The 121,896-nt window shown below is 53.3% G+C and overlaps 1 protein-coding gene and 1 long non-coding RNA gene across 2 annotated transcripts; one reads left to right on the top strand and one right to left on the bottom strand.

Annotated features, from left to right (window-relative positions):
• The first annotated feature begins 2,275 nt into the window (after window positions 1-2,275).
• EPHB1 (EPH receptor B1) lies at window positions 2,276-82,570 on the top strand. Its single transcript, XM_039556905.1, has 17 exons — window positions 2,276-2,455; window positions 27,893-27,957; window positions 31,826-32,507; window positions 51,861-52,016; window positions 55,100-55,435; window positions 57,736-57,917; window positions 59,551-59,713; window positions 61,786-61,894; window positions 62,101-62,165; window positions 66,028-66,150; window positions 67,176-67,423; window positions 67,701-67,916; window positions 70,010-70,159; window positions 70,673-70,866; window positions 71,292-71,447; window positions 72,044-73,407; window positions 82,227-82,570. Exons 1-16 carry the CDS (start codon window positions 2,398-2,400, stop codon window positions 72,150-72,152), a joined length of 3,012 nt encoding a protein of 1,003 aa, XP_039412839.1. The 5' UTR covers window positions 2,276-2,397; the 3' UTR covers window positions 72,153-73,407; window positions 82,227-82,570.
• Window positions 81,370-83,042, bottom strand: LOC104696702. Its single transcript, XR_753073.3, has 2 exons — window positions 82,704-83,042; window positions 81,370-81,714 (listed from the first exon to the last, which is right to left on the bottom strand). It is a non-coding gene; the product is annotated as an uncharacterized LOC104696702 (long non-coding RNA).
• Window positions 83,043-121,896: the final 38,854 nt, after the last annotated feature.

Below are 121,896 nucleotides of genomic sequence, written 5' to 3'. Positions count from 1 at the left end.
TCCTCCACAAAGGCTTTGGCATCGCCTGAAGCAGCATCTGAGAACAAAGGCAAAGCTGTTAATTAAGACAGAGCTAATTCTGGCAGCCGACTGCCGCCATCTCAATGTGCTGCGGGCTGTGAGCACAGAGGGACCGGCCGTGCACCCCGGGCACAGCACCGCCCAAAGCCTTCCCTCTGGGGGCTGCTCATGCTCTGAGCAGGTCTGTGCCCCATGTCCTTCCTGCACAGGGGCCTGGTGGGCAGAACTGGAGGTTGCTGGTAGCCCCGAGGGTGGTTTTGCCTTCCATGGGGTGTTTGCCTCCTACACATGGCTGGCTCAGAAAGGAAAGTAGAGCAAAATGTGTCCAAAACTCCACCAGGCTTTAATGCCCTTCATGTGCCCTCCAAGGGGACACTGGTGGGCATTGTCCCTGGGGCAGATGGTGACAATCCCACTGGGTGTGCAAGGAAGAGTGGCCCTGTGACAGGATGCTGCCACCTTCCCACTTCCACCCCCAGATGGTACACGGCTTTTTCAGAGACGTGTCCTCCAGGAGAAGCAAAGCCTTGCTGTTGGGAGACTCGGAGCAAGGCTGACGGAACAGAAAACATTTTGAACAAACACAGCTGGCTTTCACCCAGCGCAGCCAACTCTTTGGCCAGCTGAAAAGAAATCAGAAGAATATTGATGTATTATTCTTTTTTTTACCCTACAAAAATTGTCAGGCTTATTTTGGTCAAATGTTAGTTTCTGAATGCAAGTTTTTCAGTTGATAACTATTATTTGGGAGGAAAAAAAACCACCCCAAGCTGAGGCACTTCTCTGGATAACTCACAGGCTCAGCTCTTTGCCTCTTGTATTCTCAAACGATTAACATTTTTTTGCTTTGCACATCATGAATATTCTATACTTGAGCTGTTACTGAGTTGTGCTAGATCAGATAAATAACATGGTGTTGCTTTTATGGCAGACTGGATAAAGATGCAAATAATACTGACATTTACTTCACAGTTTTCTTTCTGTGATCCTCTGAGTGAGTAAACTGGATTGCTGAGATATTCATGGGAAGGAAATGAAGAAGGGTTGTCAAGATGAAAGCAAATTTCCTTAAAACTTAGCCAGAAGGTTCTTGGCAATTTTTTCTGTTATTTGCTCAGCTGAATAGGAGCTGCTTGAAAATACATTTTGCACAACCGCAAAAGGAAAACTCTTGTTCCCGTGGCACCGCTGACTGTTTTTTGCACGCTCTTTCCCTGAAAAGCTGACGATTTTCCAGCGTTCGATGTCTCTGCAGGGTTTCTGGTCCCACCGTGGCGGCAGGCGTGCGGCCGTGACTGGAATGAGCCCTTGCTGCCTGCCCTGCCCGCGCTGTTTTTCCTGACCCGCGTGTGCTGGGATGCACGGATCCCTGAGGAGGAGGGCCAGGGCCAGCTTTGCTGTGGGGTGGGGAGCGGAGCAGCGGGGGATGCTGAGCCCTGCCGAGGGTGACTAGGGCGGGGCGTGGGGTGAGCGGGACCGGGCGAGCGCCCTTCTGGATGGTTCTTTTTGTAGGCTGTGAATGTAGATCGCTCCTGGCTGCGCTTGTGGGTACCAGGGCACGCCCTGGGCTGGCAGTGACAGGGCTGCTGCCGAGGGGTGCTGAGCATCCCGGTGTCCCCCGAGTGAGGCCGCTGCTCCCGGGAGCCCATGTGGCCGCGGCTCCCGGAGCGATGCCCAGCGAAGGGTGAGAAGGCGGAGACGGCAGGAGGCTGAGGGGGCCCCGCGTTGGGTCCGACCCCTGCGGCCGCAGCGTCTGAGCCTGAGGGGAGCGGCCATGCTGGGGGCGGCTGGGCAGAGGGGCCACGTCTCTGTGGGGCTGACGGTTCGCTCCAGATTCCTTTTGGGGGTGAGAGATGGAAGCGGGACTGCGGCGCTGTGACCCCGCCGGCGCCTCCCCGCTCCTGTCGCCGCTCGTCCCCGGCCGCGTCCCGGCCCTGCGGGGCCCAGGCCCGCCCCGTCGCGGGTCCCGCTGAGGGGAGGCACGGCGTGAGGGGCGTCCTTGGGCCGCCAGGGGGCGCCATCCCCCTTCGCACGGACGCGCGCGGCGGGCGGGGGCGTGGCCGAGGCGGGGCGCGGCGCGGGGATTGGCGGGGCGGCGGCGGGGGCGTGGCCGGGCGGGCGCGGGGATTGGCGGGGCGGCGGCGGGGGCGTGGCCGGGCGGCGGCGGGGGCCGGCGGCGGCGTGGCCGCGCGCGCCACTCGCGGCGGCGATGTGACCCGGGCGGGCGGGCAGCGGCACCGGCACTGCCACCGGCCCGTCCCGTCCGCGGCCCCGGCCCGCCCTGCCACGGAGCCACCCGGCCCGCGGACGCACCCCCCATGCCCGCTCACGGCCGCCCGCCGGTAGCGGCTGACGCCTGCGGGGCCCGAGGAGGCGATGGCTGCGGATCTGGTGGTGCTGCTCTGCCTGGCCGCCGCCGCGGCCGCCGTGGAAGGTGAGCGGCGACCGGGACTACCGGGAGCGGGTGGGATGCTGAGCCGAGGGTCCCTGCGCCGCCCGCGGCGTCTGCGGCTGGGGAGCAGGCGGGGAGCGACTCCCCCGCCGTAAGGCACCGGCACGGGGCTGGATCCCGGCCCCGTGGCCCCGGCCTCTTGTGGCAGTCCGGGGTACCCGGTCCGCGGGCGGTGCTGGCAGCCCGTGCCCTCGGGAGGGGGCCGGGGATGGAGGAGGGAACCCGCCCGCATCCGCGTGGGGCGAGCTGTCGCTCTGGCTCGGCTCCCCTTCCCTGCGGAGCCCTGCCCGGGGCCGCGGTGGGGTCACCTCCGGGGTCCCTTCTGGCGCCCGGGCCGCAGTGGGACGGTCTCCGGAGTCCCGTCAGGGTTCCCTCTGGTCCCCGGGGCCGCGGTGGGGCCGCCTCCGGGGGCCGTGGCGGTGCTCGGAGCCGCCTCTGCCAACCCTCCTCCTCCCAGCCCCGCGGAGGGTGGATGCGCCGGCAGCCGTGGGCAGGTGGTCTCCGTTTCTGGGTATGAACTGAGCCGGGGGGGGCTTGGCCCGGCCATGGAGCCACAGAGCAGGTGCGTGCCCGTCCTCTCAGCGCAGTCCGTGCCGGTGGGCTGGGATCTTTTGCCCATCTCCAGCTTGGTCGTGGGATTTGCTGGGCAGCAGGACGGTGCCTGCAACCAAGACCCGGGCTGCGGGCGGTGGGCCTGGTGGGACAGCCAGCCCGCCCCAGCCTTGGTGCTGCGTCGCTGCTCCGTGCCCGGCATGGCTCTTGAAGTATTGCTTCTATTATATTTCCTCTTTATTTTGCCACTGCCACCTTTCTTGCTGGTACAGCACCAGCTCGTGGCAGGGGTTGCCCAGCAGAGCTGGAGCGGTGGCTGCGAGCAGGGGACGTGGTGCAGCCCCTCGGCTGTGGGCAGCGAGAGGCGCGCGGCTGCGGGGAGATGATGATGCTCGGGGTCTCAGACCGCTGCCGGCCGGCGTGGGGCCGGGCCCTCCTCGGGGGTTTTAATGTCAGTATGGTTGTGGCTGAACTGCAAGCTGTCAGAGGTGGCAGGAGACTCCAGCGCAGCTCCGGGCGGCTAGGAGCTGGTTCGGGAGCCGGAATGCTGCTCCGGTGGGGTTTGGCCGCAGCTGCTCTCTGCTCGCAAGCACGGCTGCTGGATCGTGGCAGGCAGGCCCGCTTGCTGCAGCATCCCCTTCCCGCTGGCTTTTGGCTGACACAGGTGTTTGCTTTTCGTATTTCTGGGGCTGCCTCATGACATCTCTGTAGGAATACCTGGAGGTGGGAGTGCTGGTGCCATGCCGATGCGTGATGCAACGAGCGCGCGTTTGCTCGGTGGCGAAGCCGCACGTGAAGAGGCAAAACCTGTTAGCAGCTCTTCGCTTTGAGCGTCAGCGGCTTGAGGCACTGCTGGAATTGCGGCTGGATAGGAGACCTCGGCTCCCTCCTGGTCTGAGGGCACTCCGGGGTGTCACCCAGGGTGTTCTCAGCTTGCTGGAGCTCTCCCTGGGAGCACCGGCGGAGTCGGTGTCCCTGCCCAGGACGGAACCTGTTGAGGAGTGGTGATATTTCTGCTCTGCTGAGGAATAGTAGTATCTTGGATAGTAAAGTAGTATCTTAGGAGAGATCTCAGATTTCAGGGAAAATTTTGGATGGGGAATTTCTGAGGTAGAGCAATCAAATCTGATTTGGAGTTAAGGCAAGAGCCTAATGATGTGGTTGTATAAAGAAAATGCCTTTTTTGGGGGTTTATTTAAATCTTACTGAATCTCTTGATGCAGAGGTTGAACTTGCTAGATTGAGACATGGTTTTCTCTAATGGATCTGGAGCATCTCCTAGGACCTGCCCTGCCCTGGGGTCTGGCTTTGCCCCTGGAGCATCGGCGAGGCTGGATTTGCCAGCAGCCCTCTCTGACGGCACGGCAAAGCCACGGCTGGCGCCCTGCTCTGCCCTGGGCTGCAGGAGCAGCTGAGCCAGGGATGGCTCCCTGCATCTCAAATCAGCCAACGAGACAAAAAGTCTTTTTACCGTGATGGTGGGGGAGGTGTCTGGGGGTCTGGACCCGGCTGGAGGGGGAGGAGGATGCATCTGGGGTCAGGGCTCGGGCTGCCTCCAAACCACTCTCGTTATTCTCCGTAAAACCTTGCTAACTCATTGCCTGCGGCACGCAAACCTGGATGTAATAGAGTCACTTATCTGACTTTTTTTATGGTTCCTTGATTTTTTACCAAATCCTGTGGCTTAGCTGGCCCTTTTCTGCTGGACAGCTGGATGTTTATAGTAATTTTAAAATTCTTTTTGTGGCTTGCGAAGAGGAAGAAGGATGTGAGAAGATGACAGCACCAAATACTCTGTCTCTCCCACACCCTGCAATCACTCAGAAGCCGCTCGCGTGCTCTCTCTCGTGTTAGCTGAACCAAATATAATCCATTTAGCATATAGAGAGGGTGGTAATGGACTGACGTTACACGTTTTAACTCGGGTTGGAGCTGTTGGTAGGTCAGATGGGGCTGATGTCCATTTCGGTGCAGCTCCTCCACGTACTCTGTTTCACCTGCCTGGCCTGCTCACCTCTCCACCATCTCCCTGCCTCGCGCCTGCTCTTTTAAAAGCCAGGTTTTTCTCTCTGTGCTTGCAGCATCACAATAAGGAGAGCACAGCAGGGAGGTGGAAAGCCCTGCTTGGGGCTGGTGGATCCGGCTTAGTTTTTCTCCCCCTGCTTATCCCCTGGCTTTGGAACTGCTGCCTGCGAGAGGAGCAGGGATGGGGTTTGACTGGAGAGCGACGTCCCTGCCTCCTGCTCCGTGCATGCCGCCTGCCCCGGGTGCCCGCTCTCCTCCCCCTTGGCTCGGGATGCTCACATCTGTTGCAGGCATCCTTTGGGCTTCCTGTGCTTCCGCCAGGCAGCGGAGCAGCGCCGGTGCCGAGCAGGCTGAGAGCCGGCGGCCGCCCTCCCTCAGCAGCAGCACCCTGTGCGCTCCCACCTCTGGCCCAGCTGCTCCACCCTGAGCAGAGCCCTTCTCAAGGGCTAGAAATAAGTCTTCAGGAGGGAATTTGTGAGTGAAAATGGTAACTTTCATGGGAGTTTGCAAGTGCTGCTATTCAGGCATCCCTTCACTCTTGCTTTCTTTGCTCTAACTGGGGGAAAAAAAGAAAGCCCTAAGGGGAAATCCCTTATTCTTGGCGTGATGAGTGAGCCCAGATCTTGTCAGCCTGAAGGGAAAGTGTTTTGCCAAATAATGGAAAAGGGGCCCGACACTGCAGGTGCTTATGTTGCCTTTTTTTTGGATTAATTCCTGGTATCTCTGCTCGTGGAGTAGGTGGGGACTGTGTTTTCCTGTTCTTTTGGATATTGGAGTGCTGCATGTTCTCCCATGTATTAAGTGGCCCTGACTGCTGTGGCGTGAGCTGCCAGAGGGCTTGCAAGGTGTCCTCTCACCCATCCTGGGTACAGCTCCTGACACAACAGGACAGAGTAAAACCCTTCCACTGGCCTTAGAAATCAGAAGAAAATATGGATGTTTGGTGATGAAGGAGGCCAGATATGTTCATCTGGATCCAGGCTACGGTGCTGAATAATAGATGTTTCTAGCAGAGGTGGGTTCTGTAAGCTAAAGAAATGCTCAGATTTGACGAAAAGGGGGAAATGGTACCTTGGGCAATGGGTAACTCGATGCTAATCAGGGCAGCAAAGTCTCGGAGACCCCAGCCCTGGTGCAGCAGGAGTGCTGTGGGATGAGGCTGATGGAAGTGATGCCCAGAGCAAGGCTGAGGCTCTTGTGGTGTGTGTGCACTGCGCTGGCTGAGTCCAGCCAGCTCCAGGGGGCTTTTTTTACCTCTCCCAGCTGTGGGTACCCCCAAGCTCAACGCACGTGGAAAGGGCTTCCTGCAGGAGCCCCAAACCTGTGTGATGCTGCCCAAAGGGCACCACGGTGCTTCGTTCCCTGTAAACAGACAGCACTGGTGTGAGGAGTCATTTAACAGCACAGCAAGGCCGGGTAAATAGCTGGGGTTGTGGGAGGGAATGCTTTCCCCAAATATTCATTAAGATTTGAAAGCGCATTTCAGTTTGACCTTGTTCTGCTGCGAACAGAGCTCGCAAGGGTTGCACGCATCAGTGCTTGGGCAAGGCAAATGTTAAGGTTGGATGTTGGCTGGGTGGCAATTTGGGAAGGCATCTCCTCAATTGGAATGGTAGGAGGTTGGAGTGAGTGCTGCTTACAGAGGTCCCGGGTTGGTGTGGGGGCAGAAGGGTGAGGAAAGGGATGGAGTGAGGGCAGAGTAGTGTCAGGAGAGAGCTGGGACCTTGGGTAGCCCTTGGACCCTGAGCTGGTTATTGCATTGTCTGGCTTTTAGGCGTACACCCACAGTCTTTCCAAAAATGAGCAGCCTGAGAGGCTGCCTGGGAGCGTGCAGGGAAGGGAACAGGCATGGAGCGGATGCAGGCAGCAGGTAGAGGCCACACAGCCCTGTCCTTAGGGACAATGGGAGCAAACTCTTGCCCAAATCAGCTCCATGGCTTTCCAGATAAGTGGCAAGCATGGATGGGCTCCCTTCTTCCCTGTAAATGTTGTTCACAGCCACAGCTTTGTTTTTGGAGCTCTTTTATTTTCGTCACCATCCATTTTCCCACCAAGTCACATCATGAGAAACAGTGAGAAAAACAAGACACGTGTTTTGTAGGCACAAAAGGATCTGTGCTTTATTTATTTCTCACAACTTCTGAATTATTAAAGTGCGTTCAGGGGAGATTAACTTTCCCTGCTCAATATTTATTATTGTTTCATTTCCCTGAAAGTTGGAGCTACAAGACCTTTGATGAATGGGCTGGAAGGTTCTGTAGTTTCTCGATGGCTAATCTAAATACGTCCGTATCCTTTGCTGAAAAGCTAATTTGTAATTTCCTACGGTAATGCCGCTTAGTGAATTATAATGATACACCGGGGCCTGCTTTTCCTCCCGGCCCTCTGGCAGGGGAATAACGCTACCACTGGAAAACGGTGTGAAACCTGGAAACCAGCCATTAGTCCCCTAAATTTTCGGTCTAATAACAGGAGTCCAGAAAGCCTGTGCACCATCTGGTCTGTTTTCTCACGTCTGGGCTGGAGAGCATCCGTCTGCCCCAGGTCGGTTCCAGGCGTGGGAGGGGTGCCCTGTGCTGATGCCACGACCCTCGGGTTTGCGTCAGCAGCCAGAGCTGCACACAATCCCTGCTTCTGGAAACCTCTCCCACCACCCCAATTATAACCAAGTGTTATCAGTCTTTTGAATAATTGAAGAGGCTTTCTGTTGAATATTTAATTACAATAATATTTGGTTAGCAGGGGTTGTTGGGCTCAGTTTGTGCAATTGAGAATTGCTGCAAGAAAGGCTGTTAAAAGAAAATGTTGTTGTCTATGATCATTGATTTATCTTTTTTTTCTTTTTAAGCTAATCAGTTACTTAGTTGAAATTGGTTAATTAGCTCAGCTCCATTAAGATTCTTTGGCATTTAAACTTGATGTTTCTAAATAATTATAGTTTTGCCTGCTAAGCCCACAACCCAGGGTGACCTAATTACTATTAAAGCAAGACGTGCTTTGGTCTGGCTTTAATAAGTTCCTGCTGGGAGCCCCGTGGTGAAAAATCACAGAGGCAACAGTTCAAAGGGAAAGGGGCTTGTGCTGAGCCTTGGATGAGGAAGATGAGTGTCCTTCAGCCTCACTTCTTCCAACTTAAACCAGGGATGCTCTTGGTTTGGGAGGAGGGGAGTCCCAGAGCATCCCACGGTTGGCATCTCCGAACTGTGTGCTTATGTCACAATGGAAGGTCATGACAAGCAGTCGTTTGGAAGAGGTGAGGGCTAAGATTGGTTTTAGTTAATTGATGAATGTTAATTTGGTTTTTTTCTCTTCTAAGACATTCCCCTTAATAAGCAGGTGAAGTCCTTTCAAGGTCTTTCCAGATTGGGGGGAAGAAAAAAAAAATACGGTATTAAGGTAATCTTGGTGATTTTTAACAGTATTAAGGTTATTTAGGTTATTACTAAGATCTAGTGGAAGTTGTCCCTGCCCATGGCTAAGGGGTGGAATGAGATGATCTTTAAGGTCTCTCCCAACCCAAACCATTCAGGGATTCTAGGATTTTATTTACTTACTTATTTAAAATTTGGAAATATCCAGGCCAAGTAAGTAGGCATTAATAAAGCCTCAGGTATGTGCTCGTTAGTAGTGAAGGAAATGTTTATTATCTGGGGAGGCATCCAGTCAGGGTTACTGGTGGTTGGAGCTGATGAAGCTTTGAGTTGTTACGCAAGGACTAAAAGTGGTGGGTGGGAATAGGTAAGAGGCTGTGGAAATCCTCACTTCCCAGCTGTTTCCTGCCATCCTCGATGGGGGTTTCATCACGACTTCAAAGGATTGTTTTATGATGCTCTCTCCTCAAAAGCCCTTCTCTCATCCCACCTGCCTCTCCAATGCACTAGTACCCAGTGAGCCACATCCCAACAGCAACTGGGAACCAAGCTTTGGATTATTCAAACCCTACCAGCATTTTCCTTGGAATGCTCTGAGCACAGCTGGGTTTTGGTGTCTTTGCCTGGCTATATATTATTTTTTTGAGGGGATGGGCAGCTTAGCTCACTGGATGCTCCCTGCTCCTGGCTCTGCTGTCTCCCAGGAAGCCTCTGCAGTCCTGCAAAGCCCAAGACCTGTTGCATGTCCACATCTTTCCATCCCTTTCTCTATTTTCTTCCTGTTTGCAGGGCAGAGCAGGAGGACACCTTTATTTGCACGTCCTGGGGCAAAGCAAGGCACCTCCAACTTGGGGTGGGGGCTGCTTCTCCTTGAGCCCCAAAACCTGGGCATACAGGGCTGCTGTGTCTGCTTGGAGCAGAAGGTCGATACCCCCGTGCCCTCTCTCTGCCCTGGGGTGCTCTGGGTGACCTGGCAGGTGACACCCAAAATGCAGCTGGGTGTGATGAAGCTGGGGGTGATGCCTTTTGGGACTACCTAAAATCAGAGGCCAGACAAAATTAAGAGAATAAAAGTGGTTATATTTATTGAAGGGCCTTCAGGTACATTAGGGCAGTCAAAGACCCCAGGGCCTACACCCAAATGGGCAATGGGGTCATGGGTTTTCATACTTTTATAAGTTTGGTCCATTTGTATGTTGGGGGTGAATCTTCCATTTACAGGTTCAGGTAATGAAGTCATTTACCCCAAGTTTGCTTGCCCCCCCAACTCACTTTTGTTTACATTTATCAGGGCCTGAGACAGTCAGGTGTCCTTGATTGCCAGGCCTAGAGAGGAACTGTTTTGTCTGACCAAAATAGGAGAACAGTAGCTAACACTCTGTATGGAGTTTAGAGTTACACACTAAAGATTGCAGGACATCAGAGGGACCTGGAGCTGGTGTTGGTCGCTTGTCTCCTGGTGCTAAAACCCCCACCACGGGTGGAGGGATGGAGCAGGGAATGGCAGTGTTTGAAGTTTTATGGAGGTTTTTCATTTCTTGTTCAGCAATCGGAGGCCGGGGACGGGCCTTTGATTACTCGAGGCCTCCGCTGGCTTCAGCCGCTTCCGTAGCCGCGGGGTTGGAGCCGGCTCATTATCATCCTCGCTAGGGCCCTGTTGATATGAGGATAATTGCATTTTGCTCAAAAGACATTAAATCACTGTGGAACAGGAAGAGGGGTGTGAATTACATCTTCCCCAGGAAAACTGGGAACTCAGCAGAAGAGTTGAAAGGGAAACACTGCTCTCAGGGGGCAGGAGGAGAACAGTGTGCTGTGGGGGGCTGCTCTGGGCCCACTGGGCATTCCCTGCCCTCTGGACGGGGAGACTGGGAGGGAGACAGCCTTTTCACCAAAAATCTGTAGCTTCTGGTTTCCAAATGCCCAAGGAACAGGATGGACATGTAGGGAGAGAGCACGAGTGGGATGCTCTTGGAGTGCTCCGTTTGGTGCTGGCTTTGCTTTTCATTTGAAACAAATGTGTTTGGAAGTAAGAAAATTGTCACAATTGTTCTCTCAGAAGTGCTTCTGGTAATGGTTTTGACTAGTCCAGCACCTTTGCCTTCTGTGATGTACCCATGGAGCTGGAGAGGCTGCTCTCCAGCTCTCCAAACATAGCTCTCCAGCTCTCCCTGTGTTTGCCCTCACCATGTGGCCACTCCATCCCTGCTCTTTTGCTGTGATTATTTTTAATGCAGTTTTTATTTAGTCCTGGAAATTATGGGCATGAACTGGCTGCAAGTGAACCCAGAGCACAGAGCTCTTCCCCAGCCTGTGGAGTTTGGCTGAAGCTCTCCAGAAGCTCCACACAAGTGGATGAATCTCCTGGAGATCTGTGGCCTTTGCTGCCTGTGCTTTGCTTCTTGAGCTGAAGTTGCTGGTGGGGGTCTAAGTTGTTTGAGCCCATCAGGCTCTCAACAGAGGCACTGTGAAGTCACATACAATGATGTTATTGTGACCAGAGATGGCCTCTAAAGTGGTAATTTCTGGTTTAATGAAAGAAAGGAGGATCAGTTCTGTACCATGTTTCCTAGGGAGGGATGTGTGGCTCCTTGAGCCACGTGCATTGTGCCAGGTAATCTCCCTCTTGCTCAGTCAAGTGGAGAGAAGCTGCAGCTGTGCAGAACTAAAGGCATCAATGCCTTTTTCTCTGGACTCAGCTCGGGTCGAGCCCTCCTGAGCTCTGTCCGTGGGCTGGCTGTGTCCCCCCAGCCCCTGGATGCTGCAGCCAACGTGGTGGAGGAGAGGAGGTGGCTGCTGGCTGGTGGGAGCTGTAAGGGCATGAGCTAATTGTGTTCAGCATCCTCCTAAAACTCAGCTTTTATTCTCATGGGTTATCGCCGCACTGGTGGCACTGCTGCGCGCCCGCGGGAGGGAGGCTGCTCAGAGCCTGCCTCCAGAGCCCGCTCAGAGCCACCAAAGGCTGCTCCTTAACTTCAGCAGGCTCCTTAACTTCTCCTGAGGCAGGAGAAAAGGGGCTGCTTTGAGAAGGACGCTGTGTCCAGCCCCCTCCAGCTCTGCTTTGTGTGCCAGCGCTGGGCTCCGCTCGCTGGGGCTGATCGGGGATGAGGAAATCCCTGGTTTTGCATGGTTGGGTCCTTCACTTGTGGGAAGATGGTCTGGCTGCCTCCCACCAGTGGGAACCACTTGGCAGCATCCCCAAAAACAGTCCAGCTGCCTCCCACCAGTGGGAGCCACTCAACAGCATCCCCAAAAATGGCCCAGCTGCCTCCCACTAGTGGGAAGCGCTTTGGCAGCATCCCTGAAAATGGTCCAGCTGCCTCCCACCAGTGGGAGCCACTCAGCAGCATCCCCAAAAATGGTCTGGCTGCCTCCTACCAGTGGGACACACTCACAGCATCCCCAAGAGAATCTTTTGTTAATAAATCCCACCAGCTCCCTGGCGAGGGGGCTTGGGGAGTGATGGGTGGGTGCCCACCTTACCCTGTGCCCTGGTAACTCCTGTGTTTTCCGACTCTGGACCCCTCCTGGCTGGCCTGTGTGGTCACTCTCATTTCCTGAGTCACCAGCCCAGCAGATTTTTGGAGGTGGTTCGCAGCAAGGCATGTTTTTATTTTGTTCTTTAAAGCTTTGCGGCGTTCAGGGGAAACTGGGATGTCTTTGAACCATTTAAAGTATTCCTAATAGGTTACCTTGAAAGCTTTCTGCAGTCTTGAATGAATCAAAGTGCAAATGTTTATAATGCAACACCCACACAGGCTGGGAGAGGAATTTTATTAAGGCAGGAGAGTCAGAAAACAATAATAATAAAACATGTTTTATGAAGTTGGTGAGAAACTTATAAACTAGGTGAAGTTTTACAGCAGATGAATTTGATACAAGTTGTAAATTTGAATTCCCAGGCTGGTCCTCAGGTCTTGCTCTTTATTACCTGAAATAACATTCTCCACTTTTAATAGCTGGCTGCGGCAGAGCGAGCGTGGTTTTATCTTTCTAAATGATCCACTGAGCGTGTCTTATAATCAAACTTGTGCCCATCCTCAAGGTTCCAGCCCTTTCCTCGAGCAGCGCAGCGGCTGTTGCCAATTAGCAAATTGCTGCTCTTTGCTTTGCTGTTACAGGGGGGGTACTGGGAATCCTTCCATACATCGCCGTGTCTGGATTCCTGACATTTTTTTCCTGCAGAAACCACCTGACTTTTTGATAAGAGAATGTTTTGTTAATACATCAGCAAAAAGGGACCGAAAGATGCTCTTGAAAAGTCAGTGTTTTGCAGTATCAACCTGCTGTGTTTCCCTGCTCCTGGCACTGCTGGGAGGGACAGGGGCATTTGCCAGGGCATTGTTGTGAGGGGACTGATGGCCTTTCAAGGTGTCTGGGCTCTGTTCCCATTTTTCTTTCCCATGTTTCCTTGAGAACTCCCCTTTTCCCAACAAAGTTTCTTTGTAGTGCAGTCGAGGGACCGGCAAGGTGTCAGAGCATGAGCTGCCTCTGTCTGTGTGCCAGGAGTGGCCTCCCAAGGGTGGCATGTGTTGACCTCCTGACTCCCCTCTCTTCCTCCAGCCCCTCTGTGCCACTTGGCTGTACCTGAGGAAAGGGTATAAAAATGGTTTCTCAGCCCCCAGTCCTGTCTGTGCACACAGCAGCAGATTATTCCTCTTGAAAAATAAGTGATTACTTAAGTAAAGCATTCGAGCTAATGGCCAGATTATTCCCTTTAAAATGGGAAAGTAATTAGGGATGTTTCTTTAATAGGCTTCCCACCCTTGGATCTGCTGGGATTAGCCTCTGTGGGTGTGTAAATATTTAGTTTCCAAGGACTGTTGGGTTTTTTTTTTTTTCCTTTCTTTTTCCCCCTCCCCTTCCTTGAAGTAACAGTGGTGATAAGCGACAGAAATGAGGCAGCAGCTGTGCTTGGATGCTTTCCCCAGCATCCACAATGTAACTGGAATTAAAGATGACCCTCAAAGGAAACCAAAATTGAGGTTCTGTTGGTGTGATGCACCAGGGGCTTCCTCTGTCTGTGTGTGGAATTGAAGAGAAGTCATTGGGTGCTGGGATGTTTGGGGTGATGGAGAACAAGTCCAGCCCTGAGTAAGAGCTGTGGTTGAGCACGGTGGGCTTGGTTGGATCTTCTGCCCCTGGCTGCCTGCTAGATGGAAGGAATTTTTGACCTTGTTTCCCTGTTTGGAGGTCTCTCTTTAACATCCAAACAATTTGGACTTTGTGCACCAAGGCGCTTTGATGTTTGGCTTCAAAACCGCGTCTTGTTTTGAAACTTGTTGCAGTGCTCACAGTGTGTTGGTGAAGCTGGGAAGGCGAGCGAAAAGAAGCTGAAAGCAGAAGGAAAATATGCAATTAGATGCAAAAATGGTTTTAAGTGAGTGATGTGATGGAGTTGCAGATTAAAGGAACGGCTGGAACCAGTCATTCACGCAGCTCTCTTCAAGGTCTGCATCCCTGGAGACTCCTGCAGCTGAGGAGCATCTTGCCAAGCCAGAGGAGGCCAGATCTTGCATTCCCCCCCATCCATCCAATGGATAAATCCCAAGCCCTAGCAAGCCACCAGAAGAAAACCTGGCTCAGAAGAAAACCTGCACAGCCCCAAGTTGGAGCTGTCATTGATGTGCCATGTGGCTTTGGTCCCGTCCTGTTGCTGGGAGGTACTTAGGAGATGCTTCTGGGCCATCGGTGCTTCAAATCTTCATGCACCCCTAATTTTTCTTTCTGACAGGGGTTATTTATTGTAAGCATTAACCTGGAGCTGCTTTCAGGTGCCTCAGTCATTTTTTAAAGGCTGCATTTGTGCTGTTCAGCTGTTTTTGGCAACTTTGGGACTTTTTGTTTGCTTGCTTGCCTGCTGGAAAGCCTTCAGAGGTTGTTTAGGAGGCAAGGGGAGTCTGTAGATCCATCTTTTTTTTGTTGTTATTATTATTATATATTATTATAATTAAAACATATTTTTAGCAGCTGAAATTTGAACCTGTCTGGGTATTTATACAGCAAGATGTTTTGGATGAGGAATAGGCCAAGAGACTCATGTGGTCGGGGCCAATGTGAAACAAAAGAATCCATTTATTATCCAGGCAGGAAATTTGTTCCTCGGGATGTTGTAGCTGCAGACATAATGATTTCATTTCCTCTGGTTCACCCAGATTAATGGCTTGTGCTCTTTTGTTTGTGTGCCTGTGTTATTCCTGCAGCCTGGCTTCCCCTCCCGCTCCACGCCGGCGTGTGCGAACATGTGTGCGAGTGCCCTGGGCGAGGAGGGGGCACGGGGGTCTCCATGCTGCAGCAGGATGCTTGGCATGGAGGGGTGGGATGCTGGCAGAGCCAAGCAAAGCCCCAGGGACCACCTGGGGAATCCTTTCTGGCACGGATGGATGACCTGTCGGGGGGTCTTCTGCGTCTCCAGGGATCTTCTGCATCTGTGAGGTTTTTCTCCTGCTTACCTTTCTGGGGGTCTTCTCCTGCCGTGGTCACCAGAGCAGCCAGAGGTGTTTTCCTTTGAAGCTGTGATGGGACAGGTGAGATGGAGTGTTTTAGACAAGCACGAATGTTGACCTTGTGGAAGGTGTGAGAGCAGTGTGTCTTCTCCACAGCCACGCTCCAGGATTTTTGTAGGTGTTGTGTACTCGGTGGGAAACCCAAACCTTTGCACCCTCCCAGACATCAGGCCAGGAAACAGCTTCTCTCCCCAGGGAGCTGTGCTCATGCTGATGCTCAGGGCGTTGGCTGCATGGGCAGGTTGGCCGGGTGAGCAGCTCCTTCCTGGCTCTGTGGGTTGGCCTTTCCTTCCAGGCTGGTCCCAGCCCCTCACAGGACCAGTGGCTGTCTGGGGGCCAGTGGTACTTACACTCTGTCCTTGATAACAGCCCAGCAGACCCATCTTTGTGGACACTCCAGGATTAGCAGCAGCCTTAATCACTCCCTTTCTCTCTGAGTGTTTGCCTTTCAAAAGTGATGCGACAAGCAAACGGTGACTTTGTGGGGATCGTTGGTGGGGTTTTGGCACAGAGCTTTTAATTTACTGTATGCAGCATGACCCGGCCTTCTGTTCTGGATTAATCTGGAGCAACCTCGTGGAGTGGGAAGCACCCGTCTGTGATGAGGAGTTCAGCATGGTGCTGCCTAGGATCCACCTGGAGAGGGATTGGTGACCATCTTGCTGCCCCCATGCCTGGCTCTTCCTCCTTCCCTTCTTTAGGTGTTTCTACTCTAATTTGGGGGAGGAGAGTTTCTTCCACCTCTTCTGGAGGAGGTTTTCTAGCAGGGGCATAACTCACTGAGGGAAGACCCTCTTGGCCGTCGAGGTGCATGTGCCACCCCTGCTGCCATCTGTCTGGGGCCTTGGTGCACTGATCCCATCTTGGACACGTGTTGCACCTTCTTGCTTTTGTTCTCCTGAGCTTTTCTGCCGTGAGGGGTGCGAGCCCACCATTCAAACGCTGCAGAGGAGAGGAATGGGAAACTCCTGGTACCCTGTCAAGCCCTGGGCTCTTTCTTCCCACTTGCCTGCCCTCCCAAATGGCTCCCGTGTCGCCCAGGTGACAGAGTTTGCGAGGATGTGACAGTTCCGTTGCGCAGAAGATGATGAACAGTAATGAGACCCAGAGCACAATGTGCACTTAAAGTGATTTATTTCAGCAAGGAAACCACAATCAGGGAGGATGGGTCACCGTCATCAGGAGAAGAGGTGGGTATGGAGATGAGCTTCAGGGGAACTTTATCATCAACCAGCAATGCTTTAAAAATGAGCAGAGCTGGTGTTGCATGAAATGGAGCTGTGCTGGTGGTGCCGGGACCATCCCTCACCTGCAGTGGATCACGGGCACTTCCTGGGCTTTGGTCAGTGACTGGGCTGGCTGACTGGGGCACTTCTCCTTGGTTGCCTTCCTGCAACCATGCTGAAGTTTTTTGGTGAGGTGTCACCCGTGTGTAAAGTCAGCATTTGGGAAGGAGACTGTCCTGAGGAGGAGGGGGAAAAAATCCCTGAACCCTCCTTGGCGCGGCTCCCGGCACGCAGATGGCCGTCCTCATGCTGGAGCCTTTTCCCAGCTTGCGCAGGCGCTGGGGCTGGAGGCAGGGGTGTGCCAGGCAGGCGGGCTGCCAAGCAGCACCTCCTGCCAGCATCCTCCTCTTCCTCCTCCCCTTCCTCACCCCCAGGGCCTGTGGGAGCTGCGGTTGTGCAGCAGCTCAGCTGGGCACTGCAGCTTGCGGGAAAAGCTCAGCATAAGAATGGCCCTGAGCAAAATCTTGTGATTTAAGGTTGACTTAGAGGAGTGCTTGTGTTTCCTCCCTTCTCACAGAAGAGGCTCCTGATGTGGGGGGACCCTTGGTGCTGCCTCTGTGCTGGCATGAGCTGGGCAAGGCAGGCAGCTGTTTGCCTGCTGCTTCCAGCACCATTTGGATGATGCACCACGAGGTTACAACAAAGGGTCCTGAACCTGTTGATGAAGAGCATCTTCCAAGGTGATTACAGTCCCTGGTAGTTGTTGGTGAATTTGGGCAAGGATTTAACCCGGCCCCACTGGCCCGTTGGAGCTGGCACCTTGTGTGAATGAATGGGTGTTTGGAAATCTTGGCCAACACAGACCAGCTGTGTGTGTACATACCTAAAGGTGGCTCAGACTGATAGGAAAGCTTTTTGGATAGGTTGCAGGATAGTTACAGATCCTGGCTGCTTCTTGTTTTGTCCAAATCTAAAAGTGAAGAAGAAGAAGAAAAAAAGAAAGGCAAAGCTGGGAGAGCCCAGGACGAGTTTCCAGGGCATTTAGGGAAGTGGCATTTGGATGTGGAGCCAGAGCAAAGAACCCAGCAGGGTCTGCTGATGGGGTGCTCTGCCCTTTCCAATGGACCTGTTGCCTTTGCTACATCCCTTTCGGATGGTGGGGGGGACTGGGTGGGTGATGGGCTTCTCCACCAAGGCATTCCCAGGGACGCAAGGCAGAGCCTTCCCCCATCCCATCCGTGTCCTGACGGAGGCTTCCCTGTGCTGCCAGCAGCCCCGTGTGCTGCTGTGGTGGCACAGATTGATTTCCCTTTGCCTCTCGCGCTCTTTGCCTCGTTTGCACTCGCGGGCTCACTCCATATGGCGCAGGAGCCGCAGAGACGACGCTCGGCACGGCCGGCGCCGGGCTGGGGGGCGGCGCGGGAGCCGGCGCTTTTGCAGCTTGCTCCGTTTGAGGTTCAATATTTCCACCTCCTCCCCTTGACGACTCTGCTCCCGCAGCTGCGGATCGCTTGTCGTCTCCAGCTCGGCCGGAGCATCTCTGTGTGATTCCACTCTCGCCCTGCTGCTTTCCCTCTTCTCCCCCGGAGATCCCCTGTGCATGCGTAGAACAGAAATGCTATTTTTTAGTTTTTGCTTACTCATGAAACTTTTGGCTGGCCCCCCAGAAGGCTTTAGTATGTGCCAGAAGCTGCATTAAAAAATAGAGGATCAGTGTGGCTGCAGCTGGTCTGTGCTGGGGTGAAAAGTGAAGCTTTTCCCCCAGGTGTTGGTGACTGGGGGAACAGCAAGCCCTCGGCTGCACTGGGAGCAGTTGTGCCCAGGCTAAGCTTGAGTCCCCTGGCGGTGCTTGCTCTGAGCAGTCTGTCATGTTTGTGGCTCATGCAGAATCCCTCTGACATTTTAAAATAAGATCTAGTAAATAGGAGCTGGGCGGTGCCAGGTGCAGCTCTGGGCGCGAGGGCTCTGTGACAGCAGGGCTGGCATTTCAGATTTAGGGCTCCACGAGACGCCTGTTTCTGTAGAGAACGCGAAGCTTTTCTGGAGAACGTGGTCCAAGACAGTGACTCATCCTGAATATCTAAAGATGTGATGATGTGTAGGGAAACGCAGGATAAATGTTTTGATTTTTCAAGTTTTCCTCACAGGCGGTGCTACCCTGGAGTAAGGCAAAATAAATCCAGTGGGGAAGGAGAGCTGTGGGAACAGGGAGAGACAGGTCTGGCACATGAATTCACCCAAGCTCAGTGCACCCACTGTACTCCAGCACTGGAAGTTGGCTTTGTAGCCAAGCACGTGCCCCTGTAAGACATATGTGAGCCTGCTGCTGGGGAGATCCCCTGCAATCCTATGGGTCCCACGGATCCAGGCATGAAGACTGTGTATCCTTGTAATTCATCCTAGCCCATGTAATTGCAGCTGCTATTGATGTTTATGGCAGCTCTGTCTTCTCAGGTGACTAATTCTGTCTTTAGAGGCTCTCATTTCCAAGAGAATCCCAGCTGATAAGGAGCCCACTTCCACAGAACTCGTTAGGCTTCAATGGCCCTTGTCTGCAAAATCTCACACGCCGCTTGTATTTATTGGTTGTTATCTCTTTTTGGAGTTCTTTGCTTTCTGATAGTGTAATGAAGTTCCCTTTTCCCAAGAGAGGAGCTCCTGGCAGAATGTCCTCGTGGGTGAGCTCACTTGCTTCCATTGAACCTGGCTGGAGCACACCACATGCAGCCAGTGTGGGTACTTGGATGTTGACCAAGATGTGAGCTACGGAAAAGTAGCGGAAAATAGGAAGTTGTTGGCATCATTACCCAAAAATGTTTGGATTATTCTCAAGACTTTGTGCTCCCCCAGGATGTTTGATGGGTTGGAGTTCTGGATCCTCCTTGTTCTCTCAGCTGGTGAGATGGGTGTCCAAGCCAGCTGGTCTCCACCCAAAGAGTCCAGTGATGTGAGGCCGCTGTGCCCAGCCTGTGCTGGAACCACCTGACTACGTGGACAAGGGACAGAGTGTCTCCAGGCACCCGACCTTCAGCCTTCATCTGCTTTGCCCTGTGCTCCTGAGGGTGATCTCATGGATGCTGAAGAGCAGACGAGTGCTCTGCCCTACCTAAGCGATCCTTCCTTCAAACCAGACCTTCTCCCCCACTTAGCTGGACCTTCTCTGAGGCAGTCTCACAAAGCTTTTTGGAGGTTAAGGTTTCTGGGAGAGCCTCTGCCCATCCCTGGTTGGCCGAGTTCCTCTTCCACATCTTGTGCAGGATGAAGTGAGTTACATGCCAAGCCTGACATATGGTGATTTCTGGGGCAGGCTGCGGCATTCTGAGAGGATTGCTGGCAACCCAGCCCTGAGAAAGCAGGGATGGAGATTTAAATGCATAGTGACATTGTTCTGGAAAATGTTCTCCTCAAAGACAACCACATCATCTACCTGCCCCAGATGGCCCCTTGGCATGGCTGGGTCTGTCTTGGGGGGCCAGGGTGTTCATTAAAGTGCTCTCTCAGCCCTCGGTGCTGCTTGACTTTGAGTTGCCAAACTGTAAACGATGATGTACGGACGGTGATCTGTGCGTATGGTGTGTGTGGATTTTGGGTATCCAGGGCCTGTGTGCAGTTATAAAAAGTGTGATATCAGCAACCGATTCTGTCATGACAGGAGCAAATGAGTTCCTGATATTTGAAAACTTGTTTCCAAATTTTCTAAAATAGGTTTGCAATTTGGAAAACAAAAGGTATTGAAAGCCCTATCTTTTCTCTCTTATCTTTCCATTTGATTCGGTCCCCTTTGTTTGTTTTTTTCCTGTGATGTGTGCATTTTTGGGTAATTCTCTGTCATTTCCTTCCCTTTCCCTTATCTCTCCCTCTGCAGTTCTCTCTCTTTTCCTCTCTATCCCTCTCCCCCTCTCCCTCCCCTCGGTAATTTATTTGCAGGCGGGTTGTCTCTTTGATTTACTGTCTCTCTCCTCGGTAGGATTATGATAAATGGATTGTATGGCTTCTTCTGAGCTTGTCCAGCATCACGTATCCACGCTGGGTCAGGTCCCTTTGGAGCCTGGAAACCGAGGGGAGATGCTGGGGCTGGAGGTGGAGTGAGAGTTGTAAACAGGACTTGATGACTTTGCATTACCTCCTGAACTTTTTTTGGCTGGGGTTTTGGTTTGGGTTTTTCTCTTGCCACGCGTGTGTGTGAATGCAGAAATAGATCAGGTGTTTGATTGGGCGCTTTCAGGCACATCAGCCAGCGTATTTCAATTTAGTGTATCCTGATGTGGGGAGTGTTTGCCACTTGCAATTAGAGCGTTTCATCCCGCGGCGCAGCAGGCAGCGCTTTATTGATAAAGTTGTTCTGTAGTTGCTGAGCAAACACCCCCAAATCTGAGCTTCATTAAGTTATCGCCTGCCCTGCTGCGATGCATCTTCATTGCGCGCTGAAATCCGTGGCATTGACGGGGGATCCCGGAGGAGGCCGGGACTGTGCTGTGCAGCCACAGCTTAATGCATCCCATCACAAATTGACACAGCACGCTCGTCCTTGCCTGATATATAGAAATTCCTTCCCTTTCCTGCTGGAAGTGAGGGGATTTTTGGCCACCGCAGATCTCCTCACGCTGGCAATGGCTGGGATGTCTTTGCAGAGCAGGCTCGGCTGCTCCTCTCTCCTGAGAGGTTTGCACAGACCCTTAAAATACAGGAGGGCAATATTTTGTGTTGACTTGTTGTTGTTCAGCGCATCCTCCCCCTCCATGTCTGGGTTTGTTACTCGGTGGGTAATCCTTCATAACGAACCCGCGGGAGATTGATGGGGAGAGCTCGTTATGCACTTCCAGAGCCGTTCCACCGCCGTTCCGTAGCAGCAAAATGCACCATTAAAGGCAGAGAGCCCTGGGAATGATGGCACGTAATTAGTTGTTGCTGTAATATTTTTGATTGAAAGCGCAGAGATGCTGGGAGCGGCTTTGGGAAGTCGGTGCTCTCAGGAAGCTGTGAAGAGCAGCAGCTCTTGCCAGAGGGGAGAGGCTGATCCTGCTCGTACCTTTGCCGCCACTCCAGTGCTGTAATTAAACCATCTGGGAGATGCCACAGGCTCCTGCTGCGCAGCCGCTGGCTCCGGCACGGCAGCGCTCCCCTCACAGTTCCAAGCAGGAACCAAACAGGGGGAGTCCTCCAGCATTTCGGGTGGGATGTGCCTCCAGCAGCTCACTGCCTTAATCCATGTGGCAGAGCTGTATGGATTTTGTATTCCTGCTTTTTCCCCATCTGAATTTCAGGATATATTAAAAACTTGCACAGACAAACATGGACTTGTGGTTGGAAGTGTGGTCATAGAGAGGAACCTGGAATTACTCAGGCAACTTCCTGGTGTGTGCTTGAACGCTTTCATGGAATCACAGAATCCCAGAATGGTTTGAATTGGAAGGATCTTAAAGCTCCTGTTGTTCTACCCCTGCCGTGGGCAGGGACACCTTCCACTGTCCCAGGCTGCTCCAAGCCCCATCCAAACTGGCCTTGGACACTGCCAGGGATCCAGGGGCAGCCCCAGCTTCTCTGGGCACCCTGTGCCAGGGCCTCAGCACCCTCCCAGGGAAGAATTTCTTCCTGATATCCAACCTAAATGTATTCTCTGTCAGTGGGAAGCCATTCCCCCTTGTCCTGTAACTCCATGCCCTTTTCCACAGTTCCTCCTCAGCTCTCTTGGAGCCCTGTCATGTGCTGAAACACCAATCTATGATCATCCTGGAGCCTTCTCTTCTCCAGGCTGAACAATCCCAATTCTCCCAGCCTTACCTCATAGCAGAGCTGCTCCATCCCTCTAGGTATCTTCTTGGCCTCCTCTGGACTCTGTCCAAGAGCCCCATGTCCTTCCAGAGCTGGACACAGTGCTGCAGGTGAGATATCACCAGAGTGGAGTGGAGGATAAATTGATCTGTGGGAACAGTGAGAATTAAATTCAGTTCCATTGGCATCGAGAGGTGTGATGCACACCACGAGTGTATGGAGTGGTGATGCTGGAAGCTGTGGTGCCACCTGCACACGGGCATGGCTTGGAGTCACGACAGCCCCGGGAAGGCAGAGCTTGCGATACCATAGCGGTTGATGTTATTTAGCACTAGGCTTGGGAATAAAGCGTCTTGGCTCTGTTTCCCTGTCATTCCCTTTCCCTGGTAATGTCACCAAACTTGGACAGAAGCTTCCCAAGCTGTGCACTTGCCTTGGGCTGATTTTGCTGAAGCTCTCGGAAGGGAAGGAAGAGGTAGGAAGCAAGCTTGGCATTTATGAGCATGAAATAGAGGGCAAAATATAGTGCTTTCCTTATGGAAAAGAAGTCTTGCTATTGTTCCCCTTCAGAAAACCACGCTGTGGGGCTGGGGCTGCCCAGGGACCTGCTCTGGGGCTGGACTGTGCGCTGACCCCATTGACACTTGCTGAGGCACATCAGGATGAGTCTCTGAGGATCCCACCTGTGGAGCATCCTCTGCCCCTGGACCCGAGCCCTGTGTGCCCTGCCCCACCCCTCACTCAGCTGCCCTCCTGCCTCCCCTCCCTCCAAAGGCTCAGCTATCAGCACCCACCTCTCTGCTCCCCACGCATCTTGGGGGGCTTATTTCCAGCAGCTGGCATCCTTTCCAAATCTCCCTCTCCCCATCTGTTGTTATCAAGCCTCCTCTCTCCTTATTTTGCTTAATTTCTATCTTTTTCCTCTTGGTTGTCTTAGACAAGCCTGTGTCTCTCCACATATGCCCAAGCATTTGCTTTCGAGTGCCTTAGGCTGGTTCCTGCCGTTATCTTCTTGCAGGAGGGAGGGAGCTGCTGTTCCTTGCTTCGGGAGAGGGACCCGAGGCAGTTACTGAGGAGTGATTGTAGAAGTGTCTGTGGCATCCCTGAGCAGAAAATTTGTTGTTGTATCTCTTTCTTTCCAGATAACAGCGTCCAAATGCGATTGGGTTGGGTTAGTTTGGGTTGGCCTCCTCCCTTTGTGTGTCTGTGCCTGCAGCCAGATCCTGCTCCCTGCTAGGGAAAAGTGACACCTTCTCACGGCATGAGTGGCAAGAGCCTGCCATTGGGAGGTCTGAAATACGGGTTTCAGGCTGGGAATTTCGGGAAATAAGTTCTACTTAATTTTGGACAGTTCAGAAAGGTTTTTCTGGAAGAGGCTTCAGTCCTGCGGGAAGGGTGGTTGGCAAGACGCATCAGCTGGTGTGAGATGAAGGCTATTCTCGCCCAAATAACTTATTTTTTCCTTGCTGTTGGAAGGATGCCAGCCCATCCTTCACTCCTCTGAGGCGCAGCTTATCCTGCCGCAGGCGTCATCCCTGGCCAGGTTTGCCCGGGAGGGTGTGGGGAGCCCGGGACAGCAGCGAGTCCTCCCTGCCTGGATCGCGCGGGTGCCATCCCAGATGGATGCGCTGCGCGGCACGGGAAGCTGGTGCATTCTAATTGCTGGCATCTTTACTTGTTATGAGTGTAATTGTGAGTAGACGTTTGTTTTTGTATTGATAATTAGGGACTGGAACAGATGGCGAAGGCTTAGTTTAAAGTAATGTGTCCATTAAAGAAAATCTACTGTATACAGCTGAAGATTCTTCACTCCAAGAAAGCTCAGCTCTCTGTAGCAGAGCTCCTCTCTCCCTAATGAGGGCTTGGGCCATCACAGCCTGGCCAGCGGAGTCTCTGATCCTGGAGACTTCTCCCAGCGAGCGTGCTGAGCTCCCTCCTGACCACAGAGCATCCCTGGTTACCCGCTGTGCCCACGTGCAGGTGGGCAGGTGTGGAGGGAAATGCTGGAGGAGCAGTGCCTGGGGCAGGTGAGGGGGTGGCAGTGTCTTGGGCACGGAGCCTGGCACGGTGGGGCTGCTGGGTCCAGGTGACAGGTGACTCGGTTCACTCTACGTGGGCAGCAATGCTGTGCTGGATGTTGGAGACACAGGGAAAGGATGTACCCCTGGGGATTTAATTAATACCCTGTGCCAATTAATGAGGACTGGTCCTCATGGAAGGGCGAGGCAGGTGGGAAGGGGAGGTGCGAGGTGTCCATGTGGCTTCTCTACTCATTAGGGCTGCTTAGGCACTGATCTGCACTAATCCCCTTGTTAGCAGCATTCCCTGCCTGTCCTCCTTGCCCAATCCCAAGTGATGGATAGGTGGGGGGGTGATCCTGTGTCCCCCAGCCTGTAGGGATATTTTGGGGGTGTGGGTGCTGGGATCTCTGTCTTGTTCCCACTTTCTCTGCTAGGATTTGGGATCTGCAAACCCTCTGCTGCTGAAGCAGGGTGCTCAGCAGTCATAGCCCCGAGCAGCCTGTCCATAAATGCCCCACCAAGGTCACAGTGTCACTTTTTCATCCCAGAAAATGAAGTAAAAACCAAGGTTTCCTCCAAGAGGAAATAGGAGAGGTCAATAGGAAGTTGCTGAGCCGTGTCCTTCTGATGCCGGTGCCTCTGCAGTCACAGGGTTGGGTGAACTCAGCAGGAATTTGAACTGGAAGGGAGGGAATTAACCATCTTATTGTATTTAACAAAAAACTCCCAAATTAACCATTTTGCCAGTTTATGGATCTTCTTGTCTGTGGCAATGTCCTTGAGGGATAGGACAGGATCTGAGCAGGAGATGGTCTATAGGGGGTCAGGCTCTCTTCTTCCTTTGCTTTGCAAACTGCTTTGGGAACATGGAGCCATGGGAGTGCAAGTGTTGTCCACAAAAATGGGATCCCCTGTGCAGCAAGCCAATAACTACACACTTGAGAGAGACATTGATTATTTATTTCAGAGTTGCCCAGGTCTGGGTGCTCGGTGGTGTTCAAGCACCCCAAAAGCTTTTTACTATTTATACATTTTAGCTATCAAAAGAATTAGCATTTATTGGCTACAATATTCTCTTACTAATTAGTATTTTATCTTCTACTGATTAACTATTCTCTCCTGCTAATTAGTCCAGGTGCTCAGTCTTTCTCTTCTTTTGGGTCAGTGGTTTCTTGGGTCAGTGGTCCGAGAGTCGGTGCTCATGATTTGCCCCTGCCAGAACTGCCTTTGACCCATCAGAGCTGATTTCAGCACAGTTGCTGGGTTGCCTTTATCAGTTTCTTCCTTGTCGTGGGGTTCTGCCAAATGTCCTTGTGGCCTCTAAGTTCTGCATTCTGTGTGCCCACTGTCAGTGGCACATCCTTCTCCCCAGGCACTGTCAACCTTCCCCCCAGGACTGAGATCATTGAAACGCGTGGAGCCCTAAACCTTAGCAAGGCAATTCTACCAACAAGGAATTTCTCTTTCCAACACCAGGACACCACTTAGAGCTCGTGAGCTGTTGTTGCACGGCTTAAATCTCCTTTCTTGTTGATTAGGCTTGAAAGCTACAAAGGTCAAGCACTAATGAGCATCCTTTCTTAAGAAAATTTTCCATATTCCACATTTTGCAACACAAGCTCTGCATCTGCAGTGGAAACTCCTTGAGTGCGACCTCCCTGGCCACAGAATCACCTTGGGACTCCAGAAGCATCCAAAGAGAAAGCTTCTCTTGGTTCCTTTCCGTGTATTCATTTATTGTTAATTAATTTCTCTATTTACTTAATTATTTTGAGGTTTTTTTAAGCATTGCTGCTGTGCTTTCTTGCTTCCCTTCCAGCACGTGGAGCCTTTGGGGAGGAACTCAAGAGAAGGGAAGGGGTGAGGCTTTGGGAGGGCTCCTGGCGAGTGTCATCTTGGAGCAGAGCTGGTCCTCGTGTGCTGCCGTCCCACAGGGCAGCTGTGCTTTATCAAAAGTACATTCCTGTGTCAAAGCCCGGGGAAGGAAGCTGAAAGTGTGTGGAGCAGGAAGGGAGATGATGGAGTGAAAAGCCTTTCTGAATAAACCTTTGGAAGAAGTGCCCTTCCTGTAATGGGGCCTGTCCTTATTTATCACAGAGGGTGGATGAGCCAGCTCGGGTCCCAGCCTGACCACGGTCCCTGTGTCTCCTTGTTCTTCCCTGCCTCAGTTTCCCCTGTGTGGCACAAGGACACTCTGCTTGCTTTGGGGGAGAACACCAAGTGTTTTAGGGGCTCTCAGAGCATCCCTCCCCACTGGCAGGGGGCACTGGGAGATGTGTGCATGGCCTGTTGCTTCCACCTCCTCATCCATTTATGCCTGCACACATCTTCCTGCTCATTTGAAGGGCTGTTACAAGGATTAATGGCTGTTTAATTAGGGGCTGGGCTGTTTGGAAGGGAAGGAAGGCCTGGAGGTGGTAGGAAGGTGAAGGGTGGTGAGAGTAGAACCTTGCTGGAGGCCTGGAGCACAAGCCCCCGGCCCCATTTTGTCAGGGGTCTGGAGTGACAGGACACAGGGAATGGCTTCCCACTGCCAGAGGGCAGGGATGGATGGGATATTCCCTGTGAGGGTGATGAAGACCTGGCACAGGGTGCCCAGAGAAGCTGGGGCTGCCCCATCCCTGGAAGTGCCCAAGGCCAGGTTGGACAGGACTTGGAGCAACCTGGGACAGTGGAAGGTGTCCCTGCCCATGGCAGGGGTAGCACTGGATGAGCTTTAAGGTCCTTCCAACCCAAACCATTCCTGGATTACACGATTTAAGGCTGGAGAGGAATTGCAGCTGGGATACCATGTTTTTAGCTGCCTTCTGCCAAGTGGAAAATGACCAAAACCATAAAGTGACGTGTGATAGTGTGAAGGCCACCACGCTTTTGTGTTTGCCATATGCAGCAGGAGCGGAACATCTCCTCTCCGAGGGCACTGTGAGCAGGAATGACCTGGCACCGTGCAAAGCAGGGGGGCTGTGGGCTTTGAACCCCCCTGGCAGTGCCACTGCAGCATCCTGGGGCCTGTTCTGGGTGCAGAAGCTTCGCCAGCTCCCCGCCCCTTTTCTCTCCATGCCTGGGGACTGCCTTGCTCTCCCTGCACCAGGCCCACGCTCACTCACCCCTGGGAGGGGTTTTGGGAGCGTTTATCACTCGTGTCAGGGTGGGGAGTTCCTGATCACGCTTCTCCAGCGTCGCAGCCCGGAGCGGCTGGCAAAGGGAGGGGTTGGAAGATTAATCGGAGTCTTGTTTCCCGCTTGTGATTGCGGGAGCAGCCGTGGAGAGATTAAAAGCAGCAGCCCGGCGGCAGCACAGATTCCTGGGCTGATTTTTATTTCCTGACCTTTATTTCTCTGGTTGCACCCCTTTTCCTGGCACTGCTGTGAGTACCTGGGAGCACGCAGGAAAGAGGAGGGATGGGGGATGTTCAGCTCTGCCAGTTGCCAGCGGCACATCTCCTCCTCCTGTTTGGTCGGGACACAGGAATTGAGGCAATTAATCTGCATGTCTACTTGCTGCAAACAAATAAATAAAACCTGGAGGGTTTTCCCCATCTGTTTCTTTATGGTGTTGCTCTCGCTATTATTCTCGTTGTGTTTTGTTGTTTTGGGTTTTTTTTGTTACGTCTAAAAGAAGGGAATGATGTGACTCTGTGAAATACACCATCTTTGAATTTTTAAATTTTTTTTGTGTTGCTGATAGTATTTTCCTTTCCTGGGCAGGGAAGGGTCAGAGCTGGCAGTGTGAGCTGGATTCAGGCCATGACTCCTTGCAAAGAGTCTTGTCCTGCACCGTTTGCTCCGGAGCAAAACTGCCTTGAGTCCATTAGGGCAGCTGCTGTTGATTCCCGAGCTCTCCAAGGGTCAGGGGCAAAGCACCTGGGTGTTTTCCCACGTCTCTGTGCTTATAGTGTAATGAAAAACTTAGGGAATAACTGGTTTACTTTCTTCTGTTTCCTCAGAAACTTTGATGGATACGCGGACGGCAACAGCCGAGCTGGGCTGGACCGCCAACCCACCTTCAGGGGTAAGTTCCACTTGTCCAGCTGACCCTTATGTGATCTATGGGGGGTCCATGCTTTTAATCCCCCTATTTATAGGGGTAAAATGCTGGTGGGAGGCCGGAGGAGTTGCAGTGGGAGCAGCGGTGCCCCATAGGGCTGGTACGGGGTGCCAGGGCATCGCTGTCCGGCTGAGCCAGGCTGAGCATCCCTTCCCCGAGCCAGTCCTGGGGCCTTGGTGAAGATGGAGCTTGTCTCCATCTCTCCATCTCCATGCTCTCCCTTGCCTTTCCTGTCCTTCTCCCTCCTGAAGGGTTCAGCCCCATCACTGCTCTCCATCCCCCTGCTCGTGCCTTCCCTCTCCCTGTGCCAAAAGGCTTGTAATTAGGAAACATTAGCAGGCTCCAACCAGCTTTCATACCTGGAACATCATCCATAATTGCACTCGGCAGTGCTCTTCCTTGGCTATTAATGTCACTTTTATGAAGTAATGAGGAACCAAACACCCTGAGGCACTTAAAACATCTTTTTTATATAATATGAGCCTTTGAGGAATGGAAGCATAAAATAACCTGACTCACATTCTCCTGGCAGAAAAAGTGAGAGATGGAGCTGCGGGTGGGAGGGGATGTGAGCTGATGGATGGGCACCACGGTGGGACAGGCAGGCTGGGCGCAGCCCCTGGGGACTCCAGGATGTAGCACCAGAGGGGAAGGGATGCCAGGCTGTGTCTTTGTTAGGGTGTCACTGGCTAGGCCAAGTCTTCAAAAGAAATTATTTTGCACACTATCACCAAAGCTGGGCCACACCTGCAGCAGGCATGAAATCCACTCCAGACATGTCAGAGCCCCTTGAATTGGGGTATTTTGCTACTGAATTGCTTTGGAAAAATTCTGGGCCCAGATAAATTGCTGGAAAAATTCAGGAGGGGCACGTGCAGGTGATGGAGACGGGATATAAATAGCTGCCTGCAGCTGCTGTCACTGAAAGCCTGTGCGAGGCAGGCGGGGAGCTTGTGTTGTAAGGCATGGTGGTCTCACCCTCTGCAGAGCAGCAGAGTAAAGCCCCTCCCCAGCCCCATCCCTGCATCCCACTGTGCACATCCCTCCATCCCTCTGTGCATCCCTGCAGCCATCCAATTCTCACTCCTCTGAGAGTTCCTGGGGAGGCTTCTGCTTCACAGGAGTGTGTATTAAATCTTCCGCAAAGTATTTTAAATGCCAAGTCTCTTATCTAAAATCATAGAATCACAGAATCCTTTAGGCTGGAAAAACCCTCTCATACCATCAAGTCCAACCATTAACCCAGCACTGACCCATGTCCCCAGGTGCCACAAAAGCTGTATGGACAGCTTTTAAATCCCTCCAGGAATGGGGACTCCACCACTGCCCTGGGCAGCTGTGACAGAGCTGGACAAACCTTTCTGGCAAGGAATTTTCCCTAATATCCAATCTAAACCTCCCCTGGCCCAATTTGAGGCCGTTCCCTCTCCTCCTGTCCCTGTTCCCTGCGATCAGAGCCTGATCCCCCCGGCTGCTCCCTCCTGTCAGGGACTTGTGCAGAGCCACAAGGTCCCCCCTGAGCCTCCTTTGCTCCAGCCTGAGCCCCTTTCCCAGCTCCCTCAGCCGCTCCTGGGGCTCCAGCCCCTTCCCCAGCTCTGTTCCCTTCCCTGGACGTGCTCCAGCCCCTCAATGTCCTTCTTGTCATGAGGGGCCAGAACTGGACAGAGGATTGGAGGTGCCCCAGCAGTGCCCAGCACAGGGGATGATGGTCACTGCCCTGGTCCTGCTGGTCACACTGTTCCTGACAGTGGGAGAGGCTCCTGGCGGCTGCTGCGTTTCAGCTCCTTCTCTGAGGCTGTTCTCATCTCTCTTGGGGCTGGAGGCACAGGGATTTGATGAGCCACGTCTCCTGACCCTGGGGTTGCCATCAGCATGGGCTTTGTGCAGGCTTTGGGTCCCTTTTGGTTCCCTTTGGGTGGTGGCATCTCCCCATGGCATGCTGAGCTCCCAGAGGGGCTGCTCACCCCAGCTCACAGATTTGGCCCAGGCTGTTGATGCTCATGCTGGGGCCTGGTGCCAGCCAGGCTGCAGGGGCTGTGGTCCCCCAGGACGGGCTGTGGGCTCTCCTTCTGCTCTTCCTGATGGACGTGCTTTAAATCTCAGTGGAGACAGAGAACAACATTGACTTAATCCCCAGCTCCCTGTGAATTATTTAGTAGCATCTCATCAAAATGATGCATTTGTCGCTGTTAGAGCGTTGGTGGCAGCAGCTGCTGGCACTGTGGGTCCTTCCAGCCACAGGGACCTGCTGCTCCCAGTGCCTGGTACCAGGAGTGCTCAACCCAAGGGATGCACGAGGCAGTGCCTGGATCCAGCCCTGGACCCTACTGAGGGTTTTCCAAGGGGCATTTTGTGCTGTTCCTAAATGCAGGGAACCTTGAAGTGCAGCAGAGTTTTGTTGGCAGGTTTTGGCTCTGAGTTTTGAGGCTCTGAGGTTTTTGAGGATGAAGAGGAGGATTCCTGCAGTGAAGGCAGCAGAGCCATGGGACTGCTGTTAATGCTGGAGGAGAGCTCGTTGTCTGGTCTTAATTGGAGGCAGGGCTGTGATGCAAAGCCCAGGTGGGAACAGCAAACAATGGCAACCCCCTTGGTCAGGGAGGATTGTACGGCTCCTGCTCTGAAAATGTGTCTGGTAATGAAGGGGCACTGAATCCCCACGCCTTGTGCATGGGGGAGAAGGGGCTTTACAGCACTTTCCCAGCATGGGAGGAGAAGGAAGAGCACTGTACTGGATGAGGGAGGCTTTATTGCTGGTTTGGTAACCATGGCTTAACAACAACGTGCAACCTTGAGCTCTGATCTTGGCTTAAGCGTAGCAGAGCTGAGGAGGTGGGCCTGGGAGTGAATGTTCCGCTGCGCTTGTTGGCAGCATGAGGAGGACCCTGCTTTGAAAGCAAAACAAAAAGCTGTGTTTTGTTACATCGAGGCTGTGGTTCACAGGAGGGAAGCTTGGGGATGAGAAATGCGGTTGTTCAATGGAAAAGGGAAGAGGGGGAAAAATCTGTGAGGTTTCAGGGTTGGTTGTGGTGCATCATCTCATCAGGACTCAGTGTGACAGGGCAGGGTAGCATCACCCGTTGTGCCCGTGTAAACACAGGCGTGAGGGCTGCTGCAGCATCGCTCCTGGAAATGATCCCTGATACTGAGGGAGCTGCTTAAAGATTGCCATATGAGTAATGCTGTTATGAGGAGACTGTAAACATGGATTAGTTAAAATGAATGGATTATGAGGTTGTAAATCTGTCTGTAGGACTCTAATGCCATCATAGACTATTCACAGTTTGCCGCTGTCCCTTAATTGAAATTGTAGCCTGGATTATATTAATGCCCTTCTATAAATCGAATTGCGAACCTATATTCCCTCTCTCCACAGCAGTAATGTTTTATTTAGTTGGTTTTCTTTGCCGGGGGAAATGATCCCGTTGTGCCGGCAGCTTGGGGTCAGGCTCGCTCTCCAGCCCACGTGCTGCCTCGGGCTTTAATGAAGCTGTAGCCTCGTGTGCTGCCTTCCCTCCTGCCTCCAGGTGCCTGGGCCATCTTTCTTCCCATTTTTACATCCTCTCAGGGCAGATAAGGCAGTTGCCCACGTGGAAAAGACGTCTTAACATCAATTGGGAGCAATGGGGAGAGGCATGGAGGGGTAAGAGGGTGGGGATTTCTTCTGATCCTGGACTGGTTTCCGCATGTACATCACATTGTGTGTCCATAACCACATTCCTCATCCCCTTTGGAACTTTGGGATTGTCCTCCCAGCCCTGCCCTATTCAGGGTGAGCGGCCATCTCTGGCCCCTCTTCCTCCTTTTCACCACTTCTCCCTGCTCCTTTCTGCAGTGGGAAGAAGTCAGTGGCTACGACGAGAACCTCAACACCATCCGTACGTACCAGGTGTGCAACGTCTTCGAGCCCAACCAGAACAACTGGCTCCTCACCACCTTCATCAACCGGCGCGGGGCTCACCGCATCTACACCGAGATGCGCTTCACTGTGCGGGACTGCAGCAGCCTCCCCAACGTCCCCGGCTCCTGCAAGGAGACCTTCAACCTCTACTACTACGAGACAGACTCTGTCATTGCCACCAAGAAGTCCGCCTTCTGGACGGAGGCACCCTACCTCAAAGTGGACACCATCGCTGCTGACGAGAGCTTCTCCCAGGTGGACTTTGGGGGCCGCCTGATGAAGGTGAACACGGAAGTGAGAAGCTTCGGGCCCCTGACCCGCAATGGCTTTTACCTGGCTTTCCAGGACTACGGGGCTTGCATGTCTCTGCTGTCTGTCAGGGTCTTCTTCAAGAAGTGCCCCAGCGTGGTGCAGAACTTCGCCATCTTCCCGGAGACGATGACGGGCGCGGAGAGCACCTCTCTGGTGACGGCGCGCGGCACCTGCATCCCCAACGCCGAGGAGGTGGACGTGCCCATCAAGCTGTACTGCAACGGCGACGGCGAGTGGATGGTGCCCATCGGCCGCTGCACCTGCAAGGCTGGCTATGAGCCCGAGAACAACGTGGCTTGCAAAGGTAAGGTTGGCTTTGGGCAACAAGCCCTTGGTGTTTGTTTCAGGGTAAAATGTTTGTCCCCTAACAAACTGTTTTGTGCAGTAGGCAGTACTTCCCCTGATGTGGTTTTGCTCCAGGGAGCAGTGGTCAGCCTTGTGGTTTCTCGGTGTGCTCTGGTCAGTGGCCAGACCTGGTGAGCAGCGTGGTGAGGGTGTGGGTGGCGGTGCCAGTGCCGCTGCCACCCTGCTGGAAGTCACCTCTGTGATGTGGTGCCTTCAAAGTGCCGTGCTCTCCAGCCGGGTTCTTTCATCTGCCTCGTTATTTCCCCAGCAGAGCCGGGCAGCTGCCATGGGGCCCGGCTGCCGTGGGGCTGCTCTGATTCTCGGCGTTAATTGGAATTGTTGTGCTGGTTTTTGGGTTCCCCGGCCACACCACCAGCGTGCTGCTGCCTGCTGGAGTCCTGCAGTGCGAGGTTATAAGTATGGCAACAGTACTCACTGCTTTTCATCTCCTTTTGCCCTTGTGGTGAATATTTCCCAAATACCTTTGAAGCATTATTTTTTTTTCTATGGGCCACCCTTTCCTTCTCCTCTCCCGAATTAAGGTATTGGTTTTGCACGCTGCTTGGAAGGAGAGGAGAGGAGAGGGCTTTCTGCTCACCCTGTTTCATCAGTTCCAAATAGCTTCTAGAAGGTCAACACCACCAGGATAAGGAAGGGTTGGGAAGAAGGAGGTGGTCAAAGTGCTTAAGGGCTGGTTTGGGGGGTTGTGATGGGAAGAGGTCCAACTTGGATCTCTTTTGGTGCAGGTGGTGGAATGCGTGTACCACCACGCTTGGCTGTGATGCCCCTTGGGGAGTCCCTCCAAGGTGTTTCTTCATCTGTAACTCTGGATATGTGAAGATGGCAAAGCTGGGATTCAAGCTGTGGAGAAGCTTGTTTGATGGTTTTCTCTAAACCTGGGAACTTGTGTAAGTTTTCACCACACAAAGCCTCTTTCCCCCCTGGCCAAAGCAGGGATGGTGACACCTTCCCATGCCAGGGCTCCAACAACCAGGAAACCCCGAGAATCCTTTCTCAAACAGCATGGCTGGGGGATTCCTATGAGTTTTGTGGCTGACCGTTAGGGGTGGTTTTGTTCCCACCAGGAGATTGCTGTGAGGAGCCGAACGCTCTGTCGGAGGGAGGGCTTTCTGCAAACGGAGCGTTCCTGGCGAGACGTTCCTCTGCTATTGAACCAACACACAGAAAGCACACATGGTTGTATGGCAAAATGACATTTCTCATCATGGGAAAACAAATACTAATTTTAGCGAAACACTGGAATTGAGAAGTAATGTCACTTTGCCAGAAATGGAGGAAAACAGTGATAATGTAAAACTGTGGGTTTTGGTGGTGTTGACCTTTCTGCCAGCTGGAGGAAGCTGGGGTCTTGAGTGCTCCTGACCCCTGGGAGGACCGTGATGCACCTTCTCAATGCCTGGGGAAGGGCAGAGGATTGACAACAGCAGGACAAGAGGCATGGGAGCAAACCCATCTCCATGGCTTTTCTTGTTTCCTTTTCTTGTGCAAACTCCACAAGGGTTGGGCAGTGTTCATGCCATCAAAGCTACGCCAAGCAGACCCCAGGAAACTGGGGATTTGTTGGGTTTTCTGTGCCCTAGTGCCTGTCTCCAGCTGTGCTCCCACTCCTCAGCACTGATCCCCAAGGAGAAACTGCTGAGCACCTGGTGAGCGTTTTGCCTTTGCATGGGGAGTGTGCTTTGTATTCAGACCCCTTGAGGCGAAGATTAGGGATCCTGGCAGCTTTGAGGAATAGAAATATCTTTTATAGATTGACTGACAGCATGTAGGATCCTGAAAGGCACCAGAGTATGCTGTGGGTGCAGGGCAAATAGGTGTTAAATGGCACCAGGCATGTCTGTGATAACAGGAGTGTGCTGTTTGGTGATTCCATGGGTGCTGGTAAGGTGCTGTCTGTGGAGGAGAGCTCTGATGGCTGCCCTTCCCCAGTCCTGTGCGAGTATTTTCCAGTTCCCATGTCAGGAGGACAGAGAAAAGGCTTGGATTGCATGAGACCCGTGTGACTGAAGGCCCTGCTCAATGCCGCTGAGGAACCCAAATCCAGGATATCCCCCATCCCTGGAAGTTCACTAAAACCCCTCCTAAAAGCTTGATCCAGGGTTAACATCAGGAATTTTGGAAAATTAACTTTTTTTGAATAAATATCTGACCTTGGCTCCGTGGTAGTTCATTGGCCGTGAAGCTCCTCCTGGTATCCCCATGGACCTTGGAGCTGGCAAGGGAAGACCTAAGCCCACTTAGGTGAAGGTTGGTGGGCAGGAGGTGCCGCATTGCAAAGTTTAGAAATAACAATTCCTTGGTTTTCTGTTAGGCTTTGTTTTCTCCGAAGGGGTTGTATTCCCCTGCCTGGTTTGCCTGGCAGGGAAGCTGCCAGGATTGCACCCTGGCTCCTGGGAAGCACACACTCCTAACATCTGCTCCAAGCTTTCATCAGCCTGAGATGAGACACTTAACAAGCCTGTGGGAATTGTCACCAAGGGAAAAAAAAAAACCCCAAAAAAGAAAATCCTCCAGTATTTGAAGGCTGAAAAAATAGGCTTAATTCCTACGTGGTGGGGGAAAAGATAGGGTTGGGTTGTTTAGCTCCCCCAGCTCTGTCTCATCCCGCGCTCCCCTGGGAAGGAGGCTGTGCCTATCATGGGGCCATTAGACCGGAGCAGGTTCGTGCTGACAGTGGAGCTTGGGGCACTCAGGGATTCATTAATCCCGGCTTTTAGCGGCACTTACGGCTCGAGGGGGGCACAGGCACAACGTCATCTTTGTTGGGGGTACTCGGAGCCCTGAGGAGATTATCCTCATGTTTGGGGTCAGAGGGATGGGGGGCTGCTACCACCACCGCGCCAGGATGGGCGTGGGAGAGGGGAATTGTCTTTATCAGACAATCAGCCCTGTTATTTGTTCACATCCCAGGCTGATTTGGCACAGGTGCCCTGGCACAGCTCTCAGCTGTACCCCAAAGCCCAGAGGACTGCCCAGCACATCCTCTTGGACACCCCGTGCCTGCGGGGGCGGTGGGTCAGTGCGAGCTGGAGGCTCTGCCTGAATCCCAAATGAATAATTCATTTGGTGCGTTCGAGAGCCCACGCTCTGCTCGGGCTGATATTAAATCCATTTGTCTTGCTCTGCCCCGTCCCTCAGCCCTGCTTTATGGCTTCCTTGTGTGGTCAAGGGGCGGGCAATGCATCATCGTGCCGGGGGCAGGTGGGAGGGAAGGTGGCAGCGGGGATCACTGGCAGGCGGGGGAAACCTTGGATGAGTGCTCTGGGTGGATTTCGCTTTTTCTCCTCAAGGAAGATTGTTAAACCCTTCCTCCTGGTGTTTGAAACCTGATGATGGCAAAGGAACCCCTCACCAGACACTAGTTGTGTCTCTTGGCTTTCATCCCTTTTGACTTTGAGGACTGGGCACTGTATTTCTGTCTGCTGGAATCACGCTGGCTTTCTCTCTGACCTTCCCCGTGCCTGGCACTGACTCGGGTGCACGGAGAAGGAAGAAGTCTGGGGCTGAACCAGCTTTCTACTGAATTTATCTGTTGTATTTATAAACCCAGGAGGAAGGGGTGAGAGAGCAGTCCTGCTGTTACCCGGCCTTGTCTCACTTTCAGTTTTCCCCTCCTGGCAAATTCCTGTGCTGGCGCGTTCGGGAGCCTCTGATCTGCTCCTGCCGGCCTGTCTGCTACAGCAGCTGGAAATCTGACCTGGCAGGGGGAAACAATCAAAATAAACCCCACAAAACCAGAGCAAAGCTGGGCTGGGATGCCTGCAATGCAAAGCCTTGCTTCCAGGCATCCCTGGCTTTCCCGGAGCAGCCGGCCCCTATCCCATCTCCAGCAGGGTCCCCCCATCCTTCCTCACCTGCTGGCCGATGTGCTGGGCTGTGCCCGGCCTTTGCCAAAGCTCTGTGGGGGTTTATCCTGATCTCCTTCATCCCTTTGATTTCTCTGTCTCTTTTGCGTGTTTGTCCTTCCCTCCTGCCTTTTGTGTGGAGGAATGGATTGGGGAAAGGAGCAGCGGGAGGGGCACGAACGACCTTGAATGTCAGGGAGTGAGCAGCTCCATGCTGGTTCCCCTGTTATCCTCCCCTCCTGCCGAGCAGCCCTGGTGATAATTATTGATTTCCTCTACTTATCCATCACAGAAGATTGGAAACAATGTGATTTAAAAAGCGATTTTTTAAATAATTGCGAACATTTTGCAATTAGTAGTAGAACAATTTGCTATCGCTTGAAACAAGGGAATTGTCAAGTTTTCCCAATGAATTTGTTGTTTGTGTTGAGAACTGGGACTTTTGAGTCTCTGGCTGTGCCCTTGCCTGCCTTTTCCTTGCTCCGTGGTCCAGCCTGGTGCCTGTGCAGCATTTTGGGGCACCCAGGAGAGGTTTTCTTGGGTGATGACAGTGATGTTGGTTTTGTCCCATGGGTGAATGGCAGCCAGGGAGGTCATGGGGACACAGGATCCTGCTCCCCGTGCCTTTGGCTGTATCCATCCCATCCCAGTGTGCTGCAGCTCCATGCCCAGCTGCCTGGGTGCCTGGGGCAGGGTGAGCACACCAGGCATTGGCAGGAGCTGCAGAAAAGCCTTGTTTTTTGCTTTTAAGGATGGCTTAATTTTAATTTTTTTTCCAATCTGCTGGTCCGTGCACTTCCCCGTGGTTGGGAATCATTTTCTTTCCAGCCTGTATGCTGACCTCTCTCCTCCCCACCACTCCAGCATCTCGTTGCAGCTTTCCTGGCCTACAAGTGATCTCTTTTTTAAGATTTTCTCCTCTAAAACAGGAGGGGAAAAACAAAGAGGTAAAAAGAAAGTGCTTGCCCTGCCCCTCTCTCCTTCCGCCTGCCCTTGGATTTGGTTTAGCAGGGCACGGGATGGGGCCAGCAGCACCCCAGAACAAGGACTGGGGACAAAAAAGAAATACTTGGGCTTAAAAACCATCAGCACTTCTTCAAGCTCTTTCCTGGGGACCAGGTCGAGGTCAGCTGGTTTGTTCCCAAACCTTTCCAAACCTGTGGACAAACAGCTGATGCACTCTGGGGTCTCTGCCTGGCAGCTGGCTGGAAGGGAGCCTCTGTGGCTGATGCTCATGATGATTGAAGTGTTTTTCCAGGGACAGTGTTTCCCTGTGGGTTGGAATTGGGATTTCAAGCTTTCCTCCTGGCCAGCATGGGCAGTGTCAGCACGCTGGGGCTGTGGGTCTCCTCCTCCCCATGCAGTGCTGTGCCTCTGCTCCCTGGGCCTTGGGCACCTGGGACACACTACCCCACTAACCATCCCAAAAGCTGCTTTTAGACCCCAATCAGAGCAGCTGGGGCACTTCCCACCCTAAACGGCAGCAAAGATGTCCGGGGAGTGTTTTATTTCAGGCTTAGCTGAGCCACAAACCTCCACCCGCTCAAAATGGGCCTTTTTCTCCTTTCTTTTTTTTTTTCTTTCCCCTTTTGTTTTTGTTTTTTGGCACAATATCAAGTTTCCTGCCCCTCTCCCATCCTGCATCAACCCAAGCTGCTCTCCCTGCTCGGGCTGTGCTGGGAAGTGGCAGCTCTCCCAGCTCCTGCCGAATCCTGGCAGCGGGAGGGAGGGAGGGAGGGAGGGATGCTCCCCTTTGTTGGAGGGGCTTTGCCTCTGCCTGGCAGCGATCTCCCGGCTTCCACCACTGGGTGGAACAGGCAGCCCAGTTTTACCACGGCCACTCTGTGGAGGAGAAACAGTGAGAGAAAAAGAAAAAAAGTGTGATTTTTCCTAAATTATGCCTTAGTGAAGGCATCCATTAACCTCTGTAATAATTTTGCAAGGAAAATGTCCAGGAAAACCTTGTTAACTTTTTTTCTAATGAGTGTGATGGGTTTTAATGAACGTCTTAATTAGACATTATTAGCCCAGATGTGCCTCTGGTGGATTCAGGCCCTTTTCCTTCCCCCAGTGCAGGGATGGGCAGGGTCCATGAGTCCTGGCTGCTGCCAGGGAGGAGGTTTGGGCACCACAGCTCCCTGTCCCTGTCCCCAGAGCATCTCTGTGATCCAGACCTGTCCCAAGGAGAAGAAAGGGAGAAATGCAGAAAATACCCCAGGCAGGGTGTGAGTGGGGGCCAGGTGAGCATTGCAGGGTTGGGATTCCAGAGCTGCAGCAGTGACCTCAGAGGGATTAGGGAATTCCATGGCTTCCATGGATGGCTTTATTTTCCTGCTTAGCAATTTTTTTGCTCCTTATCGATTTTTTTCCTCCTTAAATTGTTCCATGGGCTGTTTATGTATTTCCTCTCCCTACCATGAGAACTTCTGAGTGTCAATAACATTGATTCCACCCTTAAAACAGGAAGAAAAATCCTCCTTTGATTTTCCCACTCAGCCAAGGGTCTTTTCTTGTGACTGTTTGCAAATGGAGGCATAAAACTGCTTCCAAGCCCTTGTTCTGCTAATAATCCATTTAGGAAACTTTCTGTGGTAGCTGAAGAGCCCGAGGAAATGAATTTTTGGGGGAATTTTGGGGTGCAGAGCTCCGTGTGCGCGTATCCATGAGCATCCCTGCGGCAGTGGGCTGTGAGACCCACCCATCTTTCCCAACCTTCTCCACTCACCCAGCCCAGGAGTCCTGGCTCTCATCCCGCTGCCAGCACGTCCGAGGCCTTTGCTGTCGGGCAGGAGCAGGGATTGTTCTCCTGGACAATGGGAGAGCCGCAAGGAAGCGCCAGATCCGGCCCGTGTCCGGCACCCGCATTGTTTCGCCCTTGTTTGCAAACAGCCAGCACCTGGCAAACCCAGTGACTCAGCCAGGGACTTTTAAAGCCTTTCTATAACTTTTTCCTTTTGTTTTTTTTTGTTGGTTTTTGGTTTTTGTGTTTTTTTTTTTTTGCAGTCACGAGAGAACTCCTTTGGGAATGGCTCCTCTTGCTGCGCTTTGCTTGCAAGGGGGTGGGAATGTCACCTGTGTTTAGGGCTGTGCTGCACCCTACAGCCCGTGGCACGCTCCAGGAGCCAGTGTCTCTCCCAGCAGGATAACAGCAATAATTTCAAATGGAAAAAAAGGACTTTTTTACCCTGGCTGGGTAAGGGGCTGGAGCACCAGGAGTGGCTGAGGGAGCTGGGAAAGGGGCTCAGCCTGGAGGAAAGGAGGCTCAGGGGGGACCTTCTTGTCTCTGTTCTACCGAGAACCGGCGAGAAACGCCGCAATCCAAATCCAACGAGAAAATGAATTATTTTATTATTTACACACTAGGTTATGTATCTTTGTACATGAGAGAGCATGATATGATTGGCCGCTTGACCAGCCACCCCCTAGCTGAGGTTGGCTAGGTTCTCTAGCACCCATTCAAAATATTTTTTCCAGAGTGCCAAAACAAGGCTGGAAAACAAACCCAGGTGCACAGATAGAGAATTAGTTTACAAAACCATCTTTCACTGTTTCTAGCTAAAGCATGAGAAAGAAAAACTTCACAAAATGCTTCAGCAGCTGTAAAATTCCTCTGCTCCTGCCTTTTAGCATCCACACCTTGTGGCTCTGCACAACTCCCTATGGGAGGGGGCAGCCAGGGGGGTCAGGCTTTGCTCCCAGGGAACAGGGGCAGGAGGAGAGGGAACGGCCTCAAGCGGTTTAGATTGGAAATTAAGGAAAATTTCTCCACCAAAAGGGCTGTCAAGCCCTGAAACAGGCTGCCCAGGAAAGTGAGGGAATCACCATCCCTGGAAGTGTTTGAAAGCTGTGCAGATGTGGCACTTGGGGACATGGGTCAGTGGTGGCCTTGGCAGTGCTGGGTTAATGTTTGGAGTCAATGACCTTGGAGGGCTTTTCCAACCTAATGATTCTGTGATTTTTCCCCTCAAGCCATGAGATAACTCATCACCAGTGCCCTGTGCAAGGCAGCACTTGGAAGCTGAGTTGGGCTGCAGTTGGGCTTTGCAGGTCTCCTGCAACCCCTGCTTGGGGAAACAGCCCTCGAGGGATGATGTTCTAGTAACTGAGAGACCCAGAGAGGTGAAAAAGCCATGGACCAGGTGGAAAGAGTTGCCCTGCTTTCCTCTGGCTGTCTGAGGAGGTTTGTGTGGGTTGGATGGGCCAGCTGGGACACTGCTGAGGAAGAATGAGGGAAAAGTAATCAGTGCAGATACTGAGGTTTTAATTTGCTCCCCTCTCCGAGCCCCGCCGCGCGCTCGGATGGTGACAAATGGAGCGGTGCCGTGGGTGTCAGCTCCGAGTGTGTTACAAGTGGTCATTTGTCACGCCCGGTGCCTCGCGGCGCAGAGGATGCGTGGAGAGAGGAGCGGGGCGATTAAATCAAGAGCAGGCCTTTGGAGGAGCCATGGGAAAACCCATCCGTCTGCAGCCAGTGCAGCACTCACGGCCAAGGAACCAGCCGTGCCTTGGCTGTGGGAGCATCACACCAGAGTCGTGGGCACCCCAGATTGACTTCTGCACCCACCCCAGGGGGGAATTGCTGTTCTCCCACCCTAGGCTCCAGCAGCAGCCAAGAAAATGGCATGAATGGCATGCAGGGAGCTTAGTTTTTGTGTTCAGCCCAGGACTCACCTGCTTGTGTCACATTTTTGTATGGAATGGATTTGAGGCAGGAGAGCTGTGGGCTGGGGTAGGAGCTGGTCACCTTGGTGCTCTCAGTGTGGCTGCATCCTGCCTGAGCGTGGCTGGGCTCCTGGCAGCACCCCTGTGAGCAGGGATATTCCTGGGATAACGCTGTCCTTGTCTTGTCTCATCCCTTCCCTCCCCGGGGCCTCTCTGGGATGATGCTCTGGCAGAGCTCTGCCATCTCCCTGCTCTTCTGGGGGAGAGTTGTGGAGCCTGGGGCACAGCACTGTGTGCCAAGCTGGAGGTGGAGAGCTCCAGCCCTCAGGCCTGGTCTCTGGACTTTGCTGCCTGAAACTTGTCTGATGCCATGGAGATTTTTGCCTTTTCTTTTATACCCCTGTTATACCTTTTTACAACTCCTGCATTCTCAGTGCTTTTTCCCTACATTCTTGGATTTGTTTGTCAAGCTGAGAGACTCAACATTTCAGAAGCTTCGTAGCCAGGGATCAGTGTGCCCCAGACCCCAAAGTCCTCTCCAGAACACATTCTGTAAACCAAGATAGAACCATCCAGGGGAAGGTTCCTTGGGGAGGGGGGCTCACTTGAGCCTCTCCTTGGGGAATCTTTGATAGATCTGCTAATTAATAAAACCTATAATGTTATACCAGATCTTTTTTGGGGCATACTCAGCGAGGTGCATTTCAATGCATATAACCTGGATGTGTGCACCTAAGGATCCTTAAAATAAATACCAAGGTAAAATCCCTTTTCCCCTTCTAACTGTGTTTGACTCTTGATTTTAAGACCAGGAAAAGGCATCAGTCTGTAAAAGCAGGGGCATCCTGGAAAATGATATACAGGGGAATTACAAATTAAATTTCCATCCTGGCTCAAGCAGCTCTGCCGGGTCTGCAGCCCAGAGAGGAAATTGCCATTGAGGAGAGACATGATAGTGACTTAGAATTTTATTTTTTATTTTGTACTTTATTATAGTACATATTGCATCCAGGCTCAACAGATCTGCCCTGGCCATACCTTTGGTATGGGTTGGTGTGCACTGTGTCCCCTCCGTGGTGCAGAGGGACCTGGTCACCCTCCTCACAAGCAGGGATTACTTTGATGTTTATGGGTTTTGCTCTGTTGCAAAACTGGGAATTTGAAATGGTTCTGGGCATGGCAGAAAGGTTCTCTGGCTGTCTGGGTGTTTCCAGGGACTGTCATTCTCTGGCTAAACCCAAATCTCCGGGTTTGCCATGGGCATCTGTTTCAGCACACCAGGCAAGCGAGGGTGGCAGTGCTGGAGGAGGGTGACAGGAGAGACCTGCGGTTATCACAGATCTCCTGCTCCACATCGGATCTGCTCCTGAGCTCTTAATCATCTGTTATTATTGAAGACAACTTATTCTTAGAGAGCCCAAGGTGCAAATTATGTTTCACAGCTAAGAAAAGCTTCCAGAGCTGCTTACGTACAGTAAATCCCTGCAGTCTCAGGGGGCTTTGACTTCTGTGTAGCAGATGTTGAGGATGGAGGAGACCACACCTTTGTGCCTGCTTGTTGCTATCACCAGCACAGACACAGGTGGAAATTTAGGCAGGAAGAAGCTGTCTGGGCTCAGAGGTGGGGTCAGTGAGTGTTCTCCCACCCTGCAGCTCTGGGCATCTGTCCTGTCCCCGGTGATGGCACCAACATGGACAGTGCCAGCGTTCACACTGCTTGCAGGAGGTCCTTTCCTGTCCAGAGCAGGTTGCCTGCCCTCCCCACTGTGGCATAGGGGTGAGCCAGTGTGCGAATCATGGGAGCATGGAATGATTTGGCTGGAAGGGCTTTTCAAAGGTGTCACCCTTGTCAGTGCCGTGGGTCCTCTCTCCTCTCTGCAGCTGAGTAGGAAGGCGCCTTTCCTCCCAGGAACAGCAATTATGGCTTGCTCTGCTATAAATATTCATAGGGAAGCTCTCTTAATTGCTTTTCTAATTAATTCCATGCGTGGCACTCTTGGGGTGGATGAGGAATGTGCCTTGGTTGGGATATCCTCCCATGGCAAATCCATTCCTGGGCACAGTCCTTAGGCAGTCAGCCAATCCACAGCCCCCCAAGGCTCACCTCCACCCCGATGGCAGTGTCCTGCTCCATGGTGGGACACCTCAGCACCCCAGTGTGACCCCGATGTCCTGCAGTGCTGTGGCAGGGACACAGGGAAGCTGTGTGTCCCACGGCCCTGCCCGTGCCGGCAGCACCAGCCTGGCCCTGTGGCTGAAACTCTCCCCAGCCCCATCCTGGGGTGGCTCTTCCTTCACGGTATCAGCACTAACGAGGAACTACTTCAGACATAATTAATGAGCACTTGATGTTCTCTAGATCGAGGGGACACTGCATGGCATGAGCTGGAGAAGGAGGAAGAGGGGATTAATTACTTCCTGTTAGGGACGGGAGATGTTTGCTTCCCAGCCAGGAGGGGACTGTGCTTTGGGGAGCCCAGTGGCGATGCCACCCCAATTTCCCAGTCAGAAGAGGGGCTGGAATAACGGAGTGACATCGGTGGTTCCCAAAATCCCTGGTTGCAAAGGAAAGATGCATCTTTTTCGGGGGGCTTCTAACTGCAGCCCCTGCCAGCAGCTCTGTACCTGCAGGAAGAGCTTCTCCCAGAGATCCTGCAGGAATTTTCGTGCTGGTTCATTTCCCTGTTGATGAGGTGGCTCGATAGCTCACACAGGCATTGAGGGGTGAACACGATGTGCTGGGTTAGGGAGCACATGGAAGTATTGTCTCTTCCAGTCTGTGTCCATTGACTCTGGAGTTTCATGTTGCTGCAGTTCACGAGGGAAAAAATATTTCTCCATGGAGTCTCCAGATGCCTGGAGTGGGGGTAGAGAGCATCTCTGGGGGTTGTGTCCTGGCCTGAATCTCAGTCCCCCAGTTTTTTACTCCAAACTCATTGTGAGGTTCATTGTGGGCAACAGATGGTGAGGCACTGGCCTTGGACACTTTCAGGGGTGGGGCAGCCACAGCTTCTCTGGGAAACCTGTGCCAGGGCCTCACCACCCAAGAATTTCTTTCCAATATCCAATCTAACCTTGCCCTCTGTCCATGTAAAGCCCTTCCCCCTTGTCCTGTCACTCCAGGCCCTTGGAGCCCTTTAGGCACTGGAAGCTCCTGCCTGCAGGGATGGCAGCCCCGGTAGAGGGAAGAGCCTGTGCTGGGCTGCAGCTGCTAAATCTGTTTTTAAAGAAGACTATCAGGAGGTTAAATAGCATCAAATCCTTGATGAGAACTTCATCCCCCTTTCATTTGTTGACTCAGAATAATGAGCTGGGGCAGTGAGGATGGTGAGGAGCAGCCTGTGCCTGGTACTGCCATGGCCACGTGTCTGCTGCTCGCTCTGCTGTGAACCTCCCTGTGTATGTGTATGAATTGTCTGCAATTTGATCAATTTACTCCCCTTCATCACTCGAAGTGGCTGGTTTATGGCAAGGAAGTGGAGCTGTGGTGAGGGAGCTGTGGCATGGGACTGGGCAGTGAGCCTGGAGCCAAGTGGAAGCTAAAACAGAGCAAAACCTGAGTGGGAGAACAGTGATTTGGAAAAATGACCATGACAAGTGTTGGGTTTTTTCCCCCCGCTGGCTGTTTTGGAGACTGAAGCGAGTTCCCTGCTCCGTGGCAAGCTGGCAGCCCCGCGGCACCGTCTGCCCAGGGCGTGCCTGCTCTTCTCTTTGCATCCATCTGGGACAGATTTTCTCTTCAGACCTTCAGAATCCCCCCAGCCGTGAAAAACAGAGAGAGTGAAGCCCAGAGTGGTCATTAAATGGGTAAGCACGGACCTGTCGAGAAGCTGCAGGCAGTGAGCAGCCAGGCACGTGGGAGCCTGAACCAGCTGCTTCTGTGCCCTGCTCGAGGCTTAAACTCCTTGTTTAGGGCCATGATGTCACCTAAACAGTTGGTGTTGAAGCTCCTTTGCATCCAGAGGCACTTAATTTTTCCAAGCAAGACTTTCTGGAGGAAAACTGCTTCTGGGTGAACATCAACTGCACTTTGCTTCCAGTGAAGCACACGGGGCTTGCTCTGGTGAGCAGTTCAGTCTGTGAGCACCTTGCTCCATCAGCCAGGGATTTGCTCCCCTGGGGCAAGGGGTGGGATTTTTGGGAGAGGTGAACAGGGATGCATCCAATCCTGTTGCCTCTAATATGGCTTGCACAGCTCCCTAACCTGCAAGCACCTTTGAAATCCTGCCCTGCTCCGATTCATTTCTCATCCATGAGAAGAAAAGCAGAAAAAATCCCCCGAGAAAGGTAAAACCACATTGAATTTTACTTCCCTCCATGAATAAACCATGGCAGGCCAGCTCTGACTTTAATTTACATGTGTCCCAAGGCAGATCTAAGCCCATTCCTCTCGAGGTGGAGGGCTGGTTTAATTAAGTGTCTGCGTCAGGCAGAGCTGGGGCCGCATTCCTCTGTGCAGCGGGAGGGACGGAGCCCGTGCCCGCAGGATGCCAGCCCGGATGCTGGGAAGCTCATGTTTATCTCATGAGTTTATCTCATGAGTTTATCTCATGAGTTTCTGCCTATGCAGTGCTGAAAGAAGGGAACACAACGGGGCGGGTGCTGTTTGTAATTCAGATGGTCCCGAGGCGGGAGCATCTCTGGGTGATCCAAAATTCGTGCGTTCAGCTGCAAGACGGTGAAGTTTGCACCAAAATGAGGTTTTGGGACAAGGATCTGGGGACAAGGCTCTGCTGGGATGTCCTGTCCCCTTGTGCTGTGGTTTCTGGCATGGCTTGGGGTCCTGACCTGAGCTCCCTCCTTGGGAGCAGGAGGATACTTTAGGGCTGGAATGCTTGGACTTCCCTGTTCCTCCATCTGGGTTGCGCTCCTCTCCCTACGCTGAGGACTGGATGCTGGGATCTGGTGGCTGATGGGGTGTTTTAGGGCTGAGTCTCCTTTCTTGGCACGGTCAGGAAGGCAGGATGCGTGTGCTGGGTACCCTCCCAGCCCTCCTGGGTTGGCATTGCTCCCGGTACAGAAAGCTCTCCGGATTGATTTGTGGCTGCCTGGTGGAGGGCAGCGTGGCAGAGCACCCCATGGTACTGCTGGCTGCCTGCTGGGCTCGCCGTGGCCGTGCCAGGCTGGGGCGTTCCTGGAGAAACACTTGGCTTAAGATAAAAGGGAATCAGATCATTAAAAAGTAGGAATGGGGGCAAAATCCTCGCAAAACAACCTGCCAGGCCCTCCCCAAGAGAGAGGCAGGAGGGAAGGGATGACAGGAGAGCACCACGTAGGGCTGCAATTAAACCTCTGGCACCATGCGCCTGCTCCCTGCTTGGATGTGTGCAGGGAGGATGAGGAGGGAGATGAAAGCAGGGTGGGAAGGCAGCGCCCTCGTCACCCTTTGAAGGTGGGAGATGACAACCCCCCCCTGTTGGTGACAGCCTGCCCAATTCTGCTGCTTTTCCCCCCCCCCAGCCTGCAGCCTGGGTCATCATCATATCAAAGGCATTGAAGCCCAAATGCATGGATGGGCTGGCAGCCCGGGGTCTGTGTGTGTCCCCGGGGAACACGGTGTCACCAGTGCCCCTGGCACTGCCCCAGAGGGCAAGCGGGAGCCCTGGGAAGCCTGCCCCTGTAGTCACAGCATCCTCTCAATGGCACTTCTCCATAGCACGCAATTTCGTGTGGGTGTTTATTTGCCTGGGTGGTGTCTCTCAGCTGAAAGTGTCTGGGAGGGTGTCCTAGCCGGCATTTGACCGCTCAGGGTGACAGCAGGATGGCAAGGAGAGCATTTTAAAACACCCTTGTCTGGAGCTAACCAGTTTGAAGGCTGAAAAACTGGTGGGTTTTTTTCTTATTTCATTTTTTAATGTATTTAAAGGTAGATTCTGTGTCGATGGTGTCTACGAAATGCACAAGGCGTTTCTGGCAGGCATCTTCTCTCTTTTTTGGGGGGGTTTCACCAAAAAATTGTGAACCTTGTGCAGAAGGTGTTGGGCTGAGGAGCCAGTATTTTTTCTTAAGGATAAACTATTATTCACAGAAAGGGGAGCCTTGAATCTTTTTCCAGCAGGCTGCAAAAGCAGTGAGCCACAGTTCCTCCTCCTCTCCTGACCTGTGCTGTCCTCAAACCCTGCTGCCCATCTCCCAGAGGGTGCTGCTAGGTGCTTCCACATGTCTTTTTGGAGCAAGGCTGGATCATCCAGGCTCTTTAGTGCCTTTGCACCTGACAGTGCTCTCCACACCTCCAGCTTGCTTGAGGGCATCATCTCATGCAGCACTGCTGCTTCTAACGCAGCTTTTCATCACCTGCTGTGCCAGAGTGCCACAGGTGTGCTTGAAGATGCTGGGATTGCCCTGGAAAGGCGCTGGACCCAAAAGGGAATCCAAAACAGGCGTGAATTTGGGGATACCTGGAAAATGGGGTTAGCTGTGCCACAGCAGGGACAGAGGGGCACGGGAAGGATGAGGCACTGCCAGCTTGATTTGCTGGGTTCCAGCGAGGGTTGGGGCAGGTCAAGGCTCTGAATCTTCAATTCCTTGGAGAAGCTCCTATTTTAAAGTCTGCGAAGGAAAAATGCCACTCTGCTTCCCCAGGGAGCTTTAGAGCAAGTCAATGTAGGGGCAATGTCTCCTTCCTTTCTTCCTTTCTTCTTTTTTTCCCTTTTGACTTAAGCTTCCCTGAGAGAGTAATTAAAAAGTGCAAGTTCCAGGTACTAACTGAGAGGATTTAGTTTGAGAATGAAACACTTGGATGCCCCCACGCTTGAATATCCCCATGCTTGCACCCTTCCCACAGAGGCTATGACGGTGGATTGCCTCAGGCAGGAGCAGGGATGGATGAGCCGAGAGATCCTGCTTATCTCTGGCTCTTTCTAGGACTCCTGGCACCTGGAATGCAATGATGCAGGGTACAGGAGAGTGTTAAGCAGTAAAAAGCCCTCGCAGTGCTGCTGTGTGCCACGAGTGCTTCCACAGTCCATCCTGCTGCTGGGCACTGCCCAGGCTCCCCAGGGAATGGGCACGGCCCCGAGGCTGCCAGAGCTCCAGGAGCTTTTGGACAATGCAGGGTGGGCTTGTTGGGGTGCAGGATTGATGAGCCCTGGGGGTTGCTTCCAACTCAGGAGATTTGGTGGTTCTGTGATTCCGTGGTTTTGGCATTCTCAGATTCTGTGGTTCTGTGATTATGTGATCCCGTGGTTCTGTGATTCTCAGATTATGTGATTCCATGTTTCTGTGGTTCTGTGATTCCATGATTCTGTGGTTCTGGGAGCTGCAGAGGGAGGTGGCAGTGGGGCCACAGCTTTGTGGTGCCTTCACTGGGCGTTTGCCTTGCGTGAGTCGTGACACATCCTTCCTCTGAGCCTTTGGGGTGAGTAGGAGAGGATCAGCTCTGGCTGGCAGCCCCCAGTAGTATCCAGCCCTGTGGCCACATCCTTCAATCACCCCTCGGACACAAGGGCAACTTGCAGCTATTTTTCCCCCAAACTTCCACTGATGATGTCTCCCTGCAAGAAGCCTGAGTTTCACCAGCCCCTCAGTGATGTTCCCTCCCACCCCCAGATATGTCAGCCCCGGAAAAGGGGTCCTGCTGGCAAACTCACACCTGGGATGTGCAGCATTCCCGGTGTGCAGGCAGGATGATGGATCTGTGGGCAGCTTTGGATTGTGGGGGGGTTAAGTGCTGATCATCCTCCCTGCCGAGCAGCACGGAGGAGTTCTGTGCCCCAGCATTTACAAACATGCCCCTGGTGCCTAAATGTGAGGAAGTGGATAGTTAAGCACATCATTAATCTTATTCAGCCCCCATAATCAACAATCAATTAATTCTCCTCCGGGCTGAAGGTTGTGCTGCAGCCTGGGCACTGGCAGAAAGGGCCCCTTCCCACAGGGAAAGCTGAGGCAGAGCCTCATCCTGCACTTGTCTGACACACTATCATGGATGCAGGCCTTGCCAGCTCTGGGAAGCTCTTGGAGCAGCCCTTAAATTAGGGCAAATGTTGCACTGGCCATTAGTGGGGTGACTTATTGCTCCCTCCATCTGAGCCTTGCCCTCGGACTGTGGGTTTGCCGTGTGAAGGATTATGGATCCCACCGTGGCACTGCAGGGCCCTGGGGGTTTGTGCTGTGCTTTCGGTATGAGGCTCATGGTTCAGCTCCCCCAGAAAGAGGGGACACACAGGCAGCAGCCAGAGGGGAGTGCTGCACCCACGGCAGCTTTGGGAGAGAGGAGAAAGCATCCACCTCCCCGAAACTGTGGGAGGCTTTAGGCAAGCACAGTGTAATTACAGGAGAGAAAAGCTAATTGGTAATAATAGCAATTAAGAGCCACGTGCCTGCAGATTATAGGAATTTGTGGAAAAGCAAAGTGATAACGGAAACCTGTGGACACTGGGTTGCAGGGTGCCATGTTCAGGTGTTTTGACAAAGCATCACTTGGATTAATTGTAATTAAACATTAACAAACCTCTTCAACCAACCCACTGACATGCCCTCAAGCTTAAAACTGAGGCGTGTTCATTGCACTGCAATCCTCTCATCGTCCTCCTTCCATCCTCTTCCCTTAAAACACAGGTGGCTGTTCCCTGGTACCACTGTTCCCTGGTTCCCTTCCTGCCCCTCCAAAGAGCCTGGCACATTTCAGGTGTGTTCTGACACATCCTCCAGCTCCAGAGCCCACAGGTCCCCCTTTGCACGTCTCATGGATGCTCACCCTGCCAGTGGGAGCACGAGGCTGCTGCTGGGACATGATGGGGAGGCGATGGTGGGAAGGGAGAGGTGAGGAGCTGGAGATACACTCGAAGCCTTGGTGTCCAGTTGTGGTGCTGTTGGTTCCTGCCTCGTGTGTCTGTGTAGCTCTGTGCCTCCTTGTGCTGGTTTGGGAATAGGGCTGTGTATGTGTGTGGGGGGGAAGGGTCTGCATCCTGAAGGTCTCCCTCAAATGCTGTGGACTGCGTGGTGACCCCATGTGTCTCACTGCCCACCGCATGAGGTGGTGGGTTATGGGCTTCCTTAAGATGCCACATGCATGGGATGGCTGTGGTGGGATGTGGAGGACTTGGCAGTACTCCTGTGGTAGGGAAGAGGAAGGGCAGTGGGAGATGGTGGCTGGTTCCTCTGGAATGCCACGTCCTCACCCAGCTGGCAGGGCCATTGCAAAGAGACAGTTCATTGCAGCCAGCTGTGTGCCTCAGGCTGTGGGGCGGCAAAAGAGCTCCTGAATAATAAAATTGTAAAATATTGTTTTGATTTATTCTTTTCTATCATCTATTAATATCTGGAAAGGCTGTGTGAGCAGGAGGCCTTCATGAGTTTTGAATGACAGGTTAAAGGGCTCCAATAAAGATTAGATGGTCCACTATCTCCCAAGGAAATTGCATCAAAGTGGTTACTCCTGCTTGCTCCTATTAATTTCCTCTTCATGGCTGCTAGGAGATGCCTCATATCCTGATGCAGCAGACAGGGGCTAAGAGGCACTTTCCATTATCTCAATCATCGCCGTGTTTATGAGACACGTTGGGTGTTTCTCTGCAGAGCTGTGCCTTGGGGGGGATGGCATCCCAGGGCCAGAGCTGGGAGCCAAATCGGGCTGGGACCACCCTGGTGTGAGGCCAGGAACAGTCTCTCCTGGGCTGCATGGAGGTCTGATCCCTCGGGTACGTGTGCCAAAATACAGATATTCCCTTCTGCAGCCTTTGGTTCCGTCGGATTTTGTTGGATGTCAGGGATGGATGAGCATCCATTCATCAGTGCCCATTGGTGAGGATGGGTGGGGTGGGGCGGAGATGAGGGACCCATCCCTGTCACTCCATCCTCGCCCTCTCTCCGCAGAGCAGCAAGATGGTTGATTAATGAAACCTCCCCTGTGGCTGATTAAACCCTCACTGTAACTGGAGCATCTCCTCTGTTATGAATTAGTTGCCATTTCCTGCTTGAGTGAACTTGGAGTCTGGGCAGCTCCAGCCGCAGGCTGCGGGGGATTAACGGGATGGACCCATAGCACACTGTCATGGGCGTCACACCGACTTTTTAATTAAATATTTAAATTTTGCCTGGAAAAAGAGCTGTGGAACCTGAGCCAGGCTGTTGGGGTGGTGGACAGGCACCGTTCAGATCTGCAGAAGAGGAGCACTGTCCTGCCCCTGCTTGTCCATGTCCCCATGGGTGCTGCTGGGGATGGGGGTCCCACAGCCCCCTGCCATCCCCCTGCCTGGGTACGAGCAGTAGGGTGTGAAGCAGCTACTGCAGCCCCCTTGCTCTGCCTGACTAAAGATCGTTGCTGTGTGGTTGCAGTGTTTGTCTAGTGGCTTCAGGAGTAATCCATGGCCAACGTGGAAAATTCTGGCCATCCTAGATTCATGAGAAGGTACTACCCTATTTAGCACTAATACAAGTGTGAAGCTTTTCTGTGTCTCCTCTCACTCACCCTCTTCTTTTCCTTCTCTTCACCCTGTTCTTTTTCTTCTCCTCACCTTCTCCTCACCCTGTTCTTTTCCTTCTCCTAATCCTGTTCTTTTTCTTCTCCTCACCCTGTTCTTTTCCTTCTCCTCACCTTCTCCTCACCCTGTTCTTTTCCTTTTCCTTTTCCTTTTCCTTTTCCTTTTCCTTTTCCTTTTCCTTTTCCTTTTCCTTTTCCTTTTCCTTTTCCTTTTCCTTTTCCTTTTCCTTTTCCTTTTCCTTTTCCTCTCCTCTCCTCTCCTCTCCCCTCCCCCTTCTTCCTGCCCCATTCCAATGACAGGACCTGCTTTCCCTGCATCCCAGAATGGCTCAGAACCCACCTGCTCTGCTCTCTCTTGCAGCCTGCCCCGTGGGGACGTTCAAGGCCAGCCAGGGTGCGGGGCTGTGCGTGCCGTGCCCCCCCAACAGCCGCTCCACCGCCGAGGCCTCGCCGGTCTGCGCCTGCCGCAATGGCTACTACCGGGCGGACTTCGACCCGCCGGCCGCCGCCTGCACCAGTGAGTACAGGGTCAGGGCTGGGCGGCTGCAGGGCCTCGCTGCCCTCGCCCCTGGGGCAGCAGTGGGGATAAAGTCTCAATCCATGCAGAGTTTGTTTTATTTTCTCCCCCCGTCCCACGGTGGATGGGAGCGAGAGCGCGGCTGGGTGGGCAAGGCGGAGGGGTGGGGTGGCCCCGCATCCCACCTTGCTGGCAGCCTCTGGAATTTATCCATCAGCCCGGCAGCGGCGGTGATGGCAGGGAGATAGTCCCCAGGATAGATTAGGATTTAAAGTTATCTGCTCTGGCTGTCTTGTTCATAGTCTTGCAGATGGAGTATTTTTTAATAGGGGGAAGGCTGCATTAAGCATTGGTATTCAGCGATGCGTCGCTGCTCGGCTGCCTGCCCGAGCTGCCTGCCATGGCAGTGATGCCTTTTCCTGGTCTTCAAATCAAGAGTCAAACACGGTTAGAAGGGGAAAAGGGATTTTACCTTGGTATTTATTTTAAGGATCCTTAGGTGCACACATCCAGGTCATATGCACTGAAATGCACCCCACCAAATGCCCGCCCCAAAAAGATCGGGTATAACATTATAGGTGTTACTGATTAGCAGATCTATCAAAGATTCCCCAATGAGAGGCTCAAGTGAGCCCCCCTCCCCCAGGAACCTTCCCCTGGATGGTTCTATCTTGGTTTACAGAATGTGTTCTGGAGAGGACCTTGGGGTCTGGGGCACACTGATCCCTGGCTACGAAGCTTCTGAAATGTTGAGTCTCTCAGCTTGACAAACAAATCCAAGAATGTAGGGAAAAAGCACTGAGAATACAGAAGTTGTAAAAAGGTATAACAGGGGTATAAAAGAAAAGGCAAAAATCTTCATGGCATCAGCATCAGTGTCCTCAAGCCTGGCTTTTGGTGGGAAAAGAGCCCAGGAGACAGGAAAGAGCTGCTGTGCTCTTCAGCCTGCTGGGAACTCAGGCCTCAACTCCCCTCCAGATACACTCCAGGCCCTTGAAGCAGCCCATCATGGAGCATTAGCACGTGGATGCTCCGGACCCTGCATGCTGGGAAGTGCCCAAAGCACACATTGGAAACAAGGAAAGGATTTGTGTGTTTTGCTGGATCACCTGAGCTCTCAGACAGGTTGCAAAACTACAGATAATCTACAGATTTTTATTATGTGTTGTTACATAACTGATTTACAGCAGTGCTGAGCTACAGGAATACCGGGAAAAAAGTCTCTTTGCTGATTTTTATTTCTTCTTGTCAGTGCTTGCTTTTGCAGTGCTCCAATTTGAGGTGCCAGCTGTTCACCCACAAAGGTTCTCTGTGCCAGAGGAGTACATAACATTGTGGAGCTGCAGGCAGTGCCCTGGACTGGAACCCTTCCAAGGGTGATCCCTGCAGTTCCTGGGCCCCTGCAGAGGAGGGAAGGGGCTGCAATTAAAGTGGGAGGAATTTGGGAAGGCAGCAGTTTGCCACTGGGACAGGGAAGAAATACAGGGTTTTTTTCCTTTTTCTTGAAAAGATATTATCTGCTTGAGGTATGGAGGGAGGATTTGGATTAAAGCTCCTTAATCCAGACAGGTTGCAGATTTTTGAGAGTAACTCACTAATATTGATCCCGTTGAGCCTTTGTGAGTCCTGCAGTCTTGTTCCCCTGGGGAATCAAGGTCCTTCTCCCTGCTCCTGCCCCTGCTGTGGGCCCTACAACCCTCCTGTAACTCTCTTTGACACCTCCACCGCGGGGGAGCCTGGCAGTGCTGCGGTGCCTCAGGTCCAGGACAGCCCTTTCCAGTGAGGATGCTGCACTGGTGACTGCTCCACAACAGACACTTCTACTCCTAAAGAGGAAAAGGGTTAAAGGCAATGGAATTCTATTATCTTAATTTATTTTTTCAAGGCTGTCATTTCTCCGGGCATTTGAACAAAATCTTTCATCCGCATTATCCACAGCAGCAGCTCAGGGAGGCTCCCAGAGTGTCTCCATGCAGAATGACCTCTCCATCCCACCAGGCACGTCACCATGGTGCTGATGAATCTGTCCCTGTCCAGCCCATCCCCGGCCACTAACAGGGCTGATTTATCCACAGCCCTAACGATGTTCCCTGGCACACACACACACACACACACACGTGGAGGGCTCCCCTGGGATAGGTTTCCCCAAGACAGAGCGTGCTTCTCTCTCTTAACCCTTCCTTGCAGGTCAAGTCCTCCATCATTTTTATGGCTCCCTGTATCATGGCAAAGTCCTTTTTCTTTCTTGGAAGTGCAGCCCCCAGCCCAGCCAGCATGAGGAATTCCTTGCTTTCCTTATTTAATATAACCCAGCAGCTGAATTTTGTGGTTTTGGCTGCGGAGCCGTCCTGGCTGACCCCAGATCCTTCCCCAGATCAGTGCAGATGTGTGTTTGTGCCTCAGTGATGCTCTCCTGGGTTCCTCCTGAACAGACTGCAGCCCCAATCCAGCAGCGCTTGCAATCGGAGCCGCGCTCAATTCCCATCCTCCGAAGCATTTGCCATGGCTCCTGGCTGGTTTGATCAATGCAGTTTTCGTCTCTTGTCCAACATGGGAGCTGCTTGCAAACTGTGGAGTGGTGCCGGCTCTCCTCCATGCTGGGAAATTCCCAGGTTTCCAACTTGATAACCTTCCAACCCTTAATAACCACTTTCCATTTTTGACTCTCTCTTCTCCTGCTGCTCCTCTGGTTCTCCACGGTGCTGGCTAAGTGACTTTTCTCTTGCTGGGATAATCTGCTCGAGGTGCTTCTCCACGTGAGCACTTCAGTTATCTCAGCATCTCCCAATGGGATTGAAATGGGTCCGTCTTCACGGATGGATCTGCGTGCGTTCCACATGGAGGTTTTTTTGGAGACTTCAGTGGTTTTGTGGCATGGGAGTCCTCACCTCCATCTGGGAAGCTTGTTTGCAGTGCAGGTGGTTGGTGTTGCCAGTTTGGAAAGTCTGACCCGGAATTAAGCGAAGCTGTGGACACCAAATCCCTCCCTGAGGGAGGAGGTGATGGATAGTGCCGATCCCTGGGGTGTCCTTAGCCTCCAGAGGAGGGCAGGGAGCTGTCTCAATGCCTCTCCTTTCCCACAGGTGTCCCATCCGGCCCCCGCAACGTCATCTCCATCGTCAACGAGACGTCCATCATCCTGGAGTGGCACCCGCCGCGGGAGACGGGCGGCCGGGACGACGTCACCTACAACATCGTGTGCAAGAAGTGCCGCTCGGACCGGCGCGCCTGCTCCCGCTGCGACGACAACGTGGACTTCGTCCCCCGCCAGCTGGGGCTCACCGACACCCGCGTCTTCATCAGCAACCTGTGGGCACACACCCCCTACACCTTCGAGATCCAGGCCGTCAACGGCGTGTCCAACAAGAGCCCCTTCCCACAGCAGCACGTCTCCGTCAACATCACCACCAACCAGGCCGGTGAGTCCCGCCGTGACGCCGCGCAGGCTGGCTGTGCCCTGCCAGCTGCAGGTTCCGTGTGGAGTCAAGGTCTGTGTCCCAAAGGAAAGGCTCCCGGGGTGTGAGGGTGTGTGATGGCTGTGGTGCCCCCAGCCCTGAGTGGGGAGAAAGGCCAGGAGAAGAGGGGGGAAGAGGAATGGTTGCCTGTGCCCTGGGCAGGGTGAGAGTTGGCTTGTGGGAGGGATATCTGATACCTGCTTTTATCCCGCTCTAGATTGCTTGGGGGTGAAATGGCATCACCACTTTGCCCCTTTTCCCAGTTGGGAGAAGGGAGATGGGGTGAATCCAGCCTTGGAATGCAGTCTGACTGTGTTACAGCACAGAGGGAGCAGCATGCCGGGGCTGAGTCCAGGCTCTGTCTCCTCTGGCACATCCCTCTGCCATCATTTTCCTCTTGTCTCCTTTTCCAGGCTCCCCTGCTCCCTTTCCTCTCCCCAGTCAGGCATCAGGAGCTGAATGAGCAGCTCTGGGTCAAACAGGGGTGCTGGTGGGGTGGGTGTGCAGATGGCAAGGGGGAAACTGGTCCTGGGCTGCACTGAGGATCAGAGGGAAACCCGTGTGCTCTGGGTTTAAAAAGGGGATGGGAACTCCTGCTTTGTGCCAGGCCAGGCAGCCTTTGCCATCCTGCTCCCTCTGGATAGCACAATGGAGAAACCTGGTGTAAATATTTCAGTGTAAATATTTCAGTGTAAACCAGTGTAAACATTTCAGTCTCCTGGCTCCAGGGAATACAAATCTACACTTGTGCCTGGCTGGCATCACTGTCTGCTGAACCATGTGCAGCCAAACCTGCCTCTTGTTTCCAGGCCTTTTTTTTCCTGGGGTGGATTTTTGGGGTGTTTCTTAGCTCTTCTCCCACCACGGGGAGCTGGGAACAGCCAGGTCACCCTCATCTGTCTGTCTGTACCCCAGGGGTCCCTGCTTGTCTTGCAAAGGCTGATTACAAACATGGAAATGCTGGGCTGTGGAGTAACCTGATGGAAATGCACCAGGGATATCCAGGGCATTGGTGCTCTCCCTCTAAAATCTCTTTGGCTTTGCAGTGGGGTTTTCCAACCATTTTCCCAGCCCCATCCAAGCTAATGGGAATTAATAAAGCAGCAGTCAAGCTGAGTGCTTAATTTCAGCCCACGATCATCTTCCTGGAGCAGATGTGGAGATTAAAAAAAAAAATATAGGATTAAGTATTCTGGGTAAACAAAGGCAATGCTGAACTATCCACATCTCCCACTGGAACCACGAGAAACGGGGCTCCTGCCACCCCCAGATTCCCTCCATGGCATGATCCCGTGCCCCAGGCTGGTTGTGCCGGGTTCAGGTATTCCCTGGGTTCACACAGGGAAGGCATTTTCCCTTCCCAGCACTGCCTGTACTGTGGGCATGGTGAGGAGGAGGAAGAGAGCAGAGATGGCTGGATTGGGAGGTGACTCTGTGGACAGGTCATGCCAGTGTCCTTTTGGGTGTGGACAGACTTGGATACCTTTCTTTTGCTAGGAGTAAGTGCAGGATTAGGGCTGTGTTGGCTGGCTCTGCCCCTTGTAAGTACAGCTTGGAGGGCACAAAGCATTTGGAAAAGGGTCTCCTGACTGGTTTAGTGGCTCAGTGTCCCTGATGGTGGAAGGACAGTGTTGCTGTTCTCCTGGGAGAAGCAGATTTGGGTGCTGAGGATGAGCATCCCCTGAGAGCCCCTAAGAGCAGCCCCAGCAGCTTCTCTGGAGCCAAAGCTGGGCTGGCGTGTCCCTGCCCTGATTTGCTGTCATTGTCCTCAGGGTGGGCAAATTTTTGCTCCCACAGCCCATTCCTGAGAGCACGTGGGGTGGCAGTTGTGGCACAGCTCCCTGGGTGCTGAGTGCTGGCTCCCCAGAGAGGCTGTTACAGCAAAAGATGTCACACGGAGCTGGAGCCTGTCACCAAACCTTGGTCTACCCCGCTGGGGAGAGCTTTGCTGTGTCTCTCCCACCACGGGAGATATCCTTGGAGCAAGCAGTCCCAGGGAGAAGCCACACCAAGGATTTCCAAGACCCTAATTAAAGGGAGTAGTTGGATTAAACAGCGGAATTCCCTCACTGCCTCGCTGCTCTGCTTCCATGTAGAGCTGCTGAGACGCCGGTCTTCCCACTGCTAACGAGCAAGCTGGTCCCATGGGGAAGCCAGCCACAGGCACGGGAGATTCAGGATGCCATGGGGATTTTCCCCCTTCTCAGGGCCAGTTTTCCCACCCCTCTCCATTAATTTTCCCTCGCTCCCTGCTTCCTCGGCAGCCCCCTCCACCGTGCCCATCATGCACCAGGTGAGTGCCACGATGAGGAGCATCACACTGTCCTGGCCCCAGCCCGAGCAGCCCAACGGGATCATCCTGGACTATGAGATCCGCTACTACGAGAAGCTGAGCCGCATCTGCACGCCCGACGTCGGCAGCACCGTGGGCTCCAGGCCGGCCCCGGTGAGCCCGGGGGAGCCCTGTCGTGGGGGCTGGGCTGGGGCACGGGGGCACGGGGAACATCAATAGGCTCTGAGACAGGCTCTGCTGGGAATGGCCAGGTGGGACAGGCACCAGGTCACCCGAGCTGCCTCCAGAAGGTGGGAGTGAGTTGTGACTGCAGCTGCTAAATCACAGAATGAGAATCACAGAGCAGCTTGAGTTGGAAAGGACCTTAAGGCTCATCTAGTTCCACCCCCCTGCCGTGGGACACCTCTCAGTGGATCAGGTTGCTCAGAGCCCTGTCCAACCTGAGCCATTCCTTCCCTGTGGCAGCATTTGTCCAGCACATCAGTGCCCGTGGCTGCCTTGGCGCTGGTATTTGCTAGGACCTGAATCATGGGGATGGCATAAGGAGGAGGGGAGGGAGCTGGAGAGGACCAGGGAAGGTTATGGGGGTTGTCCCTGCCCCGGGTCACTGCCTCCCACTGCTCCTGTCCCTGGCAGCTGTCCTGCCCTGCAGGGGACACGCTCCCAACCCCTGCGATGAACCGTGCCCGGCCCAAGCTGTTCCATCCCTCCTGTGTCTCGCCAGCTCTAATGAATTCCTCTAAGTGTGAATAATTAGATGATCTCACCAGCGGCCTCTCACCAGCAGAGCACTGGGGAACGTGGTAACAAATGAGAGCGGAGACGCCTGAGGTTTCCACCAAGGTCTAGGCCAAGGACCTGTGCCAGCAGAGCAGGGCTGCAGGGGCTGGGGATCTCGGCAGAGAGTTGCCCTTGAACCTGCTTGAGCAGGGTCTCACAGGGCACATTATAGTGTTTTGTGGAATCACAGAATGGTTTAGGTTGGATCTTTGGTTAAAGATCATCCAGTTCCAACCCCCGTGCTGTGGGCAGGGACACGAGGTTTCCGTAACTGTGGGATGTTTTTGAAATGCACAAGGACATCAATCATTTGAAGATGAGGAATTTGTTGTTCATAAATTATTTTTGCTCTGGATGATCTTGTTGTTCCCCTCTGCTACTCCATGCTCCCTGCTCTGGTGGGACCAGGGGGCCACCTGGGAGGCACCTGGGAGGTGCCTTGTGGGTCCTGTTTCATAAAATCATGGAATGGCCTGGGGACCTTAAAGGTCATCTTGTTCCACCCCCTGCCATGGGCAGGGACCCCTTCCACTATCCCAGGCTGCTCCAAGCCCCGTCCAGCCTGGCCTGGAACATTTCCAGGGATCCAGGGGCAGCCACAGCTTCTCTAGGCACCCTGTGCCAGGGCCTCCCCACCCTCCCAGGGAAGAATTTCTTCCCAATATCCCATCTAAACGTACTTTCTGTCAGTGGGAAGCCATTCCCCCGTGTCCTGTCCCTCCAGGCCCTTATAAATAGTCCATCCCTATCTTTCTTGTAGCTCCCTTCAACTACTGGAAGGCCACAATTAGATCACCCCAGCCCTTCTCCAGGCTGAACAATCCCAATTCTCCCAGCCTTTCCTGTGGGATCCTCTGTGCCAGAGACTCTCCTGAAGCAGAACCAGAGCCTCTCCTTTCCCCCCCCCCAGCAGCTGAACCCCTCAACACAGACAGGTGGGCTGCAGTCCCGCTGTTCCCCCGCTGTCCCCGCCCCACTGACCGTGGCTCTCTCGGGGTGCCCGCAGGACCACAACGAGTACAACTCGTCCATGGCTCGCAGCCAGACGAACACGGCGCGGCTGGAGGGGCTGCGGCCCGGCATGGTGTATGTGGTGCAGGTGCGCGCCCGCACCGTGGCCGGCTACGGCAAGTACAGCGGCAAGATGTGCTTCCAGACCCTCACCGACGGTGAGTGCGCCGGGCAGGGGGGATAAAGGGGCCTGGCTGCCGAGCCTCTGTGCCGGGAGCCGGCGGATTTGCGGCGGTGTCTCGTTATCCGCCAGCGGCAGGGGCGAGCCTCTCTCCGGCTCCCAGCTCCGGGAGCTCCCCCGCTGTTTATTTCTGGCTCTGCTGCCTTCAGCTGTGGGGACATGAAACCCCCTGGCACGGTGTGATGGGGTGGGAGGAGGGCTGCAGAGCTTTGGAGGAAGGAGTCTGGGCTGCTTCCCTGCGATGCTTGGGGTCCATCTGAGCTGCCGGGGCAAGGCTGGGGCGGTCAGACCCATGTGAAAGCTCGTTTCCCATGCCAAAAGGGTGTGTTGGGCCAGCTCATGACCTTCGTGGCTTCTTCTGGCCCTTCCCTGCACCCACAAACACTGGCTTCCTTTGGAAACTACTAAATCAAGGGAGGGTTTGTCATTAATCCCAGCTTCAGGACTAATCCAGAAGTTGGGGAGTGATGCAGGTCCTCCTGGCCCTGGGGCAGCTGAGAGCCCGTTCCCTGTTGTTGCTGGCGTGGCTCCTTCTCTGCTTAGGTGGCATCCATGGCTCCCAGCCTCACTGCCTGTCTTTCCTAAAGCTTTTCTTCTTTCCTAAAGCTTTTCTTCTTCCCCAAAATGGGTCACCCCATGCTTGCATTCATGTTGAGTGCCAGCTGGGGTGGGAAGAGGAAAACCATGCCGGGAGACCAAAGGGAAGGAAATGGTAATAAACCCCCCTCCAATGCCTCAAATATTCAGGATTAGAGAAGCGAGGAGAAAAATCCTGCCTCAAATAAGCAATTAATTGAAATTTAATAAGAATGGATTGTGTAGGTTATTAAATAATAATTGATTGTTAGATGAGAATTTCTCAGGATTTGAGCAGCATGCAGGAGATAAATCTAGTTGCCAGTAATTAACTGCAGAGTAGAAAATACAGATAAAAGGGTGCTAAATGCTTTCTTTTGGATGAGTTTTATTTTAACCCTTGCATGTGGCTGCTGGCACAGCCTGGCAGACCTCACTGGGGCAGCTGGAGGGAGGGGTATTTCTGGAATGCTACAGAAGCCCCAGGAGTGTGTGATCTGCTGGATACTGCCTGTTGAGAGTACCTACACCACTGATGGGGCAGGGAAAAATCGGGGAGACACATGGAGGGTGCCAGTAATTTTTTTGGGCTTCCCCCAGGCATATCCAGTCCTCCCAGTGCCACCTTGGCTTTCTTCCCAGCCTGCTGCTGCTGAAGGATGCAGGGGGTGGCTGAGGGGACAGAGGAGGTTCTGAGGGATGCAGAGGGTTGGAGGGATGCTTAGTGGGGAAGGGATGCTGTGGGTGCCGTGGCTCTGTGAAAGGACTTGTCTCACGTTGAGATATTAAAACCTACAAGCAGACCTGCAGCCAGGGTTCCTGGGTTCTCCTGAGCCTCACTCCCAAAGCTCACCATTGTGCAGGGGACTCTCTGATGTCTGGTCTGGGTGAAGCCTTGGCACAGCATTCTCTGGCTGGCTTGGTTATTAATGGTGTTTTCTTCCTTTCCTACAACTTGTGGGAATTCTGTGTCTGTGAGACCCCATGTTAAAATCGGTCGAAGTGGCCAACAGGTTGAAATCATAGAGTCTCAAAAAGGTTTGGGTTGGAAGGGACCCCAAATCTCATCTCCTTCCAACCCCCTGCCATGTGCTGAGACACCTTCCAGTAGATCAGGTTGCTCAATAAATGAATTTATTGAGGAAAGGGAAATGCCAGAGCCATGGGCAAAACCCCCTTGTGAACCTCATCTCTTTGGGAAATTGGGTCCGTGCACATTGGTCTGCCATTATTTCCAGGATCTTCTCTCCCCTGTCTTTAAGCCAAAGATGTGTGAGCCGAGCATGGCAGTCCTGCCCAGTGCAATATGGCATGGGCTCATCGCCTGCCTCAGCTGAGCCCCCTGCCTGCATCCCCCTTGTCCCACCACCTTGGGAGCAGCACCCATGGGATGGGAGGGGATCCCTTCCCACATGCTGCTCTCGCTCCCTGAGCGTGCCAGGGAGGATTGACCCTGTCCCTCTTCTCTCGCAGACGATTACAAGTCAGAGCTGAGAGAGCAGCTGCCTTTGATCGCGGGGTCCGCAGCGGCCGGGGTGGTCTTCATCGTCTCCCTGGTGGCCATTTCCATCGTCTGCAGCAGGTGGGTCCCTGTGGGATCAGTGTCCCTGGGAGGTGGAGGTGGTAAGATGCAGATTAGGGGTCGGACAGGCGGGATGGGGGACCCGTGCTGCCAGAGGGAGCAGCACGATGCCGCTGCTGATGGAGTGTTGCTGGCAGGGGAGCGGCTTGGGGCCCCCAGCAGCTGCTGATCCCTGAACCTGGCTGTTCTGTCCCCTGTTCTGGCAGGAAGCGTGCCTACAGCAAGGAGGCGGTGTACAGCGATAAACTGCAGCACTACAGCACCGGCAGAGGTGAGCAGCACACGCGGGAAAAGCAGATGGGGCAGACGCTCCCCAGCCTGCACCCGGCATGTGCCCCACTCATCCCCTTCCAAGGGGGCTGTGGGGTGGGGGAACCCCCGTGGCAGATGGGCAGGACCATAGGGTGGGAGGGGAGATGTCCACACGTGTCTGACAGGGTGTGGGGGAGGGCAGGTGCAGCACTGTGGGTGGGAAAAGAAGAGTACCAGGAGGGATTTCGGGGATGGTGATGGATTTGGGGGGATGTCAGGGGCAGGGAGGATGTAGGGGGCAAGGGATGGGGAGAGGATGCTGTGAAGACTCCCAGAGGAGGAAAGGAAGGAGAAGAGGTGGTGATCAGTGGGAGGATTTGCTCCTGATCTCCTGTCACAGGCTCTACCTGGGCCTGGACTGGGGCTGGGCTGTTGGGGGGATTCTGGGTTTTGGGAGCACAGCTGGGGTGTGGGTGCTGGTGGCTGGCACTGCTGCTGTCCTGGCTGCGTGGCTGATGCTTGCCCTGTCCCCTGCTCGGGAAAGGATGTGCAGGCAGTGACTGGGAACATTTAACTGGCTTCGGGCTGCTGATCCCCTTGGCAAACAATTAGGAGAGCCTGAACTTTTCCTAGGAGACCTCTGCGGCCGGTGGAGCTGTGCACCAGAATTAATTCCAGGTGTATTTGTGTGGAATGGCTGCTCTGGTGCCCCTCCAGCAGCCAGCACTGCAAATGAGAATAAAGCAGCAAAACAGCAGCTTTGGGGGGCAGGATTTTCCCATAAATAAATCCCATTTACGCTCTCCTAGAGATGCTTCCCAGGTGCAATTTGCTACCTTGTGGGAAGAACCATCTCTGGGTCCTGGGTGCCTGCTTGGGGGAAAGAGGTGTGGGATGCAGGGGTGGAGGAAGGATGGGTGGGGAAGGCAGGGAGCAGTATGGGTGAGCAGAGGGGAGGAATGGGCATGGAGCAGTCGGCCTGGCAGAGAAAATCAGGAGGTCTGGAGAGGGGTTGGAGACAAGCAGGAGAGCCCAGCCAAGCCAGCAAAGCACACTGGATCTCTTTAGACCTTCTTGGCATCACACTGAACCCTCCCAACATGGTGGCAGCACTGTGGGGGACCCTGAACCTCCTGGCAAACAATAAACTGTTTTCCAAACATCACTGGGTGATCCCAAAATGCAATGGAGCTGTGCTTTTCCTCCCTCTTTTCTCCACGTTTCTGCACTGTGGGGGGGGCAGGGCAAGATTTATTTGATGCCTGATGGATAAACTCATGTCAGGCTGCAGGCAGACTGGTTTTTCACATTTTCCCCCTGTTTTGAAGCATTCCCCACCCCATGCGCATCCCTAGCTGGCCCCAAGCACCCCGAAATCCAGGATGCTCAGCCTAGGTAGGGAAGCAATGAAGCATGTGCCTGTCCTGGGTTTCTAAACCTGGGGGCTGTGAGGACTGGTGTCAGAAATCCAGGGTGCCAGTGATACTCTGCCAAGGTTAGCGAGCCCCCGGGTGCTCCGTCAGTGCAGAGGCTGGAGCAAAACAGGTGGGAAATTTGTGGTGAGCAACTGCTGGAGTAATGAGAGCATCCTCTGGAACAAATCACCGTGTGCTCAGTGGCATGGCAATTACAGCCTCCCAGAGCAGCTCTGCCATCCCTCTGGCAGGACCCCAGGATCACCTGCTGCTGGCAGAGTGCTCTGAGTGGGTTTTGGGGTGAGACGGGGTCTCTCAGGGTGTAATTTTTCAGGGTTTATCCCTTCCACTGCTTCGCTGGGAGCTTTGAGATTGGGGAAATTGGGAAAACGTCCTGTTGAAGCAGCAGCAATTCAGCAGGAAGGGTTTTCTCTGTCCCCATTATATTTATTGCCAGGGAAACTTGATGCCAGAAGGAATTGGACGCTGGGGTCAGGGTCGTGGTGCAGAGTGCTTCAACTTTTGAAGAGTGATAAAAAACTTGCCATTGTCTGCAGCAGTGAAAAATGGCCTAATCCAGCTTTCAGGATTCTTGGGATGATTTTAAGAGCACAAAGCTCTTTGCAGGCAGGCTCACCACGGGTGCCTTTCTTTGGTGGTGTGCTCTGGTACCCAGAATTTCACCCAGCTTTTGCTGGTGTGGCAATGGTGAGCCAGGGGCTGACCTCATCAGAGATGAGGAATGGGTTTGGGTGGCCAATCCCTCATTTGGATGGGATGAGGATGAGGGGGGAGCTCATCCTGCTGATTACTGAGCCTGTGGACAGAGCCTGGGGCATGTCAGAGGGTGTTTGAAAACCAGCCTGTGTTGACAGCGGACAGGAAACTTGGGCATTGTTTTCTCCTCTATTTTTTCAATATTTTGATCAGTGAGCCAGTCTCCATTACGATCCTGTAAATCCCTTTGTAATCCTGGCTGGAGCATCAGCTGCTCTTGTAAAAGAATTTATGGGGCAGTTAAAGTGTATGAGACAGAGCCATAAAGGGATTTATGAACTGGGAGATGCACAGATGGCTTCATTGCAGCCTTCCCTGCCTCTGAGGTGCAGAACTTTTGCCCCAAAGGCCCCTTTTGGGGGTGAGGATGCTCCTGCCTGGTCCCTCCTGAGTCCTCGATGCCCCACAAGCAGCTCTCCCTTGGTGGCTGTTTGGCACCAGCAGTGCCCACTGAGAGGCTTTCATGCCTTCTCCTGAATTGTTTCACAGCTGGGAGCTGATTTAGATTCCTGGTGCAGAGGTGATGCTGTGGTCCATGCATCCATCTGTATGCCAGCTCTGGAAGGGCTCTGGGAAGCACCAGTGTGATGGAATCATGGCCTTGAAAAGGTCCTGAGCAGTGTAATTGAGTGCTGTTAGTCCCTGTAAGGGCGAGGTGCCTTAGGGAGGGGACCAGGCAGTGATGTCCTGCCTGGTCTCCACCAGAGATGACCTTGAGGGGCTGCTGTGCCATCCATGGTCCCCTTTTTGTGTGAGAAATGGCACAGGAAGCTGACCCCCGCCCAGGGGGACACCGCAGCCCCTTGTAGGTCCCTTTTGGGTGGTGGTACAACACCGGTGTCCCGCTGAGCCCTGTGACCTCACCGTGCCCCACCACCATGCCCCTTGGCAGCTCTGCAAGCCCCCGGCATCCAAACTCGATGTCTGCAACCCCATTTGGGAAATCTGGGGAGCTGGTTTTGCTTTTTCCCCCTTGGAAAGGGGCAAGAGCCCACTTTGTGTGTGTGTCCCTGCAGCGTGGCCAGATCCTGCTACCACGCGTTGCCCCGGGTGAGGGACCTCCCGCGTGTCCCGGCGTCCAGCCAAGCCGTATTTCACGGATCCATCCAGCTTGTTGGTTATAATTGCTGCACTCTGTCAATTTAGTAGCCGCCACAAAGCCATCAGAGGCCTTTTTGGGTAAATAAATATTTCTTCACTAAGGCGTGGAGCCTCATAAAGCCTTCACCGTAAAGCCGGTGCGCTGTAGTTCAGGTCTGTAACTGCTCCCGTTGCCGGGGAGGAGGAAGAGGAAGGAGAATGGTGGAGGAGAGGAGGGCAGAGAGGGAGAGGAGGAGGTTCAGGGGAGATCTGGGTGAATTGGTGGCCCAAAGAGGATGAGAAGGGTCTGTGAAGGCGAGCACAGTGATAGCAGCCACTTAGTGGAGAGTGTGAGGACAGAAGGGTCTCCAGTCCTTGGCCATGGTACAACTGCTCTTGGTTTTCCAGGCTGCCCAGAGACTGGGCAGCCAGAGACATCCCTGGCATTGTTCAAGGCCAGGTTGGGTGGGGCTTGAAGCAAACTGGTTTAGTGGAAGGTGTCCCTGCTCATGGGGGTACTTTGAGCTCCTTCCAACCCAAACAACTCTATTAACTCTGTTTCTGTAATTGTCTCCCTTCTGCTGTTGTCCCTGTTGTCCCTGTAACAAGGGTCTCCGGGGATGAAGATCTACATCGACCCCTTCACCTACGAGGACCCCAACGAAGCCGTCCGAGAGTTCGCCAAGGAGATCGATGTGTCCTTTGTGAAGATTGAAGAAGTCATTGGGGCAGGTGGGTCTCTCTGTCTCCTGCTGCCCATCCTTCTCTGCCCTCTCTGCTGCTCTTGTGTGGCCAGGCACCCACCTGGAGCAGCTCTGTGGGGGAACACACATGGTCCTTCACCTGGAAGCCCTCAATGAAGCCTTGAAACATCAAGCTTTCCTGGGTTTGTGAGGGGCTAGGGTGGACATGAGGTTGTTTTATGCTCTCAAAGTTCCTCTGAGGTGGGAAAGGCTCCAGGAATGTATTCACTGGCTGACCACGGGGCCTCTTGGGATTTCCCATGTGGCTTTTCCATGAGATAACAAGAAAGGCCCGATCTCACTGTAGTCTGTGCCATATTCCCATACGTGTGTGTAGATACACACATGTGCATGTGTGTGTGTGTGATCTGTGCTGTTCTATTGCCATTTTTAAATAACTGTGTCATACTCATAGAGGAGAAAGTGAGAAGCCGGGGAGGGGAAGCTGTGAGGAAGCAATGAGTCAGTTTGGTTAGGATCAGGTTCAGTGATGTATCACTGCTCATCAAGGCAAAGTGGCTGCAAAAGTGGCTTAAATGTAATCCCTCCACAGGCAAATCTGGCTTTGGTGAAGTGAAAGCTGTCCTGCTTTCTCTGTATTTTAAATCAGAGAGCAGCAATGTAAACAGCCCAATTATTTCCCACCCCAAGATAAGTGATGTGCAGAAAGGCAGCCGAGATTGTCAATGCTGACACTTGGTATTTGAGGTAGTTCTTAAATGTTGATGCACTTTCCCTGCAAATCTCCTTGTGGGGGTTTGCACAGGCGGCTGCAGCCTCTGCATGTGTCTGTCACCTTGGAGAAGGTTGCAAACCTAAACATGTCCCCAGCAGCAGACATTGGCCCTTTGAAAGAGGACAAGTGGGCTGGGCAAGGCCCCCTTGCTCTTTGCAATGTTTAGTGTGGAGGAGGAGGAGGAGGAGGTGGTAGCTCTGGCGTGGATTGATCAAAGGTTGGACTCAGTGATCTTGGAGGTCTTTTCCAACCGAAATGATTCCATCTCGTGCTCGCAGGGGAGTTTGGAGAGGTGTATAAAGGGCGCCTGAAGTTGCCAGGCAAGCGGGAGATCTACGTGGCCATCAAGACGCTCAAGGCCGGCTACTCGGAGAAGCAGCGCCGGGATTTCCTGAGCGAGGCCAGCATCATGGGGCAGTTCGACCACCCCAACATCATCCGCCTCGAAGGGGTGGTCACCAAAAGCCGCCCGGTCATGATCATCACAGAGTTCATGGAGAACGGGGCCTTGGACTCCTTCCTGCGGGTGAGGCGAGGCGGGGCCACGTGGGCCGTGGGATTTGGGAATGGGATGTTGGTGTGCTGTTTGTACATCCCAGCCTGTTTGCTTAACTTGGGAGCTGGCTGGAGTGTGCCATACATCTCGAAAATGTGTGCTTTGGGGTGGTTACCTCTGTTTTAAGCAGGCAGGGCAGCTGGAGTCCTCTGGGGAGGTGCAGCATCCTCCTGAGGTTGGGGTGAGTGGCCCTGGTGCCACTGTGGGGTCTGCATGTTCACCCAGTGCCTGCTCTTTCTGGTCGCAGCAAAACGATGGGCAGTTCACAGTGATCCAGCTGGTGGGAATGCTCAGAGGGATTGCTGCTGGGATGAAGTACCTGGCAGAGATGAATTATGTGCATCGAGATCTGGCTGCCAGGAACATCCTGGTCAACAGCAACCTGGTGTGCAAAGTGTCCGACTTCGGCCTCTCGCGCTACCTGCAGGACGATACGTCTGACCCCACCTACACCAGCTCCTTGGTAGGTACCTCCCGCAGGATGTTCTCCTCCCTGGCATTCCCTGTGCCCTGCACCTGCTGAACCTGGCAGAAGGGTGCTGGATGTACAGTCTGGCATGGGTGGGAGCACCTCATGAGCGTTCCCACCACATAGGTTCATGATCCAGAGGTCCTGGCTGTGGTTTCCACAAATTTTCCTCTTTTCCCTCCTTTCTCTTCCTCCTTTTTAGAAGTTTTCCAGCTCCCTCCTCCCTTAAGCACCTTTCTGCCTTCTGCAGTTTCCAGATAAGGCTCTTCCCTCTCCTCTGTGGAGGAAAGGTGCACAGAGGAGTCCCTGGAGAGACAGGAAGGGGAGGCAGGGAGATCACAGCAACTCCTGGTGTTTTAACTCCCCTTCCCCCAGTGTTCCAGGTCTGGTTTGCTTTTCCCTGCTGGAAACTTGTTCCAAGCATAAATTAAAGAGACAAGCCTAACGGGAGCTCTGCCATTCCCCAGCCACCCTTCTCTTCCTTGATTAACTCATTTGTAGGTAATGGCAGCTCTGTTCTCCCCCTGCTCCTGGCTACCCCAGGGGACCCCCAGCTCCCCAGCATGGCCACTGTCCTGCTTGTGAGCCCCTGAGAGGTGTTCAGGATGATCAGAGGGGAAAGGGATGAGCAACTCGCTGGCCTCATCTAATGGATTAATCAGAAGAGCGTGCAGTGGGTGCCAGCACGAGGCTGCACCAGCTCCTGCCAAAGCAGTTCCTCGGGCTGCTGGGCTGTGCCCAGGTGCCAGGGCTGGCTCCTGCTGCCAAAATGGGAAAGCCAGGGGCATGCCTTTAAGGCTGACTCAATGTTTTGGCCCAGCTGCAGCCCCTCACTGTCCCTCCCCTGCTCAATGGGATGTTCCTGTCCCCCCGGGACCTGCCCCGCTCCCTGCCCAGACCCTTCCAGCAGGCAGCAGCCTTTGAGCAGACACCCAGCTTTTATTTTTCCTTCAAATACCCCAGCAGTAGCTGCTGAGACGAGGCATGAATTAGTCTTTTCCCCACCTTCAGAGATAAAAAGAGATTATCTCATCTGTGTTTTTATTTAATTTAGGCCATAATAGATCTCCCCGGCAGCTGGGAAGTGATGCTGTGCCTGCGATTGCATCACTCTGCCTCCCACAGCAGTCTTTTCGCTCTGGGGAAAAGGCAGGAAAAACAACCTAGCAGTTAATTTCTCCATTTGTAGTTAGTCAAATCAAATTTTTTGCCATTCATCCTTCAAGAGCAGCTGACGCGTCCTCGGAAAGGCTACGGAAAACGATTGTGCTAAACGATTTACAGAGCAGTCCTGCCCCCAGAAAATTCCCGTGCGTGTCTGTGGTTTTCCTTATCCCTTGGCTTTTTTTGTGGTTATTTGATGGAGCTTTTCCAGGGAGCAATCCCTCTGTGCGTGCTGCCTCTGCTCACATCCCTGCGCCCTTGGCATGGCCTTTGGCCCTGCAACCTGCCCTGGCTTGGCGGGGTGGCTTGAGATGCTGAGCCTGATTTTGAGCCTTTGGGAGAAATGAGGAGCTCTCTGCCAAAGGCACTTTTCTACACCAGTGCTTTCCATTGGGTTTTAAAGGTGTTTTTCTTTTTGCCTTCCACTCCAAAAGCAGGGCTGGAAGGATCTTCTGGCAGCTGTGGGAGCTCAGATAAATCTGTAGAGGATGCTTTCAGTTCAGCCGTGTTTCTGTTGAAGGCTGAGGGATGGGGATGCCTGTGGCTCCTTACCTGTGACGAGCACTAGCCCAGTCATGCTTAGCCTTGTCATCTCGTGACTCCCTGGCAAGGGGCCTGGGGGACAGGCCACTGATGTGCTGGGTCCTGCTGGAGTGGGGTGGTGTCAGTCAGTGGGGTAAATCCTTGGCTAAACCCATTTGTTTTGTTCAGCTAAGCCCTTTTGGGCAGGTACAAGATACGTTCATGGAGTTGTTTATGGCTCCTGCCTCCTCATCCCATCGGGTGCCACCTGCCCACTCCTTGGTGGGGTCCCCAGGGACCCATGGTTTGGGCTGTGTGGGATGACCCCACAACTGTGGCTTGTGGGCATCCAGCCTCCTCTACCTAGGGAGACATTTCTCAGCTGAAGTCCCTTTTTCTAGGGGGGGAAGATCCCTGTCAGGTGGACGGCGCCAGAGGCCATCGCCTACCGCAAGTTCACCTCGGCCAGCGACGTCTGGAGCTACGGCATCGTCATGTGGGAGGTGATGTCGTTCGGGGAAAGGCCCTACTGGGACATGTCCAACCAAGACGTAAGCACTGGGAGTCATCCACACTGCTCTGGGGGCCAGGGGGTGCTCATTGCCAAAAGAAATCCCTGCCTGAAGGGCTCTCTGCTCCTTCCAGGAGCCTTGGGAGCACTTGGTTTGGAGATGAAACAGGCTGGTGAGCAAGGAGGGGAAATTGGGAAGAAAAGCCAGTGGGCTGGTAATTGGACTTCAGCAAGCTGCAGGGCCTTTGAAAATGTTCAGAGGGTTTACAAGCAGGGAAGGAGCTTTGGAAGTGTGACTGCTGTACTCCGGCGAGATCCGCCGAGATAATGAGTGGCAGCTCTCTGCTGGGAGGAACTGCAGCCGCGGAGCATCAGAGCGGAGATTAACCTCGCGGAGCCCCCGGCTCCTCCCGCTCCCTTGGCTGCTGATCAGCTGGGCTGGCCGTGCCTTCCCGACTGCCTGCAGCCCCTCTGCCTGCACAGGCAGCTCAGGGAACCTCCCGAGTCCCTCATCCACTTTCCCCCTCACTCATCCGTCCTCATCCATCCTCAGGTCATCAACGCCATCGAGCAGGACTACCGGCTCCCGCCGCCCATGGACTGCCCGGCCGCCCTGCACCAGCTGATGCTGGACTGCTGGCAGAAGGACCGCAACACCCGCCCGCGCTTCACCGAGATCGTCAACACCCTGGACAAAATGATCCGCAACCCGGCAAGCCTCAAAACTGTGGCGACCATCACCGCTGTGTGAGTGCTCCCTGTCACCATCCCATGCCGTGGGGAAAGGCTCCCCGAGCGGCTCGAGAATCCATAAATCCTTAGGCGGGGGCGGGGGGGGGTTCTGTATTTGCTCTGCCTGACAGTCAGACAAAGAACATGCAGTTTTCAGCCAAGCAACAGCAATAATTCTTTGCTATTGATTCTTTGTGGCGTGTGACCATTTGGGTGCGGTGGCTGCTCTGCCCACGCCTCATCCCGGTGGCTCCCGCAGCTGGAATCCAACGTGCGGGCTTGCAGAGCACTGCTTGGCACAGCGGTATTCCCATGGGACACGCCTTCCTCATGGCCTCCCATGGGTGTGTGCTGGGGGGAGCACAGGGGTGCCAGGGGTGGGCTGGGCAGTGTGTCCCTGTGCTGGCCGGGCTCGTCCCCAGCAGTGTGTCCTGTTTCAGGCCTTCTCAGCCCCTCCTCGACCGCTCCATCCCCGACTTCACTGCCTTTACCTCAGTAGACGACTGGCTGAGTGCTGTGAAGATGAGCCAGTACCGGGACAGCTTCCTGACGGCTGGCTTCACCTCCCTGCAGCTGGTGGCCCAGATGACGTCCGAGTGAGTTGGCCGTGCCAGGGCCGCCTGAAAGCGGGGTGCTGCCCAGTTGGGGAGGTGGGGAGGTCAGTTCAGGGCAAAGGACAGGTGTGAGCATCCCTCACACTGGTCACCCAGAGTCTGGAGGAGGCCACAGTCACCAGCTGGGGGTCAACGTGTGGGTGTCTCCCTGCTTTCAGACCCAGTGATGCTCGCAGGGCCGTGTTTGGGCTCTGTGGATGTTCCAGCTGAGCTTACATCCCTCACCTCCCTTAGCAACAGCAAAACAGGTTCACCACCTGAACAGAACGGTGTCCCCCAGGACACCTCGTGGGATGTTCAGGCTGGATATCAGGAAAGGTTCTGCCCCCAGAGGGTGCTGGGCACTGCCCAGGCTCCCCAGGGAATGGGCACAGCCCCGAGGCTGCCAGAGCTCCAGGAGCATTTGGACAGCGCTGCCAGGGATGCCCAGGGTGGGGTTGTTGGGGGGTCTGTGCAGGGCCTGGGGCTGGACTCTGATCCTTGTGGATCCTTTCCAATTCAGCCTATTCCATGATTCTGTGGAGGAAATTCAGCTGCCCATTGACCTTCCTCTGTCTGTCTGTCTGTCTGTCTTCCAGAGACCTCCTGAGAATAGGGGTGACTTTGGCTGGGCACCAGAAGAAGATCCTGAACAGCGTCCAGTCCATGCGAGTACAGATGAGCCAGTCTCCGACCTCGATGGCATGACGTCCCTTGTCCCACGGGGAGGGGCCGGGGAGGGCGCGCAGCGGAGGGCAGAGGTGGGAGGGGAGGAACTGAGGCGGGGCAGCGCTGGGACAGGAGCTGCCACTGCCTGGGGACTGTGACCGCAGCCACAGGACGTTCCTGGGACTCACCTCTGACTGGTGACTTCCGTTCCTCACCAACAGAAGCACACTTACCAATGTCATGGGGAACAGCGTATAAATACATATAAATATGTACAAATCATATATTTAAAAAGCAAAGCAAAACAAAAAAAAATCATAAAAAACGATGAAGACAAACCAATGTGCGTTGGGGAAGCAAACCCAAACCCTAGAGACCAGACTCCAATCCTGCCACCAGTGAGCAGTGGTCGAAACTGAGAAGGAGGAAGGGGCTGTTGGGGAAGGGAGAGGCATGAGATGGAGCATCCTGTCCGGAGAAACCACCTTCCTTTTTCTTCTTTTGCCCTCCCTCCCTGCCCTGGCCCTCCCGGCTCACCCCGCTCCCCTCTCTGCTCACGGACTGGGAGGAAGTGTCCTCAGATGTCTCTGCAGCTCCCTGCCATCCCACCCAGGTGCCGCTCCGGCAACTACCAAAGGACTTCGCTGACCACTGCATGGGGGATCCGACTCAATCCAGTTAATGTCTTCATATTGAAGAAGAGATGTACCTTCAATAGAAAACCTTGGGTTTTGGTTTTTTTTTTCTCTTTTGCTTGCATTTTTTTTGCAAAAAGGTAAAAAAGAGGATTAAAAAAAAAAAACAAACTCTCCATCCTGGAAAATGGAAAGAGGTGTTCCCATGTGTGTGTGCGCGCTCGTGCGCCTGTGTATGTTGTCAACCTTCCGTGGACTCACTGCTTGTCCGTGACCGAAGACCAGCGCTGACCCTGCGGCCAGCAGCCGGCCGGTCCCCAGCCCGGGGGGAACAGGGGTTGTGCCCACAGCCCCCAGGGGCGGGAGGCAGCCGGGAAGCACCCGGTGGTGAAGGAAGTGCTCGGCATCCTGCACGTGGGGAGGAGGATGCCAAGGGCCGGCTGGCGCCGCGGGGATGGGACAGGACCGGAGGAGCCGCCGCGTGGCTGTGACGGGGTTGGTGGCTGCTGGAGGAGGAGAGATGCTCTGGGAAATGGACTGCTCAGGCCTCCAGGGCCTCGGTGATGTCTGGAAGATGGCTATGGAGGACTTTTTCCCCCATCTTGTGGACCTAAGGATTTTGATATTGATTTATGGACTTAGGTTTCATGGCTTCAGAGGTAGGTCCAAGTGTTTTGTGTGTCTCTGTCCATCCGTCCATCCTGCTCCGTATTTTTCTGCTCTTCTTTATAGCCTCTCCCAGCGGATGTTTCCCCGTATTTAATTTGATCTTTATTATTTTTTTTTTGGTTCCTCCATTGGTCTCCTAGGCAAATTGATCTGGTTAAAATTGCCCGACACGTGTCAGTGTTTACCCAGAATATTGTAAGGCTGGGCCATCTGACTTCCCTCCGCGGATCGCGCCGGGAGTGTATAAAACGAATGAACTCTTAGTAAGGCTTTTACTTAGAGGGCTGTGTGCGAGTTGCAGTGATCCATCACTGTGCTGGCACCCGCGTGGTGGGGGAGCGCTGGCACGGGCTGGCCGTGGCTGTGCCTCGGGGGCTGCAGGTGCCAGCCGCGATTTGGTGGCGCGGTGGCTCACGCGTACACGGAGACCCTCTCATTCACCTTCCATCCTCCTCGCTCTTCCATCCCCACCGTGGCAATGCTCCACGTCTGCTAGCGCCATGGGGGTGTCCTGCATCCATCCATGTCCTGGGGGTGTTCCTGAGCCACAGGCATGCCCCATATCCGGCTGTGTTACAGGGGCTGCTTTACTTCTCAGCCCACGTCTGTCTGTGCTGCAGTGATGCCCTGTGTCCGTCACTGCCGTGAGGATGGCTCATGCCCACCTGGGCTCTGGGTTTTCCCTGTGTCTGTCCTTGCCATGGGGCTGCCCACATCCAGCTACACCATGGGATTGCTCCACGTCCATCTGCCCCATCGTATTCCCATCTATGCCTGGAGATGCCTCACCAGATTTGCTTGCTGCCCCTGAGCACAAGGGGACAAGCCTGTGCTCTGCCTGCTGCCAGCACCTGTCCACATGTCCTGGGTGGGGGCACTGTCCCTCCTGTGTTGGGGCTGTCAGGGTGCTCTGTGGCTGGGGGGACCCCCGTGTATCCCGTGAGGAGCACGTGCTCAGTTCGTGGTGGTTTGTGAGGAACACGTTCATTGGGTCGTGCTCATGGTCCATCACCAGCAGCAGGTGAAGGACCCTTTGGGGTGCACTTTCCACCTCCAGTTCTTTTTCTTGCATTGCCCAAGGCAGATGACCCGTGCTCTGCCGAAGAAGAAGGGGAAGTAACAAGATGCAGGAATGAGCTTGTTTCAATTCACTGAACTCCCCCCAGAGAAAGAGGCAGAGAAAAACACCCCTTGTTTACAACAGCAGGGACTGCTCCTCATCCTGTCTGATAGACGATTGCTAATACCTCTCGGGATGCCGGCGGCCCAAATCTGTATTCCGGGATGTTGTCACACGGAACACAACATGCAGATGGAGCGGGCGCCGCGCATGCTAATGCGCTGCCCCGCCACATTGGTATTCGCCGCTGCTGAAGGGTCCTTTGTGGGGTTTTTTTATGATTTCTCTTTTATGAGAAGGAAGCTAAAGGTGTTTAAAGGAACGAGTGACAGCCACAGAGGCTAAATATCAATAGTGCGCCTTCACGGCTCCCCTGCCGCTGTCGCCGGCCCCGCGAGCACCTGTGAAGCAGCTGCTGCTGCCTGCTCGGTGCTGTCCCTGCCCCGCCACACCACAGCAACCCTGCTTTAATGTAAACCCTTCAGTGCAGAACCACGGTCATAGGGTGAGAATGGATCTCTGAGATCATCGAGTCCAACCTGTGACTGATCCCCACCATGTCAGCCAGTCCGGAGAACCGAGTGCCATGCCCAGCGCTCCTTGAACACCTCCAAGGATTGGGATTCCACCACCTCCCTGGGCAACCCATTCCAATGTTTAACCACTCCTTCAGTGAAGAAATTCTTCCTGGTGTCCAACTTGAACCTCCCCTGGTGCACCTTGAGGCCATTTCATCGTGAATGTGAAATGTGAAACATTCAGACCTGCCCATCCCACCCAGCAGACCAGGTGCCCCTGAGGGATCAAACAGGCTGTCTGGGCGCTCAGGTGCTGTCAGAGATGCCAAGACCATCTTGGCTAATGATGCTCCTTGGCTCTGGGCCACCAGCAGTGCCCCTGGGCATTGCCAGGGCTGGTGGCCTTTCCCTTCTGTTGCTCTTTCCCAGCTGTCCAACATTTGTCTCCTGAGCTGTGTCAGAGCAGATGATTCCCATATCCCTCCACTCCTAACCAGCTGTCCTCACATCTTGGCCTCGTGCTGGGACCTGGACGTGTCCCCTCCAGGATCATGCAAGAGTCCAGCAGCAGATTGGTGGTGCTCAGGGCTGAGCAAAGAGATTGCAGGTGGGCTCAACCAAACCCCTGCAGCAAAGAGGCATCATGGGCCGAGGGAGTTGCTGTCAAGGTGATACTTGAGGGAGGGTCACCAGGGGCCACCTGTTCTCTTGCCTTTCAATAAAAGTCATTTCATCCAAACCAGAAGATTTCACCATCAATCTGTTAGTGGAAAACAACGGGGAAAGTCCAAACCAGCCATGTTTGGGTTTTGTTTTTTATTGAAAAAAAACAGCATAAAAATTTCAGATGACTTCTGACAGACCATTTTGTTTCTTTAGAGGCCTTTCTTACGAGTAAAATCAGTTTTCCAAACTGTGAAGCCTTTCTGTGTGGAAGTGACAGTGCTGTCCCTGCCTGGCCATGGCAGCAGCGTTGTGTTTGACCTGCTCCTCCTTTTCCTTCATCAGATGCCAAGGAAGAGGCTCTCACCTTGACTTGGGTGGTGCCTCTCTGATGCTGCCCTGTTGCTCCTGCTCCAGCGGGAGCCTCTTCCTTGGTCTAAAGATGAACACTCCGATTTCACGTCTTTGGATCCACACTGGTTGGTGTTGGACTTCCTTTCTTTGATCCCAGAGGAGAAGGGATGGCTCAGAAACTGTTTTCTCCCTGCAGAGTTTTGGTTTAAAGGGAAGAAAAAGGAGTGTTGGATCAAAGAGGACCAACTGCACTGGCCTTCCCTCTGGGCTGGGCTCCGTCCATCACACAGGGTCCTGGTGGGTTCCTGTGCCATGTGGAAGGGCGGGTGATGCCTTTTTCTGGTCTTAAAATCAAGAGTCATGCACGTTTAGAAGGGAAAAAGGGATTTTACCTTGGTATTTATGTTAAGAATCCTTAGGTGCACACGTCCAGGTCGAATGCACCCCGCAAAATGCCCACCCCAAAAAGATTGGGTATAACATTATGGGTGTTACTAATTAGCAGATCTATCAAAGATTCCCCAATGAGAGGCTCAAGTGAGCCCCCCTCCCCAAGGAACCTTCCCCTGGATGGTTCTATCTTGGTTTACAGAATGTGTTCTGGAGAGGACCTTGGGCTCTGGGGCACACTGATCCCTGGCTACGAAGCTTCTAAAGTGTTGAGTCTCTCAGCTTGACAAACAAATCCAAGAATGTAGGGAAAAAGCACTGAGAATACAGAAGTTGTAAAAAGGTATAACAGGGGTATAAAAGAAAAGGCAAAAATCTTCATGGCATCACTGGGAGATGCCCATTGCTGGTGAACCCCACTGGGTTGGATCCTGACCCTCGCCACTGCTCATGGGTGAAGCTCAGTCACGGTGCCTTGCTCCTTTGGCTGCATCCCACATGAATATCCACACATGGATGTGGCTGCTCGCCCGGGTGAGCCCACCTCGCCCTCGCCCCTGATCCTGGCCTTTCACTCTGCACTCTGCAGTCGTCAGCTCCCTCTCTCCATTTCTATGGCAACTGTAAAAACCTCAGCCCTTTTATGTCTTTTTTAGAGTTTTCTTTTTGTGTGTGTCTGGGCTGGCTTTGTCCTTTTTGCATAGAGCATTAAATCAAAAAAGGAACTTTTGGCTACCAAACCCCTGCTTTGAGCTTGGCCCTAGGTCTTGTGTGAGAATCAGTGGGTGAGATCCTCACAACTGGACTGGGTGTTGCCAAGTGGCTGTTACTTCCCTCATCCCCATTTGCAATTCAGCTGCATCGTTCTCCTCTGGGCCTTTTCCATGCTTTTTCCACAGCCCCATCCCTGGGTGTGATGGAGGAGCAGCAGGTTTCTCAATGGCAGTAATTAGAAGGAGATGGGGTGCCTCTGCCGAGGAAGGTGAACCCAAGCCCCTCGCACATCCGAGGCTTGAACATGGAAGAAGAGCGTGTATTAATGGCATAATTATGTGCCTCTTTCCAGAAAAAAAAAAAAGGAATGTATTTTATGCCATTTAATGACCTTCAAATTAACAGTTCTTTGAAAGCACTTATGTATATTTAATTTTAAATGTTGCTGCAAGTCAAAGCAGGGCTTGCGATGAAAACAGCAGGCAGCCGGTTTTTAAATAAGAGTGATCTCAAACCATTACTTCTGAGCCTGCCAGCTTTTGGTGCCTCTAATGCTCCTTTGCCAAGAAGAAACCACGGCTGTCCTTCCCCCTGCGCCCCTTGTGCCAGCCTGAGTCCCATGGGATCTCTGCTGCTCTCTGCTTTGATTCAGAGAGAGGGAAGGGTTGGCTTGGGGTTGGGTTGCAGAATCTCGTCAGTAAGTTTGCCTGCATCCCAAGGACATCTCTGTGGGAGCATCCCAGCTGGCCCATGGTCTGGGAGAAATCATTGGGCATTGCCTAGGACAGGTTTTTCTGCCCTGCCATCAGCCCTTGCTGTTGTTCTGCGGTGGGGACAGACACGTTTCCCTTCGTTAAGGTCTGAATTAAGGCTTTTGCCTCTGATCCATAAAAACTGCCGATATATCTGAGCCACTCTGTGTTCACTTGGAAATCGTTACTCTTAAACATTGAATTTGAGTTAAAAAAAAAAAGGATCAATCAGCTTCTGAGGTGAGGAATGGATTTACAGACCCAGAAGTGTTCTGTCGCTCCAAGGCCACCCGTCCTCCTTGTACTGCTGGGAAGGGGTGGGGGCCAGGGAGTCACATCCAGCTCCAGCACTCAGCCAGTGCTGCTCGTCCCTGCTGCCCCAATCTCCCCGCTGCGGGAGGGGCTGCAGGGGATTTCACATTCCAATCATCGTCTGCTGTGATGCCTCTTCCATGAAGGATCCCGCCAGGGTGGATAGTGATCCAATACTTGGATCATTCCCAGTGAGTCTCCTCAGGATTTTGGAAGCGCCAGAAACTTCTCGAGTGATGATGGAGGAGAAGCCAAGTCCACACTGACGGGACTCCTGTGGAGAGTTGTTTCACCCCATCAGTGATTTCTTTGCTGCTCCTGTTTTGGCTTATATTTTTCATATTTTTGGTGTGTTGGAGGGGTCCTTGGGGATCATCTTGGATCATCAACCCTCCTGCCATGGGGGAATGGCTCTGCCTGTCCCAGCTGAGCTCAATCTCCTCCAAAGCCTGTCTGGGAGGAGTCAGAGCTGCTGCTGGGTTGTGCTGTCCCATTTTTGATGTCCTCAGGGTTTGGCTCTGTGTCTCAGGGGAGATCTGCTGGCTCACGTCCCTCACCGGGGCGTTTGACATGGGAAGAGGAGCTGCTCCAATCAGGAGAGGGCCTCCCTGCTCTGCTTTGCCTGGCAGGAAGAGATGTGAGGTGGGAACCATGAGCATCCATGGCAGTAAAAGTGGTGTCTGGGTTCCCGTCAGAGCAGCAGATTGGTGCTGGGGAGGGGAGTGCACCCGTCTTGGTGACCATGGTGCCCTTCACCTGCACCTTTTGGGGTTGTCAGAGCTGCTGGCACTCTGGATGGCGACCCAGGGCTGTCCCTTTTGTCTGGCTGTCCTCCACGGACCAGTACCGTGAGTACCTCTCCAGCCTGGGCATAGCTGCCCCCTTCCCCCATCTGCGTCCGAGCATCGCTGCTGCTTCAGCTCTCCTTCCTCTGGCCATTGGATGTTAAACAGCCTGGCTGCCCCACCCTGCTCGTTGCTCTGCTGTGGTGGCTGCTCTGGGGACATCTCGGGGTCCCTGTGGATGCCAACACATGGACAGCTGCACTGCAGGGGACACAACCGCGGAGGGGGTGGCCGCGCCAGTGGCAGAGGCAGGATGGTGTTGAGGTCTGCTGGCCTGTCTCTGGAGGGAAGTGCTGGAGGAGGTTAATCTGAACAAACCAGCCTTGTGAATTTTAAGTGGATTAGCTGAACTCTGCTCCTTCCCTGAACACAGACAGCACCCTTTTGGGGCAGATGTGGGAGTGGATTAGGCAAAAATCTCCTTAAGGCTGTGTTAATTCTAGATAAGTGTAGGGGGATTAACGCCCATCCACTTAAAAAAATTAATTGGAGTGAACTTTTGTCTGTGTTCCCAAGTAAACAAGGCTCGGCAGCTTTCCCCATCCAGCAGCTGGGCCGTGCCTTTCCCTCCTCCGCTCTCTCATCCCCTCACCTTGTGCACGAGCTGCCATCGTGGTGGGGGAACCTGCTCCTCTCTGATTATCCTCAGGGGCCTCATTAGGTGATTGAACCTTTGTGTGAAGGCAGGGAGAGAGGGCAGGAAAATTATGGTCACCATCAGTGCAATTATCAATGCTAATTAGTGCCAAGCAGGACTGACAGCGGGAGGTGCAGCCCATGCCAAGTGTTGTCTGAGGAGCCAGGTGAGCCTCACATGGCACCCTTGTGGGGGCTTCCATGGACAGGCAGATGTGGAACAGAGTGGCTGGTTTACTTATTTTTCCCCACCACGCTTTGGGTGAACTCTTCAGATTCCCCAGCCTAAATATTTGGGAGCCAGCCAGAGGCTGCTGTGGTCAGGGACTCAGGCTGGGGTCAGTGCCTGGGTGGCAGTGCCATGTCATGATCCTGATGGTGCCTGGGTGGGGATGTGGCTCTGGGAGGCCCCAGGGAAAAGGGGGTGAGGTGTGACTCCCTTTGCAGAGGGTTTGGAAATGGGCCTGTGCTCAGGGATACAGGGATTGCAGGATGCAGGGATGGCTTTGGGTCACTCCCAGAGCTGCCTCCATCCTTCCCCGTTCCCGCCAGCTGCTCCCTTTTTCCATGGCATCACACGGGCACGGCAGCTGCGTTTGCAGTGCCACCCATCCGATTATTTTGGGTATTTGCAGTTCTGCCCATTCCCGTGAGTGTGGAAAAGGAGAGCGCCCCGGGGCTGACACGGTGCCCGCATCCCAGGCGCGCTGCTCGGTAACTCCTTCCCTCGTGGGACGCCTTCTCATCACAAACGTGGCCTTTGGATCGCTGCTTGTGTCACGCCAGCCCTCGGGGGCTGAGATCAAAGCCCTCCGCCCGCCTCGCAGGGGTTCCCACGCCGGCGCTCCGGGAGGAGGAGGAGGAGGGATGAGGGATGAGGGATGAGGGGGTGACTCGGTGGCTGCGTACCTGGGGATGAGCTGCGCTGCCCGCCCCCATCCTCCTCCAGCTGTTCGTGACCTGTCCCTCGCGTCCCTTGAGATCCATCCTTTGGGGTCGGCCCAAATCATCTTTCGCTGTCCCCGGATCGCTTTTGTCCTGACGGAGGGAAGGGCTGCGCTCGTGTGGCAGGGCTGAGCCGGCAGCCACCGCCGGGAGAGCGCGGGTTCCCCAGGGAAAATAACCCCCAAAGCCTTGTCCCGCTGTGCTGCTGCCGGGCGGGCTGGGGCAGGACGGCTGGAAGAGCTGGGAATGCCGCGGGGGAAGGCGGTGGCGGAGCCGGGAGCAGCGCCCGGGGCCGGAGCCATCGCTCGCGTCCGGCTTTAATGTGGCAGAATCCGGAGCTGATACAAATCGCCGCCACCCCACCTCGATTTGCACCCATCCCCCGGGCCCGCCCGGCTCAGGCAGCGAGTTCAGCATCGTTCATCGGTTGTGTTTCTGTCACAGCTTTTTTCCAGCTGTTTGGCTGTTCTGGTCCCATCAACGAGAGCTGTGAGACCAAGCCTCCAAGCACGGCAGCGAAAATGGCCCCCTGTGCCCAAGAAATACCCAGCAATATCTTTTCCCCCAGCTGAAGTTGCCTTTTTTTTAAAAGATAATCTCAATTTCTCTTCCCTTTTCTCTACCCCTTTTCCCACCAAACACGACATTACTAAATAAAACTTTCATTACTACCTGGGTTTGCTAAAGAAAAAAATTATTTCCATTCAGGAGTATGATGAATTTTAATAGGAGTGAAATGTCAGGCACAGCTGGAGTGGGTTTCTGAAAGCATTGGTATGTTTGGAGAGGCACAGGGATGCCCGGCAATAATTAGCCAGTGAGCCCCGGCTTTTTGTGGCCCAGCAAAGGGACCCAGCAGTCAATTGCTTTGTTATTTAATGTGCTGCCTTTATGTTTCCAAGATGCAATTGTATATTAAAAGCATCTTTGCCTCTCCAAAGTGGCTAAATAAAGGGATTTTGCTGCTGTGCGGTACTTCTTGGTTGCAGGGTGTGGAGAAGGTGCTCCTGGGGCTTCTCCTTTGGTTCCCAGCCCTTCTGGTTTCCCCCTAGCAGTGGAGAAAATGGGGATTTTTTGTTACATTGGAAAAAGCGATTTGATGGTGCCTGGTGGTTTGCTCCTGCTTTACCCCGGGGGGGCTCATCTTGCAGTGGGAGGGGGGGAAGGGCATCTTGGCTCCTGGGGGACACGGAAACCCTCCCGCCTCCAAAATCGCCTCCCAGCCTCCTCTCCCTAAAGCAACTCAGCCTCACAAAGAATTCCATCTCTTCCGTTCCTTCCTTTTCCCCCGAGGAGAAATGGAGAGCTTTCAGTGAAATCATCACTTTTCTGACAGCATATTAATTAATCCCTGCTTTTTGTGGGTTGGTTTTCTTTTGGGTTTTGGGGTTTTTTTGAGAGGCTGTGTGTGCTGTAAGAAACCTTTGGGTTTCTCCGGGCGCGGCCCCCGCCGGCTGCAGGACGGGGCTGCGGGGCTGGGGCTCGGCGGGGAAGGACGCGTGGCTCTCGGAGCTCTGGACGTGCCAATTCTCACCCTCTCCTCTCCCTCTTGCCTTGCAGGGGCGTCGAGTTGCAGCGGGGCGGCAGCGCCGGAGAGGGGCCCCCGGGGCCGCTCCCCCTCCTCCCACCGCAGGATGCTCCGGGAGGTCCCGCAGCGCCCCGGTCCCCCCGAGCCGCGGCGTGTCCCGGGCCAGCCCTACCCTGTCCTGTACATAACCAGTGAGATGTCTGTAAAAGATTTCAACCCTTGGAATTTTTTTTTTTTTTTGCTCCCCTCTCCCCTTCCCCCTCCCCTTCTTCCCCAATTTGTTGATTGTGTTGAAATTGTCGGAGTTTGTAACAGTATCTTTCAGAGAATATTGTACTAAAGAGAAAATTGCACTCAATAAAAAGGATGAAATAAGCCTGGTCCCTCGCCTTCCCCTTCCCCGGGGCAGCCTTCCTGCTGCCGGCCTCTCTTCAGCGCGGAGCTGGGGGAGTGTTCTACATGAATATTCATTTGGGGAACTGGCAGCGCTCCACCGCTCCTTGACTTACCTCGAATGTTGATGTCTATCAGATTTGGCTCCCCGGTTTGTAAATGAAGTGACTTTATTCTCGGCGATCCCTATCGCAGCTTGCTCGCAGCAGAAAAGCCGGGAGAAGGAGTTTTCCTGGCACGGGTGTTGGTGCGGAGCGCGTTTCAAAGCCCTCGTGTGCGATCGCTCAGGGAAGCCGCGCTGGAAGCGCTGGCTGGGATCAAAGCGCCGTCCTTGCTGGCTCCGCGCGTCCCCAGTCCCGCTGGAGCCTGTCCATGCAAAGGCTGATGCTCCTCTTGAGCCTGCTTTCCTTAAGGCTTACTGTAAATGATGGCTGGAAAATGGATTCTTCCTCGTGCATTGGCTGCGCTTGGGCACTTTGTCCTGCTGGGATCAATGACACAGCCCGTCCGGCTCTGCCACACGCGCTCCTGGGGTGGTCCTGTGCAGGACTTGGCCTCCATGGTCCTCGTGGGTCCCTTCCGCCTCAGGCTATTCTGTGATTCTCGGATCCAGGTGATGCTGAGAGCAGCTGGTCCTGCCGGCACAGGGAACATCCTCCGGCCGGCAGCGGGGGCTGAAACGGGGGATAAAGGTTTTGTAAACTGAAAATACACAGCCACCAACGAGATTCTTGGGGTTCAGAAAGAGGAGCTGCTACTGAGAGAGCTCTGGAGGGGGGGTGGGGGTTCCCATGCGCTGGGGTTGTGGGGTGAGCCGTGGGGAGGGAGGCAAGCGGTGCTTCAGCTGTAGGTGGGGCTGGCAGAGCCCTGCGGTCCCTGGCATCCTGTAATTGTCCCACCAGAGGTGGTGTTGATGTGGGGTGTTCTCACAGCTCCCGTCAGGAGATTTCCAAGTCCTTTCTGCTTCTCCAGGGCCATTATAGCTGGGATGTTTTTACTGCGGGGATTTTTGAGTGGGTGAGTTCCACGTGCTGATGGGGATGGCTCCAGGTCCCTGCGGGCAGGACTCCACTGCCCCAGACTCACATACACAGTGAGGTTTGCCTCCCTCTTTACACAGGGGTAGAACTGCTGGTTTGGGTGTTCTGGGTGGTTTTTGCCGAGCCCATCCCGAGTGATGAAAGCAGAGAGTCTCTGCCATCTTCGGCTATGCAAGAGGCAAATAGGCAGCAGCTGATGGAGGGCAGAGTGAAGTTGTTTGTGTGTCCTTAATTGAGTAGACACTTGATCTAGTGGGCTTCTGGTGTGGTTTAAATGAGTGTTCATGGTTGTTGAATCCTCTGGGCTTTGGGGCACTGGGAGGGTGTCTCCCTTACACAGGTCGCTCCGAGGTTTTCCCCTTAAGTAACCCATGGACATTTACACCCAGTGCTTAACGTTCCCGAAGTGGTTTGCCTTGGAAGAGCCTTTTAACGGGGTCTGGGGGAGCCCTGCTGTCACTGTGATGGTTCATGGGGCTCTGAAGGACCCTGGGGAGCCCAAAGCCCCTCGGCAGAGCCTGGGTATGGCTGGCCAGTCCTCGACTGACCCTCACTCCCTGATACAGGTTTATACAGCTGCGGGCTCTGGAAGCTGGGTTTTATTTTCCCCAGGGGATAACCAGTCACCATCTCCACCTGTGTCCCAGCTGGAGCGAGATGTCATTTCCGAGGCCACACAGCATCCAAAGAAACTTTCCCTGTCACAGCCAGAACAGAGCCTAACCCTCAGAATGAAAAATCTTTCCTTCATGCCTCTCAGGTCTGAAAAATGGAAGCAGCGTGTTGGCTCCAATTACCCCACAGCAGCTCCCAGAAATCCCAGTGCACCCTGTGCTTGGCACACCAGGGTGATGCCAGCCTAGCTCTGGCTAATAAAATAAATAAATCCTTATTTACCCCCCTGCAAGGAGAAAATGGAGCCAGGGCTGTGCTCAGCTCCATGGGGTGCAAGGAGGGGCTTCCCTGGGCAGCTCACGTGTGGAGTCCAGTGGGAGACACTTGCTCTTACTCCAGATGCACAGCTCTGGCCCGAGGACAGCCCTTCCCACGGGAAGAGAGGGGCTGGGAATGTATTGGCCGTGCAGAGGTGTGGCAGTGGAGGAGGGAGAGCTCAGACACGCATCCCCCGGCCTCTCCCACACCCCCTCCCTCCCACACTCGGCAGTGGAAGACAAATAAAAGATGAGCCCAAGAGCACCACAGGCTAAACTGTAATTGGAGCAATATGGGCCGATGATGAAGTTCTGTGCCAACCCACATTAACTGGCAGCATCTGCTGGAGTTGTTGGAGATGCCTCACCACCTATTAAAAGTGCTGGGATTTTCCTGGAGGACAAGCCAGGCAGGCTCGGCGGTGCTGGAGAGCCAGGAGGGCTCGGATGGAGCCGGTCTGAGGCTGCTGCAGTGTCGAAATCTCCTCCGGGCCCTCTGGACAGGTTTTGGGGGATGCTCCCAAGAAAGTCACCTCCTGTTGCCAGCCAAGGGGCTTGTTCCTGTTTATGTGGTCACCCCACATACCCGTCCTGAGTGACACCACATCCTCCCTCTGCTCCAGGGTGATGGGGACAGGGCAGGATTTACTGCAGGCAGTTGCTTCTAGCTGGATTTCAGGTACCACCCTGATTAAACCTGCACAGCCGCCTCCTTCGCTGCCCCAAAGCCACCAGCAGCACCCAGGGAGGGCATTCTGCCCCTCTGCTCTGCTCAGCACCTGCAGTGCTGTGTCCAGCTCTGGAGCCTCCAGCATAAGAAGGATGTGGAGCTGTTGGAATGAGTCCAGAGGAGGCCACGGAGCTGCTTCCAGGGCTGGAGCCCCTCAGCTCTGGAGCCAGGCTGGGAGAACTGGGGGGGTTCAGCTGGAGAGGGGAAGGATCCAGGGAGAGCTCAGAGCCCCTGCCAGGGCCTAAAGGGGCTCCAGGGGAGCTGGAGAGGGACTGGGGACAAGGGATGGAGGGACAGGACACAGGGAATGGCTTCCCACTGCCAGAGGACAGGGAGAGGTGGGATATTGGGAAGGAATTCCTGGCTGGGAGGGTGGGGAGGCCCTGGCACAGGGTGCCCAGAGCAGCTGTGGCTGCCCCTGGTCCCCTGGCAGTGTCCAAGGCCAGGCTGGACAGGGCTTGGAGCAACCGGGGACAGTGGGAGGTTGGACTGGATGGGCTTTAAGGTCCCTTCCAACCCAAACCATCCTAGCGTTCCAGGAAGCTCCCAGATACACACTCTCACCCTTTTTTCAGCTTTTGCTGACTGAGCAAATCCCACCTTCTGGGATTTGGGCAGGGTGAAAGACACATCTGAGCTGCTCCTCTGCTGTGAGCTGGGCTCCTCTGCCCCTGCCCTCAGCCATGAGGAGGATTCAGGATGCTTCCCCGCAGGACCAGCCCCTCAGAAACACCTCTTACACCCACCTGGCCCCGGAGGAGTGGGAATGCTTTGCTGTAAGGTGCCCCGGGGTGCTGGCTTTACCCTGGGTGGGAAACTGCCTCTGCTGCCACCCCAGCTTTGGGGACTGTCCCTGCTGCTTGTGGACCCACTGGAGATGCCGGTGCCCGTCTGAAGGAACATGGGAAGAGGAAAGCTCCCCAAAATCCCAAGATATCGGTGCTGGCAGGCAGGGCTGTAGGTGCATTCCCCACCCCAGCCGAGGGTTCCCTACCCGGCCCCGTGCCACGCCCGGAGCTGCTCCCGAGCCTTTCCTCCCCCGGTGCCACGGCAGCCCATGCATTATTTACCACCCTCTTCCTGCACGCCGAATTATTCATTTCCCTCGTGGGCCCTTTCCCTGGCTCTCTAATCAGAGCTTCTTAGCTCCTTATAAACAGTAATGAATTTATTTCCCCATGCCCTTATGAGGGAGATGGGGTATTATATCTTCTTTATACACAGCGAGCTCAAGTGTCGATTTGGGGACTTCAAAGCACTTTGGCACCCGGGGGTGTTTGGCACCCAGCAGTGGCCGTGGGCATCAGCTGGCTCCAGGTGTCCCATAAGGAGAGGGGGGATGTCCAGCCTGGTGCTGGCCCCATGCTGGTGGTCCCTGCTCACCCTTCATCCCAGCAGCTCCATCCTCCCCGGGAACCCACCTTCCCTCCTCTGGTTGGTATCTGCTTGGTCACTTGGCTCTGGGAACACGTGGGTCCCATGTCACGGGTGGGGGTGGGTGACCCCTGCACTGAGGTGTTTGTGCTCTGTGGAGCTGACCAGGCCCCCAGAGCGGTGTCCAGCTGGAGATTGTGCTGGGGGATGGCTCCTGACGTGGCTCCTGTTTTGACCAGAGGGGCTCAGCAGGCTGCACACGCCTTTAAGTGCCTTAAAACGAGTGGCACCAGGGGCAGCACAAAATCACCTCAGCAGCTTCACCCACCACGGGGGGATTTTCCCCCAGGACAACTCAGGCTGGAGAGCAGGGAAAGGTTCTTCCCCAGAGGGTGCTGGGCACTGCCCAGGCTCCCCAGGGAATGGGCACGGCCCCGAGGCTGCCAGAGCTCCAGGAGCGTTTGGACAGCGCTGCCAGGGATGCCCAGGCTGGGGTTGTTGGGGTGTCTGTGCAGGGCCAGGGGTTGGATTTGATCCTTGTGGATCCTTTCCAATTCAGCCAATTCCGCGATTCTGTGACTCTAAGTCAGGGAGAAGCTGGTGGATTGTCTGGGACCCGCTGTCCCCAGCACTCATGGTCTGTCCGCGGCTGTAACAGCACCGCTGGGATTCCACCGGCATCTCCCCAGGCTGCGGGAGCATCCTGTCCTTGCCTCATCCCCTCTCCCATTTGCTGCTGCAGACATTCCTTGATAAGCTTTGCTCCCCTCAAGTCGCATCAGGGGCCCCGGGCGTTTCCTTGCCGCTCTCTCGGACCTCTCTGTCCTCCAGAGCTCCTGGGGCCGCCGGGCTCCTTGTCCTGCCCGCTGCCCACGTCCCCTCGCTCTTCCCTCGCTGTGCTGAGTCAGCATCTTTTTTCCGTGCTCTGCCCTCGTTTGCCTCTTTGGCGTCCCCACACTCTCTTCTGGACTCCTTTGCTTTAGATTTCATGCCCTGCCAAGCCCGGGCGGCCTTGCCGGGGCTGTGGAGAGCAGCCGGGGCGGGAGGTGCCGGGCCAGCCCTGCCCTTAGCGCCGGGAGGATTTGTTTGTTACCTGCGGTGGGATGTGGGCAACAGCCGGGACGGGCTGGGGCTGGCAGTGCCAGGCGCTGTTCCCGCTCGCTGAGCTGTGCTAATTACCCTCGGCATCCCGAGCCTCAGTTAATGAGCCCAGCCGGGCTGAGCTGTGCGGTGTCACCCCCAGGGTGGGTGCCTGGGGGCGGCTGGAGGGACCTGTGCTCTCCCCGGACCGGGTACCAGTGTCCGGCACCCCTCTCTGCGGGGAGAGGTGGCCAGTGCTGCATCCCCTGGGGCAGAGGAAGCCTCCCGAGGAGCCGCAAACAGCCACTGTCCTCGTCAGGAAGATGAAGGCACCTCTGCTCCTGCTCTGCACACAGGGACAGATCCAGCTCCTCTGCAGGAGCGCCAAATGCAGGGAAGAAACAAACAGGGTTGGGAGATCTGGGCAACAGAGCTGGAGAGGGACTTCGGACAAGAGCATGGAGTGACCAGACAAGAAGGAATGGCTTAGATGGGATACTGGGAAGGAATTCTTGACTGTGAGGGTGGGGAGGCCCTGGCACAGGGTGCCCAGAGCAGCTGGGGCTGCCCCTGGATCCCTGGCAGTGTCCAAGGCCAGGCTGGACACTGGGGCTTGGAGCAGCCTGGGAGAGTGGAAGGTGTCCCTGCCCATGGCAGGGGGGTGGGAATGGATGGGCTTTAAGCTCACTTTCAAGCCAAACCCTCCTGGGACTCTGATTCTGTGCTGAGCCTTCCGTGTGCCAAACCAATGCAGATGCCTCCAGCAGCGTGTGGAGATTTGTCCCTGTGGGTGTCCACAACCACGATGGACAAGGAACAAACCTTCCATTACTCAGGCCAGCATCCTCCCTCCATCCTCCTGGTTCCCCACACAACTCAAACAAACATCCTTCTCCTTTCCAGGGGTGAGCTCAGCGCCAGCTCCATGGCACGGTGTGCACAGCTGTTCTGCCAGCAGATTTCCTGGGACTCTTTGCAGCTCCACACTCCTCCCTCTCCCAGCAAGGCTGCCTGTGAGATGCTGCTCCTGTTTGAGCAGAGGCTGGCACCGATAGCCCTGACAAGCAGCAATTATTGCGCTGACAAAATAAAAGTTTTGAGTTGTTTTGCAAATATTTTTGAAGCCCTGATACAGCAGCAGAGGTAGGCGTAATTACACATAAAAGTGTGTCTCCTTTATAGTCTCTTAATTATCTACTCAGGTGAACCATAATTTGAGGGGAAATGCTTCAAATCTGTTCATTTCTAATAATAAAAAATGAGGTGGGAGAGTGTTCTTTTAATGTAATTAAGAGCAGATATGGCTGGATGGATGGCTGAGAGAGCAGGATCTGCGCTGTGCTCTGGCGGCCTCGGGCTCTGTCCCCTCCCCTGTCACCACACAAGTCCTGTCTCTGTGCTGGACAGTGCATTGCCACCGCAGTGGAATTAGGTGTTCACGTGTGGTGACAACACCGTTGTGTGTCAATACCGAGTAATTTTGTCATCAGCCTTCCGGAGCTCAGCTTTGCCAGGCCCTGCCCTGTAAAACCTGGGACTCTTGGGGGACACCCTGAGACTGGTCTGCTCTTGCAGGCCACTCTCCAGCCATGCCAGGAGAACTTCTGGAGGCTGGTGTGGGGTAGAGAGTTGTCCTGGGGAAGGGAATCACAGAATGGTTTGGGCTGGAAGGGACCTCAAAGCTCCTTCAGTCCCACCCTTGCCACGGGCAGGGACACCTTCTGCTAGCCCAGGCTGCTCCAAGCCCTGTCCAGACAACCTGGGCACCTCCCAGGACTTGGCACCTCTTTCTGGGGACCCAGCTGCCCACACCAGTGGTGGCACCTCCAGGCTGAGCCCTGCATTGAAACTGATTCCAAGCCTCCAGCTCCTGCCAAGCACTCGCTGTGACTCTGATTTCCCCTCTTCCATCCCAGAACTGCTGTCAGGAGAGACACCTTTTAAAGTAAGTTATTTCCATCCAGTCTGCAGCTTTCCAAGAGAACACTGAGTGTTGAACTTTATTTCTCTTGTAATGGCTCCTCAGAGCCCCAGCTAAGATCAAAGCCTGGCTCCTTTGGGCGTGTGCTCCACACACGTGGCACACCTCCCGCGGAACCGGGAGGGATGATCCATCTTCTGGGGAGGAAAGCTCAGGCATGATGGGATGAGGTGACTTTTCCAGGAGTCTGCAGGCAGCCCATCCCAGGGGTGCTCCAGGTGTTTGTGTGAGACACGCAGCCCTCACATCTCCCAGGGATGTTCCCACCTAGCAGAGAGGGAAAACCAGGCTGTTCTTCACTCGCTTTCCCGGGAATCCAGAGCCCTCCCCACCTGCCTGTGCCGCTCCTGTTATCGTGAATGTCAAGCACTCTGCAAACAGAGGCATTAAATGTCAGATCCTGTCCCTTACAAGCCCTGCTTGTAATTTGAATGCTCAGACATGCTCCGTGCTCACCTCAATCCCATTCCCTTCCCCTGATAAGTGGCGTCCGTGGTGCCACTGCCTTGGGAGGTGAGGCCACCAGGCAGTGCTCTTTACACCACTCCAGACCCTCATCCCAATGTCTTCATCCTCCCTACCTCATATTTTAAAACCCTGAGGATCAGGTTTCCACCTGGCCCTCTGCTTCGGGGATGTAAATGGGCGTTTTGGGGGACGTGTTTGGATCCCATCTCCCTGTGTTGGACCCTTTAGCAACCAGAGCCAATCTTCCCTTGCAGCTGTGTCCAGCTGCTCTTCTCCTCCAAAGCTCCTGGTTCCAGCTGAGGCAGAGCTGCTCCAGGATTTCTCACGTGGATTTACCCTTGCTCTCCCCTTGGATAAGTGAGATGAGGCATCCTGCATCCACCTGGTGAAGTTCGACAAAGCCAAGTGCAAGGTCCTGCACCTGGATCGGGGCAAGACCAGGCACAAACACAGGCTGGGTGGGGAAAGGATGGAGAGCAGCCCTGAGGAAAAGGGCTTGGGAGCGTTGGTGGACAAGAGGGAAAGGCTTTAAACTGCCGGAGGAAGATTTAGGTGGGATATTGGGAAGGAATTGTTCCCTGTGAGGGTGCTGAGGCCCTGGCTCAGGGTGCCCAGAGAAGCTGTGGCTGCCCCTGGATCCCTGAAAGTGTCCAAGGCCAGGTTGGACGGGGCTTGGAGCAGCCTGGGATAGTGGGAGGTGTCCCTGCCCATGGCAGGGGGTGGAACTGGATGGTTTAAGGTCCCTTCCGACCCAAACCATTTTGTAATCTCTCACATCTCATGCCCCAAACTATCTTAAGAGTTCTCTCCCTGTTTTTCTGTCACTTCCCTGTGTTTGCTGTTATTTCGGGTACGAGGGTGGCCCAGCAGTGCCACTGGTGTGAGTCCTTAGGGTGATAGCAAGTCTTTCCCTTCCCTCCACTCCTGCCTTCCCCCTGGCGAGCACTCAGGCGCTGCGCTGGTCCCTTTCCCACCCCTGGCAGTGGGAGCAGCCACGCTGGCTGCCAGCTCCTCCGGCTGCTTGTCCTTGATGGAAAAGCTTTCCCCAGGAACAAAGGACGTGCCAGCTCCGAGTCACAGGTAACAGAGAGTGCTCGGCTCTCTTCCCTTCGGAGCCTTTGAGATGGGGTTTCTCATTTGCACCGTGGCATTGACACAGTAAAATAATGCAGAAATGGCACAGAATAAATTAAAGCAAACACTGCATGTGCCGCTGCCCAGGAATTTGGGACTTGCTGCATGGCTAACAAGGTGCATTTTAATAATTACAAATGAACCTGCGGCCAAGAGAGCCTTCACTGAGCACACCTGGAATGAATGCTGATGCTGCTGCTGCTCCCCGCAGAATGCTGATAATCACATTTGCCAGTGCATTAGAGCTGATTTAGGGGTAAACAATAGCTTCCATCTGAATTTGTTTTACAACCTATTGACTGTAGCAGGTACCTTTTTTCCATTGAAATAATTGTAAATATTTTACCAGGCCTTCACGCTGCATTTGTTCTTGGGGGTTTGTTTGTTTTGCATTTTGATTTGTTGGTTTTTTTCGGTTTTTAAATTTTATTTATTATTTATTTATTGTGAATTGACAACAGTTGTGTTAACCCTCCATCTAATCCAAGGAGCTCATGGTTGTTTCCTCCCCTCTCCATCCTTTGTTGGAATAATTGTTCTTCCCACAGTGCTACTGCATGGTTTGTAAGCTTATTTCAGGCTCAGCTGTAGGGATTAGTGATAATGCTGCCTATTGTAGGAAGGTTCATATTATTTAAAGTTGGAACTAGAACAAAGGTGATTCAATCCCAGTTCCTTGCTGCCCGGGTGAAACTGCATTTACTGACACCGGCCAGGTAGGAGCTGAGCCCCTGCCTGTCTGCAGGCCAGGGAAGGGAGGTGGATCTGGCTGGGCAGCCTGAGCTCAGCCCCAGAGCTCGGCAGGAGCAGGGAACAGCTTTTCCTCGGGTGCCCCTTCCCTGAGGGTTGGTGTTAGTGCCTCCTCCAGCACTGCCCTTGGCCTGGAGATCTCCAAGCCGCTGCTCCAGCAGGGATGGGGCGTTGTGTAGGGGTGGGAATACTCAGGCTTTAATTTTTTCCCAGTACAGCAGAGTCTTGGGGGCATTCCAGTAGGTCCACACTGGGAGCGGGGCAGGGGCTGCTCCCAGCCCCGGTGGTCAGGTGGCTTCACACACACAGCCCTGCTGTGGCTGGGCTTTGGGTAAGTGACAGCAGAGAGCTGCAGCTGGCAGCTCCTTTCCTCTCTGCAGGGCCTGCAGTGCGAGACCAGCTCTCCAGCAGATAGCCCAGATCATCCATCCCTCCCTCCATCCCTCCATCATCCATCCCTCCTTCCATCCATCCCTCCATCCCTCCATCCCTCCCTCCATCATCCATCCCTCCATCATCCCTCCCTCCATCATCCATCCCTCCATCATCCATCCCTCCATCATCCCTCCCTCCCTCCTTCCATCCCTCCCTCCCTCCATCCATCCATCCCTCCATCCATCCATCCATCCATCCATCCCTCCATCCATCCCTCCATCCCTCCATCCATCCCTCCATCCCTCCATCCATCCCTCCATCCATCCATCCATCCCTCCCTCCATCCATCCCTCCATCCATCCCTCCATCCATCCCTCCATCCATCCATCCCTCCATCATCCATCCCTCCCTCATCCATCCCTCCATCATCCATCCCTCCATCATCCTCCTCCCTCCATCCATCCCTCCCACATCCCTCCCTCCATCCATCCCTCCCTCCCTCCATCCATCCTCCTCCATCCATCCCTCCCTCCATCCATCCCTCCCTCCCTCCATCCATCCCTCCCTCCATCCATCCCTCCATCCATCCCTCCATCCATCCCTCCATCCATCCCTCCATCCATCCATCCATCCATCCATCCCTCTATCCATCCCTCCACCCCTCCATCCCTCTACCCCTCCATCCCTCCATCCATCCCTCCATCCCTCCATCCCTCCATCCCTCCATCCCTCCATCCCTCCATCCCTCCACTTACCTATCTCTGTGTCTGCTTTAAGCCAGGTTAATGCCCGGAACGTTGCCCAGGGGAGCTGTCAGCTGGAGTTTGTGTCCCCTTTTTGGCGCAGGCAGACTTGGTGTCCTCGAGCACCACCCAGCTCTTGAGAGGATTCTCCTGGGCTGGTGGGAGCAGAGGAGCGCATGGCAGGGCAGAGAAAGCTGAAGGTGCAAGGAGGTCCCAGAGCTGGCACCACTGGGCCTCTCCCTTGGGATTCTGCAGCCCTCTGCCCCTGGCAATTCCTGCCTTGGCTCTTTAGAGTTCACTTGGGGATTCCAGAGGTGAAGAAAAGGCATTGCTGCCTCTCTTTCCTTGGAGCTTTTACAGTCATTGAGGTTCATCGAGTCAACAGAATCTCCTGAGCTGGAAGGGACCCACAGGATCATCCAGCCCAGCTGCAGGCCCTGCACAGATCCCCCAACAACCCCAGCCTGGGCATCCCTGGCAGCGCTGTCCAAACGCTCCTGGAGCTCTGGCAGCCTCGGGGCTGTGCCCATTCCCTGGGGAGCCTGGGCAGTGCCCAGCACCCTCTGGGGGCAGAACCTTTCCTTGATATCCAACTTAAACCTCCCTCCTCCCCCAGTGACAGGACCCAAGGGAATGGCTGGAGGATTTTACTGTAACATTTTTGTCAGCAGCACTGAACTCCCTGCTCAGCTCTTCCTCTAGCCCATCCCTGACCCCAAACCCCTGCACTGGGTACACCCTGCAGGGAATGGTGACTTTCCTTCAGGCTGGGAGGTGCTGGTGTGACCTGCCCTGGCCACAGCTGGTCCTTGAGCTTCCCATCCATCCCCCTCCCCTGCTTCCCTGGAGGAGCGGAGCGCGTGGGGTGTGCGAGTGCACGGGGGGCGGTGAGAAACCCCAGACACACAAAAGCTGGAGGAACCACCAGCAGCTGTAACCCTGGCAACTGTGTCTCAGCATTTGAATGTAATTATACCTCGAACGTGATAAACACTCCCAAGGACTCCTTATGTGGAGATCATACTAAACAAGTCTTTGAAATTACCCTCATCAAATATTGATAGAGGGAGAGTTTTTAAAAAAAAAAATAGAAAAGGGAAAGAGAGAGAAAAGGCAAATTTTTGCTCTTGCCCACGGGTTAATGAGGATCTATTGGTTTATCACCACGGTGCAAACCCCGCCGAGAGCTCCAGAGCACTGCAAAGTTAAAAGTGGGGGCGGGAGGAGAAGAGAAATAAAACCATCAGGTGAGGCAGCTCTATCGATTGGCATTTTGTTTTATGTTTGGCATGCAGAAAAGCCATCCCAACAAACACCATTTATCTTGCCCAGCCCTGGCAGCCGGGGTTTAATTGCTTGGGAGCAGGAGTGGGCGGCGGAGAAGGGGCGTTTCTGAGGTCCATCAGCACAGAGGGTTGTGCTGGTCAGCAGAGCACTGAGCACCTGCAGGGTTGGAGACAGCAGGCAGAGTGTTTTCTATCAGGAGAGCAGGTGGAAGTCCCAGCAGCTGTGGATCAGGTGTGTAGGAACATCCCTGGAAGTGGTGGTGGTGGCCCCTTGCTGGCGCTCACCTCCTACCAGCACCCTTGGGAAAAACCTTTCCTGGCTCCGGTGCTGTGCAAAGGGAGGGAGCTGGCTGCAATTGTCTCCTCTCCTTAGGCCAGGCAGGGGCAAGAGACGCACTAAAAAAAGGGTGTGAGTGGAGTTGGGATGGGCTGCTGTGCTCAGCAGATGCCCTGTGCAATGCTGGGAGGAAGTTTGGTGAGCAGAGCAGCTTCTCGTGTCTTGAGTGATCTCCCAGCAACGTGTGGGGCCAGGGAGAACACGCGTGAAGAAAGTGCTGCCCAGAAAAAGGGAGCAGCTCAAAGTTTGTTGGAGCAGAGGCTCTGGAGATGTGGAGGAGGAGGAGGAGAGGGAAACAGCTCTTTGTCCCGGCTGATGTGCTTTCACCTGACTGGAGGTTTTATCACTCGGGAGAGCTTTGATGAGCAAACCTGAGCTCCAGGAATAGAGGCAGCAGTTGACATCCCCATGGATCCCTGTGGGAACAGTGGCCAGGGGGGACTGGGAGTGCAGCCAGAGGGCAAACAGCATTTTAATAGGAATGAGGGAGGCAGGATGGGATCACCACCTTGGTGGAGAGCCATACATCCCTGCTGGAAAACCTCCCTTCCCCACTGAGCATCTTTGCTCCTGGCAGGCCTGCACCTAAAACAGTGAAAGGAGCTGGAAACATCTCCTGGGCAAGAAAACTCCAACCTTCATCTGCAGTCACCCCGATCTGCAAAGTCAGCCTGGTGCCAAGAGATGTGCCAGGACAGATGCCAGCCTGTGACCGAGCAGGACTGGCACGTTGCTGAGATCCACCCGATGTGTCCCCAGCCCTGTGCCAGGGCCAGCTTGTTCCTTGTGCTGGGAACAGCAGGCATGGCTGAGACACACAGACACCAGAGCCCTCCTGGGCGCTGCCAGCTCTTTTATGGGCTGCTTGGAAACAGCTGGAAAGCCCTGTAATGTCAGTGCTCGGTATCAGTGACTGCTGATGCAGCTGGGAGAGGAAACAAGGGGGCATTGCAGCTCTGGAAGATGTTTTGGGCGATGCTGGTCCCCCGTCGAGGGTGGGTCTGTGGAGCACAAGGCAGCTGTGGCTCAGGTGTGGGAAGCAGAACGTCTGCTGGGCTCCTCCACGCTGGGAGATGATTGTGAGCAGTGTGGAGTCTGTTGGAGGGAAAGAGCTGCAGGTCAGATCTGAAATGTATTTCACAAGTGATTCAAAGAAAGCTGCACTCACCCTATGGCTGCTCTGCCTCCTGCTGAGCTGCTGGCTGAAGCTGTTCCCTATCCAAGGACGGGTTGGGGTGGATCCTATCCAGTATGTGCTGGTGATCACTTGCTGTTAGCTGGAACAGGGGAGAGGGGTCTGGATCTGAAGCCTTTGAGGGGAGGATCCAGATGGTGTCTGCATCCCTTGTTTATCAGGCGAAAAATAAAGAACTTTAGAAAAATCTCAGTCTTCCTTTCCCACTGAAAGTTCCCCGTGCTGGAGTCTTTGGAAGGGGTGAAGGTGTTTCCTTCCCCCCGGGAAATGCTCCTGCCATCGGCAGAAGGTGCCAAGGGCGGTGCAGATGCTCTGAGGGGGAGCTGCTGTGGGAGGGAGCTGTGAGAAGTGCGGCAGGAGGGCAGATGTGGTCACACATCACCCGGGGTGTGTGCAGGGAGGAAGTATCAGCTGAGGGCGAAAAAAGACGCTCTGACCTTTTGGAAGAGCTGTGTGTGTGAGGTGGCTGGGGTGCAGTGAGCCATTTAACAGCACAGCTGAATCCTTGGGCTGAGCCACGCGGGGACTGTCCCAGCAGAGGAGCTGCTTCTCCCAGGAAGGCTCCCAGGGTTCACGCTTAGATGGTTCCTTTCAAGGTTAATTCTCACCGGCAGCATCTGGAAGAAAACTTGGAGAACTCAGAGGGAACTCAACCCACTCCAAAGGGTCTTCACGTTTGTGGTTCCTTTTCTCTTTGTTTTTTAAATGTTAAAATTTGTTCTTATTCATCTCTCAAGTTAAAAATAAAGAGAAAGCCAGCCCTGCCAGCTGGGCTCCCAGCGCAGAGGCACAAAGACACAGCCGTGCCGGTGCTGGAGTCGGCAGCGCGGTGGGCTGCGCTTCCCCCCGCTCCAAGGTGGCAGAATAAAGAGCTCCTGCAGTCACCTTTTTTTCTGAGAGTTGCATTGTTAAACCCTTCCACGGGGAAATCCAGGGAGTGTAATTGCTCTGGTCTGACTCTGCCCGCTGAGCCGCCTGAATTAAGTGGGTGTTTTGGCATCCTGAGCTGAGCCTTGTGGGAAGTGACCTTCGCCTTCCGCCGCTGCTCCCTGCAACCTGCCACTAATTAGGATGGAGAGAGCCCTCCTTTGTTTCCAAATAGTGGTTTACCTCTGTCTCGGCGTTCTGCCGGGAGCTGCCCGGTGTGACTCGGTGCATAATGAGTGCGGCGCAGTGCACGGCCGGGCTCCAGCGCCGCCCAACGCGCCTCTCAGCTCCGCGGAGCCGAGCGGGAGCAGAGGCCGGCTCCAAGCCCATTCACGGCACAGCCTCTCATTAGCCAGCGCCGCAATTATCATCTCAAACGACGCTTTGTTAAAAAAAGAAGAAGAAGAAGAAGAAAAAGTAACCCCCATCATTTCCATGGTGCCTTTCACCCGGTATTTGCAAACTCGGGAGTGGCATCAGTGCCTGCGGTGTCACACAGGGGGTCATCGCTGGAGCCTGCGGACATGTGCGGGCTTTGGGGACGTGTCAGGGGTCCACAGCCTGTCCGAAGGATCACAGTGTGGTTTGGGTTGGAAGGACTGAGAGATCATCCAGGTCCAAGCCCCAAGCTGTGGGCAGGGACACCTCCTGCTAGGGATGGGCTTTGCCTGCTCTTGGGACCATTGTCCCAGGTCTCTAATGGTCTGAGAACTGCCTCGGCTCCAGGCACTGGTAAAAGGGGAACGAGGAATTTCTGCCTTCTGGAAAGACACTTATTTCCAGCCTAATAAAACAAGGACAAAGATGATCAAGTTTTCAATGGCAAAACTCAGCAACTCCCCTGCAGGAGAAACTGTAATATGGGACGCTTAGAGGGTTTAAGGCAAATGTACTCAGAAAGAGGATTAGTTAAACTGTGTTGAAGTTCTGTGTGAACACCCCCATTGAAATGTAATCCAGTTTACCGGCATTTGTGTTAGAAATGAGCTTGGTAAACCCAATTAATGTCACTTCAGTTCTGAGTGAGAACACTCTGCAGGGATTTCCTAACTTTGAAGCAATGCGCTTTGAATTCACACCTTTAATTTTACCCAGTGCTCCCCTTGAGCAGTTTGACACATCTGGTGGCAAGGGGATGAGGAACCAAACAGATTTATGGGGATTTGTGGAAGACCTCTGCCCACGCTCTAGAAATACTCACACCCCAATTCTCCCGAGACATCTTGGATTGAGGGGATCCAACCCAACAAGCACTGGGTGCATGAGTTGGGAGAGCAGTGGGTTGGAGATGCGTGTGCAGACAGCCCAGCTCCCAGGAGGCCACTGATGCTGTCAAAAAGGCACCTTTGAGCAGTGGCTGCTGCTGCTGCAGATCCGACAGATCCCGTGGCAGCCTCCTGGCACATCAGCTCACCCTCGGACGGCTGCGGGCCCTGCTGGGCAGTGGGAACTGAGCGGGCGGAGCAGGGGAGGTGGTGCTCTGGGATCGGCCAGGGGATGAAACCATCCTTTGGTGGCAGGACCTGATCCCTCTGGGACAGTTGTGTGGCAGGAGCAGGAGGAAGGTTCCCTGAAGCAGTGGGGAGAGCTGGGATGTGCCAGGCAGTGAGCAGGTGCTCAGAGGAGAGGGATGTGCACAGACAGAGTGATCCACCCTGCAGGGGCCTTGGTGTGAGCAATCCATGTGTACTAGTTTGAAAACAAACCAGTGGGAGGCACCAAGTCAGAATAACAATTTAATGGGGAAATTAAAGAAAAGGAAAAACTAAAAGAAAACACTGGTTCAAATTGACAGAGTCAGGATACAACCTGACACCCTGTTAGGCAGGGTGGTGGTAGCAGTCTGGTAGAATGGTGGCTGCAGTCCTCTGAAGTGGTGATCCTGTAGAAAAGGGTCTGCTCTTCCTCAGAAGGTCCAGTGGTGGCTGTGTAGCTCCTGTCCTCTGGAAATCCAGTGGAAAGGTTGTCTCTGGTGTTCAGAGTCTCAGATTATATCGGATGGAATGCTTGGTTCCTCCCTCTGGGTGGAGCATCTCACAATGGGGTAATGAGTCATGAGGCCAAGTGTTGATTAGGCTCATTAACAGAAGATAGTCCGGAGGGAGTTATCTCTGAGTCAGGCGGCAGGACAATGATGGGCAATTAACAGAAAGACAGTCTGGGGGGAGGAGGCAAGGAAACACTGCCCCACCTGATCTCAACAGCTCATGAGGATGGTAATAGAATACACTGCAACCCAGGACACCATATCAGCTCAACCTCAGCACCATCCTGCCCAGGCTTAGGGACGGGGTCTTTCAGGCTTGGCCAGCTGCCGTGGGGCAGAGCAGCTGCTCAGGTGGGTGATGCGCACGGAACAGGATCCAGATCCCATCTGGCTCTGGCTGGGCGCTGGCTGTGCAGGACCCAGAGCTCAGCTACCCCTTGGACAGCCCCAGCTGAGTCCCCTCCTGGCTGCTCCGTGTCCACTCAGCCTTGCCAGGGAGCGAGGGCGATGCCTCATCCTCTGTGGGTGCTCCCTGAGGATTCCCTGGCGGGAGCTTTCTAGGAATTGCCACTCAGCAAGGGAAGGGCTTGGCAGGGCAGGGCACAGACTGCCCACCTGCCACGTCCTCCTCTCCTCACCAGTTCTCTGTGTCCTTAGATGCTGCTGAGAGATATCAGAGCCTGGATGGTAGCACCGAGTTGGCAACTTTTAATATTGCTGAAACATAATCAGCTTTTGCTTCTACAGCAATTAGCATGTTATTACCCATAATGTTTTGCATGGCAATTTTGTTGTAAACATTTGTACTAATTCACCATAACCTAATTATTTTTATGACACGTAATTATGAAATATTTTTGGAGGAGGAATGGCTTCATTTTCTATTTATACCATTATTTCCTGGAAGTGTCAGTTATTTTTACATCAGGAAACAGCATCTCCCCCCTTCCCCAATTAGCTCTTTCTATTTACTGCCTCAACTTGCCTGGAGAGCGCAGTTGCTGGGACCACGTTCTCCTGGAGCTGTGATGGATTCCAGGAGACCCTAATTGAGCTGTAATTTGAGGGAGCGCGATACGTAAATGGAGGAAGGTAACAAGTGGTTTTCTTTGCTGCTCGCTGAGTGGATGTGATGATTCCCAGTCACAGCATCTGCCAGAATGGCCCTTTTATAAAAGTTTCAAAGGAAGGAGTGATGTGGTGAAGCTGTTGCCTCAGGACCGTGTTTTTCAGGAATGCCAGCACCCTGAACTCAGAGGCAGGACCTCTTGAGGGAGATGCTCTTGAGTTTCATAGAACCATGGAATATCCTGAGCTGGAAGGGACCCACAAGGGTCAAAGTCCAGCTCCTGACACGCCAACAATCCCACCCTGTGCATCCTTGAGAATGTTATCCAAGCACTCCTGGAGCTCTGGCAGCCTTGGGGCCATGGCCATGCCCTGGGGAGCCTGTTCAAACCCTGCCCACCCTCTGGGGGAAGAACCTTCCCCTGAGATCCAGCCTGACTCTCCTCTGGCACAGATCTGGACGTCAGTAACCTTTAGTTCAGATCTTGGCACCCGTGGACCAGAACAACTGAGAGACTCCCCAGCCCACTCTGTCTTCCAGCCCAGTGTGGTTGTGCCAGCGTGGTGAGCAAGGGCACGGAGGGTACCAGACGTGGGTGGGGCTGCCTGGAGCGCCAGGAGAAACATCTGGGCTGTGCTTCAGGCTCCAGAGAAACATCCCAGGCCTGAGCTACAGCGGGAAATGCAACGTGAACGTCTGGAGCGCGGCCACGATGAGCCCGGCCTTTAGGGAACAGCGCAGGATGATGGGAGAGGGGGAGCTGGAGCCCTGCAGCCAACATTTAACGGCAAGAGGCCTTCCTTAATCGCATTCATGGAGGCACCGTGTAGAAAATGCCAAATTCAGGCTTGCTCCTAACAAGTATGGAACTTGGCAGGCTGAAAGGCTTGTATATCTTGTCTGATCTCCAGTCTGGAGAGGTCTCAAAACGGAGCCATGTGTAGCGCATTGACATCTTAAAAGAATTCTTAAAAAAAAAAAAAAAAGGCATTTCTAGATGACTGTATGTCATATAAATGAGATTTATTTCAATGCCTGTCATGATAGTTGAGGCAATAACAAATCCAGTAATTGCTGGTGCTCTGGTTGTGTATGCTCTGAATGTTTAACTCGGAGCTACATTTTTGCAGCAAGTCTCAGGTTATTGAGTCAATCCCTTTCCCATTTTTCCTGTCTCCTGGCTGGCGAAGGTGGAGCTGCACGGTGTGTTAGGCACGTTGGGCAAGGGGAGTGTTGCATGCAGGCTGCTGTCTCGGAACCTGCCTATAATTACCTGTTAATTGTGTGTAACTGATGGGGACAGTGGAAATCGGGTTAAGAAAAACTCACCGGCGTCTTAAAATCATTCTCAGTGCTGGCTATGAGTGCAGAGTCCCACTTCAGGAAAGCCTACAAGTAATCAGAGGTGCAGAGCTGAAATGATACAGTGGATTTTGGGACTGCAAGACCTGGGAACTGAAGGGGGTGGTTACGTGAGGAATTTTAGCAGCTCTTTGCCCTCCCTCAATACCAACAGACTCCCTCAAAAGTGACTTGTCCAACAGCCCTTCTTAAACGAGGTGGCTTTGTTCTTTGGTTATTCACTGCCTGTGAGAGAAGAGAAGGTGACTTGCCAGGTTCTTTCATCTCCAAACCCCAGTGTTATCCTTGATGTTTCCACAGAAGTAATGAACTAAGATAGTGTAAAGACTATCTCATGAAATATCTTGAAAATGAAGTGAACTCTGCACCAGGTTATGATCCAGCTGATACTGCCAGATCCTTGGCAGAACTTGAATATTTTGTGCCCAGCTGTCACTGTGACTTTTTTTTTTCAGGGATTATGCATCAGCAAGGTTATTCTGTGCATCAACAAGGTTATTCTATGGATCAACAACAGTTAAAAATGTGTCAGAACTTGATATGGTGTTTGATGTCTATCAGCTGAACTCCCTTAAAGGCACCACCTTTAAGCATCCTGGGCAGGGATTTTGGATCAGTCAAGGATATCTAGAAGGCCCCATGTGCCTGGCAATCACACTGATAATGCAGGGAGGTCACTTTTGCATGGGATGACATTTTTGCAGGGGACCTGTAAGAGGTGAGCAGGACAAATGCTGCTGCAGTGGATGGAAATGGGTCATTTTAATTTTATTTTAACACTCTGGGGAATTGTGTCCTGGGTGGGAGCAAGCAGAGGATATTTCTGTATTTTCAAGGTATCTGGTAAAGATCAGACTGGCCTAATCCAATGCTATGGAGGTCAGGAAATTGGAAGTAGGGGTTCATTGCAGTGGAGCAGTTTCCTAGCTCATGACTGGAAACAACACAGTCAGGAGTCTGATATACTCCAGGAGATATCTTTTGGGTCATGACACTGCTTTGTCTTTTGCAGGAACAGGTGAAATAAAAACAATAAAAGGAGGCAAAGACAAGGGACACCTCTTCCATGTCAGGAATCTTATGAAAAATCCATCCCTTATCTCTGCCTGAGGCATTATGAGGACTGAGTTAAATGTGAGTATGACCACATGAGCCAGACGTGGTCTTTGTGAGAGTAGACAGACAGATATCAACTACTCATAAAAACACCCAAAAATATTCCACCTGCCTCACTGGAGAGCAAGTTCACCTCCACCTCTGCGGCCTGCTAGGCCTCATTCTTTATCTATCTGTGCAATTAATCCTTTATTAACATACACTGATAAGTGTCTTGGCAGGGGGTGGGATAGGCAGCCTGCACCAGGAGACCTTCTCGAAGCATCTGCCTGAGAGTGCTCATCAACACAGATTTTAAATGGCTTTTAGAGGTCGTGCAAGTGGCAGAGGGGCTGTCCGTGGTGCATGCAGCTGTGCCAGCCCGGCGGTGAGGGAAGCCACGTGCAGAGCTAACAGCTCACCCCCAAGCCAAACCTGTGTGATCTCACAGCAGACCTGAGCTGCTTTGATTTCCCCTGAAATGGGATTTGGAGTGCCGGGATCTGGAGGGAGCGTCGCGGGAGCCGACAGATGGGCTCGGAGAGACACGAGGAGGTGGCTGAGGCCTAAGTGCTCCAAATTTATGGTGGCCATAAAAACTCGTGGAAATGATGGATTCTGCTCATTGCTCACGCACATAGTGACAGGTTTTCGAATAAAGCAGTAACTGATAGCCCCTGGGCTGGGAATTGAATTTCTCCTTCCATGATGTCATCATGATGTCATACTTTATTGCCTGTAATTCTAAACCCCGTGGCTGCTGTCAGCGTGCTGGGATCATGTGTGTGACATCACACGGGGTGTCAGCTCCGGTCTCTGATGACGGTGCTCTACTAATCGTGATTTAAAGTGCTTTCCTGTCCTGATGGAAAAGTTATGGCTTCCTTGGGGCATATCATGTTCCAGGCCACATGCTGCCATGGTTGAGGAGGGAATGTCATTTGGAAAGGTCTTTGGAGGGCAGCAAGTGCAATTCTCAGTGCTGTGTATTCAGAAATATATGGATTTTGTGGCCTGGAGGACACTGTCATGGTGAGAATGATTGTGGGGGGATGAAAGGGTGACTGACGCATGTAATCCTTGTGTCCTTTGCCTCCTCTCTCCCAAAGGAATGTTGAACTGCTTTTTTCTAAGGCCAAATAGAAAGGAGAGGAAATATGGACTCAGGCATGGCCAGGCTGGTTGATGGATCCTCACGTTCACCTTGTGCTCAAAGGAGGAGTTTGTGAATAACCCCCCCAGGTGACCAGTGACGGACCTCTTCATTCTAATGAGATGCACTTTCCTCCTGTCCTGGGAAAGTGTATCTTGCCTCTTCCAACCCCTGGCTCTGGGACCCAGGAGAAGGTGCTCCCAAGGGCAGGGGGGGCACAAGCAGCAAAGCCGGGCCTGGCTGTTGGCTGCTTGGATTTAGTGAATGGTTCAGGTTTGGTTACCGTGGTGATACACAGGGTGGGGGTACGGCAGGGGTGTGGCAGGGAGCTGTAATCCCGTGTGGTCCCAAGGCCTGTACCTCACAGGAGAGCTCACCAGACCCTGCTGTGGCCTGCTCACAGTGGAGAGCCCGGAGCACGTGTTTTACCAATATTCCTGTTTTCTCTTTTTGTTTTGGAGAGGGCAGGCTCCTGGAGCAGGTCCCTTGTTCGAGCACACCCTCGTCCTCTCCAGCCCTTTGGATTTGTATCTGGAACCCCCCCACCCCGTGCTTGTTACTTTGAAGTGAAAGGTTCATTTCAACACTGCTGCTATGTCCCATCCTCCCTTCAGCCTCCCCAGCTGGCTGCACTGAGCCTGGATTCCTTGGAACAGAAGGGTAGGCACAGGAGCAAAGTCTGTTGTTCTTTTGCAAAGCCTGTGGCAGCAGATTGCAGCGTTTGCTGTCAGTTCATTAATTACGAGGGCATTAACTTCCGAGGCTGGAAAACCCTGGAAACACCAAGGTTTCTGCTAGTTTTGAATTGGTAAAGAGCTCAAAAGCTGCCAAGTTTTCCTAGGAATACCTGGAGTTCCTCCGTGAGGGGGCTCAGAGTTACTGGAAGAGCCTGTGCTTAGCTGGCCGACACAACTTGTCCAGTATGGGAGCACAAAGAGCCAATGTGGGATCCGTGGTGTGGGGATGACAGGTTAAGCTTGGTGTAATTCCTGCTGCCAGCTCATAGGAACAACCCTCCAGGAGTAAAGTGATATTATTGTTGGATCGTGTCGGATATGCTGTCCCAAAGCTGCACCAGGAAACCTTAGGGAGTTGACATCAAAGCTCTCCCTGATATTCAGAGTCTCCAGTGAGTGCCAGCTATTGCGGAAGGAGAAAACCAAAGCAAAGACATGGCAGCAACAGCAGTGACACTGATTCTTTTTTTTTTTAGTCTTTTAATTTTTTTTTATTAAAAGTGCACCCCTGTGGAGCAGCTGGCTACTTGCTCAGCGCCACAGCACCAGAGAGGAAATTCCTTCCCAGAGCTCACAGGTGATCAACTTACACATTGAAGCATGAAGTTTGATTGCCCTTGTAACATTTTATTAGCTTGCATAGCTGCAAATGTTATTAATGCTCATAAAATTATCCAGTCCTTTAAAATGTCTGTTCCACTGGTGCGCGTCTCCATGACTTCCTGGGGTAGTGGATTCCAGGAGTGACTGTGCTGGGTCAAGTCGTATTTTTCTTTTATTTCTCTTCAATCTACAGCCCTTTTGTTTCATCAGGTGCCCCCAGTTTGCTTCTAAATCATGGGGCAGGCTAATGTGAAGCAGCAAACTGGTTTTGATGGCAAACTTGGCTCTTTTATGGACTTTATTTTTTTTAGTGTACTGATATTTTCATGTACAAAATGTATTCATAAGTAATATATGTTTGTGTATAGCTGTAGGTGCATGCATATACCTGAAAGTGTGTGCATCTCTATGTATAAACACATAAACTCGTGTATTTTTTGTGTCACTTGAGCGTTTTTTGGGTGTTTGGTTTGTGGTTTGGTGCAGGGGTCCCACCCCACTCTCTGTGTCTCTGAGGGATGTTCTGAGAGGCAGAGTAATAACAGGGAAGAAAAATGTGGCTCTGAGCCGTGTGTCAGCAGACTTCAGACACAATGGGGCCCGTGTTTCCAGACAAGCCTTTTTAGCTAATTAGCTGAGTAAAAAATCTATTTCTCTTCTTAAATTCCCTGCCATCCATCCACCTAATAGAGTCAAGCAGCTCCCTATTGTGGGGGTTATGCAATAAATCATCTATCTCCAGAATTTATCTCATCGCTCCCAGCCTGGGCTCTCCATCTCTCTGTCCACAGGAGCTGCCTGGTTGCCCGTTCTGGCTGCTCCCTTCTGGCAGTGACTGTGATGGAGAAGTGCTGGAGTTCTGCTCCTGTTCTGGGTGTCCCTTGGCTGTCCCCCAGCAGCTCAGCCATGGCCATGTCCTTAATTGTCCGCAGGTTTTCCTACAACAAACCCCCAGAAAGCAGAGGCTCTGGTGGCTGCGTGGTCTGAGCGACCTCCTCACCCTGGGCTTTGCAGCCCATGTAGGGTCTGAGCTGGTCTCCAGCATCACCTCTGGAGCCGGGATGGATGAGGGATGGGACTTTGGGGAAATCAGGAAGAGCTGTCTTGGCTTTAGCATCACGCAGGCAGGCGGATACACCCCCAAATTTTGGTTGTGTGGTCAATGGAGAAGGAACATCCCCTCTGGAAAGACATCTGAGTCTCATGGACCCCATATGGCAACAATTTTCACCTCAGGTCTGGATTTGGACACTGCAACTCCAGCCTGCGGCTGTTGGATTGCAGTGAGCAAGAGCGCAGAGCCACTAACTCGAACCATTGTTTTGGGTAGCAATGCATGGACAGGAGTCAAGTTGCTTTTTAACCTTCTTCTTAGCAAACTAAATTGACTGAGCTCTTTCAGGTTCTCACCTCAAGGCTGGTTTTTCACACCCAAAATTTATTATTGTAGCTATTGTCTGAACTCGCTGTTTCTGACAATACTTTTTTTTGCAGGTGTGAATACAAGAGCTGGACACAATGTTCTTGCCAGCACCAGGCAGTGATGTGAAACAGGACTCCCTTCGTACTCCATGGGGCAGGGGGGTGTGGGTGGCTCAGCTTGGTGCTGCAAGCTCGTGTTCAGCCAGGTGTCCACCCTGACCTTCCCTCGCTGCCCCACGAGGGGCTCGCTGAGCCCCCTCACGTCCCCCTGAAGTGAGTTGCTCTGGCAGGGATGTTGCTTGTGGGTGGGCTGTCAGGTACTTGGGGATGACAGGCTTTGGGATGGATAAAGGGTGAGCTGGTCACTGCTTTGCTGGGCTCCGCTTTTGTTTGCAGCTCTTGAGATGTTTGAGGAACGTGGAGTCGGCTCCTCTGGCTGGAGGAGCAGCGCTGCCACGTTCTGTTTAATCTGTTTACAACCTCACATTGTATGAAATGGTTGAACCCTCATTAGTTTACCAAGAAAACATATTTCCTACAGCCTGGTGACCTGTCCTTGGCTGGAGTTGCTGTGCTGTTATCCTTTGTGTTTCCTACAGATGCTCTCAGCCGTTTTGCAGCAGGTTGCTGAAAACCCTTGAATGTGAACCGAGAGTTGCTGTGATCCCTCCCCCGGTTTGTGCATCCTTTTACTGTCTCGCTTGTTTTAATAAGAGAAATCAAAATGTTGGGCAATGATTTCTAAAACTGCTTAAAACCAGAACAAAACCCCAAGAAAATTCTGGAACAGAATGCTTTTGTTGGCGAGAGTGAAGGTTTGTAAATATTTATTCTTCATGAGCAAAAAATATCAGGCTGTTGTGATAGAAAAGACCCAGGCAATTCAAATTGAAAGTGACAGCCCCCACGCAGGAATCAGGAGCCCGCAGAAATGTCAATAGGTCAGGCCCAGTTGTTGTGTTGGCATCAAGCTCCTCCACCATCCAAATCCAGGAGAGTGCTTTCCACCCTTTGTTGTTGCTTGGAAAACAGACACGAGCGTGCTTGTGTCTCTGTGCTCCTCTCCAGGGATTGTCCTGCCAGCACCTAACCTGTGCTGCAGACAGCTGCCATCCCAAAACCTGCCTTAGGATCATATTTACGCTGGATATTCTGGAAAATGTCTTCACTGAAAGGGTTGTCAGGCACTGGAGCAGGCTGCCCAGGGCAGTGGTGGAATTCCCATTTCTGGAGGGATTTAAGAGATGTGTGGATGTGGCACTTGGGGACATGGGTCAGTGGTGGCCTTGGCAGTGCTGGGGGAATAGTCAGACTCGATGGTCTTAAAGGGCTTTTCCAACCTACACCATCCTCTGATTCTGTGCTGTTTGGATGCAAGCAGAAGATCTTGAAAACCTTTTTCTGACAGGAAAACCCCTATAGCAACTGCATTCTGAGTGTTCTATAAGCAGAGTAAGGCGTGGAGGAGGTTGTCCCAAGAAGGACAAAATGAGTGTGGGTGTGGGACTTGGGGCCGTGGGTCATTGGTGGGCCTGGCAGTGTTGGGTTAATGGTTAGACTCGATGATCTCAGAGGGCTTTTCCAACCTCAGTGACTCAGTGACTCTGAATATCTCCTTCTGCTAAGGTGTGAAGCCCCACACTCGGCTGTGCTCTCCCTCTTGCTCCTGGCTCTGCTTTGCCATGCTTTGAAGCCAGGTGGAAGAGTGATCCTAAGATACCTTCCCTGGCTTCTGCCAAGGGCCAGAGAATTTAACGGGTTTTGCTGAATGACCAGGTGCTCTCTAGACCTCCCTGGTGCAGATGACTGGAATTAAGGGGTAGATTTCCTGAGTGGCTCTGCCTGACAGACCCCCTGGAAGCAGCATGAAGCTTCCAGAGTGTGTTGGCTGCCTGAAAAGTCTGCTGGGGATTTGGCTTTCTGGGAGCTTTGCTTCCTGCAAAGGAAGGAGGCTCCTATTGCACGCTGGAGTTTTGCAAAGTCAGGGCTGTAAGGTGGAAGTTGTGCAAAGGAAGTTTTTTCCAAAGTAAATGAAATAAATAAAATAAAGCTGTGGGGAAGGAACTGAAGGCATGACAAGGCCTTTGTTCTGCTTTGTATTCTTGCCTAGGAATGCTCTGCTCAGCTGAGCATTAATCTCTGGTTTACTGTGCAGCCTTGGCACTCACGCACCAAATCCTCAAAGGGAGCGTGCGTGCAGGTATTCATGGAGGTCACTTTACCCCGGAACTGCGGGGCACCGGGCCCTTTTAGTGAGCAATAATTCATTGCTGCTGCGGCGCCTTGATTTCCCTGTCAGAGCGGGACGTGCCGCGCCTGGACAGCGGGAAGGAAAACTGGGAGCTGAACCCAGCAACAGCTCCTGCAGCCAGAGCAGCCAGGATGAAACGGCTTCAGCGAGGAGCAGTGACAGCCACAAGGAGCCCAGCGCCTCCTTAACTGTGACCTTCGTGATCCTGAGCCAAAGGTCAGGCAGTGGCAGATCCCTTCAAAAATCAGATCCTCTCCAGCAGCTGAGAGTTGGGTGTGGGGCTGGTGGAGAGCTCTGCCGCAGCTTTGGGCTGGGGATGTGATGAGCATTAGCAAGCTGCCTTCTTTCCTCTCTGCCATTCTTCAGAGCTGCTGTGCTTGGCAGGAATTAATGGATCTGGGAAGGGATGCCGTGGTTGCAGGCCTGGGTCAGGTAGCAGAAGGCCTGGAGGTGACAGGGTGGCTGTGCCAGCTGTTTGACAGTCCTGCCCAGCATCCTGCAATTACAGTTTCGCAGAGCACATCCCTGTGCCTCGAGCTGTGACGTTTCCAATTTTCAGGCCCTGCTGTTTGGTCCTGTGGGCGCGCTCCACCTCATGGAAATGGCCACCTAACGAGCCCATGGTGATTAAGCTGGAATTGCCATGCTGGTGGGTACGTGTTCCACCTCGGCCACTCCATCTCTCCTGCTCTGGTGTCTTCCCTCACATCCCTGACTTCTGCAGGATTGGGAAGAGCAGGGAATTTTTATCCTCTCCCATGCAATTAATTAGGAAGCATTCCAGTTTTTGCCGTTTGGTGGGGAGCATATCCAGGCTGTTCAGCAGTGCTAGCAGAGAACAGACCCTGCAGGGAAAGCAGGAATTCCTGACACCACTCCCTGCCTTGGGATGAGCTCAAATTCACCATACTTCAACCCTTAAGTCTCAAGACTTCAGGCCCTCCTGTGATCATTGGCACCAGTGGACGGAAAAGAAAGATTCATTTGAGAGTGGGGGTGTTGGTCTGTCCTTGGCCTGGAATTGCTGGCTGGGTGTTCTGTCAAGGACTCGGAGCAGGATGGAGGAAGCTGAGTTCAGGGGGAAACAAATTCCTCACCAACTCCGAGGGGTCTCCACACAACAGGGCAGCAGCAGCTCTTGCTGGGAGCCGGGGGCAAACAGATTAATTGGGTACGGCAGGGAGCAGAGTCGTCCTTTGGGATTGGATGATCTCTGTGGTGGGATTGGGCTGTGCCTTGGAGCTCTGGGAGAAGCTCCCACACTCAGAAGGTGCCTCCGACCTGAGCGTGCCGTGGGCGCAGCAGGTGCAGCACCATACGTGGTCCAAGCGTGCTCCTTGGAGAATCACGGAATCCTTTAGGTTGGAAAAGCCCACCACTGACCCACGTCCCCAAGTGCCACACCCACGTGTCTGTGAAATCCCTGCAGGGGTGAGGACTCCACCACTGCCCTGGCTGCCCGTGCCAGTGCTTGACAACCCTTTCTGTGAAGGAATTTTCCTGAATATCCAACCTAAACCTCCTCTGGCACAACTTGAGGCCATTTCCTCTTATCCTATTGGTTGTTATTTGGGAGAAGAGACCAACCCTCACCTGACTACAGCCTCCTTTTAGGTAGTTCTGGAGAGCAATTATTCTGTGTTTTCTCACCAGCAGCTGCTGGGGCTTCACAAACGGGAAAGGGAGGCGGCCCATGAACTTCAGGCCGGGCAGGATAATCTGTTTATGCTTGATTGACACGGGGAAAGCATCACTGAACCCTTGTGGAGGGGTGGCAGCTCATTAGGATTCAGGCTCCGTCGCTCTGCATCCCCTGGAAAGTGCACCACCTGGCAGGATCACTCACCTCGAGCCTCGGTGACAGAAAGAGACGGCCACCAGCTCTCGGTCACCAGTGGAGCATGTCACTGGGAGTGACAAACTGGGGGGGAAGGAGCACGGGGTGGGGAGAGGGGGATGGCACAGGGAGAAGAAACATCTGACTTGGCTGAGCTCAGGGAAAGCTGCAAGAGCAGCTGCTGTTGCATGAATAATTCCTGTTCTCCATCCTCTTCTGGACAGGCAGACAAGAGACTCCTGCCCACCGCAGCAGTGGGGTTGTGCTGCCTGGGGGCCAGGAGCCGTGGACATGGGGTGGTGTGGGGAGGAGCAGCCTGCAAGCTGGGCCGTTTGGGACAGAAATGCCTGGGTGGGACAGAGCAGTGGGTCACCTAACCCAGGTCCCTGCCTCCAGCAGCAGCAGCAGCAGGTACTCTGTAAAGAGAACACACAGGAATGGTCTCTCTTACCATCCATTCCAGTTGTGCCCAGAATCCCCAGTCACTGGCAGGGGGTAGTAGAAGGTATCTCTCTGTCTTGTCCCTGTAATCAGTTTTTTTAATCTCCAGTCCATGAATATGTATAATCCCATTTTGCTGTGTGCTGGCCCCGTGCTTTGATGCTGATTTCCCATCCCCCACATCCTGTCTGTATGAGGGTTCAGGAGCCTCCCTCTCCCAGCCTTCCCTGGCGAGGGAGACTGGGAAGGTTGGAAGCATCGCAGGGTGGTCTCCACCATTTCATCATCACCTGCATCTTCATGACCTGTCATGAACTTCAGCTTCCTCCAGCTCCAGCTGGGATGGCCATAACCTGGCATCTGGAGGGAGCAGCTCAGTGTGGTGCTCTGCCATGTCCCTGTGTGTGGGAAGTGCCTGCACCAACGTCTCCTCTCTGTCCTGCCCTGCTCCCATCTCTTGACAGGCTGAAACTCCTTGGCTGAGGCAAGAGCTGAGCTCCTGGAAATGAGAGTTTGTTCTTGTTGACCTGACTTGTGATCTTTGCTCCTGCCTGAATTAAGGGTGACCCCCTGACTCTTGGTGTCCTGCTCCCACCCAGGACTCAGTGGCTCTTCCAAGCTGGAGCTCCAGGCAGAGGGATGAGAGATGGTGTCTGCTGTCAATCTGTGTTGATAGGTAAGCTCTGAGCGGGTCACTCTCCTCTGGGGAGCCACTTCTTCACAGTCATTGACCTTTATTTGGTTTGCCTTATTTACTCAGGTGGTGAATTAGGTCACACTGAAGTGGCTCCTGTTAAACTGAGCAATGGCCACTTAAATCTGGAGTGACTGTGTCCACACAGAGGTTAATGCAGTTTAACCCAATCACTTTAAATCTGCCCTTGCTGTTGTGAGGAGGGATTTCCATCAACGCCCCTGCTCAGGACTGTCCCTTGGTGAGGGACAGAGGAGGAGCAGGCTGCTCCCAGTGGGCAGTGCTGGGAGAGGGGAGCTCAGCCCTGCTGCTCCTCTTTGCCCAGAGCAGGAATCCTGGTTCTTGGAAGGGTGAATCTCTGTTTGTATGTTGATCTAGAATTCCAGCTGAAAGAAGATGAGTAAGGCTTATTGCTGTCCTCAGACTCCCTTTAGTCTGTTTTCACAGCTCTTGACATACACAGGACAGAAGAACAAGGTTCCCAAGAGGAGCAGAGTTATCTAATGAAGTAAGAGATAATGGTCTCTTACTTAATAATTATCTAATGGTCATTGGCAGGTGCTGGAGGGTTGTGCTAACGCTGTAACTTCACCAGTCTTGGGCTGAGCAATAAGAAATTACCAAAACAGAAATGGCAGAACATGCTCCTCTGGGACCTGGAGATGGTCCAGCTGCAGCAGCTCTGACCCTGACAATTTGGTACAGCTGAAGCAGGGTTTTGTCTGGATTGTTCTCTTGCTTGGGGTGGCTGCAGCTTCTGTCTAGTGCCACTCCTCTTCCACAGCATCAAGAGCTTTGCAATCTGTGGGGAATGTATTAACTATTAGGAAAAAAATTAACTCTATCCCAGTGAGAGCAGGACACCAGGGCTCCTTCTGTGCTTCAGTTCAGAGGTTATCCCCCTCTCCCCTCCGTCTCCCAGGGCTTTGGATGTGTAAAGACTGCGAAGTGTCAGCACACTCCAGCATGGCTGGATGGAGAACTGCTCTCCATGTAGATCCCACTGGAGACCCTTCCTAAGCCTGCAGCAAAGGCTCAGTATTGAACTCTGGACACACCAAATGCTCTTGGTGTCTGAATACCACCCCCAGGCAGTGGGACTGCAGCCATCATCCTGAAATGGCACCCACCACCCGTTCCCACTCCACTTCCCATCTTGCACTGTTCAAAACGCCGTTGCTCCTTTGTAATGCCAGGCAGGATCAGCAGTGGATTTGCCATGAGGTCAATCAGCCAGGATCAGTGGGGTGCACTGGCCTCTGTCAGCAGCTATTGCAGTGCTTAACACCCATGGCAGGATCTGGTATTAATCAGTGGTGCCAGGTGCGGGGAGGACTGGCTGTCCTGCAGAGCTCGGCCTGGGAGGGGGCATTTGAACTGTTATTTTGTAGAGTCACAGAATGTCCTGAGCTGGAAGGGACCCACAGGATCACGGAGTCCAGCTCCTGGTCCTGCCCAGGACACCCCAACTATCCTACCCTGGGCCTGAGAGCATTGTCCAAACACTCCTGGAGCTCTGGCAGCCTCAGGGCCATGCCCATTCCCTGGGGAGCCTGGGCAGTGCCCAGCACCCTCTGGGGGGAGAACCTTTCACTGATCTCCAGCCTGACCCTCCCTGACACAGCTCCAGCCACTCCTGGGGTCCTGTCCCTGGCCAGCAGAGGGAAGGGAAGCTGCAAGGACGATGTTGTGCCTTCCATCCAGCTTGGTCACCCTGAGCCCAGCTGGGACAGATGCTCTGATCAGGCCCTGGGGAAGGCTCTGGCTGTCAGGAGCTGCTCTGGGTGGCTCTGACAGCTTTTGTCCTTGAAGTTCATCACTTTGAGCATCTCCCCTCTGAGGAAAGGTAGTCTATGAGCAGAAAGGAGAAGGAAGGGGAGCAAAAACCGGAGTTGTTCTGGAGTGGCTGAGATCAGCAGGAAGTCACAGTTCTCCCCCAGACCTGTAATACACAAAATTCCCCCAAACTGAGCGCTTAGTGTGCAAGAAAACGAGATGACTGATAACAGAGATTACCCTAATGAATAAACAAATGTTTTAAAAGACGACTCCTCGTGCAATGCGTTATTTTTAACTTACTGGCAATTTGCATGTGAGTCAATTTGCATACATTAAATACATCTCCCCTTCTGCACCGAGCTCCCCCTCCCCGTCAGTAGAGCATCTCATTATGGGGCTGCTGGGACCGGGGAGCTGGTGGCTCTGGAGGGGATATTAATTTGCCCAACACATGCTGTGTAGGTTTTTATCACTTGCTGCACATTGGACCTGGTGTCTTTGAAGTCACCAGTGCCTCGGAGGGCCTTCTGCTTGAGGTGGTTGAAATGGAAAAAGAAAGGAAGGGGAGGGGGAACCACCAGGAGAAGAAATGCTCAGGGAAGAAAGGAGATTGTTCAGCTGGTGTTAACTTGACAGAAAATGAGCGCTGCAGAAACCTCTCCCCTCTGCCAGAGAGCCTGAGTGTTGTGGGTGGGGGTTGCTTGGTTTGCTTCTTGTTTGAGGTGAAATTTCCCGACTTCCTGGGAGCCACAGAGAAACAGGAATGGGCCAGTGAGACCCCCAAGAGGAAGCCCTGGGGTGGAGGCACAGATGGTCTCTCCAGCTCCGTGTTGTGCTGTGGCTTTGGGGGGGATGTGGAGGCTGGTGTGTGGTAGGACCTCCTGCCGCGGTTTGGTGCGTGGGGATCCCCACGGGGACTTGGGAGGCAGCAGATTTCTGCCTCTGGGAGAGGTTCAGGCTGGATAGGAGGAAAAAGTTCTTCCCTGAAAGGGCAGTCAGGCACTGGAACAAGGTCCCCAGGGAGGTGGCAGAGTCACCATTCCTGCAAGCATTCGAAAAATGAGGAGATGTGGCACTTTGTGATGTGGCTCAGTGGGCAAGGTGGAATTCAGTCAGAGGCTGGACTTGATGGTCTTGTAAGTCTTTTCCAACCTGAATGATTCAATGATTCTGTGCTGTGGGAGCTGCTGCCACCCCATGCCTCAGTTTCCCCATGAGAGAGAGAGGATTAATGATGCCAACTGCTCTTAGAAGACTTCAGAACATGCTCAGAGAATGTGGTGATGGAGAACTGGTGGCGGGAGCTATTCTCCATGACCTGGATGTCTGTTTGAGGGGTGTTGTGATGAAAACACACAGGTGTCGTGACACCCCCGTGTCTTTGATAGACAGAGAAGCCACTTTGCTGCCCTAAGATCAGCTCACAGGGTTTTGAAATGCTGCTGATGCTGTGGAAAAAAGCTTTTGCTGTTGTAGAGTGGAGCCCAGGGGGATTTTTCACAGTTCCAAGTACTGACCAGAAACCCTGGAAATGTTTTGAGGAAGGAATGAAAAAGAAAATTTCTTTCAATTAGTTCAGCATTTTTCAGCCAGTTCTGGTTGCAATCAAGAACATTGTACTGAGCTCGAGTGTTTCTTTGAAAGAGCCTTAAAAAAATCATCCAGGGAAATGAATAAAGGAAGTGACCCAAATCCCATCTAGACTGATAGGCTGTAGAGGACTTATCTTCACCAAGTAACAGGGTCCCTTCTCTCCTCCCATGTAACACGAGTCTTAGCCAAAGCTCCTGCAATGTGGCAATTCAGGAATAAATGTCAGTAGCTCCTCCATGCAAGGAATATTTGGATGTCAGCAGTGAGAGGCAATGTTTCTGATAAACTGATGCAAATGGGATGCTGGGATCAGGGCTGGAATCAGCACAGGGGAGCTCTGATCTCATCCAATTTCCATGCTTTGAGGGTACCCAACCCCCACAGAGCAAAGGGTCTTGGGCAGGTGATGGGCATCCTCCTCGGGAAACCCTTCAGGGAATCACTTGTGCTCCACAGAAACACCAGCCAAGGGAACGAAGAGCATGGCATGTGGATTTTGTTAATTAGAGAGGATGGGGCTGCAGCCTTTGTGCTCCTGCCCTTCTGAGTGTGGGGCAAAGGTGAGTGAAACATCTCACCTTGGATAGCAAGCATGGCTGGCCAGGAATAAAAAATACTTGGTGGAGGAGGATCTATTCTATTCCAGCTGGACACTGTGAGTAGTCCAGTGCAGCTCGTTTCCAGTCCCTTGGACAAGAGGCAAGCGTCAAACTGAAGGAGAGGTGGCTGTGGAAAGGCTGATCTCTGCCTGGAGCTGTGCAAAGCAGCTGCTCCCAGGCTGGGCTGCATTCCAGTGGGGCCCGATGGAGAGGGATGGAGGCAGGGTTGGAAGGGTGTGGTTGGAGGTGCTCATTTGGGTGTGTTGTGGCAGACTCTGGGCCACCTCCCTGTGCCCAGAGTGTCCTGTTGCCTGCCTGCCAGTGTCTCCACAGAGGGAAACCACCTCCAATCCCCACAGACCTCGGTGAGCAGGCTGGGCTTGTCCCCCTTGGTCGGAACCAGCTCTCCCTGCCGTCCTGAGCGCTGTTTTGCAGAGGGGACACCACAAAACGTGTCCCTTGGAGGCTGCCCTGCCATACAGGATGCTGTAAGAGCTGCCGAGTGAAGTGTCCGGCCCCGCTCCCTCCTGGCTGGCCTCACTGCCGGGATTGTTTCCACGGCGAGAGAACAATACCTCTCCTTCCATCCAAGAAACGTTTATTACATGATCCGTTTCAGATGTCTCCTAGGGGAGGAGGGGAAAGCGGAGGAGAAATAGATCTCTTTTTTACGGCGGCACGGCAGGATCCATCCCGTAATGGATTAATTATCCCCGCGCGCAGGCGGGCTGGGGGGATGTTCGGAGCAAGCGCCAGGGTTGCCTTCCAAGAGGAGCAGACGTGGATATTTCTAGCCTCCTTTTTCACTAACTAAAAGGGGTAATTAATTAATCTGGAAGCTTTCACGTTCATTATAATTCCCTCCCTCTCCTCGTTTTGTTTCTCCCCTTCGATTGTACGAAAGGCGGAGAAAGGTAAAGAGTTTAGGGGCCTATTGCGCTGCTCCTTCCCGAGCCCCTGCCAATCTCCCTGCTTGCTTTCATGCCTCTGCCTCCTCTTCTCTCCCTTTAAAGCCCTCAGAGGTCAGAAACATTTCCTGGTTTTCCTTAGCATGCCCCTAAGGAAACGGTCTGGGCTGGATTATCTGCCGGTATAAACCAGCACTGATGCACGGGCTCTGTCAGCAGAGTATTCCACGCTTCTGGAAGCTCCTTCCATCCATCACATGGGCTAGGGAGGAGAACCATCCCTTGGGCCTCCTCCTCCTCAGCTGGGGAGGAAGGCACAGGATTAATGCTGACAATACAAACACTGCCTAGGTAAAGACAGAGGCTCCAAAGCCCAGGAGGTAAATGCTGTTACGATGCCATTTCCCCGTCCTTTCCTGTTTTTTATTTCCACCCAGCCAAGCTGCAACTGGAACAAGAAGCATAAATCCTGCTGTCCCTCGACTCCATCTGCTCATGGAGCTAAAGAGATATAAAGGATGTAGCCAGAGTGAGCCAGTCCATTATGGAGCGTTCTGGAGAGGCTGAGGCAGAGACGGAGCCAGGGATTAGAGGACATCCAGGAGCAATTGCAGCCCCTTTGAACTAAGCACGACTTCTCTGAGATACCTACCAAAAACTAACTTCCCAGGGATGGAGACCTGGAGAAATCTCATTTCAGACTGTAGATCCCAAGTATTTTAGCTCTGTGAGGCCAGAGGTGGGCTGGTGGGAGGCATTTTCACATCTCCCAGGAGACGAGGAGCCCTCAGCTGAAGGTCTGGGTGCTTTCTGGAGGAATGGTTTGGTTCCATGCCTGGCTGACAGCCCGGCTTTCTGTAGGAAAGCTTCTGGACAGCCCAGCCTAGAAAAACTCGGTGGTTCTTGGAGTAAAGTTGGTGGTGCTTTGTCTCCCCTCAAGGCAAGAAAGGAACGTGATGGATTTGCATCCAGAAGCGAGCCCTGGCCATGGAGCTCTGAAAGAAAACCGCAACCCATCATCTCATCATCTCATCTCATCTCATCTCATCTCATCTCATCTCATCTCATCTCATCATCTCGTCTCACTCTCCCCTCACCCAGTGCTGTGAACATTTGACATGGCTGATCTGGAGGTTAAAAAACCAGCACAACCCCAAAAACTGCCCTTCCAGAGGCACCACCTGGTGCCCTTTTTTTGGGCTTTTCTGGATGAGAAAAGTGTCCCAGTGGTAAGGGAAGGAATTCCCGGTGTCTGTGAAAGCCTGTTTGTCTGCCTGCCTGGTGTACTCATGTGTCATTTGCTGCTCTTGGCAGTGAGTGGGAGTTTGTGGAATGAGAATATGAAATTCCTCCCTCTTGCACAGTGGTACGCAGCTTAGAAGGATGGCTTGTCCTGGCTGCATCCTTCCGAGTGGCAGAATAAATAATTGGGATGTGAGGTGCTGCTGTCCAACTCAATGCCGTGTTCAAAGGCTCCTGGTTGACTGGAGAGCAGGAGAGGCTGTTCCAGTAATGGGTTGTCTGTTGCTCCTCTGCCCAAAACCAGGTTTAATGAAGCATTTGTTCTTTTACTGCCCTCTCCTTAACTGGGTTTTTAAAGCTTTCCCTCAGAGCTGGGTGACAAAAGCAAAATTGTGTCCTGATGTATTTGTTTGAATTCTTAAGTGAATTTGCTTGGGTGATATTCCCAACCTTTCCCTGGTGACTTTCCAAGAACACTCAAGCAACGAGATTTTCACTGGCAGAAAACAAAACAAAACAACAACAAAAAAGCGAATTTCAAAGTCACATTTGCGGGTTTTTTTAGCACTTTTGATACCTGCAGTGCTAAAATATCCTGACATTGTCTTAAAACAGATTGGTGATGATTTTGATGAATAATGAATTGTGATTTCTTTTTATTTGCCTTCTGGTTCTGGTTGAACTCTTCAAGCTCTTGAGTTATTCTTTGTAATCATGAGACCTGGAAACTGATTTTCCCTAGGTCTGAAATGATGAGTCTTTGTAGCTGAGTTTGCTGAAATGCAGATGTTTGTTCCTCAGCTTTTCTCCAAGTGTTGGTTCTGGTCCAGTTTGGACCAAAACTGGATATTATTATTCTTTCCCCCCAAATCTCTCTATATACAGGCAATCCTAGAGCTAAACTTTAGCCAAGGTATGATGTTACATCCCTTCAACTCTGTGTAACCTTCATTTTTGTTAACTTGATCTGTACTTGTACACGGCTTCCCAGGATCACAGACCAGAATAATTTGGGTGGAAAGGGACTCAGGAAGTCTTTTGTCCAACATCTTGCACCAGGGTTAGTTTTGGGATCAGACCAGGGTTTGAAAGCCTCCAAGAACGGAGACTGCACAGGCTCTGTGGGCAGCCTGTACCACGCTTGCCCATCTGCTGTTATACCCAGAGTTTGTATCTGCTTGTTTCAGTTTTGGCCTCTTGTCTCCCATCTCCCTCTTCCTGGAAAACCCCTGGCTCCAGCTTCTTGCTAACTCCAGGCAGGAGTTAGACTGTTAAGTGTCCCTAAGCCCAGCTCCCTTGGCCTCCTTTTGGGGCAAAAAATGCCTGGGACACCCTTTTCTCTGGATCCCTTACATTGCTGTGCTTGTCACACAACTGCCCCAGCTCAAAGCAGGTCAACCAAGGCACAGTTTCCCAGTTTTCAGCTGGAGATGTGGAGCTGACGGGTGACTGACACCAACGCACGGTCGGAGCCTGGGAGAACAACCCACAGGGATTTCTGAGAGCTGGATTTGCCAGGCAACCTCTCCTCAGCTGCTGCAAGTCATTTGATTGTGGGGTGTTTCTGATGAAATGTGTCTGCTTCAATAGGTTATTGCTTCCCAGGAAAACTCAATTTCACTGGGAGACAACTGACCAGCTCCTTTCCTAATAAGCACCACCAAATCATCTGGTGTTATCCACAACAGAATGAGAGCTGGCAAGAAATTTAATTTGAAATGCAGGAATAACTAATATTGGGGGAAAACCTAACTTTTCTGCTCCACTGGGGACTAGTGCAGTGCCAGGGGATTCACTAAACAGCACAGTTCTTATTTTAAATATTTGCTAAGTGAATGTAGAGGCAATTGTTTGGGGAAGTATTTGTCAAATAAACTCAAACAACAAATGCATTTGAGGAAATTGGATTTGTCCACCTGATATTGCAGGAACAGGAGAGGAGGCTAAATTCATCAGATAAACTGTTCAGCTGAACTGTTTGTTCTCCTCTATCCACCCTCCAATCATTATTTTAGAGAGGCTACAACTGTTGTAGGCACTGTGCAGAAAATTTATAGGAAACAGATCTCCGGCTGCTGAAGCCCGGAGCCTGCAGGATGGACGTGGCAGATAGGGGAAGATTTAGCACCCAGCACTCTGGGGGAGGAGGCGAGCCCATCTCTGTGCCCAGGGTGGTGAGTTCTCTCCCTGCACCCACATCAGACACTCGCTGGGTTTGTTTTGTTTCATCCAGCCGCACCATGGTGGTGGGAGCTGCCACCGCGACCATCGTGGCGTGGGTTGAACCCTCAGCTGGTTCCAGCCTCGGCGACAGAACAGCAGCTGGGAGGGCAGGGCAGGACTTCCCGGATGTGAGCACAGCCTGGGAAATGTGGGGCACCAGGAGCTGGCACAAACTCCATCTCCTGGCTTTCTCCCAGTGCCTGAAATGAGGAGGCAATTGCTCCAGGGCCTCCCCGCCATGGTAATTTGTGGCTGAGGGGGAAATGGGTTCTGGGCGTGTGCTGCCCATCTCCATCAGTTATATATGGGAAGCCCTTGGCCAGGTGCTTAAAGCAGGATGGGGAGACGTGGCTCACTTTATTTTGCAGGCAGGGACTGTAGAAATCAATTTTATAGCTGCCCTGGCTTCCAGGAGCTCAGAGAGCAGGAAGGGGCTCCTCAGGGCTAACTGCTGGGATGTGAGGGTGTGGGCAGAGCACAGGGGGTGCAGACAGCCCCGGCAGCAGTCTGGAGTAGCTGTTGAGGGGAGGAAGAAGGAAAAGAAGAAGGAATTTGATTTCCAGAAGAGCAAATTCAGGGAAGAAACTCAAAGATAAATTCGGGAAAGCAAATGGTGCAAAGTTGCTGTTGTCAGAGCACAGACAAGTTCCCAAATGGCTCGGGAAGCTGAGATCAAGACAGGAGGTGACTGTAGTTTGGAGATGCAAGGTGTAAGGTCAGGAGCCAAATCTCTGAGCTGCAGAAAAATGAAGCTGTATTTTAGGCTTGGAAAAAGGTGGAGAAGTGATGGAAGTACATGTGGCAGTGAGAGAGGAAGGAGCTCAGCTGCAGGGGAGGCAGCACAGCAGGTAGGCAAGAGATTTGTTCCCTTTGGAGGGGTCTCAGCTGAGCTCCCAAGGCCTGTCTGGCTAATCTTTATCCTCCGAGACCTGTATCTCTGCAGTGGGGCTAAAATAACGTGGGTTTTCTTTGCTCTTCCTCTGCACACAAAATTTCTCTCTCAGGTTGTCAACCGAGTGTCTTCCAGGCCTGGAAAAATTCGTGCTTTTAAAGCCTCTCAGACCTTCATAGTGGAAATGAGCCTGGCATAGAAATACCTGGAGAAAATCCGAAGTGCAAACTGTGGGTTAGAAAGTGCAGGTCTACCCTCTCTGTTTGTTCCTTGGGTCTTTTGGTATTTGGCTTTCGCTGGGTTTAACTGGATGAACCGGGGTATGTTCACCTCAGAGGGCAGTGAGCACCATGGGATGGACTCCCATGGGATACCACAGGAGGTTATCTCTGGGTGTTTCTCTCCATGGCTTCTGTGCTGGGCTTGATCTGTGCACCACGCTTTTAGCTTTGTTTTCAGCCTTGGTGCAGATTTCCCAAGGTAAATCCTTGATTTCCCTGTCAGAGCGGGACGTGCCACGCCTGGACAGTGGGAAGGAAAACTGGGAGCTGAACCCAGCAACAGCTCCTGCAGTTCAAACAGTTCCTGCAGAACAAACAGTGCTGTTCCAAACTCCCAGCTCCTGGTGTACATGGAGTGCTAGAGGCCAGCTCATCCATCTGCATGCTCCCCTGGGATAATTCCTGACCTGGAATGTCCTGGGTTGTGCCTGGCTCACTCACTGTTCCTCTTCTGTGTTTGTGCTAAAATCCCTGGCAATGCTCGCTGCCCTGGAGCAGTGGTGGCTGCAAAGGACAGATTATTCCAGTTGGAAGGGATCTATGAATGCTCATCCAGTCCAACCTCCTGCCCACTTCAGGGCTGACCAACAGTTACAGCCAGGTTTAGTGGAACAACCTGGTCTAGTGGAAGGTGTCCCTGCCCATGGCAGGGAGTGGAACAAGATGACTTTTAAGGCCCCTTCCAACCCAAACCATCCTGAGATTCTGTTAAGGACATTGGCCAAATGTCTCTTAAACACAGACAGATGAACTACCCAGTTGCAGGGTTTGAACACATTTTTGATTAAG

The sequence above is a fragment of the Corvus cornix genome, chromosome 9 (genome assembly GCF_000738735.6).
Source record: "Corvus cornix cornix isolate S_Up_H32 chromosome 9, ASM73873v5, whole genome shotgun sequence".
Lineage (NCBI taxonomy): Eukaryota > Metazoa > Chordata > Aves > Passeriformes > Corvidae > Corvus > Corvus cornix.
This window is presented reverse-complemented; position numbering and strand designations above follow the sequence as displayed.

Coding starts and splice junctions, on each gene's coding strand:
- EPHB1 (XM_039556905.1), top strand. CDS start 2,398: ATGGCTGCGGATCTGGTGGTGCTGCTCTGCCTGGCCGCCGCCGCGGCC. Junction 66,151..67,175: donor TGAAGAAGTCATTGGGGCAG/GTGGGTCTCTCT, acceptor TCGTGCTCGCAG/GGGAGTTTGGAGAGGTGTAT. Junction 67,424..67,700: donor CCTTGGACTCCTTCCTGCGG/GTGAGGCGAGGC, acceptor TTCTGGTCGCAG/CAAAACGATGGGCAGTTCAC.